Source organism: Pelophylax lessonae (genome assembly GCF_965119305.1).
Source record: "Pelophylax lessonae genome assembly, chromosome: 3".
NCBI lineage: Eukaryota > Metazoa > Chordata > Amphibia > Anura > Ranidae > Pelophylax > Pelophylax lessonae.
In genome coordinates this window covers 605,701,207-605,845,248 of record NC_138770.1, presented here as the reverse complement: position 1 = coordinate 605,845,248, position 144,042 = coordinate 605,701,207, and the positions used below count along the sequence as shown (strand labels likewise).

The window sequence follows — 144,042 nt, the reverse complement described above, 5'->3', positions numbered from 1 at the left end:
AATTTTGAAGGCTATGGAGAAATTGTCTATAAGATACATTGAAAGTCATCTGCCTTACAGTGTTTCACCTCATTTTATTTGACAAAACTATTAAAGGATATTTAATCTGTTTTGATTTTCTTGTGCTCCTAATTTCTTTAACTTGGTATTGTATCATGTATGCAAACCGTCATTTAAAGTGAAATTTTACTCATAGTAACTTTGATAAAAAAGAATGTTCTTTAGCAGGGAACATACATTCCACATTATTAATTACGCTATCTAAATAAGTGTGTATGTAAATTGCCTCCAGCATTGCTCCGGTTTATTCTTGCTCGGAGGCTGCCATTTGCTGAATCCCAGAGCCCCTGAACAGCAGTAAATCTTAAAGTGGAACTAAACCCATTGATTTAACAGTTTAAAAAAAACAAGTTACATTCCTGGAATGCCTGGATTGCTAACTGTCACATTTTGCTTATTTCCTCAACCAAACTGTCAAACGTGTGCAGCATCATGGCAGATGAAACAGAAGCAGCTTCTTTGGCTGTAAAGGATTGGAGGGTTTAACTCCACTGTAACCACTTCTGGGCTGGGCCTTTTTCTGACACTTGTTTACAAAAAAAAAGGGCTGCCTGTGTCTGCTGCGACTATTTCCAGATGGATCAGACAGACAGTGGTGCAGGCTTATTCAATTAAGGGTAACATTCCTCCTTTCTCTGTTAAGTTGCACTCTACTCGGGTGTTTAGTTCTTCCTGGGCTTTTCACTATCCGGCATCTGTGCTTCAGGTTTGCATGGCGGCTACCTGGTCGTCTGTTCACACCTCCACAAAATTTTATAAGGTGGATGTGCGGGAATCTGCTGATGCCTCTTTTGGCTGCAAAATTTAGCAGACTGCTGTTTAAGGGTTTTTTTTAGTCTTCCATGAGGGTGTTTAATGTTTGTTTCAGGTGGGTCTCCTCTTGTTCTGATGAGTCCTATGTTGCCTGGTTGGCTATGTTTAGCCTTGGGGACCTATTTTTCTACTGTTCCCACCCCTCATTTTATGGCACTGCTTTGGGATGTCCCTACTGATATGAAGATCAGAGACTGCATCCGTCAATGAACAATAGAGAAAATTGGATTTTTGTCTTACCGTAAAATCCTTTTCTCTGAAGTTCATTGACAGACGCAGTACCCGCCCCTCTATTTTAAGTTGGGTTGGTATTTTCTCTGACCCTGCTTTAATAAAAAACTGACAATCCTATAGCATGAAAAGAGAGGGTATACCCCCTGGGACTGCCCATAGGCGTACCCAGAACTTTTTTCTGCCTAGTGTCCTACTCCTGTTGGGGGCAGCATAACCCTACTGATAAGAAGATCAGAGACTGCGTCCGTAAATTAACTTCAGAGAAAAGGATTTTACGGTAAGACAAAAATGCAACTATTTTTGCCACTTAACCACTTGATTACTGCCTTGTTCTACTGCGGACAGGTGGCTGCTGTAGGCAAAGATGTACCGGCACATCGCTACCTACTTCTAGGTTTAGGTTTTAGCTCGCATGCATGCCCCCCTGAATGATTCCTGCTGTGATTGTACTCAGCGGGAGCCTGTTGGCAAGGCCTGGACAATGATTCACGGCCGGCACCTGCTGATCGGCTGCGTACAGTCACAGCCGAAAGCTCTGTGTTGACCTTCAACACAGAGCTGTGTACACAGGAAGCAATCTGCCAGTGCAAAGCAGGGATGAGCAACCGAGAGATCAAAACTAAAATGCAGCACACTTTACACACATTAGATAGGCACATATTTATCCCCTTGATCACCCCAGACATTAACCCCTTCACAGCCATTGTCAATAGTACAGTGACAGTGTATTTTTAGCACAGATCACTGTATTATTGACAATAGTGGTGTCAGTGGCAGTCAGTCCCCCCCGTGTCAGATTGTCCACCACAATATTGCATTCCCATTGTAAGTCGTTGATTACCGCCATTAGTAGTATAAAAAAAATATATTTTTTTCCCAAGTCATCCTCCAGGATGGTCACATGAGATAGGCTCCTCCTCCTACAGGAAACACAAGCACAGATATGTTTAAAATGGCCGCCCACCGGCTGCCCCTCAGTTCTTGTGTTTCCTGTCCTACAGGTATGAGTTGAAGATGATATTCATCCCCTGTTTGTTATTTTTCTTCCCTGTCCAAGGCAGGCGTCCCTGGGCACCCCCTTCCTAGACCTGGATACTGCTGGTGAGGCCACCAGCTCCAGGTTTTTTGGGGTAAGGAAGGTGGGATTTCCTGGGGTGAGACCTGTACTTCAGGATTCCCCCTCAGCTAGACTTGATCCCCGGTTACCCTATCTTGCACCAGGGGGTGTTTTTGATGGCGGCAGGGGGAGGGCTTGTACCTCATCAAGCAATGATTATTCCACTTACCTCTGCTGAGGCCAGACTAGGTAAGTGAAGAGCCTAAGAGGAGCGTTTTCTATTTTTCAGCCAGCCGGAGGTCCTGGTGAGGCTGCCCGCCACCCCTCCTGTTAAGGCTAGCACACCGGGCCCCAGAGGACTGGGGACTTCCGTGTGCAGCACGCCAACCATCTGCGCCATTGGCGCGGCGGAAATGGCGCCGTGGCCGGAAGTAGGGTGGCGGCTATCTTGAGCTTGGGAATGTGCGGGAGATAGCAGTTAGCGTTGCTCCCTGTCTATCCCTGCCAATACAGGGAACCAGTTGGACCATGGCGCCTCCCGCCCACCCTCAGTGGGCTTCCGATATTGGCGGCCCAGGCCCGGAACAGACACAGCAGCCCCGGTTCGCCAACCCCTGCGACCGCCACCGGGAACTGTCCCCTGGGCTGACTTCTCATCATGGGACAGAAAAGCGCTGGTTCCCTTGCTCAGCAATGGCGTGCTACCTCCCCTCCAGACGGTCCCTGTGGCTGAGGACCTAGCCACCTACCAGAGGCTGTTGGAGCAGGCCAGCTTGGTACAGTAAGTCGGAGATGAGGGGGGGTTTCCCCTTTTTCAGGCAGCCCTTGCTTTCCTGACATTTTCACTTTGTTTTGGATTTTGGGTTTTTCTACTTGCCCAAGCCTGTATTGTGCAGACGGACAGCGGACACATCAATAATGGCGTTATTCTTAGTTGGGCATGGCTAGCGGTGTGAGTAAAGCCAGGTTCCTTGGGCTCATGGGACAGCTACACTATTGAGCCACTCAGCTGGAAGTGTAGAGCAGCATCCTAATGTAGGGAGATTGCATAGATCTGTTGTCTTTCCCCCTATCCTCATGTATTCACACCCCTACCTGAGTGATCAAGCACCAGCTAGGTCACAAGGTAGGTAGGCAAGTAGATCTTTCTTTCGCTGGGAATACCAGGTGCTGTAGGCTTAAGCACCATATCCGCTAGCGGCTATATTTCCCTTTTCTCCTGACCACAGGAGACACTGGGAGGGCATGTACAAGTGGGAGCTGGAGCATCGTTTAAGGGCACCTGTCCTCGGGACACAGGCTCACCCTTAGGATCTTTTCCACCCAGAGCGGTTTCTTCAGTGGAAAGCCCCACGTTGGGCGTATGGCACTGTGAAATTTAGAAACACTATTCACCTACGACCACATCTGCTCACGGGCTGAGCAGGATCGGGCCTGGTTAGTACCTGGATGGGAATCCACCTGGGAACACCAGTTGCTGTAGGTAGAGGTGTGGGCACGTGTATGTAATATATAGGTGTGCGTATGTATACATGTACATACTGCCGACTTCCACCCCCCCCCTCTTCCGGGTCCCACGAGGTGGACCTGAGGGGCGTAGTGGGTGTAGTGGTTTGCTATGCACCGCGCAACCATGAGTTCAAACCCAGACAAAGATGAGATAATTAAATAGCTGTACATGAGGTGACTTTGCAAGAGCTTCACAGGGTCATCATGTACTTGATGTAAGAAGTCTCCCTGGGCCTTCGGGCTCCAGACTCGACACGGGCTAGCGGTGCAACATCTCTTTTGAGAGAAACCCGTTTTGGTCCAGTACTCCACCACAGTGCTGTCAAGGCCAGGGGCTTCCCGTCCAAAAAAGGAGAAGCCGAAAGGGCTTTGGAGGCACCAGGGGAGAAACTCACTTGAAATGGAGATAAGATTAACAAACTACCATGAGGTTTTCTCTATTTATCAGGGGATATCGTAGTTTACGCCACATCACCCTGAACGCTCCTTATCTCATCGGATCTCGGGGTAGACCTCCTCTTCTCCAATCCTGGAACTTTCAGGAACATAACCCAGCGGAGGCCAGTTCTCCAGAAGGGCAGGGCAGACTGACATTTTCTCCAGCTATGGACAGAATTGAACTTATGGCAAATTCGCCATCCAACCTCTCACCCCTTCTCGAATCTCTTTGTCTAAGGAAAGCCATGCAGGTAGCAGTCATGACTTTACTGGTTGGTAGGGGATCAAAGAGCGCCTTCTTTCTCAGCGTATTGGGGGTTTTTACTCCCTGGTTCCTCTAAGAGCAAAAACCCTCGGGCAAACTCTGCCTAATCCAGAACCTAAAAAGCCTCAATTACTGGATTCAGTACAGAAAATGTAGATGTAGTGCATCTTGCCAGTGAGACGCCTGTTTCCTGAGACAGCTTTACTGCTAACCCTAGGCCTGAAGTAGGCCTATTTTCCTGCTCTGGTTCATCCCAGCCATTTGGCAGACCCCAGATTTACTACATGCGCAGAAAGGCAGAGCTGCCGATTCCTACATCAGCCTCTCCCCTTTTGGGATTTATGCAGCCCCACGCAGTTTTCACCAAAATCGTGGTAGAAATGAGCCAGGAGCTTAGAAGGAAAAGGGGGATTTCCTTAATGGAATGATGTCCTCATCTGTGGTTGGACGGACCCCCTAACAAATATTTCTTACCTTCTTAGATGGGAAAAGCAACAAATGAAAGGTCAACAGAACCCCATAACAGTAGGTGGGGTTTGAGGCTACACCATCGACACAGCGGCCCTAAGGATACTTTTGCCAGGGTCGGGGCAACAAGATGGCACATTTTGATCCCACCTGATCGCATGTCGGTCTCAGTTTCAACAGTCCAAGGGGCCCAACTCCACAGGCAAACCCGTGAGATGGGGAAAAATATCTGCTCCAGAGGTAGCCCGTAATCCACCTGATCAGCAGAAGTTACCACTGATACAAGGCCTACGGCCACATCACTTCAGTAAGAGTACTCGCAGCGACAGGGGAAACCCAACTTGCTCTGCATATCCAAGTAATATCAGAGGTAACAGACATAGCTGGCAGGCTAAGCGCTCTGACAGCTAGTTTAGCCAAGGGAGACTTTCCGGAAAAGCATAGGTTCGAACCCCTGCGCTGGCTCTTACCAGTGAAAGGGCCACAGCTCGCAGATTAAGCTTCTAAAGGCTAGTGAAGCCATAGGAGACTTACCGAAAAAAGTGATGCTTAAACCTCACAGGGGCACCCTGGGACCTCAGTCAAGTCACTTCATGACAAAGTCACGATGAGGGTGTACACCAACCATCAAGGGGGGGGCTATGATCATAATATCTCATGAGTAGCCCACGACTTATTGTCAGGGGCAGAGATGCACCAGGTCCCTGTCAGCCGTCCACAAAAAGGAAGGCCATTGGACTGGCGGACCTTCTAAATCGCTGACCCGGCGGAATGGAATCTGAACCTCGGAGTCTTCAAGGCACTCCCTCGGAGTGGGGGTCTTCTCGAAGTCGACTAATTGGGCACGGCCGACTCAATAAGGTGGCAGATTTCTTCTACAGATAAGAGGATTCTCTAGGGATAGACCCCCTCGGGCTCCGGGGGCAATTCAGCTTCGCCCACACATTTCCACCAACCCAGGCATGGCTACGCACCTGGGGAAAAAATAGCAGAAGACGACCCCTGGTTCCTTCCGGAACAGCCTTCTAGTTCATTCTGAACCGGGACAACCTTCCAAATTATATCAGGATCCCATCACTCCCACATCTGCACTTTGAAACTAGCAGCATGGATCCGAAACAGCGGGTACTATCAAGCTAGAGTCTCTCTGCCGGATAGCTGTTATCCTACTGTAAAGTAGGATGCTCACCAGGAAAATTTACAACAAATTATGCAAAAGTAAATACTTAATAATGCAGCCCAAAAATAGAAATCCGGGAAGCCTAGGCATTTTAGATTTCCTCCTGGATGGCGCAGAAGCGGGGCTCGTTGGGAGTACCCTCAAGTTCCAGGTAGCCGCATTATCAGTATTTACTGACAGGCCGGCATATGATAATCAGTAGTTAAACAGTTTCTTCAAACCTATCAAAGTCTTGTCCCGATATATCGGTACTCAAAACAGACCATCTGCTGGCTACAAAGGTCGCATTGACTCTCGCCGCTCTGTTAGTAGTGCTCCCTTCCCTTCCGAAAAAATCCCTCAAACCAGGAGGTAGGATTTTTTGCCATACTAGAAGTCTGGAAGGATGCCCTGCATTATCTGGAGGCTACTAAACCATTCGGTAGTGCATCCAACATTTTTTGGTTTTTACCACTTACATAGGCAAAGCAGCCTTGTAGAACTCTGTAGCCATATGGATCAAATTGGCCATAGGAGCGGCCTTATCGGCCCAATGTCACACCTTTCATTCATATGTCAAGGCACTTCTTACTGCATGGGCAGTAAAGACTGGGGCTTCCATCTGTCAAATCGGCAGAACAGCCTCCTGGTCCAGGGACTCTACGGTTGTAGGTCACCACAGGGTTGTTCTGGTCTCCAACCAAGGTCTAAGATTTGGTTGAAAGGTCCTGCAAACGGTAGTCCCACCCTAGGTATACATCGTTGGGGTCTCATGTGACCGTCCTGGAGGATGACTTGGGAAAGTCTGAGTTATTACCTGATAACTATATTAAAAAAAATTTATTACCTGATAACTCCCTTTCCAGGAATCCTCCAGGACAGTGGACCCCCACCCTATTGGATTACTGCGATATAGATTATTGGAGGCTAAAAGCCTTCGCTGTCCAGTTCATCTTTATACAACTGAGGGGCAGCCGGTGGGCAGCCATTTTAAACATATCTGTGCTTGTGTTTCCTGTAGGAGGAGGAGCCTATCTCATGTGACCGTCCTGGAGGATTCCTGGAAAGGGAGTTATCAGGTAATAACTTTTTTTTTATCAAAAACTTAGCAGAATACATTATAGCCAAAAATTTATGAAGAAATTTGATCTTTTTTAGAGCAGAAAGTAAAAAAATATTTTTCTCTTTCGGTCATTGACTGACACAGCTCCTTATCTTTATAACCATTGAGTTATACTGCCCCCTACAGGAGTAGGACACTAGGCCAAAAAAGAATCTGACTACGTCTATGGGCAGTCCCAGGGGGTATACTCTCTGGTCCTGGCAAACTTTTCCATTTTAGTTTTTTCCCTGTGAAATCTCCAATCAACTGCCGGACTGGGTGATAAGCTGGATAATCTAGATCCAGTGGTCACCCCAGTCTGGCCAGGGAGCGCGCGCAGACCTCAGCTCCATGCTAGGTCTGCCACGACATAGCCCCACCAGATGGGGGCTGGCCTGCGAGTTAAAAACCTTGCGAGGTCGCATACAACCGGGTCTCGGCCCCAGTCACAGCATTCCTCCTGGCCGACAGCCCCCCCCCCCTATTTAGATGGCGAGGGGTTGTGTCTGGAGCTGTGCCCAACTGGTTTCTGGTATGGTGAGTAGTGGTTCCCCTTCTCCCCCTGGAGGGTTTTGGGGTGGACTTGGGGCCCCTCCTTGGGACGGTCGAACCGCCGGCACCCCCCTCCCCCCTCTCATCTGTCTTCCGTCCTAACCCCCCTTCACTTATGCTGGGGCTGTGTGGGTGGTCTGGTCCACCTCCTGGGATGGGGGTAGGGTGCTATGCTGGCGATAGTGCCCGGGGGGGGGGGGGTGCGCCGCCAGCGACCAGACGATTGGCTATGCAGCGGATGGCACCTGATGGGGGGGCTCCTGCCAGGGCCCCCTGTCTTGTATGGGCCTGTCCTTGAGGCCCAAAGATCCCTCTTGGGTCCCTGGGAGCCTCGTGGTGCTGCCATTTTGCTGTAGCCTGTGTTTTTTGCTGCATTGCGGCCATTTTTGTGTAGTCCAGCGGCCATTTTGCAGTTTGCTATTGACAAATAGTGACGGCAATGAGAGTAAAGGCCTGTGGGTGGCTATTTCGGTGGTGGGACCCCCCCTCCTCATCCCCTGGTGCAGATTCCTGGGTCTTTTCACTTCCTGATCGCCATGGGTGGAGTACAGGTTATCCTGGTGGCTGCAGGTTCCGGTTTCTGCTGGGTGTTGAGTCTGGTGGGGTTCTCTCCCTCTCTGCTGAGGATCACCTAGTGCCTTGTGCCTGACGACTGGGTGGTGCTGCAAGCACGGTGGGGGTTGTCCCTTTGCAGTGTTTTACACTTTTTATGGGGTCCCCCTGGTAATTCATGGAGTCTTTGGAGCACATCTCCCCTCCTGACCCCCTCTCAGAGGCTGCGGGCCCTCCAGCTCCCAACCGTCCATCGAGGCACTGACGGCGGTCCTGGAGTCCTTTGTGTCTTGGGTGGAGGTGGTTATCAGTGACGAGCTAGCAAAATGCGCCCCCCACCTTCCCCTGTCGCATCAGATCCTGAATCAGATTTTGCCTCTGCGGACGTGGGTCACCCCGCTGGGTCTGCGTCCAGGCGCCCGGACTCCTCAGATAGTGAGGATGATTCCTCCACATCTGCAAACGCGTAGGAAAAGGCACTGGTGGTACGTGAGTATCTGTGAGTGAGACCTTGAAGGTGGAGGATGCAGCTGCGACGGAGGCGCAGGTTCCCTTTGGCACTCACAAGCCATCCAGAGCAGCAAAGGTGTTACCTTTCCCTGCTTATTTTGACAAAATTGTCCCTAAAGAGTGGGGATGACCAAAGCGTCCCCTTGGGGTCCCTAAGCGATTTACTAGGTGTTACCCCTATCGGGAGTCCCTTATTAAGAAGTGGACAGTTCCACTGGTGGCGGACCCTCCAGTTTCCAGATTGAACAAGGCAACCATGATTCTGGTTAAAGAGTCCCCGGCCTTTAAGGATCTGGCTGACAGGAAGGCGGAGGCTGTGGACTGCAATATGTGCACTCTGGGTGGTTCGGCACTGAGGCCGCTATTCACCATTGTGCTGGTGTCGTAAAATCTGACTGAGTGGGCTAAGCTTTTAGGCCATGACCTGGAGGGAGAACAGCTCCTCCCTGCCTTGCTGAGCTGGTGGACCAGCTGGTCCAGGGGCTGCAGTTTATTTGTGATGCTTCTTTGGAAGCGGCTCGGCTCTCTGTTTCGGCAGTGGCCCTTTGGCATGTCTTTTGGCTTAAATGCTGGTCTGCCGACCAGACTTCTTAAAAGGCCTTGACTGATCTCCCCTTTCAAGGGGATTGCCTGTTTGGGTTTACCCTGGATTACATCATTAAAGGTCTTACAGGGGGAAAGAGTACTTTTCTTCTGCAGGCTGCGAAGGGCAAGGAACCTCATCGTAGATGTGGGCCCTCCTTTTCGGCTCATAAGAAGTTTTTTCATCTGGCTTCCTCCAGAGGATCCAAAGGAACCTGGTCTGGCAAGCCGAGAGCAGCTTCTCCAGACCCGCAGACAAGGTTCCTTCAGCATGAAGGTGTGCCCTCACCCGTATCGGGGGTGGGGGGACGTCTTTGCTGGTTTCTGTACCCGTGGACTTCCCTCATACAAGACAAGTAACTGAGCACAATACTCCAAGTGAGGTCTCACCAGTGTTCTGTACAGTGGCATAAGCACTTCTCTCTTTCTACTGCTTATACCTCTCCCTATACATCCAAGCATTCTACTGGCATTTCGTGCTGCTCTATTACATTGTCTTCCCACCTTTAAGTCTTCTGAAATAATTACTCCTAAATCCCTTTCCTCAGATCCTGACCTCAGTATCTGAGGAATGGGATTTAGGAGTAATTATTTCAGAAGACTTAAAGGTGGGAAGACAATGTAATAGAGCAGCACGAAATGCCAGTAGAATGCTTGGATGTATAGGGAGAGGTATAAGCAGTAGAAAGAGAGAAGTGCTTATGCCACTGTACAGAACACTGGTGAGACCTCACTTGGAGTATTGTGCTCAGTACAGGAGGCCATATCTCCAGAAGGATATAGATACTCTAGAGAGAGTTCAGAGAAGAGCTACTAAACTAGTACATGGATTGCAGGAAAAAACTTACCAGGAAAGGTTAAAGGACCTTAACATGTATAGCTTGGAAGAAAGAAGAGACAGAGGGGATATGATAGAAACTTTTAAATACATAAAGGGAATTAACTCGGTAAAGGAGGAGAGCATATTTAAAAGAAGAAAAACTACCACAAGAGGACACAGTTTTAAATTAGAGGGGCAAAGGTTTAAAAGTAATATGAGGAAGTATTACTTTACTGAGAGAGTAGTGGATGCATGGAATAACCTTCCTGCAGAAGTGGTAGCTGCAAACACAGTGAAGGAGTTTAAGCATGCATGGGATAGGCATAAGGCTATCCTTCATATAAGATAGGGCCAGGGACTATTCATAGGATTCAGATATGTTGGGCAGACTAGATGGGCCAAATGGTTCTTATCTGCCGACACATTCTATGTTTCTAAGTGGGTCCACAAAGTCATTCGGTCAGGCTACAAGATCGAGTTTTGCTCTTGTCCCCCCAGCAAGGTTCTTTCTTTCTAACTTGCTCCTGCCCCCAGGCCGCTTACAGGGTCTGTTTGGGGCGGTACAAGACCTGTTACTTCAAGGGGGGGATTGTCCCGGTTTCAACTTTGTTGCCCCTGTCTGTCATTCCTCCCAAAGGTTGTCTCTGATTTTCATTTGAATGAAGACATTGTGTTGCCTTCCCTGTGTCCCAGGCCAAAACATCTGAAGGAAATTGCCTTGCTTGCCTTGGATCTGGTCCAGGCAATAAGGGTTTACCTGGCAGCTACAGGGTCTTTTAGGAAGTCAGACTCACTATTTGTGCTCATGGCTGGGTCTCGGAAAGGGTTGTCTGCTTCTTCTGCGATCATTTCCAGATGGATCAGGCAGACGGTGATTCAGGCCTATTCCATCAAGGGTCAGGTTCCTCCTTTCCCTGTCAAGGCACACTCTACTCGGGCGCTCAGTGCCTCCTGGGCCTTCTGTCATCAGATGCCCGCGATCCGGAAATCATTGCAAATCGCGGGACGCCTGTGCGTTGCCGTTGATTTGCAATGGCACCCCAAACACTGTGCGATGTTGCCGCGATTTCCGCCTGCCGAATCTCTGTAACATCGCGCAAACAAAATCGCGGGTCGCATGACGTCCCAAAGAAGCTCTTGTACCTTTTTTGGGCGTCATGCGACCCACGATTATGTTTGCGCGATGTTACCGCGATTCGGCAGGCGGAAATCGCGGCAACATCGCACAGCATTTGAGGTGCCATTGCAAATCAATGGCAACGCACAGGCGTCCCGCGATTTGCAATGATTTCCGGATCGTGGGCAGAACCGTGGCGATTCTGCCCGCGATCCGCTACGCTAACATGTGAACGTAGCCTTAAGCAATGCATCTGTGTTGCAAAACTCTGCAATGCACAGTAGATTGTGTTGTGTTTATAAAACAAGGGTTATGTCCAGCTTTTTGGTGTGTTGGCAGCCCTTTGATCTGAATGGACTATCCTAACAAAGATATGGGAAAACACCTAAAAAAAAAAAAAAAAAAATTCTCTGCTCTATTTAGAAGAAAAAGACATTGCAAAAGTTTCCTATTTAGACCAGGCCATTCTATTGTTATACGAAACTGCGTTACTTTAACAGGCAATTGCACAGTTGTGCGACGCTGTACCCAAATTAAATTCGTCATTTTTTTCCCCACAAATAATATTTTCTTTTGGTTGTATTAAATCTCCACTGCATTTTTTTTTTTTTGTGTTTAAAAGCAAATAAAAAACAACATTTTTGAAAAAAAAAGAATATTTTTTACTTTTTGCTATAAAACATATGCAATAAAAAAAAAAAAAAACCCTTAATCAAATTTCTTCAAAAAATGTAGGCCACTGTATATTCTGCTACATGTTTTTGGTAAAAAAAAAAAAAAAAATCATAATAAGCATATAATGATTGGTTTATGCAAACCTTATACTTATAGTGTCTACAAACTATGGTACTGTGTATATTTATTTTTTTATACTAGTAATGAGCGTGATCAGCAAGTTATAGTGGGACTGCGATATTGTTGTGGACAAAAGGACACTAATTGACACTTTGTGGGAACCGGTAACACTAATACAATAATCAGCGCTAAAAATACGCGCTGTCACTGTACTAATGACGCTGGCTGGGAAGGTGTTAAACATCTAGGGGTTAACTGCGTGCCTAGCCAGTGTTTTTGTGTACTGTATGTGCTGCTTTTACTAAGGGAAGAGATGGATTTTATTCCCTGCTTTGCAGGAACACAAAATCCATCCCTTCCCATATCAGAACTTGTTTACATAGGCAGAGCTCTGGTCTGAGCCTCTGCCTGATGATTAGCAGGTGCTAAGAAAAAATAGTGAGAAGAAGCGATCAGCGCAATAATTCAATGTAAAAAGTGAATAATATAAATAATTAATTGTGACACACTGTATAGAGCAAACTGACAAAATACAGCTGCAAACACTTAATTGTGCTCCCACTACACAAAACAATAGTACGGGCGGCACAGTGGTGTAGTGGTTAGCACTTTTACCTAGCAGCAAGAGGGTCTCTGGTTCGAATCCCAACCACGACACTACCTGCCTGGAGTTTGCATGTTCTCCCTGTGCCTGCGTGGGTTTCCTCCGGGTACTCCGGTCTCCTCCCACACTCCAAAAGACATGCTGGTAGGTTAATTGGATCCTGTATAAAAAATAAAAAAAATTATCCCTACTGTGCATGTATGTGAGTTAGGGACCTTAGATTGTGATGTCGGCAGCTAGGCTCCGCCCCCCTCCACACGTTACGTCGGCGCGCAGGACGATGACTTCTTCAGCTGCTGAAGAAGCCATTGCCCTGTGCGCCGACGTAATGCGTACAGGGGAGCGGAGCCTAGCTGCCGACGTCACATCCTCTCCCTATCTATGGAAACCGCTATTGTATGTGCACTATTGAGTGCTTTTTCTTGTAAGTGGATTTGTTTAATAAATTGCTTAGGAATTACCTAGCGGAGAGCATTAGATCTTTCTTCCTTCTCTACCTGGAAATTTATGTGTGGGTGTTTGTGCCATTGGATCCCGGATGTCCTCTTGTGAGACCCTGCCGACCATCCATTAAACCCCTGTGGAGGACTGCTACATCTGACCCTGGGTGATTCCTGGGTCAGAAATTAAGGAGAAAGGCTTTAATTTAGTGGTGGTGGATTGAAGCACATTCACGGAGGGGATTGGCATGTTGGGTTTTCAGCATCACTTTTCCCATGGAATTTTTTCCCCAGCACTTCCATGTTTATGGGATTATTTGAGTTTTGTACTCTCAGATTTGATTTGTGAATTATTTGGCACATATTTATGATCTAGCGCAGCACGTTCTTGATTAGCAGGTGCAGGCCGACATCAAGCACTCGCAGACCGACTACTGTTGTGAATAAGCACAGCAGAAGCGGTGCCCCCCCCCCCCCCACTGCTGGTGGAAGTTCAGGATCATGTGTATATATACACGTGATCCGGTGCAGAGCTCCTGCCCTGTAGAAGTAAAACTACTGAAGGTTGGTCAGTAAGTGGTTAAATATGTTGTTCTGGGTGCACATTTGTACGCAGACCACCCTAGGAAAAACACCCACATACGATGCTGAGCCTCCATAATTGAAAGAACTAAAATTCATTGAATGAAAGGAGTGGCTAGGGACTGAGGCTGGTAAGGAAAGGGCTAGATAGATCTGCTTGTCCCTCAGCCAAGAAAAGAGGTGGGCTCTGTCTGACGACTTACAGTTTGCATTGAAATCATAGTAAGGCCCTTTTCACACACTCCGTCCGTGGGACAAACTCAGTTTTTCTCAGCGGGGGATCGATCCCCCACTGAGCAGGAGGATCAGTTCCCCGTTCATCTCTATCGGGGAAATCGGATGGGAACGGACCGTCGGTCCGTTCTCATCTGATCGGCTGGACGGATGGAAAATAGGGTTTCCATCCGTCCAGATTTGACAGATCGGATGTCAGCGGACATGTCTCCGCTGACATCCAATGCCCCATAGGGATGCATCCGCCAAACAAAACGGACAGGCGGATCTGAACGGTCTGCCTGTGTGAAAGAGCCCTAAGGCCCCTTTTACAGGGGCAATCCGATCCACCTGTCAGTTTTTCAGGCGGACCTGATCAGATGCTCCATGCATCCCTATAGGGCAGCGCATGTCAGCGGAGACATCTCCGCTGACACCCGCTGCTATCCGATCGGATCCTGTCCTGTCCGTGAAATCCGGACACATGGAAACCCTATTTTCCATCCGTTTGGAGGATCGGATGAGAACGGACAGGCGGTCTGTTCTCATCCGATCTCCCCATAGAGGAGAGCGGGGATCTGACAGCTTTGTCTCAGCACACAGAGCAGAGACGGAGCTGCCATCCGTCTGCTCAGCGGGGATTGGCGGATCAATCCCCCGCTGAGCAGAAAGGACTCCGTCGGGCGGTGCGCCCATGTGAAAGGGGCCTAAGCCATTTCAGTACAACTGTGCAAGACTGAAGGAAGATTGGAATTCAGCTTTAAACTTTTTAGCTGCCATGCACTTACAAGAGCCTTGCAGAGAGGACAGAACAGAGTGATGAGGTCCTCAGGGGGCTGCTTCTCCTTTTCACAGTCCCATCACAAGCTGGAGGAGGGACAAGACCTATATAAAAATATAAAACGTGTCTGCAATGTTAATCCTCCTTTACTCAAATTAAAACTGAAAAAAAAAGAGGTGGAATTCGTCTTTAATCTTAGCCTGTTCTCTTTAAATAACTCCTACTGGACCAGGCATCTCTTCCCATAGTAGTCAGTGATTGATTTCACTTGCACTTTTCACTGTCTGCCTGGCAACACTCCCCCTACAATCTGCAGGTCTCCGCTTACATTCCGACTCTTCCATAGAACAATAGAGATCCAACAGTGAAAGTGGCTTTGCAGTAAGCGGAGGAGCTGCCACATCCCTTGAGACTGGTTTTAGTTTCTGCTGACTGTTCTAATCTGCTCTGGTGTGCAGAAAAATCTGGCTGAACAATGATGGCCTTGGCCAGAAAAACCGGCCCTTCAGCCGGCTCTCAGCACTCCAAAGAACAGGTGTAAGAGAATATGGATTGCAGGTTTAGTCTCCGGGACATCTGCCAGTATGTCATAGGAGGCAATCGGTATCTGCGAAGCCGTTCCCACAGAGCGTCCTCACCCAGGACAAAAGCTGCGAGAACTAGCTGTGCACGGATCCCACAATAATTACCTGCCTGACATTTATTTTGCAATGCATATGTGCAATTTTAGCTGAGTGTAAGCCATTGCCCTTTGGTATTGGCCTCTTCTCTATTGTTCTGCCATATTATTTACGGCCGATTAAGGATTTCTTACAACGATCAGGGTGCGTACGCTAATATATACATTTTTATGCCACCTGATTTATACTGTTATTACAAGTGTCCGTTCACCTTTACCAAAAAAACCTGCTTATGCAGGTAAGGGTCGTCTGTAGATAAAAAAATCTTGCAGCCCTGATCCAAAGTTAAATAATGCCCATGCCATAGGTGTAGGACCTTTACATACCTCTGAAGCCTAACTAAAAAACTCCCAGAGATTGTAACATCCCCTCCTGCCGTGTTTATTTATTTCAGGTACTTATATAGCGCTGTCAATTTATGCAGCTCTTTACATATACATTGTACATTGATATCAGTCCCCACCCTCAAGGAGCTTACAACCTAAGGTCCCTAACTGACATTCATACATACACATAGTAGGGCCAATTCAGACAGGATCCAATTAACCTACCAGCATGTCTTTAGAGTGTGGGAGGAAACCGGAGTACCTGGAGGAAACCCACGCAGGCACAGGGAGAACATGCAAATGTTGCTAGGACACTCCCAGCAGATTTAATCCCCCTTGCATGCACTCTCCCTTCTCTGTGGCAGTGAGGCTGGGTTCACATTTGCTGTGGGCCTGGGTCCCAGCAGGGGTCCGATGCGTTCCTGTACACCAATGCAGGTGCAAATCAGGTCTGAATTTCTGCCTGAATTTTCACCTGATTCTGAGCCAAAGACGCAAAGGACCTTTTTTAAGTGTGGACTGCGGCCACCCCGGAGGTGTGTGAACCGGCTCCATTGAGAGTCAGGCACACTCTCCTGTCATGCGAATTTGATGCGGAGAAATCCAAATCCAATTTGCATCAGTGTGAACCGAGCCTAAATCTGAGCCCAGTTATTCTACAACGCCGGAGTTCCTGAACCACGCATACTAAGTGGTTTGATCACTTGGTGAGGCTGCTGTTGATTTTTGTGGTGGTGGACTGCTCCTCTTTGGCTACACTGGAACCTGGGTATGTCTTTTCCTTTTTTGGTTCCAGTATGGTCCAATTTTTGCTTTTTGGATCTTTGGTGTTGATGTTGCATATTTGGAGTTGTTTCTGCATGTTAGTCCTCACGGTTGTCTCACTTCACTGCTTTTTGGATGAACTCTTTTGTAACTCTTATCTGCGTGATGGTGCTTATTCACCGGCCCACCATTGTTTTGTTTTAAGATGCATTTCCATGTTTGTGAATATATACCTCCCAGTTTTGATCATGGTCTTGCAAGGCACAGTGAATAGGTCACATTCTTGGTAATCTGCACCCGAGCTTATCAAAATCAAAAACGTGGATCCTGAAGAAGCCCATGATTCGGGCGAAACAAGTTGATCCAGATCTATATGTATTAATCTACGCATTTTTTGCACGGTATGGTCATGATACATGTCTGATACATTGTTCAATATGTTTTGATAATATACATGTTTTTTACATTTCTTGTATTAATAAACTGTATGATGTTTTTGGAATTTAGTGCATCCATGTAGTACTTTGGTTTTTGTTGGGCGCTTAAAAATCCCCTTTTTCCCCCACTATCTCTTCCTTGTGACGAGATGTGGGGACCCTTTGTCTAAAGTATTATGGAGCACTTGATCCTGTGATGGTGGGGGTGAGCAGTAACAGCTGGCAGTGTCTTAGTGTAACGCTCCTGCGTTTTTATAGTAAGCTGGATTTGCAGCTGCAGAATCTCCACTCAGTAGTCATGTAGAGATGTGTTGAATTACCAGATCCAACTCTCCAGACTCATCACTGTGGACCCGCCTGCTTCAGCATACAGATATACACACACTCAATAAGATGTTCCTGGAGTGATAGGATGTATATGACAGTATAGAGGTGATGTGCTGAAGGGACAGGTGTGAGCAGTGATAGCAATGATAAGCACTTGATAGTAATGTTCAGGAGAGTAGTAGACGGTAATAGGTAGGATACAGATAGGTTAGTAATCATGTATGGTAATAGGTGGTAAGGACAGCAGATGATATACAGGAGAGACTAACCCAGTGCAAGGATAGATGGTAGTAGACTCAAGAGCTAGCAATCTATGTAACAGTGCAGATGATAGAATTAGTAATGCATAGATAGTAACAGTCCTTAATGTGCAGAAGTAGATAGTGTAAGTTAGTTATGGAGGAATCCCCTGTGGGGTACTTATCACTAGTAAGGATAGAAAGTAGAGGGGTCCGGTAGTGAGGGAGTGATCCGGTAGCGAGATACGGGATCAGTATCGAGGTACCGGTCTGTTCCAGGTAAAGAGAATAGCTGGAGGCTCCGGCAGCATAAGACAAGGCTTGTAAGCATGCGGTTTGAACGAACAACCTGAGAGAGAAAGCCGGCGATTGAAATAGCCGCTCAGAGCGGCGCTCAGTGATGATGTCATACGGCTTAAAGGTATATGCGTTCCACCTAACTAAAAAGGTGGGACGCAATATGAAAAGGAAAATGGGCAATAAGGGTACCAAAGGTACCAGAATCTTACAGTACCCCCCCCCCCCTTAAGGCCGGCTCCGGAAGGCCTATAGCACTGGTTTCTCCGGGTATTTAGAGTGAAACCTTCGTATAAGCCTAGGTGCGTGAACATCAGAAGTATCCAACCAGGTGTCGTCTTGGGGTCCATAGTTCTTCCATCTTATGAGATATTGGAGTCTTCCTCTGTGGATACGAGAATCCAAAATCTCCCTAATCTCAAATTCTTCTCCGCCTTCAACTTGTATTGGAGGTGGAGGTAAGATGGTAGGCCTTATTCCTTGGTTAGGAACATGTGGTTTCAGCAGCGACACATGAAAGATGGGATGTATTCTGAGATCTGCCGGTAAAGTGAGTTGTACTGCAGCTTTTCCAATGAGTTTCTTAATTGGGAAGGGTCCCAGAAATAAAGGTCCAAGCTTTTTGCTAGGGATCTTTAACCTTAAATTTTTCGTCGATAGCCAAACGAGGTCCCCAATAGCATATTGAGGAGAAGATCTTCTACGAAGGTCGTAGTACCTTTTTTGTTGACTGTGAGCGTGTGAGATGGTGGTATTAAGTAAACCCAGAGAGTCTTTTATTTGGGTAAGATAATCCGAGGCTACTGGGTTACTTGATGGTAGGATGCGTGGTGGAAGAAGTGTGGGATGAAACCCATAGTTTAAGTAGAACGGACTTTGCTTAGTAGTACTGTGGGTTGCGTTGTTATAAGCAAATTCCGCCAGAGGAAGGAGGTCCACCCAATCATCCTGTAGGTATGAGGTGTAGCAACGTAGATATTGTTCAATGCACTGGTTGACTCTTTCAGTCTGTCCGTTGGTCTGAGGGTGGTAAGGAGAAGTGAGCTTTCGCTCAATCCGTAGTATGTGACATAGAGCTTGCCAAAACTTGGAGATGAACTGTGAACCACGGTCAGATAAAAGAGTCTTTGGAATTCCATGTAACTTGAACACATGTTTCATTAGTAATTCCGCTGTTTGCTTAGATGAAGGTAGTCTGTGAATAGAAATGAAATGTGCCATCTTTGTCAGATGGTCCACTGACACTAGAATGGTATTAAATCCTTTGGAAGGTGGTAGTTCTACTATAAAGTCTAGGGACACAACTTCCCATGGAACCTGGGGTATTGGTAGACTGCAGAGTAGACCAGATGGTTTTGTAGTGTCAATTTTGGACCTTGCACAGATGTCACATGAAGAAACAAATTTTTGTACAGACGTCTTCATATCAGGCCACCAAAACTGCCTGGTAAGCAAATTAAGGGTCTTAGTCATACCCATATGTCCTGCCATAGGCACATCATGTGACAATTCCAAGATCTTGGTGCGCATAGTAGGGGGTATGTAGAGTTTGTCGTTGTAGTAGAGGAAGCCTTCTGCATCAGTAGTTAGTTGTGGTGGAGGTGAATCCAATCCTATACTGTGCAAAATCTCCTCCTTCAGGGAACGAACAACACCAATAATACGTTCATAGGATATTATAGGAATAGAAGGAACTTCAGCGCAGTTATCTTCGGTTAATCGTGATAGCGCATCCGCTTTTTTGTTTTTGTCTGCAGGTGTGTAGGTCACTAGGAAGTTGAATCTTAGGAAGAATAATGACCATCGTACCTGCCGGTGGGAAAGAGTTTTGTTAGTCTGAAGGTATTGAAGATTTTTATGATCTGTATATATGAGTATTGGTAATCGGGTACCTTCAAGTAAATGTCGCCAATTCTCTAGTGCCAGTTTTATGGCAAGCAACTCTTTTTCACCCACTGGGTAATTCACCTCTGGGCTGCTTAGTGATTTAGAGAAAAAAGCAACTGGGTGGAGTGGTGAAGTATTTGTTGGTCGTTGGGAGAGAACTGCTCCTACTGCCATGTTTGACGCATCTACCTCCAGAATATATTGGAGGGATGGGTCTGGATGGCGTAGTATGGGAGCAGAAGTAAAGCTTGATTTTAACAAGCGAAAAGCTCCATTTGCTTCTTCTGACCATTTGAATGGTTTCTTTATACTTGTAAGTTGTGTGAGAGGTCTCACAATAGCAGAGAAGTTCTTGATGAACTTCCTATAGAAGTTTGGAAATCCGAGGAATCGCTGTAATGCCTTACGAGTTGTTGGTATAGGCCAATCCAGAATACACGATATCTTGCTCATATCCATCTTGATTCCGGTTTTAGATATGATGTATCCTAGGAATAGTATTTCTTCTTTATGAAATAGGCATTTTTTTAATTTCACGTATAGGTTGTGTGCGAGTAATCTGGATAACACAAGTCTTACATGTTTTATATGTTCAGACAAAGATCGAGAATAGATAAGTATATTGTCCAGATATACCACAACACAGACATCAAGTAAGTCTCTGAAGATGTCATTTATGAATCTTTGAAAAGCTGCGGGAGCATTACACAACCCGAAAGGCATCACAAGATATTAGAATAATCCGTATCTGGTTCTGAATGCTGTCTTCCACTCATCTCCGTCACGGATTCGGATTAGGTTGTATGCCCCTTTTAGGTCCAATTTAGAAAAGTAAGTAGCTCCACGCACTTGTTCAATGAGTTCAGGAATGAGCGGTAAAGGATAACGATCCTTTATCGTAATGGTATTTAGTTGCCTATAGTCAATAATAGGCCTAAGACTTGAATCCTTATTGCGGACAAAGAAAAGTCCTGCAGCTGTGGAAGAAGTAGAGGGTCTGATGAACCCTTTCGCCAAATTCTCATCCAAGTATTCCTTGAGATGAGAAAGTTCATCCTGTGAAAGAGGATAAACATGGCCAAAAGGCAATTTGCTATTAGGGAGTAGATCGATAGAACAATCATAGTCCCTATGGGGAGGCAACACTTGAGCATTTTTCTCAAGGAAGACTTCGGACAGATCCTGATAGCATAGTGGTGTAATCTCATCTGACACCACAGACAGGATCTTTCCATAAGATGGGAGGTTACACGTGATCTCGCAATAGTGAGAAGGGAAGGTTAGAGTCCGTGTTTTCCAATCTATGGTTGGTTGATGTATGTGTAACCAGGGAAGTCCCAAAATAATGGGAAAATGTGGTGAAGGTAGTACATCAAAAGTGGTGGTCTCCATATGAGACTCGTTAGCAGTGACAAGGAGTGCTTGTGTCTGATTGGTGATTGGACCAGAAGATAACGGAATACCGTTAATGAAACTAACAGAGACAGGTTTAGGTTTTGAAATAATAGGTATTTTATTTAAAGTAACAAAACGTGTATCGATATAGTTCCCACAACATCCTTTGTCGATCATAGCCTTGGTGGTGATCCTAGTCTGGTCCCACTGCAATGTCAAATGAACAAAGAGGTAGGGACTAGAAAAGGAAGTGGTTAATCCCCCTAGTAAGACATGTGAACACTCTCCCTCTTTTTTGCGCACAAGGGGACAGACGCTTATCAAATGATCCGGGGATGCGCAGTACATGCAGAGATTTCTGGATCTTCTCCTGGCTCGTTCAGTGGTCGATAAAGGTGGGCGTATGGTTCCTACCTCCATAGGAGTAGGGTCAACGGCCGAAATCCGAGAAGGACTGGACAATGGCATTCCCATTTTCTCAGCCTTTCTTTCTCGCAGTCGCCTGTCAATGTTGATACTAAGTTGTATTAAGGCATCTAAAGTGCCAGGTAAATCCGCTCGGGCAAGCTCGTCTTTAACGGCTTCTGACAACCCGAGCCTGAACTGAGTTCGCAGAGATGTATCATTCCACCCTGAATCAAGGGTCCATCTTTTGAACTCTGCTACAAAGTCTTCAACAGGTCTCCTTCCTTGTTTTAAAGCCCTCAATTGGATATCAGCAGTACTCTGCCTATTGGGGTCTTCATATAAGCTAGCGAGTTCCGCTAGAAATAAGGTATAGGAGTTGAGAAGAGGATCATCTTTCTCAAAGAGAGAGTCTGCCCAGGCCCGTGGATCACCCGTTAAATATGAGATAGTGGTACAGACTTTAATTTGATCAGTAGGGTAAGTACGAGGTTTTAGCAAAAAAAGCATTTGACATGCGTTTTTGAATTCACAAAATTTTTTCCGATCACCTGTAAACACTAGAGGAGGGTTTATTTGAGGTTCAGGTGGCTGAGCAGCAGTAAGCTGTGAAAGACGGGTTATCTGCTGTCTCAGAGTCTGATTTTCATCTTTTACTTCAGTAAGAGCAAGTATTAATGCATTTATTTGTTGTGTTAATTGTATCACTTGAGTGGGTAATTCTGCTGAATCCATTTTTTGGGTTTGTTCAATCTGTAACGCTCCTGCGTTTTTATAGTAAGCTGGATTTGCCTGCTTCAGCATACAGATATACACACACTCAATAAGATGTTCCTGGAGTGATAGGATGTATATGACAGTATAGAGGTGATGTGCTGAAGGGACAGGGGTGAGCAGTGATAGCAATGATAAGCACTTGATAGTAATGTTCAGGAGAGTAGTAGACGGTAATAGGTAGGATACAGATAGGTTAGTAATCATGTATGGTAATAGGTGGTAAGGACAGCAGATGATATACAGGAGAGACTAATCCAGTGCAAGGATAGATGGTAGTAGACTCAAGAGCTAGCAATCTATGTAACAGTGCAGATGATAGAATTAGTAATGCATAGATAGTAACAGTCCTTAATGTGCAGAAGTAGATAGTGTAAGTTAGTTATGGAGGAATCCCCTGTGGGGTACTTATCACTTGTAAGGATAGTAAGTAGAGGGGTCCGGTAGTGAGGGAGTGATCCGGTAGCGAGATACGGGATCAGTATCGATGTTCCGGTCTATTCCAGGTAAAGAGAATAGCTGGAGGCTCCGGCAGCATAAGACAAGGCTTGTAAGCATGCGGTTTGAACGAACAACCTGAGAGAGAAAGCCGGCGATTGAAATAGCCGCTCAGAGCGGCGCTCAGTGATGATGTCATACGGCTTAAAGGTATATGCGTTCCACCTAACTAAAAAGGTGGGACGCAATATGAAAAGGAAAATGGGCAATAAGGGTACCAAAGGTACCAGAATCTTACACTTAGCAATGTTCTAATAACAAGGCAGGACAGGATGATGCCATTTCTGGGAGTTTATCATTCAGGTTTCCTGAGGTACATAGATCACCTTAATCCTATAGTAGGGGCATTATTTAACCTTGGTCAAAGCTACACGGTTTGTTTTTTTTACTTACAGAAGCCCCTTTGCTGGCACTACCTGCATGGAGTTTGCATGTTCTACCTGTGCCTGTATGGATTTTCTCCGGATACTCTGGTTTCCTCCCACATCGCAAAGACATGCTGGTAGGTTAGTTAGATCCTGTCTAAATTGACCCTAGTATGCTCATGTATGCATGTGAGCTAGGGGCCTTAGATTGTAAGCCTTTTGAGGGCAGGGATTGATATGATTGTACAATACACAGTATATGTAAAGCGCTGTGTAAATTGGCGGCGCTATATATACGTATCTGTATTAATAATAATACCTGCATGGGCAGTTTTTTGCTAAAGGTCAACTAACCCTTTAACCACTTGCTGACCGTGTTAGAGCCGAATGACGGCTACATCGCAGTTGTCCAGTTCTGGGAGGGCGTCTATTGATGTCCTCCCAGAACCACACCCATTGCGGTGCACATCTGGCTCACTCTGTGATTACTGTCTCCTTTGGACACAGTTGATCACAGACTGGGGTAAAGGGCCAATCACAGCGGCCCTTTACCATGTGATCAGCTGTGTCCGATCACAGCTGAACACAATGTAAACACACTTGCCGGTTATTGGCGTTCCTTTCCTCACACTGTGAGGAGTGCCGGTAACCAGCAATCCAGACAGGGGACATCTACACTGATTTTCAGGGCACTGATTATCAGTGCAGCCCCAACAGTGCCCATCAGTGAAAAAGAAAAATGTCTGTCTTTTTTCGTTTGTTTAGCAAAAAAAAAAACAGTGCTGATTAAATACCACCAAAAGAAAGCTCTACTTGTGTGAATAAATGCTAACAATTTCATACGGGTACAGTGTTGCATGACCGCATAATTGTCATTCAAAGTGTGGCAGCACGGAAAGCGGAAAATTGGCCTGGGCAGGAAGGGGGTAAAAGTGCACTGTAGGCAAGTGGTTAAAGCTGATCTCCAGGCAGATGGCTAAATACACTTGAAATAAATTTAAGGGAGCTTTTTTCTTGTCAAAGGATTTGTATTTCTGTTTATCCAGCCCTTCCACAAAGCACGGCCCTGTCTGTCAGGACAGGTAAGCAGATTTTCCTCTGCTGCACTTTAGTAACACCTGCAGGTCTTGCCCCTTCCTTATAGAAGAATTATACTAAATCTGAGCACCACAAACCAAAAACGCTGCCTAATTCATTTTTAATATTCAAAGCAAACTCCACCTTCCATCCATGTCTCCATGCTTTATTTGTCTGAGTAATCACTCTAACAAACACCCCCTTAGCATGTCGGGCTGTCGCCATCTTGATTAAGGGAAGATGATTTATGTGCATTTACTGTACTTCCTGAAATCAATCTACCCTTAGCTTAAGCATGCAGACAGGAGGGTGTGCTTAGCTGACAAAGCCCCTCCTGAAGACTCCTGGGATCTATGACATCATTTGCCTAGGCCTGAAATACAGAAAGTAACTGAATAGGAAAATTAAAAAAAAAAAAGTATGAAACAAGTAAATATAATATTCTTTCCTATATATTTACTAATGCTAGCAGCATAAGGATTAAAAAAAATGGAATGTTGATTGAGAGAGTGAAGTTCTACTTTATGCTGGCCATCTCTCCATGCCATGCACTGAGAGAATTTCAGCCAATTCCTGATGAGCCAGCTGAAATTCTCTCAGTGGATGTCCTCGCACCATGGAATGATCATCTTTTGTTAAAGGAGCCTGTTGGAAGAATTACAGCCAGACAGCGGTTGTATCCAATCGGATGCAGTTGCTGTTCGGTTATTCAGACACCTGCCACTGGCAAGGGCATTTTTCCATCTGTGTGGCTTAGCATGGTTGGAGAAGTCTAACGCTAGGTATAACCTAGTAGCGTTTTGTTTGACATTTTTTATTGCAAGAACATTTCTTTGTCTAAGCCTTCCTGGGGTCAAATCGATGTTCCATTTCAAACGCAGTGGCAAAAAAAATTTGAAAGAGCATGTTGGAAAATGTTTCTTGAACAAATGGATTTCCTTTCATTCGGTAAAGTCCATTCATTTCAAAATTTAATGTTAAGTGGTTCCAAAGGCTAAACGTTTTTTTTTTACCTTCATGCATTCTATACATGAAGGTAAAAAAACTTCTATGTGCAGCAGCCCCCCCTCCCCCCAATACATACCTGAGCCCGCTATCAATCCAGCGATATGCACGAGAGCATCAGCTCTCTGGGGACTCTCCCTCCTCATTGGCTCCCGCTGATGTCAATCACAGGCAGTGAGCCAATGAGGAGAGAGAGGGGGCAGGGCCAAGCAGCGGTTTAGGAGCTCACCTCTATGGGTGCCCCATTGCAAGCTGCTTGCTGTGGGGGAACACGACAGGAGGGAGAGGCCAGGAGCACCAGCGGTGGACCCGAGAGGAGGAGGATCGGGGCTGCTCAGTGCAAAACCACTACACCAGGGCAGGTATAACATGTTTGTTGTTTTTTTGGTTTTTTTACCTTTAATATTACTTTACAAAGTCTTGAACTGCTTTTGAACGTTCTGAAAATTTTTGTACGAATTTTCGCTTGAAATTCTACTAGTGTATACTTCAGCTTAACAGTGTATTGCCAGCCTGTGACTATATAGTGAAAGGAAGACACATGAGCACAACTGATTGGCACCTTGTGCTGTTTCTCTCTCTTGCAGACTGAGCTTGGGATAAGGATATCCTGCTATAGTGTGAAAGTATGCAAAGCATATTTGCTCATTATAGCATATCTACTTCGCATTTGTGACCTCTTTCAGTGATGTCAGGTCCAGGATTCAGTTGTTGCCCCATATGCCATCATCTCTGCCACTTCTTCCAGGTCCAGCAATATTCCTCTTTATCCATTGAACAGCCACTAATGCATGTGCACAGGAGTTACATTGTAACTGGCAACCGGCTCTTTTCTTGGCATGCAGTGAAAGGAGGGGAACAAAAATTGCTAGGAGCATGGATAAAAGGTATTTTTGGCAAAAGAGGCCTTGCAGTTCTTGATTATGGCACTTAATTCACTTCCCTCTTTCAATCAATTTTACCTATTTGTAATTCTTATGCTGCTAGCCCTAGTAAATAGATAGGAAAGTATATAATTTTTCACTTATTTTTTACATTTCTTAAGCTACTTCCTGGTTTCCAGGCCTAGGTAAATGATTTCATACATCCCAGACGCCTTCAGGAGGGGAGGAGGGGTTTTCTCAGCTAAGCCCACCCTCTTGTATGCATGCCTGAGCTAAGGGCAGATGAATTCCAGGAAGTAAATGTTACATGAATCATCCGCCCTTAATCAAGATGGCCGCAACTAGAAATGCTAGGGGGGGGTGTTTTTTAAAGGGATTTCTCAGCAAAATTAAGAATGAAGATATGAAGAGATGGGTGAGTTTACTTTCAATAAAAATTAATTAAAATGCGTTTTAGATCTGCTTTAATTTGTCTCTTGTATCTGCTTGGAGTTCAGTGTTAAGCTGGCCATACACTAGTAGATTTTCGAACAAACATTCAAACAAAATGTTATTTGAAAGTACCTTCCTGAAAGAAAACCAAATTCACTGTTAGAAATTAGTTCAAGAAAAATGTTCCACCCTGCTTCTTCAAATTTTCTCACTCCTTCACTGCAGTTGAAAACAAATGTCAATTTGACCCTACTAATCATTCTGGCTAAATGGAACAAGACTCCACAGTCTCTGGACAATCAGATCCAGCTGAACCTAGGGAACGAGGAAGTCCCTGATATGGTGGCTTCTTTCTCCGGTGCTTCGGCTGGGCAAATCCTTCCTTCCCTTGTATTGGATAGTGAATAGTCACCACGGATGCCAGTCTGTCCAGCTGGAGAGGTGTCCAAGGCAAAAATTCTGCTCAGGGGCTCTGGACACTAGAGTCCAGACTATTGATCAATGTCTTGGAACTCCGAACGATCAGACTGTGCCTGAACCATTAGGTGGATCGTCTTCAGGGATGTCCAGTGCGCATAAATTTGGAAAATGGCTTATGTCAATCACCAGGAGGGAACAAGAAGTGTCCTGGTGGCTCTGGAGGTAGTTGGCATTCTAAGGTGGACAGAACGGTTTGTTCCAGCCCTCTCGTACACATTACCGGGGTGGAAAACTGGCAGGGGGATTACCTCAGTCGGGCGGATTATCTCAGGCGTTGGACCAAGGAGAGTGGTCCCTTCATCCAGAGGTGTTTCATCAGTTGTGTCTCCAAGGGGGCATCCCTGAGGTGGATCCTCTAGCCAATGCCACAGACACATTAGTGGCTCCTTGGAGTCGGTATTGTCTTAGTGGCTCCGGACTGGCCTCGCTGGGCTTGGTACGCTGATCTGGTATGGCTGATCGCCGACGTTCCTTGGAAGCTTCCTCTCAGGGAGGATCTGCTGTCCCAAGGGCCAATCTTCCATCCTGCTTTACAGTCACTGGCTTTGATGGCTTGGCTGTTGAATACCAGGTGCTGATGGATAGAGGTTTGTTTGAGTTGGTGATCCCAATGCTGTTAAAAGCTAGGAAATCTACTTCTAGGAAGATCTACCATCGTAGGTGGAAGTGGTACATTGCGTTGTATGAGTCTCTTGGTGTTCATCCTCGCTTTTTCTTGGTGACTCGGATCTTGACCTTCCTTAAACATGGGGTTGAGCAGAAACTGGCCTTGGGTACTATCAAGGATCAGGTGTCGGCTTTAGCGGTCTTCTTTCAACGGGCTTTGGCCAAATGCTCCCTGGTGCATACCTTTCTTCAGGGAGTTAGGCACTCGGCCCCTCCAGTACGATCTCTGTTGCCACCCTGGGACCTCAATATAGTGCTCTGACCTCCTTTTGAGAATCTTTGGGAGATTCCCCTGCTTACGCTGTCCCAGAAGGTGGCCTTCTTGGTGGCTATCACCTCTGCGTGCAGGGTGTCGGAATTGGTGGTGTTATCCTTTCATTCACTTTACTGTTGGTTCATAGGGTTCTTTGTCCCTGTCCATTGTTCCTTCCAAAGGTTGTCTCTGATTTTCATTTGAATGAATACATTCTGTTGCCTTCCCTGTGTCCCAGGCCAAAACATCCTAAGGAAATTGCTTTGCATGCCTTGGATGTGGTCCGGGCGATTACTGTGTACCTGGCAGCTATGGAATCTTTTAGGAAATCAGACTCACTATATGTGCATACGGATGGGCCTCGGAAAAGGTTGCCCGCTTCCTCTGCGACCATTTCCAGATGGATCAGACAGACGGTGATTCAGGCCTGGGGACGGGTTCTTCTTTTCCCTGTCAAGGCACATGCTACTTGGGCGCTCAGTGCCTCCTGGGCCTTCCGTCATCAGGCGTCAGTGACGCAGGTTTGCAAGGCAGCCACCTGGTCGTCGGTACGCACTTTCACAAAGTTCTATAAAGTGAATGTGTTGGCATCTGCAGATGCTTTCTTTGGCTGCAAGGTTTTGCAGGCTGCTGTTTAGAGGACCTGGTCCTCTTTAAGGATGTATTGTTTTTTTTCAGGTGAGCTCCAGTTATTTCGGCTGAGCTCCTATTTACCTGGTTGGCTATAGTTAGCCTTGGGAATTTATTTTTCACTGTTCCCACCCCTTATGTTTAACACTGCTTAACACTGCATTGGTTAAGAAGATCAGGAGCTGTGTTTGTCAATGATTGAAAGAGAAAATGTGATTTTTGACATACCGTAAAATCCATTTCTCTGATGCTCATTGACCGACACAGCACCCACCCCTCTGTGGAGTTGTAATTCTTCTGACACTGCTTTTAACAAAACTGAATACCTATAGCAGAGAGTGGGTGTATACCCCGTGGGACTGCCCATAGGCATAGCCAGACTTTTTTCTGCCTAGTGTCCTACTCCTGTAGGGGGGCAGTATAACCCAATGGTTAAGAAGATCAGGAGCTATGTCCGTCAATGAACATCAGAGAAATGGATTTTACGGTAAGTCAAAAATCCCATTTTTAAAATGATGCTGTGTGCCCGCACAGAGGCGATCTGAAATAAGTTATTTAGTGGCATCATTTTGAAAAAAAATTTACGCTGTGTAGTAAACCCTTATTTAGTACAGAGGGGCTGGCACTAATCCTACTCTCTGACTTTACTGCCAGCTATTAATAGTAACCCAGTGGTTAAGAAGATCAGGAGCTGTGTCCGTCAATGAACATCAGAGAAATGGATTTTACAGTAAGTCAAAAATCCATTGTTTTTTTAAACAAAATGTTGCTAGTTTATGGCCAGTTTTAAGTTTTCCATGCACTTTAACTGTGAAAAAAGTACAATCGATAACATTGGATGCATCTATAGACAAGTAAACAAAAACAATAATTACATAAAAATACACTATTGCACAGGAATATATTGCAAGTGACCTGCAAATGCACTAAATAGAACAATAAAACTTTCCTGAGATCCCCTGGAGGATGTGGGGGACGCCTAGGCACAAAAAGATCTGGCAAAGGCAACATGATGAAAGTTTTTATTTCACTGCCAAACAATATGAATACACAGTGCCAGGAAATGTCCGTCTGTTTTCTTCCATAGAACAGGAAAATGTACCAGGCTACGAGCCCTGGGATCTTATCGCAAAAAGGAGACCTAGCATTGAATATTACTACCATTGGTAACCACTGCTAATAACACTAACTGAAAAAAAATACATCATATCAAATTAAAGTCATACCCAAAACAGTAAAAAACAACACTGAAATATACACTACGTATATGAATGGTTTAACCTACTAAAGGGTATGTAATTCTGTTGAACCAATCTTGCAATTCAGGCTCCCCTGCCAGTCAGCCCAGACAGGTCCTTAAAAGTCCCTTCAGCCTACACCGTGACCTGGAGGGGAAGTAGATCCCCCCGTCTTTGCTGAGCTGGCGGACCAGCTGGTCCAGGGGCTTCAGTTTATCTGTGATGCCTCTTTGGATGCTGCTCCCCTAGTGGCTCGGCTCTCTGTTTCGGCAGTGGTCCTTTTTGGCTCAAATGCTGGTCTGCGGAACTGCTTTCTAAAAAGGCCTTGACTTATCTTCCCTTTCAAAAAGATCACCTGTTTGGGACTACCCTGGATGACATCATTAAAGGTCTCACAGGGGGGGAGAGTACCTTCCTGCCGCAGGCTACTAAGGGCAAGGACCCTCGTTGTAGATGTGGGCCCTCCTTCATACGTTTTTTTTGTCCCTAAGGATCGACTGACAAGAAATCAAAGCCCTTCAAAGCAAGTCAGGAGCGGGATTCTCCAGACCTGCAGCCAAGGCCCCTGCACCATGAAGGTGTGCCCTCACCCATATCTGGGATAGGGGGACATGTTTGCTGGTTCCCGGACCCATGGACTTCCCTGGTACAAGAGAAAAGGGTCCACAAGGTCATACGGTCCGGCTACAAGATCGAGTTTCATTCTTACCCTCTGGTAAGGTTCTTCCTTCCAACGTGCGGCTGTCCCCTGTTCGCTTACAGGCTCTTTTTGGGGCGGTGCAAGACCTTTTACTTCAAAGGGTGATTGTCCCGGTCCTGACTTCGGAACATTTTCAGGGGTTTTTACTCAAACCTGTTTATAGTCCCCAGGAAAGAAGGCAATGTGCATCCAATTCTGGACCTCAAGGTGCTGAACTGCTTTGTGCGGATGCAGAAGTTCAGAATGGAGTCCATTCACATGGTGGTGGCTTCCCTGCATCAGGGGGATTTTCTTGCCACCATCGACATCAGGGACGCTTACCAGCGCTTCCTCCGCTTTGCCGTGGGAGAGGAGTATTATCAGTTTGTGGCATTACCGTTTGGTCTCGCCTCCGCTCCTTGGGTCTTTACGAAAGTGTTGGCCTCGGTGCTAGCATTGTTACGTCAGCGGGCCTCGCGGTTCTGGGCTACTTGGACGACCTGGTGGAAAACCTGGAAATCACTATCCGGACTCTGAAGGAGCTTGGCTGGATTCTGAATCTTCAGAAGTTTGTCTTGGCTCCTTCTACGAAGCTAGACTATCTGGCTCTGACTCTGGACTCAGCCTTAGCCAGAGTACTCCTTTCTTTGAACCAACTCTAGAAACTGCAGGCTGCAATTCTCCTCCTTCTGTCCAGCAGATGGTCATCACTGCGGACTTGCATGCGGGTGCTGGGTCTGATGGTGTCGACCTTTGAGGCGGTCCCATTTGAACAGTTCCATACGAGGTCCCTGCAAAGGAAGATTCTGAGCAAATGGGACAAGAATCCGCAGTCTCTGGACAACCGAATCCAGCTGAACCGGGGTACAAAAGGGTCACTGATCTGGTGGCTTCGTGCTTCGGGGGCTCCGGCAGGGCAAATCCTTCTTCCCCTTGTATTGGACGGTGGTCAGCACAAATCGTCTCCAAGGATGTCTAGTGCGCATTCAGTCAGACAATGCCACAGCTGTGGCTTATGTCAATACCCAAGGGGGCACAAGAAGTGTCCTGGCGGCTCAGGAGGTAGCCAGCATTCTCAGGTGGGCAGAACGTTTCGTTCCAGCCCTTTCTGCCGTACACATTCTTGGAGTGGAAAACTGGCAGGCGGATTACTTCAGTCGGCAGGTGTTGGACCAGGGGGGGAAAAGTCTCTTCATCCGGAGGTTTTTCATCGGTTGTGTCTCCGATGGAGCACCCCTGAGGTAGATCTGTTGGCCTCTCGGCTCAACAGAAAGGTGCAGAGGTTCGTGGCACGGTCATGGGATCCTCTGGCGGACGCCACAGATGTGCTGGTGGCCCCCGTGGGGTCAGTATCATCTGACTTACGCCTTCCCTCCTCTCAAGCTTCTGCCAAGACTTCTACGCAGGATTGAGGCAGAAGGGATTCCAGTCATCCTAGTGGCCCAAGACTGACCTCGCCGGGCCTGGTACGCTGATCTGGTGCGGCTTGTCGCGACATTCCTTGGAAGCTGCCTCTCAGGGAGGATCTGCTGTCCCAAGGGCCAATCTTCTATTCTGCTTTACAGTTGCTGGCTTTGACGGCTTGGCTGTTGAAAGCCAGGTGCTGAAGGATAGGAGTTTGTCTGAATTGGTGATTAAGACGCTGTTAAGAGCTAGGAAATCAACTTCTAGGAAGATCTAAAATTGTGCGTGGAAGACATACATCGTGTGGTGTGAGTCTCTTGGGGTTCATCCGTGCTCCCTCTCGGTGGCTCGGATCTTGACCTTCCTTCAATGTGGGGGTTGAACAGAAATTTGCCTTGAGTACCATCAAGGGCCAGGTGTCAGCTATGGCGATCTTCTTCCAATGACCCTTGGCCACACACTCCCTGGTGAGTACCTTTCTTCAGGGTGTTCGACATTTGGTTCCTCCAGTGCGGTCTCTGATGCCGCCTTGGGACCTCAATTTGGTGCTTTCAGTCCTCCAGAATCCTCCCTTTGAGAATCTTTGGGAGATTACTTTGCTTACGCTGTCTCAGAAGGTGACTTTTATGGTGGCTATCACCTCTGCGCGCAGGGTGTCAGAACTGGTGGCGTTATCCTGTCGTTCACCTTACTTGGTGATTCCCAGAAATAAGGTGGTTCTTCGCCCCTGTCCTTTGTTTCTTCCAAAGGTTGTCTCTGATTTCTTTTTGAATGAAGACATTGTGTTGCCTTTCCTGTGTCCCAAGCCAAAACATCCAAAGGAAATTGCCTTTCATGCCTTAGATGTGGTTCAGGCAATTAAGGTGTACCTGGCAGCTACAAAGTCTTTTAGGAAGTCAGACTCACTATTTGTGCTTATGGATGGGCCTCGGAAAGGGTTGTCCGCTTCCTCTACGACCATTTCCAGATGGATCACACAGTGGGTGATTCAGGCCTATTCCATCAAGGGCCAGGTTCCTCCTTTCCCTGTCAAAAGTACTGCACTGTACTCGGGTGCTCAGTGCCTCCTGGGCCTTCCGTCATTTGGCGTTGTGTGATGCAGTTTTGCAAGGAGGCCACCTGGTCATCAATACACACTTTCACAAATTTCTGTAAAATGGATGTGTTGGTATCTGCAGATGCTTATTTTGGCCGCAAGGTTTTGCAGTCTGCTGTTTAGAGGACCTGGTCCTCTTTGAGGGTGTATTATTTTTTTTAGGTGGCTCCAGTTGTTTTAGTTGAGCTCCTGTTGCCTGCTTGGCGACTGTTTAGCCTTGGAACAGGCAACATCAGCCAGGATCAACCAGGTTTTTTGCAGCATAGAAAGGGACAAATTAGACAGCACAAGCACTATGCTGTTTATTCTGCTTTAAAAGGAACAGGATCTTTTATTTATTTATTTATTTATTTTTTAGGATTACAACTTCTTTAAGGCACTGGGGCCAAAACCATTAGTTTACCCAAGGGCCATTCACAGGCAATTGTTTTTTTGATTCTGAATAAAGATGCTCAATATGATTAGATGTAACGTTCTATTGGGTGTCATATCATTTTGGAGACCAAAATCAAAGTTCGGAGGAATTAGTAGGGGGAAAGTTGAGTGCAAATCTTCTATTTGTAGGTTGTGCTCTGACATTTTTTTTTAACTCAATGACAGAGTCACTTTAACCACTTTAAGACCGAAATAATTTGCCCCCTTAATGACCAGGCCCTATTTTGCGATTCGGCACTGAGTTATTTTAACGGACAATTGCGCAGTCGTGTGATGCTGTACCTAAATAAAATTGACATCCTTTTTTCCCACAAACAGAGCTTTTTTTTGGTGGCATTTGATCACCTCTGCGATTTTTATTTTTTGTGCTATAAACAAAAAAAGAGTGACAATTTAAAAAAAAAACAATATTTTTCACATTCTACTATAGGACATTCTCAAAAAAAAAATGTAAATCAAAATTTTTTAACATTTTAGGCCAATTTGTTTTCTGCTACATATTTTTGGTATAAAAATCGCAAGAAGCGTATTTTGATTGGTTTGCGCAAAAGTTATCGTGTCTACTAACTACGGGAAAGATTTATGTCATTTTTATTGTTTTTTTTTTTACTAGTAATGGCGGCGATCTGCGTTTTTTTTTGCGGGACTGCGACATTGCGGCGGACAGATCGGACCCCTAACTGACATTTTTGGGGGTTCCAGTGACATTACTACAGTAATTAGGGCTAAAAATATGCACTGTTACTGTAATAATGACACTGGCAGGGAAGGGGTCAACCCTGTGGGTGATCAAGGGGTTAAATGTGAGCCTAGGGGAGTGATTCTAACCATGTGGGGGCGTGGCTTCTGAAATGACCATAGAGACATGTGATCCTATATAGAAGGATCACAGGGGCTCTATGATCATTCCAGGGAGAACGGTCAGCTGTGTTTACAACAGCTGACTGTCCTTCTCTGTCAGTGGGGAGCAATCACGGGTGTCAGGCAGCAATCGGAGCCGATTGACCCGTGCATCGGCTTCCCCGCTGACGTTCGGGGGCGGGAGCGCGCCACCGGCGGCGCGCGCTCACCCCCTAGCTACCACCAAGCGACCAATGTATTTGCATGGGAGAGCCACCCTGCTGCAGTATATATGCGGTAAGCGGTAGGCAAGTGGTTAATAAACAGTATGTCATTGAAGATTACAGTGAACAGCATCCAGCTCCGTGCAGTACCCAGCACACCACACAAGGGATGGACGTTATCCCTGGGTTTTATCTCCTGGAATGTTAGATAATAGAAAATGAGTACAGAATGTTGCCATCTCTGGCAGATTCTTAGGTATGTTCACATTTTATCTTGTGCCATATGTACCAGCTTTCCAGGATGACTCTTCTGCCCCAGAACACCGCGTTCCAGCACTGCAACATTTTGGGTAGATGTAAAGACTTTGTACACTCTTAACTCCCATTAATTAAAGAGGACCTTCATTATAGGATCCCTAAGGCTTGCTTTAAAAATAAAAGGTTTATGTATTATTTTTTATTGTCCTGATGTGTTGACAGCCCATTCAAAATCAACGGACTGCCTTACCGTCACCCATATTACCATGAGCAAGATGCAAACAATGCAGTGGACAAATCTGGTTTCTACAGTGTATGTGATCCCTAACAATGAACTTCTCTTATTTGCTCGATTTTGATCTGGTAAATAAACCATTGAAAGAGTTTTGTTTTATCTGTGCATAGGACAAGGCAAGAAAATACCGCTTGATCCTACCAGAAATCCAGCGATGTCTTGTGTCCTATGCACTGAACATTGTTTTCTCAAACAGTTGTATCAGCTTTGCTGCTAAAGATCAGATTCAGACTCAGACTAAAGCCCCGTACACAAGATCAGATTATTGAACGATCTGTCCTCCGTTTTTTGTGGCATGCTAGTCTGATGTGGAAAGTGAAGAGGTTATTTTCATACGAATTTTCCCGTATGACGGAATTCTACTTCAGAAGTGATGTCATGTGTTGGATTGCTTTGTATGTGTTCTTTCGTCTCTGAGCATGCCTAGTCTTGCTCTTAAGATTTTTTTCCATCGAAATCTGTACTAATGAGACGAAAATCGGACGTTGTTTTGACGGACGACAAAAATTTTATAGCCTGCACATCAGGATTTTTTTCGGCCGAAAAGTCGGAGTCGGCTGTCGAAAGCACCAAACTAACTATCCGAAAATCGGCAGATCGGTCGTCGGATGAATTTTCCATACAGATTTTCTTATCGTGTGTACGGGCCTTTAGACTCAGATCTTACTACTTTTTGGGTGGTCCCACACAGACACATGCTCCGTAACTCAAATAAGGGTGATGTTGTGATCTTGGTACATAGCAACATCAGGACGGAGCACCTAGATGTTGGACCATCCCAGATACGCTGGGAGAGTTGGTGTCTACTGTATGGGTTAATGTCATTTCAAAAGCTACTTTCAATATTTTTAAATCTACAGCTTTCATTAACCACTTCATCTCTGAAAGTTTTTACCCCCCTTCAGGACTAGGCCATTTTTTGCTATTTAGCACTGGGCTACTTTAACTGGTAATTGCGCGGACATGCAACACTGTACCCACATTACATTTATATCATTGTTTTCATTCAAACAGAGCTTTCTTTTGGTGATATTTGATCAACATTGTTTTTTTTTTTTTTTTCACTATAAACTAAAAAGACCAAAAATTTTGAAAAAAAACTTTTTCATAAATTGTATCCAAAAAAAAATATCAAATTTCTTAAATTTAGGCCAAAATCTATTCTGCTACATGTCTATGGTAAAAACAAAAAATCCAAATAAGTGTAGTAAATGAAACTAATACAGTGTCTATATGAATGACACTGGCTGAGAAGAGATTAACATTTAGGCTGCATTCACATGTCAGCGTATGGATCGCGGGCGGAATCGCGGCGATTCCGGAGATTATTGCAAATCGCGGGACGCCTGTGCGTTGCCCGTGATTTGAAATATCCCCGCAAACGCTGAGCGATGTTGCAGCGATTTCCGCCTGCCGAATCGCGGTAACATCGCGCAAAAAAAAAATTGCGGGACGCAATACGCTCCAAAGAAGCTCTTGTACTTTTTTGGGCGTAATGCGTCCCGGGATTTTTTTTGCGCGATGTTACCGCGATTCGGCAGGCGGAAATCGCAGCAACATCGCTCAGCGTTTGGGGGGCTATTGCAAATCACGGGCAACGCACAGGCGTCCCGCGATTTGCAATAATCTCCGGATCGTGGGCGGAATCGCGGCGATTCTGCCCGCGATCCATACGCTGACATCTGAATGCAGCCTTAGGGGCAATCAAGGGGTTACCTGTATGCCTCAGGCTCCATTCACACCTGGGCGTTTTTGTTTCAGGCATTTTTTCAGGTGTTTTTATGGGCGTTTTTTCGGGCGTTTTTTCAGGCGTTTTTTGTGCAGGCGTTTTTAGATTGAATAGAGAACAATGGAAAACGCCTGTAATCTGCCCAAAAAGAAGCTCATGTACTTTTTTGAGCGTTGGGCGTTTTGCTTCAGGCGTTAAAACGCTCAGATGTGAACAGAGGCCATTTAAATGAATGGGATTTTACTTGTTGGGCGTTTTGGAAACGTTTTTTTTTTTGCGTTTTTGGAGCTGAAAACGCCCAGGTGTGAATGGAGCCTTAGGGTCCTTTCACACAGTACGCTTCCATAGGCGGATCCGTGCTGCTCAGCGGGGGATCGATACACTGATGCCCGCTGAGCAGGCAGGTGACAGCTCCCTCTCCGATCTGTGTGCAGAGAGGGAGGTGTCCCAGCCCCATGCATCTCTATGGGGGAATCGGATGAGAGCGGACCACCTGTCAGCTCTCATCCGATCCCATCCGATTCGATCCCCTGGACGGATGGAAAATAGGGTTTCCATCCGTCTGGATTTCAGGGACAGGATCGGATGCGGATGGCAGCGGGTGTCAGCGGACATGTCTCCTCTGACATCCGCTGCCCCATAGGGATGCATGGAGGATCCGATCAGATCCGCCTGAAAAACTGACACGCGGATCTGATCGGATCGCTCGTGTGAAAGGACCCTAACAATGTTTACTATGTTTTCTGTGTACTGTTTTTACTGCCAGTTCACACATATGCAATGTCAGACATCGCATGTGATTTGCACCGCACTGCTATGCAAGCACATGCGATGTCTGTGCGTTGCGAGTTGATAGATAGATAGAATAGAGCACTTTTGGGATGTGGTGGAACGGGAGATTCACATCATGGATGTGCAGCCTACAAATCTGCAGCAACATGTCAATATAGACCGAAATCTCCAAGGAATGTTTCCAACACCTTGCTGAATCTATGCCACGAAGAATAAAGGCAGTTCAACTGGGGTCCAACCTGGACCCGGTACTAGCAAGGTGTACCTAATAAAGTGACCGGTGAGTGTAGAAGTCATAAAAAAAAATCCTTTGCGTTCTAGTGGATGTTCACGTCACACACCAGCGCATACAGGTCCATCTAGATCCATTTATTTGGACATAAATGTGACAGATTGGAGGCAATCAGATGTAAACGGATGCATGTTTATTCACATCTGGCTGCCCATTGACCTAACGTGAACCTTTTAGGCTTCAGGGATGTAAAACTGAACAGGACATGAATGTGACAAAAGTGACATCTGTACTGCTCTGCTCCAATCAGGATGAAGACAGCCTATGTGAAAGGTCAGAGGTCAGCCAGGGCCAGTTGTGACCTTTAGATGGACAGTATGAGTGGTATGGAGGCAGAGCTGGAAGATTTGTATCCCATACAGAACACATGGCTGGAAGGAGGCGTGCTCCCAGCATTGTACATGAACACAGAAGAGGGAGGACGCTCATCCACAGACCCAACCCTACTCTGTCTGCAAACTTTGTACACAGCCACAGGCCCAGGCTTCAATGAAAGTCCCATCATGCTCTTCTTTCCTGCTGTTTATTAGTGTAGGGGGAGGGGAGCATAGAGCGCAGGGACAGTGAAGCTGCAGGACAGGTGAGACTTTTCTAGGAGCTGCTGAGGACCATCCAGCCTGGGAGAGAAAGAAGAGCATCCAGCGGAGCCCAGGAGCACAGGGGACAGACAGGTGACAACCTCCTACATTTCTACACTAATTCATCCTCAAGTCTTTTGCACTTTGTCACTCTCCTGGCTTCAAGTTCTTGGCTGGAATTTGGCAAAAGCAGCAAAAAACAAACAAACAAAAAATCACTAGCCCACACTGTCCTGTATTTAGAATGGACATTTAGGGCTCATTCACAGCACACAGTGCATGTTATTGTATGTGCGGTGAACACGTGCGCTGCAATGTGTCATTTAAATGCATGGCTGTGCCTGCTTTTTTTTTTAGTTCTCTGTTTATTTAAAATTTTATGCAAATCTTTAGGCTGCAACGCTATACTGCATTTTGGATTGCATTGTGCAAAAATGCAACAGGTCATGTTTTCTTCATTGCAGCTGATCTAAAGCCACAGGACATGAGACAATTTGGACAACATTGCCCGATGTTGTTGGTGTGAATGAACCCTTAGTGCCGGTTCACACTAGGTCACTTTTATAGCCTGTGAAGTCGCGTGCACCGCGACTTCGGCGCGACTTGCACGGACTTCATATAATGAATGTCTATGCAAGTCGCTCCGAGGTCGCCCCTAAGTAGTACAGGACCCTTTTTCTAAGTCGGAGCGACTTGTGTCGCTCCTATTAGAACGGGTCCTGTTGCACTGCATGGACCGCGACGGACCGCGACTTGTCAGGCTGACAAGTCGCGGTAGTGTGAATGGACACTTATGGGCCATACACACTATACAATTGTCTTTAGATTTTGTCCTTTAAGCCCCGTACACACGATCAGATTATCGAACGATCTGTCGTCGGTTTTTTGTGGCATGCTAGTCTGATGTGGAAAGTGAAGAGGTTATTTTCATACGAATTTTCCCGTACGACAGAATTCTACTTCAGAAGTGATGTCATGTGTTGGATTGCTTTGTATGTGTTCTTTCGTCTCTGAGCATGCCTAGTCTTGCTCTTAAGATTTTTTCCCGTCGAAATCTGTACTAATGAGACGAAAATCGGACGTTGTTTTGACGGACGACAAAAATTTTATAGCCTGCACATCAGGATTTTGTCGGCCGAAAAGTCGGAGTCGGCTGTCAAAAGAAAGCACCATACTAACAATCCGAAAATCGGCAGATCGGTCGTCGGACGAAATTTCCCTACAGATTTTCTTATCGTGTTTACGGGCCTTAAGATTTACCAAAACCATATAATATGAGGTCAAATCTAAACACTTTCAATTTGTATGCAATCAGGCAGGACCTTGCTCTACATAGTTGAAGGTAAATCTAAAGGAAATCTGACAACAAACGTTGTATAGTGTGTATCCAGCTTTAGGCTAGGTTCACACTGAAGGCGGGTTTGAAATCATCAGTTTGAAATCAACTTGCACAATTTCAAACATGCATTTTAGTGCGATTTGAGAGACATCTGTGCAGGATCATGCACAGATGTTTATTGAACATGCCCCCAAGTCGCCAAAAGTAGCTCAGGAACTATTTTTGGGAATCGGTGTAGCGCCGCAAAGTCAGCGTTGCATCGATTCGGATGGTGCTGTTGCCAGATCGCATGTCCACTCGCCCCGATGTGAGCGGGAGCTAAAGGTTTATTCACACTATAATACATGCACAGACATGCGTGATAATGACGGGGTGTCATTTCTCTGCGAAAATAGCAATTAGTGGTATTTCATTGAAGGAAAATTCTCAGGCTGCATTCAAACATGTGCAATGCGACACACCGCTTTTTTTAACGCTTTTTTTTTTTTTAAACGTTTGTCATGCAACAGCATAGGGCATCAAATTCCCTTGAATGGGCTGCCCTACGCATGACAGATGCGCCAAAGCATTTTATGTACCTTTGTTTTTGACAGTGAGTCAAGTGCGTTTTTTGCGTGTTTTGGCTTGCAACAAAATAGGCGACTTCCACCCACATTTGGGGCGTCATCGAGGCAACGCAAACACGATGCGCATTTAGGCATGTTTTTTACGCACTTCTGGGATCGCGTGTAGAAACACGTGTTTCTGTGCCTGTTTCCGGAACGCCAAAGTGTGAATGGGGCCTCTTTTTTGCCCATTGAGCTGGTTAGGTGAAATTAAAATGAAATTGTTTAATAATACGAATAAAAGCTCTTTTTTTGGGTGTGTTGTTTAGGTAGTTTTTTGTCATGGTATTATTGGTATTAGTGTTTTTCTTTTTTTCGTGTAGTTGATTGTTATTTGTGTACTGCCACTTTTTAAGGCTAGGCTCCCACTAACCTGCACTATAAAACATGTCAGCTCTGGCAAGGAGCAACGTCATTTGTGTTTCAACTTTCAACTTTATTTGAAGTGTCACCCAGTGACAATTAATTAATGTCTCTACACATTAACACGTTGGGTTGCGTTCTGTACAATGGCATGCAGTGGCATCCAGCATTGGTGCGGAAAAATGCAGACTTGCTGAATTTTTCTGCACCGCACCGCACATCACACCAGCATTGTAGTGTGAACGGGGCACATAGAAAACAATTATTTTCAATATGTCCTAGTGGCGACCTGGGTTTATCCAGTGATGAAAAGCGCAGATCACTGCACATATTGTAAATAAGCCCTAAAGTTTTTTTTTACTGTTATATTTTTTTTTTCTTTCTGTGAAAGATGTAATGATGCTAATGAGGGGCAAGTTTTTGGTCTCAGAACAGTTCCAGGACACTTGGAAGGAGCTGCTGTACTCTTAAGGAGCCATTAAAGTGGTTGTAAAGGCTGAAGGTTTTTTATCTTTATACATTCTATGCATGAAGGTAAAAAACCTTCAGTTTGCAGCCCCCCTCCCCAGTACATACTAAGCCCAATCTCCATCCGGCATTGTGCACGAGAACTGAGGCTCCCCATTGGCTCCCGCTGCTGTCAATCACAGCCAGTGAGACAGGGGGTGGGGCTAAGACACAGCCAACTCAGGAGCGAGCATGCACGAGTGCCCCCATAGCAAGTGAGTTGCTATGGGGGCACTTGGCAAGGGGGAGCGGCCCAGAGCGCTGGCGGGGATCTGAGAAGAGGTGGATCTGGGCTGCTCTGTAAAAAAAACAACTGCACAGAGCAGGTAAGTATAACATATATATATATTTTTCAGCTTTTAGTGCTGTTGCATTTTGAATGACAATTGCGCGGTCCTGCAACGCTGTACCTAAACCAAATTTATGTCCCCCACAAATAGAGCTTTCTTTTGATGGTATTTGATCACCGCAAGGATTTTTCTTTTTTGCTAAACAATTTTTCATTTCCTTTACAAACGCTTTAAGGCGTCGTTCACACCGGAAACCAGTGCAAGAAACCTGCGTTCTGTGCGCATTTCCAGGTCCAGGTAAGAAACGCACTGGGTGTGTGATCTGAGGCAGGTGTCAAAATAATCCTAATGACACCCCAAATGCAGATTGCAAACGCAGTACTTAGAGTGTGTTTTTTGAATAGTAGTACATGCACTACTTTTGGTGCGATCCAGTACAATTTCAGCCCCCCTGTACAAGTGGCACAGATGATGAGTAGGTGATGGCCACTGATTTGGCAGCACTAATAGGATGCACTGGTGGGCACTGATTAGCAGTACTGATGGGCACTGATAGATGGCACTGGTGGGTACTGATTAGCATCACAGGTGAGCACTGGGGGGACCGATGTCTCTCTAACAGAACCCGGTTAATGTCTTTCTTCTTTTCTTCACGCTCACAGGCGATAGCCGGCTTCTGTTTACTTCCGTGATCAGCTGTCATTGGCTGACCGCTGATCACGTGGTAAAGGGCCCCCTGTGATTGGTCCTTTACCTCGATCCCGCTGTGATTGGCCCCTTACCTCGATCAGTAATCAGCCAACTCAAGGACTCGGCGATCACAGAGTGGGCAGCGCGTGAACGGGAGGACATCCATGTATGCCCTCCTGGCATTTTAAGGCCATGCTGTATCCATCTTTCGGCTATAGTGCAGGCGCCAAGTGGTTAAGATTTGTTCAGGCATTATAACCGAGCTCCACCCAGAAGGGGAAGTTCAACTTTATGGCCTCCTCACCCCCTCCTCTTTAGCAAATGGCACCCCAGATATTGGGGAACTACATGTCCCATGATGCTCATGCACTCTGCTGTGTAGTTCAGCATCATGAGAAATGTAGTTCTGGGGTGCCAATGTTTGCCATCACTGACCTTGGCGATCCGAATGGAAGTTTTCCTCTTTCCCTCCCTCTCCAAAGTCCTCTAGGACACGTCACAGGTCCCAGAAGACTGCAGGACCATTCACAATGCACAGCGGGACTCGCTAGCAGCGGGACTCCCAAACTGTTACAGCCGCATGCCCACAGTTGATATGCCAGCGCCGGGGACAGAAGGCGTAGGGAGGGAATGCCCTGATGAGCACTCCTGGGATCCTGGGACAGGTGAGTGTCTGGTTATTAAAAGTCAATAGCTACAGTATTTGTAGCTGATGACTTTTAATGAACACAAAAATGACTGGAGGTCAGCTTTAAGGAGTTGAAGTACCTTTCTTTTTAACATTGCTGTATTGTTGTGCTTAGTACATGTGTCAGGCCCATGTCAATTTAGTGATCCTGTTTGTGGCAACAATATATTTGGTTAAAAGTGTATGTCAGAGCAAAAGGAGGAGTTTTTATTCTCCTCTCCTGTTTGTAGGAGGAGTTTTCATTCTCCTCTGACTGTCCTATGAAGATGCAGGACCCCTGACCCCATGTCTGGACAGTGCTGATTGGCCCTGTGCTGATCACATGCACTCTCCCAAGAAAAAAATCCTCTCTAGCAATACACACCAAACTGAGCATGTGCAGCTTGCCCCCTAGCTCTGTACTATCAGGAGATATATTTGGGACAGTGGAAAAAGGGGAGGACCAGAGGAGACAGGATCAAACAGCCTTTTTACTCAAAGGATTAACCCCTTAGGTTTCACTGTGAGTATAACAAGCATGCTTTACTGCATATACAGACTGATTTTACTGTTGTGGGTTCAGCTTATCCTCCTCCTCGCCTCTTCCCTACTATTAGTGTTTTGTTTTTTTGGTAGCGGGTACCTTTTTCTCACAGGTACCCACATCCACTTCCAGATATCTTCCCTAGGCGAGCACATGTTCCAGGAGGCTGCAGGACCATTGTGAGAGCGTAGCGTGTCTTACCCATGAAATACTTTAGCTGCTCTTTTAATAAACAGACAGTCACCAGCCCAGGGATCCAGCTCTGTCTTCACCTAGGCTGGTTCATTCCCGGTCTTCAGACCCCGGTGCCACCAACTTGACTGTTAGAAGCCAGCTGTGACTTTCTGATATTTCACAGCTGGATGGTGGACCACCACAGTCAAGATGGTGGTGCTGGGTGCTCCAGGAGCAGCAAAGAACCAGACCGGGGAAGACATCGCTGGATCCCTAGGCTTGTGATTGATTGTCAAATTGAATGTGCTGAAATCTCATTGCACAGAACAGCATGTGAATCGCACAGGAATGTACAGCGCGTTCCTGTGCAATTCCCAGCATGAATCAGCCCTAACAGTGACTGCAGTTCCTCTTTAAATATTCCTTTTGTTCTAAAGTCCTGTTGTGGGCTGATAACGCACAGCTTTTTCATAGACTAAGCGCTGTCCGCCCTGCCCAGTGTTTTTGCCAAACTACTCAACCACTCCAACTCTCAGATCTCCTAAACATAACAACTCATTTATTCTGCTCTGGAATTTTGCATTTCAGGCATAAAGCCCTAAACACGGGTACAAGCTGCTGCATATTTCAGCCTCTTATAGATTTTGTCAGGTTGCTGGCCGCAGGGATGTACGCTGCTCCTATGCTTCCCAGGATGCATGCCTAAGCACTAGTGTGCATGTGGCCTTAAAGCCCAATGGAACTTTTATTTTGATTTACTTCTGGACCGGAAGGATTTGCCCCCCTTAATGACCAGGCCATTTTTTGTGATTCAGCACTGCGTCGTGCGACGCTGTACCCAAATAAAATTGATGGCTTTTTTTCCCACAAACGGAGCTTCCTTTTGGTGGTTTTTGATCACCTGTGCGATTTTTATTTTTTGCGCTATAAACAAAAAACATTTCTGAAAAAAAAAAAAAAAAATATATATATATATATATATATATATATATATATATATATATATTTCACTTTCTGCTATATAATAGTCCCCAAAAATTAAAAATTTTCATCCTTTTAGGCCAATTTGTATTCTGCTACATATTTTCGGTAAAAAAAATTAGCAATAAGCGTATTTTGATTGGTTTGCGCAAAAGTTATCGCGTCTACAAACTAGGGGAAAGATTTATGTAATTTTTATTTATTTATTTTTTTCTATTAATGGCGGCGATCTGCAATTTTTAGCGGGACTGCGACATTGCGGCGGACAGATTGGACACCTAACTCACATTTTTGACACTGTGGGGGGCCAGTGACATTACTACAGTAATCAGTGCTACAAATATGCACTGTTACTATAATAATGACACTGACAGGGAAGGGGCTAACACCAGGGGTGATCAAAGGGTTAAGTGTGAGCCTAGGGGACAGTTTTCGAACTGTGGGGGGATGGGCTTGTGAAATGATCACAGAGATCTGTGATCCTATATAGAAGCATCACAGGCGCTCTGTGATCATTTGAGAGAGAACAACGGTGGGATGTGTTTACAACAGCTGACCGTCCTTCTCTCTCAGCAGGGAGCGATCGCGGGTGCCTGGCGGCAATCGCAGCCGCTGGTCCCTTGGATCGGCATCCCCGCTGCCTATTGGGGGCAGGAGTGCACTGCCGCCGCCCCCCAGCACCATTACTGTGAACCGACGTACCCATACATCAATTTGCGCAGCCGAGCCAGCCTGCTGCAGTATATATGCGGTGGGCGGTTGGCAAGTGTTTAATCACATAAAACCATTCCATGTACGGCTAAAAGTGTTTATGTTTATTTTTTTTAGAAAGCAGATACAGCATGAGCAGAAAAGCCTGTCCTTTGCCAGCTTGCAGCAGAGAAGTACCCTTGCCATCTGTGTGCAAGCAGTGGTCTCTCTGTGAAGGTTAAGCTCGACAATCAGCAGGAAGAATGTTACTTGCGATTGCAGAGCTATAGGTTTGACTCAGTAGTAGAAGCAATTTTGGACTTTTCCAGAAAGATCACTGCTTTAATACAGAAAGTGAGGGACCTTCTTTACAGCATGCTGGCAAGGAAGAGGTTTTTCTACTCAGGCTGTGGCTGATTCTAAAAACATAAGTTAACTCAAAGATTTTTTACATGCGAGGAAGGAGGGTTTACACACACTCCCAGCTGCTATAGTGAATGGGAATACGTGTAAATTTGGTAAGTCAACTGTTGTTTTTAAGATGGAGTGATCTGGCGGCTGTACAGTTGTCAGATCACTTCCACAGAAACCCAGAAGTGCTTTTCCCTCCCAAGCAACCCCGACCATGTTACCATCTCACCTGCAAGCCCAGGACCCCGCATGACAGGTGTTGCCCGGTATAGGGGAAGGAGACCAACAATTGACTATTCGCTGATCTCACCTAGCCAATAAGATCTAGGAAGGGATGAGGATTTCCTCACATGTCAGGGGGTGCCTACATACAAAAACGTCACTTATGCTACACACGGTATATATCGTCACACCCACTGGAGCGAGAATAATATTTCACATTATTTAAAGGCTTTATATGTTGGATTTCTATTTACGTGTCACAACCTCATCTTTTCTATTTTACCATAAAGTTAGGTTATAGTGAGCTTGTCTGCACTAAAATTTACTTTATTGTATTTTTTATTTTATATTTACTGAAAATGTACTAAATATTTGTGCTTGATAAACCATTGCGCTAACATAAAACATTTTGTTTACTACCATTTTATTCTCTAGGTTCTCTGCTTTGAAAAAAATACTGCTTTGGTGTTTTAATGAATCTGCAGGCCTAAAATGATTTTTTATTGTGTGCAAAAAAACCCCCCACAAAATTGGGGTCTGACAGCAAAAAGGTTAAATTTTAATTTTATGTTAAAAATGGCAGGTTATACACTGTCCAAGTAGAGCAACAATTGTGATGGTTGGAAAGGAACTGGGCTGTTAAAGGTTTCTCTCCGTAGCAATAACCAATATTTTTGACTTTTGGAAGGCATAATATCTCACACACAGCAATTTCTGAAAAAAATAACCGTACAAGTGGATTTTAATCCTTCCTTTTTTTTCGCCCTGCAGCTGGCTAGACCTGAACGTTCAAAGTCTTTTTGCTGCTTATCTCTACAAATAGTCTCATAACCTTTGCCTTTCAAATTTGATTTCAAATATCTACTACTCACATGATCATGATTCTTTTACTTTTTTTTTTTTTTCAAAAATGTAGAAAATTAATTACTTTTATTTTTTTTGTTTTATGTGGAACTATATTGATTTTGGCTCAATTATTATAATTGATACATTTTATCTATTATGTTTATTTTTTTTTATACAATCTTGGTTTTAATAAAAATAAACATTTTACATGACTCAGGATTTCCACTCTGTCTCCAATTGAAGCCTTTAACAGAGTTGTATAGAAGGACAGGGGGGGAAAGGGGGAGAAATCTGCAGCTTGAGCTATTCAGCAACATCAACATGTTTTTTTTTTTTTTTCAGCAAAGCAGATAAGGATAGTTTAGACAACATTCCAAAAGGAGCCTGAAACTCTAGTTGATTTTGCTGCCTGCTTAATTTCACTTTAGTGCAAACTCTCAATTTCACTCAATTACTTAAAAATATACATATTTAATTATTTTTGTACTGACCCTTTACATTTTTTTATTTTACTGTGAAAAATAAAAATTTGAAGCAGATAATAGACTTTTTTTTTTTGTAAAAGGACAGGTACAGGAATATTGTTAAGAGCTTCTCTTACCCTCAGAAGTCATTTAGAACCAATCCACACATTAAAAACCACCAGAAAACCTCAATTTTAATTGAAATCTCTCAATTTTTAATAAATGTCCAAACTTTTTTATCCCCAATATTAAACTTGCTAAAAAAAAGAAAAAAGAAAAGACTTTCAGGGCTGCTTCACAGTATGGGGTCCATTTATTTAAAAAAAAATAGCTGTGTGAATTTCTCAAACACTCTCAAACATTCACACAGCCATTATGAACAATCCTCGTATTTTGCCTAATATGTTTATTTCCTATTATCGTGTGTGAGATGGAACGGTGCCCAGATATAATGGAATGGGAGTATGTTACACTGCTTCTGTGTTGTTAAAATAAAACTCAACCTTTGCAGACACATATTTCCTATTATCCTCAGCTCTATCTAATTGCCATAATGCAGTATTTTCCTGATTGAGGTGTTTCAAGAAAATACAGCATTTTGGACACTAGATGGAGGCGATACATGACAGCTGTGTAAATACTTGAGACATTCATTCAACAATATTTTAAATAATCTCCCATGTGATGCATTGACGGACATGTTAATGAAGTGAATTATTGTTAATTAGGGCAGCCTATTCATTTTAAATCTGGTGAGAGCACACTTTAATGCACAAAAAACTGACCTGCACCATTGTTTTGCAAAGCAACGCACCACAATGTACAGCAGTAGCTTTGTGGTGGACTGTAGTGTGGATGTGTTGTCTTCTACTGTAATAGTGCATTGGAAAAATTAGAAAGTCATTTGAAATGAATGCCAGTGGCGGCCGGTGTATTGAGGGCGCAGGGGCACCGCCCCCCCATCCATGCGTCCGCCCCCCCTAATCTGCATGCAGGGCACGGACGCATGGAGCTTAATGTTTTTTTTTTTTAATCACCTGATTAGTCTTTAAGTAAAGCATAGCCTAGACCAGGGTTCCTCTAGAGGTTGCTGGGGGTTCCTTGAGCAATGGGCAATTTCTGCCTTCTCAGATAAGTTCCCCCTGACACCATTGATCTTTTTAGCTATCTGGAAGAAGGTAATTCTTCCCAATGTCCACAAGTGTAAGGAGCATTCATCCCACTGACCATCACACTAATGTATCATGAGTCGTAGGTATAGTCATTTTTAGCAGGGGTTCCCTGAGACCTGAAAATTATTTCAAGGGTTCCTCTGTGTTGAAAAGGTTGAGGAAGGCTGGTGTATTGGTGACAGAGGAGTGAAAATTCAAAAACGTCCTCCTACGGTCAACATTACATTTACAGACATTACATCTCCCACACAGAAAGAAACCTATATGTAATGTCTGTAAATGTAATGTTAACCGTAGGAATGACGCGGCGGGGGATTCGTTACAGCTGTATGCAATGTTAGCTTATTACTACGTGTATATATATATATTTAATGATTTGCTGGGCACTTGGCAACCTCCTATGAATATGTTATGTATAACGAAACGCGTTAGAAACGTCACAGGTGCCATCCTGCACACTGACTGCCTTATTTCTGGGGAAGTTTGTAAGTGTATTTCTATAGCCTTAATAAATTGTCCATAACAGTTTTACACTATGTCAGTGTTGTTTGGTTTATCCCTCTATATACATCTCTGAGTGGGATTTCCCGACAACACTATTGGAGAACTCTGTGGATTCCATACCTCGGCTCATCCGGTGATCCAGCCACGTTGGGGGACATTCATGTTATTCAGCGTGTATGACCCATTTACTATACAGTAATTTGGGTCCATACCTTCTGGTGAGCGCATTCATTTTCTGTTGGTGTGGGGATCTTTTTGAGTCACTATCACCTTAAAATTTCCTTCTGGATAATTTTTTGGATTTTTTCACTTACACCTGGGACTTAAGTTTCATTTGCACTAAAGAAGTTAATCACTGGACTCACATCTCCCCTTTTTTCTGTTTTTGATATATTTGTGTTCAATGGTATGTCTATTCATATTTGTGGCATTATTGTGGTGTCACGTTTAGCGCTGCACTGTTATTTGTTTTACACCTATCTACTGCTTGGAGAAGTCTGGCCAAAGTGGTCTTCATGGAAGAATTGCAGCCAAAAAGCCATTCCTCTGACGTGGAAACAAGGTTAAGGGACTCAACTTTGCAAGAAAACATAGGAACTGGGGTGCAGAAAAATCACAGCAGGTGTTCTGGACTGATAAGTCAAAATGTAAAATATTTGGCTGTAGCAGGAGGCTGTTTGCCGAAGGGCTGGAGAGCGGTACAATAATGAGTGTCTGCAGGCAACAGTGAAGCATTTCTGCAAGTGGAGTTGGAGATTTGGTCAGGATCAATGATGTCCTCCATGCTGATAAATACAAGCAGATACTTATCCATCATGCCATATCATCAGGGAGGCATGTGATTGGCCCCACATTTATTCTGCAGCAGGACAGATTACGAGGAGAGAAAGAAGGATCTGAGGCAGCCTACATCCACAGAAGATCTATGTTTGCACCTAATTCATTAAAGCTGTGTGCCAGTTTCAGCACCAGATTCCGGTAGTTCTTGCTAGTGCTACTTTTAGATACTGTCACTATGGCTGTGAAAGATTCTAAAAAAATTACCACTGGTTCACAGAGAGTTAACAGAGAGGTAAATAAGACCAACTCCGAGTTATCATACAGAGAGACGCTGGTTCACAGAGTTGGGTATACAATATGTGTGGATAATGTGATAACCTCCTATGTAGGGTTTGTGGTTGCTCGCATGCTGGCAGTCGCTGGCTTCCTAGCAACCAATGACTCATCCCTAGGCCCATTTAGCTGCCGACCGGGGGATTCCTTAGCCGACAGCAGGAAGTTAACAAAGGGGCATGGATGTGGGACATTTACAGTGCCTTGCGAAAGTATTCGGTCCCCTAGAACTTTGCGACCTTTTGCCACATTTCAGGCTTCAAACATAAAGATATAAAACTGTAATTTTTTGTGAAGAATCAACAACAGGTGGGACACAATCATGAAGTGGAACGAAATTTATTGGATATTTCAAACTTACTTTGTTAACAAATAAAAAACTGAAAAATTGGGCATGCAAAATTATTCAGCCCCTTTACTTTCAGTGCAGCAAACTCTCTCCAGAAGTTCAGTGAGGATCTCTGAATGATTCAGTGTTGACCTAAATGACTAATGATGATAAATAGAATCCACCTGTGTGTAATCAAGTCTCCGTATAAATGCACCTGCACTGTGATAGTCTCAGAGGTCCGTTTAAAGCACAGAAAGCATCATGAAGAACAAGGAACACACCAGGCAGGTCCGAGATACTGTTGTGGAGAAGTTCAAAGCCGGATTTCCCAAGCTTTAAACACCCTAAGGAGCACTGTGCAAGCGATAATATTGAAATGGAAGGTGTATCAGACCACTGCAAATCTACGAAGACCTGGCCGTCCCTCTAAACTTTCAGCTCATACAAGGAGAAGACTGATCAGAGATGCAGCCAAGAGGCCCATGATCACTCTGGATGAACTGCAGAGATCTACAGCTGAGGTGGGAGACTCTGTCCATAGGACAACAATCAGTCGTATGCTGCACAAATCTGGCCTTTATGGAAGAGTGGCAAGAAGAAAGCCATTTCTTAAAGATATCCATAAAAAGTGTCGTTTAAAGTTTGCCACAAGCCACCTGGGAGACACCAAACATGTGGAAGAAGGTGCTCTGGTCAGATGAAACCAAAATTTAACTTTTTGGCAACAATGCAAAACGTTATGTTTGGCGTAAAAGCAACACAGCTCATCACCCTGAGCACACCATCCCCACTGTCAAACATGGTGGTGGCAGCATCATGGTTTGGGACTGCTTTTTTCAGCAGGGACAGGGAAGATGGTTAAAATTGATGGGAAGATGGATGGAGCCAAGTACAGGACCATTCTGGAAGAAAACCTGATGGAGTCTGCAAAAGACCTGAGACTGGGACAGAGATTTGTCTTCCAACAAGACAATGATCCAAAACATAAAGCAAAATCTACAATGGAATGGTTCACAAATAAACATATCCAGGTGTTAGAATGGCCAAGTCAAAGCCCAGACCTGAATCCAATCGAGAATCTGTAGAAAGAACTGAAAACTGCTATTCACAAACGCTCTCCATCCAACCTCACTGAGCTCGAGCTGTTTTGCAAGGAGGAATGGGCAAAAATTTCAGTCTCTCAATGTGCAAAACTGATAGAGACATACCCCAAGCGACTTACACTGTAATCGCAGCAAAAGGTGTCACTACAAAGTATTAACTTAAGGGGGCTGAATAATTTTGCACGCCCAATTTTTCAGTTTTTTATTTGTTAAAAAGTTTGAAATATCCAATAAATTTCGTTCCACTTCATGATTGTGTCCCACTTGTTGATTCTTCACAAAAAAATTACAGTTTTATATCTTTATGTTTGAAGCCTGAAATGTGGCAAAAGGTCACAAAGTTCAAGGGGGCCAAATACTTTCGCAAGGCACTGTATATATATATCATATGAAAAACCCTGCATGAACTTGTTAACTCAGTGTACAAGCATTGTCTTCCATTCAATTTTTTTATTTATTTTTATTTAAACATTTTTATTAAATTTTTGTACAAACATAAATCAATAAGGATTTGTTACGCATGTTTTTTTTAAACTCTAAATCCCCGTTCACACTAAGGCGACCTGTGAGGCGACCTGGTCGCCTCACAGGTCGCCGCAGGTCGCCTTCCATAGGGAAGCTGCGGACCCGTTCTAATAGGAGCGACACAAGTCGCTCCGACTTAGAAAAAGGGTCCGGAGCTTCTTTGGGGCGACCCGGAGGCGACCGCCATAGACTTCAATGTTATGAAGTCCGTGGCGGCCGCTCCGAGGTCGCGGCGCGCTGCTCGCACCGCGACCTCGGAGGTCGCCCCTGGAAATAGCGTCGCCTGCATGTGAATGGGGACTTAAAGTTAAAAATAAGTTGGTCAACTTTGGTCATATGAAAAAAGAAAATGCCTGGTGCAGTAGAGTAGAGCTCAGTTCACACCAAAACACATGGCGGAAAAGCTGCGTTCCATGCACATCCCCTGTAGGTGAACGTGCTGCCCTTGATAGAGTTTGCTAGTGTCAATGAATTGTTAATAAAACCCCAAAACGCATTGTTGTGCTGCATTTGTGGGCACCAAATCACATGGTACCGCAGTACCATGTAATTGGGTGCAGTGCATTCTGAAACAGTATTGTTTGCACTACTTTCTCTGCATCCCAGTGCATTTTGCAGCCCATTCAAATAAATGAGTTGCAAAACCAGAGCACATGGAAACGTGTGTATTCCGGTGTGAACTGGCTGTAAAAATACGTTAGTGTCATGAGAAGTGACTGAAATCTTTTTAATCTACTGCCCGGTTAGTGACCTGAAAAAAAAAAACTGAGGGCATAATGAGCTCTTGTAATAAGGGCACATAATAGAGTATTTCATTTATTTTGGGCAGGTGGAGATGATACCTCATAGGATAGCTTTTGTATTGGAATACGTGATGTATACCTTGATGCTTTACTGGGGCCCCATGCTTTTTATATATATATATATATATATATATATATATATATATATATATATATATATATATATATATATATATATATATATATATATATATGTTTATATATATATATACTGTATATATATATATATATATATCATTTGTATTTATTTATTTATTTAATGTTTTGCTGAGTTGTTTTTACCAGAAAACTGTTTTTTTTTTTATGTTTGTGTGCCTTTTCTGTAAGAACTAATAATTTTATTATTGATTGATTAACAGTGATGTTTTATTTTTTCACTGTGCCCACCTTTTCCTAGTACCTTGATATACTGTATAATAAATCTTTGTAACTGATCTCCAGATCTCAAGCGGGTGGTAATTCCTTTGTGTAATCTCCAAACAGAAACACGGTTCATTTATGTGGGACTAAAGGTACACACTCCTATCGTCCAATGGTCAGCAATTTCCCAATCCTTATTGCAGGGCATAGTTCATTAAAGTATTACTAAGCCTAGATCCTGCATTCACTATATCTGGTCTCACACAGTACACAGAACATGGGGATGCAATTATCTTAGTAAATATAAACTGCTAAATATCTTTTCTCATCAGCAGTGAATAGCAGTCATGTGACTTCTATCAGTGTCTGGATAATGATTGTAGGAGGAATTTTCATTCTACTCTGACTGTCCTATGAGGCTGCAGGACCCCTGACCCTCTGTCTGGACAGTGCCGATTGGCCCTGTGCTGATCACATGCACCCTTCCTAGAAAAGAAAAAAATCTCTAGTACAGCTGAACGATTAATCGTTACAAAATTGTGATCTCGATTCAACCCCCCTCATGATCTTAATCTGGCATTTCCACGATTCATGTAACAGGTGCAGAGCATTTCTCTGCTCACAGCTGTCAAAAAAAAAAGGCAGCCTGCAAAGTTTATCACAACATTGCTCAGTGCTGAGATAAAAAGAAACATTGTATCATTTGGTTCTTTGAGATTAAGGCCCCTTTCACACTTGTAGTCCGTCAGGCGGACTCCGTTTTTCTCAGCGGGGGATAGATCCGCCAATTCCCCGCTGAGCAGGCGGATGACAGCTGTGTCTCCGTGCTGTGTGTGGAGACACAGCTGTCAGGTCCCCATGCATCTCTATGGGGGAATTGGATGGGAACGGACCGTCTGTCCGTTCTCATCCGATCCGCCAGACGGATGGAAAATAGGGTTTCCATCCGTCTGGTTTTGACGGATCGGATCGGATAAGATGTCAGCAGACATGTCTCCGTTGACATCCGATGCCCCATAGAGATGCATGGGGCGTCCGTTCAGATCCGCCTGAAAAAACTGACAGGCGGTTCTGAACGGACTCCCTGTGTGAAAGGGGCCAAAAGGGATGAACTTCACTACATATATTTTTTAGCAGGGACCCTAGAGAATAAAATGGCGATCGTTGCAATATTTTCTGTCACGCTGTATTTGCGCAGCAGTATTTCAAAAGCAATTTTTTGGGTAAAAATACACTTCAATGAATTTAAAAAAATTGAAACAGTAAAGTTAGCCTAATTTTGTGAATAATGTGAAAGATGATGTTATGCTGAGAATCGTGATCTTAATTCTAAGCAAAAAAATCGTGATTCTCATTTTATCCAGAATTGTGCAGCTCTTATCTCAAGCAATACACATCAAACTGAGTGTGTGCAGTGTGCCCGCAATGCTCTGTACTATCAGCAGATGGATTGGGGTGCTAAGAGTGCTAACTATGCCCACGCTTTCCACCCCCTGCTTTATTCATGGAGTTGTACTATAGCTTCTGTTAAGAAAAGCGATCTATGAATGGAGGAGGGGGACCTTTCATCAATCCTTTATTGATAGATCACTTTTCATTGCTGGAAGCTATAGAGCATCTTCTATGAATGGAGGAGGGGCAGAAAGGGGTGGCATAGTCAGCACCCTTGACAGGTGCCCATGAAAGATCCAGTGGCTATATTAACCCCCGCAGCACCAGAAAAAGGGGGTATTCAGAGGATGGACGGTTTCAACTAAGACAGCAGCACAAAGGACACTCATTAAATGTAAGTAACATCCCTTATGCTGATTTAAAGTAACTAAACATAGACTTTAACCTATGATGAAACTTGGCACCCCAGATGTTTTGGAACTACATTTCCCATGATGCTCATGCACTTTGCAGTGTAGTTGAACATCATGGGAAATGTAGTTCCAAAACATCTGGGGTGCCAAGGTTCAGCATCACTGCTAGACCATCCAATTTCAGTGTCAGCTCTTTTGACTCTCACATCTGCTCCATCAAAAACAGTCTTGTATAATTTGTTGCACATTTCAGGCAGTTTTTGGATAAAGAAGACAACTGTTTTGCAAGAGGCATGTAGTAGGCCATCTACGTCATCCTGGAACAGGGATCGTAAATCAGGTCTCAGATGTCATGGCACCTTAATAATTGGATTATGTAAATAAGAACAGGGTGTCTTCACTTATTTTTCACACCCCTGTCATGCTATGGATTATCCATGATTAAGTTGGATTATCCATAACATGAGTAGAGTAAGTTTCTGACACTCATTAGAACTGAGAAAAACAAATGGATGAATGGTGAAACCTCTTTAAAGGGGCTGTTAAGTCTGAAGGTTTTTTTATCCTAATGCACAGGTGTCAAACACAAGGCCCACAGGCCGAATCCAGCCCTCCAGGCCATTTCATGTGGCCCTTGCCCCTTTCCTGCAGCTGCTGCATCTCCCTCATCTCTGCCCCATCTTGTCTCAGCAGATGGCAGCAGAGAAGACAGATCTCCTCTGCCAGATCCTGTGCTTCCCCCTGCAGCTGCAGAGAGGACACAACTCCTCATACAGATCCTGCACCTCTTTGGGCAGCTGCAGTACCCCCTCCTCTCCACCTCCACTGGTCTTAGCATTCAGCAGACTCCAGCAGTGGGCGCCAGCCCTCCTCCAGACACTGCTGTTGCTGCTTCCCAGCTCTGCCTCCAGCTTCTTCCCAGCAGCAGCACATGGTAAAGAGGATACACTGTGATGTAAGGGATGAGAGGGTGGGGGCTCTTGACTTCTGATAGTGCTGGGCTACAGATAGAACTGGCCCTCTGAGGGCAACCATAATGGGGATGCGGCCCGCGATGCAATTGAGTTTGACACCCCTGTCCTAATGCATTCTATGCATTAAGATAAAAAGCCTTCTGTGTGCAGCAGTCCCCCTCGGCCCTCCCAACACTTACCTGAGATCCCTCTCTATCCAGCAAAGTCCACGAGTGTCTCAGCCGTCTGAGATTCTCCCTCCTGATTGGCTTAGACACAGCTGCGGCGCCATTGGCTGCAGCTGCTGTCAATCAAAGTCAGCTAGCCAATCAGAAGAGATTGGGGTGGAGCCAGGTCGGGGTTCTGTATCTGAATGGACACAGTTTGCTGTAACTCGGCTCGGGTGCCCCCATAGCAAGCTACTTGCTGTGGGGGAGCTAAACAGGAGGGAGGGGCCAGGATCACAGAAGAGGGACCGTCTAGGTCAGGGAGGTGATCAGGCTATATTGTGTAACTGCAGGAAAAAAAGTCAGGTCAGCAGCCTGGCTGCGCTGTTTGGTAGGTTTGTGTATGTCCCAGGACTGGACGGATGGAAATGCAAAACTTTTTATACATAAAAACAATTCCCATTTTGGTATTTTAATAGCTGCTTGTATCAGCTTCAGCTTTAACTCTATGTACTTTCCCATAATTGTAAATGGCATCTGAAATTAAGGAGAATACTGTTATACTCAGAACATTCCTAGACCAAAATAATTATATATTAGGAAAAATACAATCCAGAACATGCCTGAAACACAGTCTGCACAAGTAAAGTATATTGTTTTAGCAGGAATGTTTTATAAAGGTTCACCTTAGATAAACTGTGCCTATAGGCATTAATAGGACTTGTTGGCGTAAAGTACTCTGGTGCCCACCAAGGGCCCTCCTGCCTCTATTATTCACCTTTCCAGCAGAAACCTCTGCTCTTCTTCTGTATCCAATAGTGGTCAGTCATGTTGGCTTTCTGCTACCCTAGCAGACCAAGAGGTTATTATAGGGCCTGGTGACGGGGGTGGTGGCATGGTCAGTTGCCTAGTCAAGGATGATCAGTCAGGTTTAATTCCTTCTGTCACTCACTTTATCCTAAGCATCCATCACCACCTGTTTACGTTACCTCTGGTCTGTGGGCAGGACTTTTAAAGGAACTTGCCACTGACCCCTAATGCAAAAGGCGGTCTTGCAACTGCTCACTAAAGTAAAGGGGGGTCTTGCCACTGCCCACAATGTAAAAAGGGCCTTTCCGCTGACCACCAATGCAATGGGGGCCTTGCCATTGACTACCAGTTTGTGGTTGCCTTGCTGCTAACCACAAATGGTTGGGCATTTCCACTAACAACCAATGTGATGGAGCTTTCTTGCTTACCACCAATGCAAAGGGGGCCTTGCTGCTAACCTCTAATGAAAGGTGGCCTTGCCACTAACCATCAATGTAAAGGAGATTCTGCCAGTAGCCAACAATGTAAAGGGACCTTGCCACTGACTACCATGTAAAAGGGGACTTGCCACTGACCATGATTGTTTTGGAGGCCATGTCATCATCCAATGAAAGACTTATCTTATGAAGGCTAATCAATAACCAGGCAGCTTTTTTCTCATGTACGTAGTTAATTGTAGTGCAACTATATTCCTATGTGTATATTTCATCAGAATGAACCTTCTAAATTACATTCTACCCATTGTGACAGTGTGAGGCCTTTAAAAATAGTTAGGACTGACGTAAACTCATTTCAAAACACATCTACCACGAGAGCTAATCACCCCCATATCACACCATATATGCCCAAACTTGCCCACTTTCTGGAAAAGTCCCACCTCTACATGCCAAGCAACTGACTCACTTCAGTAAAATATACAATTCTTTTCATTTTTGAGTCTGCAGAAAAACCACAGTGTGACTGATCCTCTGCTTAAACAACATTGTTCCCACTAGCAGAGTGCCAAAATGCTTAAAAAAGCAAAAATAGCTTCAAACAAAAACACAAGACTTTCAGTAAAAAATGACTGTCAGTATAGTTTTTCTATATGCTGTTAAAGCTAAACTCCAAGCAATCAGCTACATAGGCAAATTAAATACATACATTGATCAGCCATAACTTTATGACCACTGATAGGTTAAAGCGGAGCTCCAGTCTCCTAAGCATTTTTTTTTTTTTTAAAGCACCTCCATGATTCTGTAATGATACTGCACGACGCACTTTTTTGATTACAGGTTTCCACTGCAATGGCGGCTGTGGTTGTTATGGCAACCTGTCAATCAACAGAGAGCTCAGAAGGGTAGGCAAGTGCGGTCGGGGAAAGGAGCGATGGAGGAAATGGTGCCGATTGCGTCACTTCCAGTCATGAAATCTTGCAATTGCACCTGCTTTAGATGCCTGAAGACTCCTGGGATCGATGACATAGCTATCCCAGGAGTCAACGGACTGGACTGATGACATAGATATCCCAGGAGTCAATGCCAGGACTGATGAGATAGTCGCCTAAGCAGGCGCAACCGGAAGTCATGGGGAAGACTACTTAATAAAAAGGTACTTTATTTTGAAATTTCACCATATGAATTTCCAAAAATAAAATCATTATGGGTGCACATCACAATGTGGAGATTATTAAAAAATGAGTGGAACATGTTCCTGAAGTTGAATGTTGAAAGCAGAAAAAAATGTTTGTTGTGTATGGAGCTGCATAGCCACAGACCAGTCAGGGTGCCCATGCTCATCCGTGTCCACAGCCAAAGGTGCCTACAATGGGCACGTGAGCTTCAGAACTGGACCACAGAGCAATGGAAGAAGGTGGCCTGGTCTGATGAATCACATTTTATTTTACATCATGTGGATGGCTGGCAGTGTGTGCTTCGCTCACCTGGGGAAGAGATGGCACGAGGATGCAGCATGGGAAGAAGGCAAGCTGGCGGAGGCAGTGTGATTTGGGGAATGTTCTGCTGGGAAACCTTCCATCCTGCCATTCATGTGGATGTTAGGTAAGTAGTCTAAAAGGCTGTACCTGCGGCATGTTCTATATAGGTAAAACTATAAGAGAGCTCCGCCAAAGGATAAATGACCATGTGTACGTATCAGCAGGGGGAAGGATGATCACGCCCGTGAGCAGACACCTTGACCTATACCACAGGTTCAATCCCAAAAAGGCAAGATTTTATGTGCTTGAGGTTATTCCTCAAGATCCTCGGGGTGGCAACTGGGACAAAAAAATTCTCCAGAGAGAGACTCTCTGGATAGAGCGTCTCAATGCTACTTATAGACCTGGGTTGAACGAAACACAGTCATACAAACCCTTTCTGTGAAGGTTTCCTTGCTTACTTAATGCCAATAGACCCAATTGACCTCGAGTAGCATACTCTGGTTACGATAAAGGCCCTATGTGGGATATATGGGTCAGGGTGTCTGCTTGGTTTTGGCGCGGTCATCCTCCCCCCGTATATATATATATATAATTATTCTGATACCTCTTCACATTAAATAGGTTCTATGGCACATATACCCCTCTTCCTTCCTTATGTATAACAAACATTTCTTTGTGCTATAATCCCTATCTCATCAATACTATGATCTTGAGGATTTATAATAAGTCAAAATATGCAACTTTCCCTTGGGGTTTGAAGTATGGAAGTGTTTCTGGTAGGGGGCAGTTTAGCCCCTGTTCTTTCATTAGGGCTGTTACTATTGAACGCCCTCACTAGTGGTTAATGTCAAAAAATAAACATGGTTATATAATAATTTTTGATAAACAAATATATTACCGATATATATCTCCTGGTCTACCAGGAACATCTCTATACCTTAGTGAAATATGTTTTTACATCTATTTTTTATATATAATTTCTATCTTGTTGTGTTGTTTTTTCATTTCAGGCAATTAGAATCCTCATGTAATTGCGGACCGATCCTGTGGGGGCAGTGTGGGTAAGCATGGAGGTTTGGCCTCATCAGTGAGATATGTGCGGCCAGATAGGCCGCAGGTTAGCTTCCGCCCCTTCCGGGCGGAACTTCCTGTGGCACCTGAGCGGACTACGAAGGCACTTCCTGCCTCTGTATGATCTGCATACACCCGTGACTAAGCCGAGAGCCTCGCTGGGGTGTCCCCGCGCTGGCTCTCGAGCGATGTCCGGTGGGAGTGGCCGGGGCGGTGACGTCCGTTTGACGAACCGCCCGGGATCCATGCTACTTAAGGGCGCCATTTACAAGCCCTGGTATGGTGGAGGTTCCCCATCCGGTGAGGACTGTGCGGAAGCTGGGAACAGCGTGGCAAGGGGTAAGCTTTATATGGCCAGTACTAATACTGTAACATTACACTTTTGTGATATCCGGGAATTCACCCTAATCTTACTGTGCTTAACAGCCGAGATACAAGCAGAGGAGATATGCTCCCTACATTTAAGCTCTGGTCCTTCCCAAGTTTGGTGAGCCTTGCTAAAGTGTCTGTTTATGTTTGGAACTTTCGTACTGCATAGGGAACTATCATATTGGGTGGCACTTTATATATTCACCACTATGTCTATTACCTATGTTTATTCTAAGTACACTTTGCATGTACTCATCTTGGACCCTATGTAGCAACTGCTTATCTATATATAACTCTGGTCACTCACCCCCCCCCCCCTACCATTATGGAGGAGGGTGGGCCGGATACAAAATTGATTACACACACATACTCACATATGTATATGGAAGCAAACCAATATACATAATATGTATTTTACTATAGGGGTAACCCATATATGAATGGGTAAATCCTGTATGTTGGTGCATAACCGTTTAGAAACGCATGGCACCTGTCCATTCCTACGGTCCAGAATGACTATATGTCTTTTCTTTTGCCCCTTTCAAGGCAGATAATCTAGGGGCTCTATAGGTACTTACACACCCTTATAACAAGCATGAGGCACACTGACTTTACCACTTTGAAACACTTGAGCTTATGGTTTAGCATTTCTATGGGCTTTCCCTTAAAGTGATATCATAGAATAAAAACGCCTATTATTCTGAGAAACACTGTTCTTCTGCTCTCATCCACCCAGATATGAGACATGGAGTGACTACCCTCACTACTATGTCACTATACATTGCCTTTTTTGAGCTTCCCAAAACGCACAGTCCTCCTCGTTAAAGAATTCTCTATGGAAATTGAGATATGTGCCTGATTACTATATGTACAGGTATGTATACATTTTTCTGTCCATTTACCAGATATATAAACAGGATATATATGCTTATACTATAACTACAGCATGGATCCCCACATATACTCACTATTGGCAGCCTCCGTTCTTTCCCCTAAACCCCTATAGTGTCTGAATGCAACGTAAGACCCAATGTTATATTGTGTTGATATCAAAAATAGAAGGACTTATCTGAGATGTGCAAGACGATTGTATGTAATTAAAAGGAGAGATAAATGATATGTAATTGTAATTATAAACACACTGAAAATGAGGTAAAACATATATATGTAATTTATCTAAATACTGTTATTTTTCACACAGACAAAAGAAATGATATGCTCCAGATGAAGCTTTTTTGTCTAAGAAAGCGAAACATGTCGAGCAAAGGTCATATATTACATGGTGAATGTTAACTTATATTTTCAGTCGACCCCGCTGACCGGCACCATACTGTTTGGGTGTCCGTCGGCGGTTCTTCTGATATCAAGCAATACGTTTCCAAGGATTATATGACTACGAATGATCTTGTACTTTGAACTGTATGTAAATCGACTTTTATAAGTTCTATGCACTGAGATATTGTACAACATAGACCACTGTTGTGTGGTCTCACTTTGTCCTTAATACACAATTATCTGCCTGTATTTTTCTATGATTTTAAAATATTTAGTTTTGTGTTGAATAAAAGAAATCTTTTTAAAAAAACTTTTGTGCCCGAAATCCCTGTTTCCCAATCCTTCCAAATGTAATTAGTTAATTGAGGATAGGGGCACACCCTAAATTGGATACGTCATGGCCAAGATGGCTGCTATCTGTGGACACATGACTTGTAAAACAATTCTAAAAGGCTACCTATAGCGCTTGCTTTAAAATATTGAATTTAAAGTGAATATATAGAACTTCATAAAATAAATATAATATATAAAATATTAAATTGATAACTCATATTCCATAAAACATTATTACATAAAAAGTCCAAAATTTAAAATGTCCGATATAAATATAAGGTGAGTCCTTAGTGCAAAAAAAATCCAAATAAAAAATTCCAATAAGTGTGCAATATAGTGAGTCCTTTGTGCAAACTTTTTTACAAAAGTGCAAGTGCTCAGCGCGGTGGTAAATCCTGTGACAAAGGTAAGATTCAATCACTTACCAGACGTTGTGGGTCATGTGTGCCTTATAGCACCATGACCTATCAAGCTTGTATAGCCTTCCAGGCTAAACGATCTCTTTAGCTTGCTTCAGAACGGGTAAGGTGATAAGGTCCCCCTCTGTCTCCTCTCCCCTCTCGCCAGACAAAGATATGTAAAAAAATGGAGCTCCAAATAGTGTATTATCCTTTAGGACTTTTATTCCCAATTGGGCAAAAAAGATTTTTACATGCAGGTAAAGTCAAACATAAAAAATATAAAAAGTAAAAAGCAGATAAACAAAGTCGGGGTAAAATCCTCCCGAATGCAGCCCTGTTTTGGCCGCCTGTGAGCGTGTGTTACGGCGCAAGCCGATCAGCGTGGACGCTAGCGGGAGAACTTCCGGCTTGCGTTCCACCCTTAGCACACGTCACCACGCTGTGTGTTCCAAACTGACGCGTTTCGTCACTTCCGGTAACGTCTTCGGAGATGTGGATGTTACTTGACACGTATCACCTACCTAAACATTGTTGCTGACCAAGTACACCCCTTCATGGAAATTATATTCCCTGATGGCATTGGCCTCTTTCTGCAGGATAATCCACCCTATCACACCGCAAAAATGGTTCAGGAATGGTTTGAGGAACACTGCAAGATTGTGGTGAAGGTTCCACTTCGCAACTTACAGGACTTTACCACTTTAAGACCGGAAGATTTTACCCCCTTCCTGACCAGGCCCTATTTTGCGATTCAGCACTGCGTTATTTTAACGGACAATTGCGCGGCCGCGCGATGCTGTACCCAAATAAAATTGATGTCCTTTTTTTTTTCACAAATAGAGCTTTCTTTTGGTGGTATTTGATCACCTGTGCGATTTTGCGCTATAAACAAAAAAAGAGCGACAATTTTGAAAAAATATATATATATTTTTCACATATTGCTATATAACATTCCCAAAAAAAAAAAAAAATTTAAAAATCAAAATTTTTTAACATTTTAGGCCAAATTGTTTTCTGCTACATATTTTTGTTAAAAAAAATTGCAATAAGCGTATTTTGATTGGTTTGCGCAAAAGTTATCGCATTTACTAACATCAGGAAAGATTTATGTCATTTTATTTATTACAGTAACAGTGCATAAAGTCTGCACTGTTTAAAAATCCAAGTGTCTGTTGCCGACATCCCAGGTTAAAACTAAAAAACAAAAACCCTCACCAATAAACAGGACTTTACAGGCAACCAGCGCACCAGTTAATTTGTTTAAAATACATACATACATTTATACTGTATATACAAGTTAAAAGATTCCATTATTAAGAGCATATATATACAGAATAAAATCCACAAATCAGATCACATGCTACTTGTGAAATTGTACATATAAAATCATGTTGTCTCCACTCTACCGACGCGTTTCAGGTCAAACCTTTCTTCAGGGGTATGGCAGGGGAGATACATGTATTCAAAATTGCTATCAATAAAGAACATAACATTATAATAATGGTACAAACATAACAAACAAAAGGCCCACATCTCACTTTAATTACTTGCTGACTGGCCAACAATAATTTTAATGCTAGCTGGTGGCTTGAGCAGGCACTGCAATATACCAGTACATCACCCTACTCATGCGCACTGGCACAATCTATAGTGCTTTTTATCAAGATGCTGTGAATGGCCCAGATACTACACGATTGTAGTGTGATCACATGACACCTAGCAAACAACAGTCATGAATAGAATGCATTAATGACATCATTGTTTACTACTGTGTGTGATCTGTGATTGGTCACCAGTAATCACATGGTACCTGGGCCAGTAACAGCACCCAGTACCTTGTGATAGTTGTGGCCAATCACAGCATCACAGTAGTAAACCATGAGTCATGAATGAAAGCTATTCATGACAGTTCAGATGATTGCTGTTACAGTGATCATCACTGTAACAAGCAATCACACTGTAAAAGAAAAAACATTTCCTGATCAACACCCCAACAGGGTAGTATAATGTCACTATGGTAGAGTATGTAAAAATATAGTTGTAAAAAAAGAGAGAAAATTGTAAAAAAGAGAAAAATTTTTTCAGTATCTCTGATCGCCGCCACACGGCATCTAAATGCACCAAAAATGCACTGGAACACACATGTCTTTATTTAAGATTAGGAAAAAAGAGGGGGAAAATGCCTCTGGACTGCATTAAAAACGCCCTGGAACGCATCAAAAACGCAACACAAATGTGCATGCAAAAGAGCATCGGGAACGCATCCAGACTGCATTTCTATGGTGTTTACTTGCCCTGACCATTTGTACTGCAGCTCAATTTATTGGCTCTTCGTTGTGCTTATCTCTCTCTAAGCCCCGGTTCACACTTGTGCGTGTGCGGGGTTCGCATGTAATGTCGGAGCGCACTGCTCCGACATTACATGCGATCAGCTGTGCGGTGCGAGTTTAGCCATACAAACTGTAAGGCTAAATTCGCATCGCTCCCGATGCAAACACGCACAGGAGGCATTTTTGCAGCCGCATCAGAATCGGATCGCACAGCGGTTCACACTTGTGCGATCCGATCCTGTGCGAACTGCACAATCGCACTGCGATATGCGATCAAACTGGGGGTGTCGTTAAGATTACATTGACACCCCCAGCGTATCGCATATGGCAGTGTGAACTGCCGGGGGTGCGTGTGCGATGCGGGAACAGGCTGCGAGTTCGCAGCCTTCCCGCATCGCATCAGTGTGAACCGGACCTAAGTCTGATCTCTGCTGTACAGGGGTTAGCAATGGGCTGATACCACGTCAAATTCAGTAGCTTACGCTGCTTGCATTTAAAATAATAATAATATTAATAATAATAGAAAAAAAAAATAGAGCTGTATTAATTTGCATCTGTTATATCAGTTTGGCATTCAGCTTTGAAGTGGTTCTAAGGACAGGTTTGTTACCCTAATGCATTCTATGAATTAAGATAATAAACCTGTGTGCGGCAGGGTCCCCAGCCCTCCTTTTTACTTACCTGAGCCTCATCTCGACCCAGCGATGTGGACAAGAGCCTTGGCTCTCCGGGGACTCTCCCTCCTTATTGGCTGAGACAGCAAGAGGTTCCATTGGCTCCCGCTGCTGTCAATCACTGCCAGTGAGATGATGAGGAGAGAGGGGGGTGGAAGGCCAAGCCATGGCTCTGTGTGTGAATGAACACAGAGAGCAGTGGCTTGGGAGCGAGTCTGATCAGGTGCCCCCAGAGCAAGCTGCTTGCTCTGGGGGCACTTGGCAGGAGGGAGTAACCAGGAGCATTGACAGAGAAGAGAATAATTGGGGCTACTACTGCACGGAGCAGGTAAGTATGACATTTTTGTAATTTTTTTTTTACAAAAAAGCCTTTAATATCACTTTTAGTTCTGTATGGTCACTGGGACAGAAAGTGATCGGATCTCTTAAAGTTATAGATACATCAATAAGGCCATAGCGGAATCCAGTCCTTCCCCACTCTATCCAGAATAAAGAGATGTGTATGGAGAGCCAGGGGCTGGCTGCACAGAAAGGAAAATACTATATTACACCGATGAGAACCCATTATAATGTAAAAACAGATTTTTCTGTCTTTGTTTGAGTTTATCACAGAGACCGACACAATCTCTTCTTCTGTTGTAATTCCGCTGTAGAGAATAAGACAAAAGTCTCTAGCTGTCTTCTAATTTCCAGCATAGCGCTGAGAGCCCTCTGTCCTGGACACTTCCCCTATTATCTGAAGCGTAAACAAAATCAGCGGGGACCTCCATTTTCCCTCGCTATGCCTTTGTTGTTCGGAGTTTTATTTGCACTGCAGTTTTATTGTGTGGGATTTATTCTGGGCTCTCAGCAGCTCATAATAAGGTAACAATCTGCTCTGTGGGCTGAGGACTGTGCAGGTGAGGGGACATCATCCTTATATACAGTGCCATCTTAAGCGCATTAAAGGGCCCGGGCAATGCAGTGCACTGGGGCCCTGCCTACACAATCACCCACGAGATTAAAAATGCAAATTATCGATAAGGCGATATTTATTGGTACAGCAGTGCCAGGCTAATGACAGCTTCCAAGTTGGGTGGCTGGGTCCGGTGACCACACACACGGACGGACGGGAGTCAGATTCGACTGTCCTGTGTGTGCCTGTTCTAGTAGAGGCGAACAGGCATTCCTGCAGTTGTGGGCTTCCCCTCCTCGGCCCAAGTAGCCTGACAGCAGCGCAAGGCCAACAGGGACTAATGCTTGGCTGGGACTGGGTCGCCTGGCAGGTGGAGCCCCCCCCGGCAAGTGGGGCTTCTGGGAAACTGCCCATTTGGTAAGTTGGCCCTGGTTATACATCTATGTGGTTGTCAGTTGCTCCTGATTTCCAGGATCATTGCCAAGTCTCAGAGATTTATTCTGGAAAGGTCTTGACTCTTAGGCCCCTTTCACACAGGCGGACCGTTCAGATTCGCCTGTCCGTTTTTTTGGCGGATCTGAACGGTCCTCCCATGCATCCCTGTGGGGCATCGTATGTCAGTGGAGACATGTCCGCTGACATCCGATCTGTCAAATCTGGACGGATGGAAACCCTATTTTCCATCCGTCCAGCGGATCGGATCGGATGGGATCGGATGAGAACAGACCGACGGTCCGTTCCCATCTGATTACCCCATAGGGATGTATGGGGAACTGACAGCTGTGTCTCCGCACACAGCGCGGAGACACAGCTGTCATCCGCCTGCTCAGCGGGGGATCGGCGGCTCGATACCCCGCTGAGATAAACGCAGTCCGTCCGACGGACGGACTGTGTGAAAGGGGCCTTAAAGTGTTTTATATTGACCATTGATCAGCACTGCAATAACATCGACACTTTTATATGCACATTGTTGTTAACAATTTATAGTACCTTGGTTTACCTTAAAGGGAATCTATAATAGTTTGGGGTCAGTTGTAGTTTCATTTTTTTAAATTTATGTTTTTCAAAAAATGTTTTTTTTCATACTGCAGTATGAATTTAAAATCTTGCTGTACAAAAAAACATTGAATAAAAGGTACACACATGACACTGGTAAGAATTGGGGGTTTTCTAAAGAGACAGCAAAGCAGAAGCTGTTTGCTTTTAGGCTGTCTCTCTCTTATTGAATCTGTTTATGAATAAAAAGGACACATAGAAGGAGAGATTTATTCAGCTGGGTGTGTAAATATCATAATGTGTTAATAACAATCAACCATTTTATGCCCGTGCTAAGTCCTTGGTACTCAGCTGATAACAGATCGGAATAAAGGGCCAATCCCAGCCAATGACAGCTGATCACATGATGTAAACAGAAGCAAGTAATCAGCTTTTCTTTTTCCTCACTTTGACAGCGTGAGGAGAAAAAATAAGCTTATTACTGGCTTCTGTAAAAGGAACATCGGTTCCACACAGTGATGCCAGTACTGCTAACCAGTGCCCACCAGTGATCCTAGCTAGTCCCAACTGCCAGTGCCCATCAGTACTGCTAACCAGTGCCCACCAGTGCTTCTAGCTAGTGCAACCTGCCAGTGTCCATCAGTACTGCTAACCAGTGCCACCTGCCAGTGCCCATCAGTACTACCAACCAGTGCCCACCAGTGCCTTATCATCAGTGCCAGCTATCAGTGCTTCCTATCAGTGCCACCTACCAGTGCCTTTCGGTGCCACCTCTCAGTGCCCTTCAGTACTGCCTATCAGTGCCCTTTAGTGCCACCTATCATTGCCTATCCGTGCCATCTATGAGTGCAGCCTCATCAGTGCCTCCTAATCAGTGCCGTCTCATCAGTGTCACGTATCAGTGCCCATCAGTGCAACTTATCAGTGCCCACCCATGCCGCCTTATCAGTGCCCATCAGTGCAGCCTTATCAGCGCACATCAATGAAGGAGAAAAATTACCTGTTTGCAAAATGGTATAACAAACTATGAAAACTGTTGTTTTTTAATAAATTGTGAAATTTGTTAAAAAAATTATAAAAATTTCATATGGGTACAGTGTTGCATGACTGGCCAATTGTCATTCAAAGTGTGACAGTGCTGAAAGCTGAAAATTGACCTGGACAGGGAGGGGGTATACTGTATGTGCCCAGTAAGCAAGTGGTTCATAGAGCCCAGCATTGTCAGAATACTTTTTTGGATGCATCTGTATACTGACTAATTAAGGCGTTTCTCTGCTAGGAGAGCAGCTTGGGGTTTGTCCCTCCTTATTCAGCTATATACTGTATATATACACTATATTGTCAAAAGTATTGGGACACCTGCCTTTACACACAAATGAACTTTAATGGCTGTTATAGCTGCAAAGGATGGGCCAACTCAATATTGAACCTTACGGACTAAGACTGGGATGCCATTAAAGTTAATGTGTATGGAAAGGCAGGCGTCCCAATACTTTTGGTAATATAGTGTAGTTGAAGCATCAATGTCCCTGGAACAATTTGACCTGCTGGTCTGAGGTCCACTGACTGTGCAATTATTTCTTGTAGGTAAAATGCTTCTAGAAATTGTTGGAGCGCTGGTGGTCGGGGCTCTCCTCTACCACTTTGTCTTCAGGAAAACGGATAACACTTTGCCAATGGGAGATGGATGGTGGGGTCCTGGGCAGAGACAAGATGATGATAACGAAGATATCCGCCCTTTCAAAATTGAGACTTCCGAAGAGGAGATAAATGTAAGCTGATTTCAAAGGTTGTATCTAATGACAAGTACATAGTAGAGCATTTATCTGTGGATGTCCCTGCATTTCATCTGCTACAGTACCAGTTGGAAGGATGCTTCTGCAGAGGCACAGTCATAGACAATGCAGAAAGTTCCTTTGTAAAAAATGGTCTGGTCCCTTGTCTATGCCAATCTTGACTGTCCATTTGTCTATTTATGTTGGTCTGGAACCAGACTTGTATAAAGTACTCGAAATTTCTACTTGAGTAAAAGTACAAGTGCTCGATCAAAAAGTGACTTGAGTAGAAGTGGAAGTGCTCACAGAAAAAGTTACTTAAGTAGAAGTACTAAAGTATTCAACATTTTTTTTACTTAAGTATTGCAAGTAGTTTTTTCAAAAAATTTGCTACTTAAGTACTAAAAGTAAAAAGTACCAGTAGTTTTGAAAAAAAAATTCTACTCAAGTACTGAAAGTAGAAGTACAAGTACTGTGTTATGTAGTTATTAACCCCTTCCCATCCGCGCTACAGCCTATATACGGCTGCAGCGCGGACTCGAATTTTCGGGAGGCCGTTTTTAAACGGCCTCCAGTGACACGCCCCCCCGCGCGCTCCTGCGAGCGCGCATCGGGGGGAATCTGTGTCGGCCGTGTCCCTTGGACACGGCCGATCACAGATCGTGGTGAATGGCCAATCACAGCGGCCATTCACCACGTGATCAAGCCGTCCAATGAGAGATGATCTCATATGTAAACATATGAGATCATCTCTCATCGCCGGCGCTCCTTCCTCACACAGACACTGCAGTGTGAGGAAGGAGGGGGAGCCGACAGCCGCTGGGGACACAGACAAATGTAATCAGGGCACTGATCACCAGTGCCCTGATTACTGAAGGTAAAAAAACACACACACTGCCCCCACCATCAGTGCCCACAGTGCCCGCCATCAGTGCCCCCATCAATGCCCACAATCAGTGCCCATAGTGCTGCCAGTCAGTGCCCATCAGTGCCTGCTCATCTAGGCACTGATGAGCACTGACTGGCAGCACTATGGGCACTGAGTGTGGGCACTGATGGTGCTGCCCATCAGTGCTCATCAGTGCCGCCCGTCAGTGCTCATCACTGTCACCCGTCAGTGTCCATCAGTGCCATCCGCCAGTGCCCATCAGTGCCGCCTATCAGTGCCGCCCGTCAGTGCCGCCTCTCAGTGCCCAGCAGTGCCACCTCTCAGTGCCCAGCAGTGCCACCTCTCAGTGCCCAGCAGTGCCATCTCTCAGTGCCCAGCAGTGCCACCTCTCAGTGCCCAGCAGTGCCACCTCTCAGTGCCCAGCAGTGCCGCCTATCAGTGCCGCCTATCAGTGCCGCCTATCAGTGCTCATCAGTGCGGCATATTAGTACCTCCTCATCAGTGCCCATAAGTACCACCTCATCAGTGCCCATCAGTGCAGCCTATCAGTGCCCATCAGTGCCGCCTCATCAGCGCACATCAGTGAGGGAGAAAAATTTATTTTCAAAATTTACTCGCAGAAAATAAGAAAAACTTTTTTTTTTTTTTCAAAATTTTCTGTCTTTTTTCTTTTTTTTTGTAAAAAATAAAAAACCCAGAGATGATTAAATACCACCAAAAGAAAGCTCTGTTTGTGTGAAAAAAATGATAAAAATTTCATATGGGTACAGTGTAGCATGACCGCGCTATTGTCATTCAAAGTGTGAGAGCGCTGAAAGCTGAAAATTGGCCTGGATGGGAAGGGTGTTTAAGTGCACAGTAGGCAAGTGGTTAAAGAAAGAAGTCAAAAGTTTGAACATCATATTGTTTTTTATTATTTCAAATGATTTATTCAAATGATTAACCTGTGTTTGTTAGTAGTTTCTTGATGCACTTTAAGCGCTGTAGCACCATTTATTTGTTTGTTTCATATTTTCTTTTTATTGGAAAGATTTGGTATAGCAGCTTTTATTATACAAAGCCTTTATTTTCGTATGCGCTGATTTACAAATGACATTATACACATTTTTTTGAGCTTTATGCAACCTGCCATCTACTGTTCTGGCAGTGGTAATTTTTTTAAAAGTAACGAGTAACTATGCAGCACAAAAAAAAAATACTTGAGTAGAAGTATCGAAATCATCGAAAAAATGTAGTGAAGTAAAAGTAGAAGTAGGAGAAAAAAATTCTACTCTGGGAAAGTACAGATACCGCATTTCGGTACTTAAGTACAGTACTTAAGTAGTTCTACTTCGTTACTATACATCTCTGTCTGGAACAGGGTAACATAAGAGAGACTACAGCTGATTCTAGGAGTCCCATAGGGCTTACCTAGCCATTTCCAGAAGTTCTCTCCATTACTGTCACCATAGGTTGGGTTATAATGATTGGGTGTTTTAGGTCCAGAAGGTAATGGGATAGGCATGCTAACATGGTGGTATGCGTGTGCCAAAGTGTAACTTTTACTAAAACTTTATTTTTGTTTTGTATAGAGTGGAGGAAAGATGTTTATTGCTCTTTGGCTCCAGTTGCAGGATTTTTCTTTCACTTCCAACACTGGAGGCCATGTTGTCACTATGACAGGAAGTGGCGTGAAATCTTCAAGCCTTCCCTTTCCAATCGAAAAAAAATTGTTTTCATTGCAGTGCTGTCCTTCTTAGGCTGTCCATGCATTTACAATTTTTTTGTACAATTTTTCTTTAGATTTACCAAAATAATATAATACAAGGTCAAACCTAAACACTTTTGATTTGTATGCAGCCAGGCAGGCCCTTGCACTACATAGGTGATCGTGAATCTAAAGGAAATTGAATAAGAAAATTGGATAACATTTGGTCAGCCTTAAGCTGGATACACACTATACAACTTTTGTTGTTAGATTTCCTTTAGATTTACCTTCAACTATGTAGTGCAAGGGCCTGCCTGATTGCATACAAATTGAAAGTGTTTAGGTCTGACCTCATATTATATGGTTTTCTAAAGGAAAAAATCTAAAGAAAATTGTATAGTGTGTATCCAGCTTTACTTGGATTTCTACCCGATTCCTTTGGCGTAATATAAATTTGAAATGTTCTGTATTGCTCTATAGATCTACAGCATATTTGTTGAGGGATTCTGTGTGTCCTCAGAAAATGAAAACAAAGAAACCTTTTTTTAAAACTGGAGTGAGGCCGTAGGCACTTAGAGGGTGATTAGATCCACGGGTATGATCGTATCTTCTGGTTTCTGAACTGGCTATCGCAACCCCAAACATAAACTGTAAAAAGACTACTAGTTCTGTATTAAAGAATAGGGAAAGTTTCCCACAAACTTTCAATGTGGTCACTGGGAGCCAACTGCCAACTTGACAACCCTTAAAGGGTAAGGAAACTTTTTTCAAAGTTTCCCTACCCTTTGCCCCTCCCACTAAGTAGGTCTAGCCCATCCTACTCCCCTCCCACCACTACCTTAAAGCAGTATTAGGCTCACAACTAAAAATGTAATATATTGCAGCTTTCCAATTGTTAGATGTGGTGGCAGCATTCGTTTTTCTCTTCTGTTTTCACCTGGCGATCTGGCCAGTAACACACCTCCTGTCAAAGAGTGTCCCCACTCTGGATGAATGAGCACAGGGGCACAACAGACAGCAGCATTGTCAGTCTGGGGGAGGGGGCGTGTTAGATGTACTAGAAGATTTAAATACACTTTGAAGCTAAATGCCAGCTCACAATTTATAATCAGTTAAAGCAGTTTTCTCTTACGTCCTCCGACAGTCGCCGCCTCCTCTAAGTCATCACTGTTGGGTATTGTCTTCCCATCCGCAGGAATAGCTAGGCATATAGACTTAGTCCAAAGACAAAAGGCATTAGCATATACACACCCATGGGGGCTGTCCCATCTGGTCAATACCCCCCCCTGCATCACCACTCCCAACTCAGTTTTAATCTGCCTAGCGTCAGGAATAGTCAGGCTTCCCTTGTGCTGGGGCTTCAGTCTCAGCCTTCCTAATCTTTTATTTGATTTTCTTTGAAAATGTCAGTTTTTTTCTCTTACTTTACTAGCTGTTTATTTTGTCAGCTTCTAGTGTTAGTCTTCTCTTCGGATGAAGATGGATCATGCGGTGCTGGGATTCGGACTGGCCGCCCTGGTTCTCCAGAGCAAAAGGGTCAGATGGACCCCCAGCCCGCCATCGAGCGTTCAGCTATGGTTCGCCCTGGCATTACGAACGACCCATCCCTGTTTGCTACAAGGATGCAGCCGTGAGGTGGCTACCTCACAGGACTTGTCTGCGGTGCTGCAGCGTCATGTCCCTGGCTCATGGCACTCCCTGTCAGATGAGGACAGAGGTTTTCCGTGCATAGAGGCTCCCCACGCCATCTGGTACAGGTAAGTACTTTTATGTGTGGGGCCTCTGTCTGGGGTGTCAGTCTGTGTTGCTGTGTGTTCCCCGTGTCTGTGCGACTCCCTGTGCGATCCCTGCGGGGATCGCTTGTGCAGATCTGTATGTTGCCTGGGGGTCCCTGTCCCTGTGTCACCTAGGTGCATTGTTGGGGGTGCAGACGTTTATGATTGTGCGGCAACCGCAGCGGTGCATTTTCGCGCGGTCCGCCATCTTTGCTATGGGCACACATGTGTAGCTCCTCTGGGGCGATCCTGCATGTCATTTTGGCGCCATCCTCCGCCATTTTGTGGGCGGTGGAACGATCGGTCCGGCCGCATGTTGGCGGCCATTTTGGCGTAGCCTCCAATGCATCCCTATGGGGCAGCCATTTTCCCAGGGTCTGGCATATAGTCCAGCCCTCTCCAGCAGCACTTCCTTTCCATCAGCAGCAAGGACACTGGTAGCAACGCTCTGCGGGCTCTGCAGGTTATCACTATCAATTTCCCTCTGTATATCGCTTTTGGCTCAGTTTCTTTTCTCCTTTGGGGGGTCTTTCATCACTGTAGCAGTAGCGGTGGGCTTCGCACACCGCAGCGTTCTTAAAGGGAACAGTACACCGTTTTTGCACTGTAGTTTGTTCTGATAACTTGAGCCATGGATTCTCAGGAATCCTCCAGTTTCCTCCAGCCTTAGTGGGGGGCCCCAGTTCTCCTGTGGCTCCACTCCGACCGGATCTGGCTGCTGTAGTAGCGACTTTGGTGGCAAATATGGAAATGCTGATGTCTGAACGGGCTGCGAGAAAGAGGCCCAGGTTGTCTCTCTCTTCTGATTCAGATGGGGATATGGCTGCTGCTGCTGCGAGCGTGCCCTTTTCAGGGTCCCGCTCATCCTTAGACCCCCCGGGGTCTGAGAGGGAGGCTGAAATGGAGGGTGTTGATACATCCTCCCCAGGGACACCTGAAGAACGGGCGACCATGGATAAGTTAATTGTTTCTGTTAAAGAAACCTTGCATTTAGAGGATGAGCCCTGTCCTCCGGGCGTTGTGTCCTCATTTGGGACGCACAGGACCCGCATGTCTGCGCAGGTTTTTCCCTGCCCAGCGGAATTCCATTACACTGTTAATGAAATGTGGCGCACGTTGAAACGTCCGTTCCTGGTACCTAGTCGGTTCAAATTGCTTTATCCTTTTGCGCCGGCTACGGAATCACGATGGTGTGTGCCTCCACAAGTGGATCACACTGTGGCCGTGTAGAACAAGGCTACCTTGGTTCCTACTGAGGATACCCCGGTTTTCCGGGATCCCATGGACCAGCGGTTGGAGTCTCTTGCTCGCCATTCCTATACGGTGGCGGGTTCGTTGCTCAGACCCGTTTTCGCGTCCGTTCTGGTGGCTCAGGCGGTGGCTGATTGGACTAAGATGCTTAGGAGCAATCTCGTGTCTGATGACGTGCCGCCTGCCCGACTGGAAATGGTGGATCAGATCCACCAAGGAGTCATGTACTTGTGTGATGCAGCCTTAAATGAGGCTCCCTTGGTGGCTCGCCTCTCTAGTGTCGCGGTACTTAACCGGCGACTGATATGGCGGAAGAGCTGGTCGGCCGACCAGTCCTCGAGGAAAACTGTTGCTGATTTCCCTATGCTGGCTCTCGCCTTTTTGGCGAGGCGTTGGACACCTTGGTGAAAGGCGTCACGGGGGGCAAGAGCACTATGCTGCCCCAGAACCCGAAGAACAAGTCTTTCCGAGGCAAGCGGGGTTCTGCGCCTACATCCAATCAGGAGTCCTTTCGTGCCTTTCGGAACCAATCCAGGGGCAAGCCCTTCAAGGCTCAGGGCAACCAGAAGAAGCCCTGGGCGGGTAAGCAGAAGGCCGGCAATGCCGGCTCGGCGGGACAATCCGCCTCTGCCTGAAGGGGCGCCCTCACCCGTTTCAGGGGTGGGGGGACGTTTGTGCGGTTTCCTCCAACCTTGGCTGCTCTGGATATCGGACAGGTGGGTTCAGGAAATCGTTCGATCAGGTTACAAGATCGAATTCCTTTCCCGGCCGGCGGGCAGATTCTTTCCCTCCAATCTCCATCTGCTTCCGGGGCGTCTGCAGGACTTGCATCAAGCGGTGCAGGACCTGCTTGCTCTGGGAGTGATTGTCCCGGTGCCTCATCGGGACAGGTTTCGGGGGTTTTATTCTAATCTGTTCACTGTGCCCAGGAAGGAGGGCAAAGTGCGTCCTATTCTGGACCTGAAAGCACTGAACCGCTTTGTGCGTGTTCGGAAGTTTCGAATGGAGTCTCTCCGTTCGGTAGTGGCCTCCTTGAGTCCAGGAGAATTCCTGGCTTCGATAGATCTGAAGGATGCGTACCTGCACATCCCCATTTTCGAGGGTCATCAGCGGTACCTTCGGTTTCCTATCGCAGAGGACCACTACCAGTTTGTGGCGTTACCTTTCGGTCTCGCTTCGGCACCAAGGGTGTTTACCAAGGTGTTGGCGCCGGTTCTGGGCCTGCTGCGGGCCCAGGGCATTGCGGTCCTGGGGTACCTGGACGATCTGCTTCTGAGATCACGTGCCAGCCAGAACCTTGTGCGCAATCTGTCCATCACAGTACAGCAGTGTTAATTTTGGCAGCAAATTTCAATTTAGTTTTAGTCTTAGTCTTAGGACTAAAATGGTATTTTAGTTTTAGTCCCATTTTAGTCTTCTGCAAGTGTTTTAGTTTTAGTCGTATTTAGTCGACTAAAACTCCAGTAAATTTTAGTCGACTAAAACATCTTACATTTTAGTCGACTAAAACTCATTTTAGTCATCTATAATCGACTGGGTGTAGTTCAATTGTAATTTGTAATGCATTATTTAAGCATTTCTCTACAATTTCCAAACTCATTATATACTACTGCTGGTCCTGGAGTGAATGAAAAATCGAATATGTTATTATTTATGGTATTAAGCTTTGAGCATGCACTAGCACAGCACTACACTACTACACAGACACAGAGTTAGTCATTATTGTCTTTATTAAGGCAAAATTGTATTGCCAATGCCAATAATATTGCTTTTTTGACCAAACCAAAGGGGGTAACATAAAAATGTAAAAATGTAATAAAAATACAAAAAAAATAAAAACTTTGCAGACATCAGCTCACTTCACATCAGTCCTGCTCTGTCACACTCATGGCAACAGTACAGCATCCTGTCCTGAGACCTGAGACCACTGTGGGGGCTGGGGGGGTTGCTAAGTTCTCAGCCAACAAGGGAGTGTGCTCGCCTCACTCACTGCTCACTCACAATTTTGCCTAAGAACACACAGCCATGAATAAAGAATGGTAAAAAAACATCCTCAGAAGAGAACAACTTCCTTCCTCCAGTCCAGTCCCAGCTCCCCCCTCAACCATCCAAGAACAGCTACAGAGACTCCAGGGAAGAAAAAATATGCATCAGCTCACTTTATCAGTCCTGTGTCATGCTCATGGCAACAGTACAGCATCCTGAGACCTGAGACCACTGTGGGGGGGGGTTGCTAAGTTCTCAGCCAACAAGGGAGTGTGCTCACTCACTGCTCACTCACAATTTTGTCTAAGAACACAGCCATGAATAAAGAATGGTACAAAAACATCCTCAGAGAGAACAACTTCCTGCCTCAACCATCCAAGAACAGCTGCAGTGCACACACTTGCACAGGCACTGTCACTGCCAGTCTGGCACTGGCACTGCATAATAAACCAATACTGTAAAACTTGAGGAGGGTAATGCTTATTTCTAAATAAGAAGAACCCAATCCATTTACAGTGTCAGCTTATTATTGTAACAGTTCTAATTCTCAGATGTATTCAATAAAAATGTGCACAGTGCACACAGTCTAATAATGCCATTAGCGTAAGAATTATAACAGACTTACCACTTTTTATCAACTCCTCCTCTCTCCTCTTTCTGAGTCTCAGCATTCGCAATGACAATAGAGGTAAATATTACACTAAAAAGAACTGCAGCAGGACCCCGATGTAAGGCTGCCCTTTTTGACCGTTACTGATCTATTTTTCTTTTTCATTAGTGTGATATTTGTCTCTATTCATTTGTCAATGTCAATGCTAAGAGAGAGAGAAGTTAATAAGTGGTGGTGGTTGTGTTATTGTTCCACATACAAATGCATTTTGTAGCCTGTGTGCACTGTGCAGCAATTTTCCAATGAATTGAATTGACAATTACAACTGTTTTTGAAGCACAAGTATTAGTTATGCTTTTTATAGAAATAACAATAATAAAACACTTCTATTTGTTTCGATTCATTTTAAGGAAAGCACTTTGTGCCAAAATGACCCTTGCTCTATTCCGCCGGCCTCTAGAGAGGTCACCTGTGACACTGAATACCCTCTCTGCAAAGGCTTGAGAAGCTGGCATAGCCAGCAGGTCTAAAGCAAAAGGTTTTAGCTGGTGATAAATAGTGTCACTCTTTGACAGCCAAAAATCTGTTGCAGTGTTGTCCTCAACTTGATGCAAAAGCTCTTCCTTATATTTTCTGATCTGCTGTTTTATGCTGTTTGGGGAGATCCTCTGCCTGGGTCTTCTGCGGCATTTAGCAAGAAACCGAAAGATTGGCTGCTTAGATGTGGATGCCGGTGCTTCTTCAACTTCCTCAGATTTTTCAATATTCTCCTGTTCTACTAGTTCTTCCACATCATCTTCAGACAATTCATGATGTTGCATGTGGGGCGAAGTGGATTTTCTTATCACATACTCCTCTGCCTTTTTAAGCAATTCCTGAATATTCTCATGATCTGCCACATCAACAAGGGTTTCACAGACAGTAGGGTTGACAAAACAAGCAGCTGCTGCAAGTGGCGAGAACATTTCATCTGTTGGATCTAACAATGAAGCAAAACGCTGGTTCACATTCCCTTTCATTTTCTGTGCAATTGTGGCAAGGTCTTGGTAGCTAGTGTTCTGTTTAAAGTCCTCAAGGTGGCTGAGTAGATCAAAAAGAGCAGGGACAGCTAGGGACATTGACATGGTGTCACTCTGGAGGGTTTTAGTATGTTCTGCAAAAGGCAGCAATAGGTCATGCAATGATGTGAGCTTTTGCCATTCACTAGGGAGCAAGCTGTTCCATCCCATGTTGTTCGCGATTTGGCAGACTGACTCTTTCAGTTTGAGGAGTCTTGCGATCATGTTGAATGTGCTTGACCAGCGAGTGGGGCAGTCATTGAAAATGGTCAGGCCACAATGCTCCAATATCTTCTGTGTTGCGATGGAAGACTTGCGGAAGAGGTGCACTATTGATCTTGCTTTATCCAGTATTCTCTTCACACTTGCCTCCTTCTGCAACATGTGGACCACTAGTTGTAAGGTATGCACTACACATGGTGTCCGGTCCATGTCGATCTGTTGGTACCTAACAGTGGAACACAGCCAAATAAGCATAAAGTATAGAAAAGCTTTCTGTTCCATTCTATTATTTTAACATTTAACATCTTATGGGAATACTTTTAGAAAAGACTACTGGAAAAATAACAAAGATGCACCCATAGAGTAGACTAGAGCACGGATACTAGTGCCCCCAGCCCCCCACATCAATCATCTCATATGCATGTGATAATTAACTGTCAACCGAACCGTGTCATGTAAAATAAAATCAAAATTGGCTCACCCACCGTAGGTCATCAATTTCAGACTCTGCCTGAGAGTCACTTTCCGTCATGGGGGAGTCTTCCTCACTAGAGCTGGGTGGTTCTTCTGCTGCTGCGGTTTGTTTAAATGCTGCCACCATATTGCTCCCATTGTCTGTTATCACTGTAAGGATCTTCCTCTTTGGTATGTCCCACTCTTGCAAGCATTTGTCCACACATGTTTTAATTGACTGTGCAGTGTGTGGGTGGGCTACTTATTCAAGGGCCAACAATATGTGTTCAGGTTTATGTTGTTCAACACAAAAGTAGCATGCACTTATAGCAAGGAATGAAGCTGAGAGTCCTTTCTTGGTCCACAAATCAGTGCAAATAGATACTCTCCGAGCAGCAGTGAGTCTCTTTTTGAATTTTTGTTTTTCATCTTCATATTGTTTGTCAATTAGATTGCTTATTTTAGTTTTCTTTGGAACAGTCAGCTTTCTATCTACTGTCTCCATCATGCTAACAAAGTCCTCATCTTCGATCGTTCTGACTGGTAATCCGGAGCGCCCAATCCATCTTGCTATGGCTTCCTCCCTGGCCTGTTGTTCCTTAGAGTCAATTTTGTATTTTGAAGCACTGAAAAGAGCAGCATAAATTGTTTGCTGTGGTGGTGCACTGGCTTGACTTGGTCCATCATTTGAGGTTTTCTGTATCTGTGGGGTTAAATTAGGGGGAAAAATTCTACTTATTCTGATTTTACATTCTCTCGCACTCAGCGCTAAGTTATCTCTTTATACAAAAGTGGAGTTAAGTGCTATCATGCACTGCTTACCTTTGTATGAATTTCGGGATGAGTTGTCCGCAAATGACGCTTCAAGTTTGTTGTATTTTTGCCAGTTAGTGTCACTCCACATGGTTTGCAAAGGGTCTTGTTGTCCTTAGCATCAAATGTAAAATACACCCATAGATCTTCTCTTCTCTTTCTACCAGTCACAGACGAGACAGACGCGGCGGTCGCGGACATTTCTCTGGATGACAGTGAGTGCTGTGTGGAACTGTGGATGACAGTGGTCATCAGAGCGAGGAGGAATGCTGCTGGACAGTGCTGGACTCTGGAGCCTGGTGGTCTCAGGTCTGTAAGGGATGTCCTGTAATGCCCTGGATGCCTGTGGGGGTCAATGGTCAGGAGACTCAGGACAGTCAGACAGAGGGGGCCTGTAATGCTGCTGGACAGTGCTGGAGCCTGGTGGTCTCAGGTCTAAGGGATGGCCTGTAATGCCCTGGATGCCTGTGGTGGTCACTGGTCAGGACAGTCAGACAGAGGAGGCCTGTATGCTGGACAGTGCTGGAGCCTGGTGGTCTCAGGTCTAAGGGATGGCCTGTAATGCCCTGGATGCCTGTGGTGGTCACTGGTAAGGACAGTCAGACAGAGGAGGCCTGTATGCTGGACAGTGCTGGAGCCTGGTGGTCTCAGGTCTAAGGGATGGCCTGTAATGCCCTGGATGCCTGTGGTGGTCACTGGTCAGGACAGTCAGACAGAGGAGGCCTGTAATGCTGCTGGACAGTGCTGGAGCCTGGTGGTCTCAGGTCTAAGGGATGGCCTGTAATGCCCTGGATGCCTGTGGTGGTCACTGGTCAGGTCAGTCAGACAGAGGCGGAGGCCTGTAATGCTGCTGGACAGTGCTGGAGCCTGGTGGTCTCAGGTCTAATGGATGGCCTGTAATGCCCTGGATGCCTGTGGTGGTCACTGGTCAGGACAGTCAGACAGAGGAGGCCTGTAATGCTCCTGGACAGTGCTGGAGCCTGGTGGTCTCAGGTCTAAGGGATGGCCTGTAATGCCCTGGATGCCTGTGGTGGTCACTGGTCACTGGTCAGTCAGACAGAGGAGGCATGTAATGCTGCTGGACAGTGCTGGAGCCTGGTGGTCTGGTCTCAGGTCTAAGGGATGGCCTGTAATGCCCTGGATGCCTGTGGTGGTCACTGGTCAGGACAGTCAGACAGAGGAGGCCTGTATGCTGGACAGTGCTAGAGCCTGGTGGTCTCAGGCTAAGGGGTGGCCTGTAATGCCCTGGATGCCTGTGGTGGTCACTGGTCAGTACAGTCAGACAGAGGAGGCCTGTAATGCTGCTGGACACAGTGCTGGAGCCTGGTGGTCTCAGGTCTAAGCCAGGGATGGCCTGTAATGCATTGCAGTATTGCACACAGTGCTGAAGGTGGTCTCAGTCTGGTCAGAGGAGGCCTGAAATGCTGCTGCAGTGAGTGCTGGTCTGCTGGATGGTGGTCTAATCAGTGCTGGATCTGGATGGGGGTCCGGGTCTCAGGGTGGTGGTCTCTAACTAGTAACTAACTAGAAGTTATGGGCCGGGCGGGCCTCAGCGGCCTATGCCTCACGCGGTGGCACACACAGTCCTGGGCTGGATCATAGCGGTGGTCTGAGCTCTGAGGGGACTCAGGGGCAATAATAGCTGGCTGTTGCAACTCACTCTGCTCTGGAGGATGTGGTGGTGTGCCGCGCCGCCACTGCCTGGTCGTCTGCCGTGTGACTGTGTGATGAGTCGGGCCTGGCTCTGGCTGTAGTGCTGTCTGGTGATGAGGTCTCAGGTCAGGTGACTGGTCTCGAGTCGACTCTCTTATAGACGTCGGACGTCACGGGGCACGCCACGCCAGACGCCACACAGGCGGAACTCAGTGAAAACCGGAAGTTGGGTAAACGTCCCTGCCTCACATTCTTGTTTAGTTTTCGTTCGTTGACGAAAACGGATTTGATTTTTGTCATCGTTGTCGTCATTTGACGAAAATGTGCTATACTTTGCGTCTCGTTTTCGTCATTTGAAAAATGCCGGTGACGAAAGCGGTGACGAAAACGCTTTCGTTGACGAAATTAACACTGCAGTACAGACGCTCTAGGAGTTCGGATGGACCATCAATGTTCAAAAATCGGCGTTGTCTCCATCGCTTCGCCTTCCCTATCTGGGAATGGTTTTGGATTCTGCTCAGGCAAAGGTGTTCTTGCCGGAGGACAAGCTCCGGACTTTGCGGGACGAGATCAGGTCCCTCAGGGACAATCCGTCCTCATCACTCAGGACCTGTATGCGGGGCCTGGGGTTGATGGTGTCGGCCTTCGAGGCGATTCCCTTTGCCCAGTTCCACACGCGGGCTCTCCAGACGGAGATCCTGGCCAGGTGGGAGGGACTTCCTCAGTCCTTGGATCTGGATGTCTCTTTGAGTCGCCAGACCAGATTGGCTCTTCTGTGGTGGATCCAGTCCCCGTCGGTGGCGGAAGGCAAGTCCTTCCGTCCGTTGGTGTGGACGGTGGTTACCACGGACGCCAGCCTGTCGGGCTGGGGTGGAGTCCTGGGCAACCTGTCTGCCCAGGGCACTTGGTTGGAGGAGGAGTCCTCCCTCCCGATAAATGTACTGGAATTACGAGCGATCAAACTCTGTCTCTTCCAGTGGTCGGACCGTCTCCGGGGCCTGCCTGTTCGCGTACAGACGGACAATGCTACCGCGGTGGCTTACATCAACCACCAGGGGGGCACCAGGAGTGCTCGTGCGGCCCGGAAGGTGACCGACATTCTGTCTTGGGCCGAGACTCATGTCCCCGCGATCTCAGCAGTTCACATTCCGGGTGTGGAAAATTGGCAGGCCGACTATCTGAGCCGCCAGACCCTGGACCAGGGGGAATGGTCCCTACACCCAGAGGTCTTTCAGATGCTGTGTGCGAGGTGGGGATCCCCAGACGTGGATCTGTTCACATCCTGGCTAAATCAAAAGGTGGAAAGGTTCGTGGCAAGAACGCGCGATCCATTGGCGGACGCCTCGGATGCGTTGGTGGCCCCTTGGCATCAGTATCGTCTGATGTACGCCTTTCCTCCGATTCAGTTACTATCCCGGTTCCTTCGCAGATTGGTCTCGGAACCGCACATGGTGATTCTAGTTGCGCCGGACTGGCCTCGCTGGTCGCGGTACGCCGACGTTGTTCACCTGGTAGTGGCGCCTCCGTGGCGTCTGCCTCTGCGGGAAGATCTCCTGTCTCAAGGCCCGATCTTCCATCCTGCTTTACAGTCGCTGGCTTTAACGGCCTGGCTGTTGAGACCCATGTCTTGAAGGACAAGGGTCTCTCCCCTGAGGTTATCCCTACCCTGGTCAAGGCTAGGAAATCCTCCTCTGGTAAGATCTATTACCGTACCTGGAAAGCCTATTTCGCCTGGTGTGAGTCCAGGGGGTTCTCCCCTCGTTCTTACTCGGTGTCGAGAATCTTGGCTTTCCTCCAGTCTGGAGTGGATCAGCGCCTGGTGCTGGCCACGATAAAGGGCCAGGTGTCTGCACTGGCTGTCCTTTTCCAACGCCCTGTGGCGTCTCATTCCCTGGTGCGCATCTTCATTCAAGGTGTGCGACATTTGGCTCCTCCCAGGAAGGAGCCTTTACCTCCATGGGACTTGAACTTGGTTCTGTCCGTGTTACAGCGTGCTCCCTTTGAAAACATCAGGGAGATAGCGTTGCCTCTGCTATCGAAAAAGGTTGCTTTTCTAGTGGCGATCACTTCGGCTCGCAGAGTGTCGGAGCTGGCGGCGTTGTCTTGCCGCTCCCCTTACTTGATAATTCACAAGGATAAGGTAGTTTTGCGACCACCCCCATTCTTCCTTCCCAAGGTGATATCTGAATTCCACCTTAATAAGGACATTGTCCTGCCTTCGCTTTGTACAAAGCCTAAACATCCGAAGGAGATTGCCTTACATTCCTTGGATGTTGTCTGGGCGATCAGGGTTTACCTGTCGTCTACGGAATCCTTTCGGAAGACGGATTCCCTGTATGTCCTTCCTGAGGGATCTCGGAAGGGCATGGCTGCGTCCGCAGCGACTATTGCCAAAAGGATCAGACAGACCATTGAGCAGGCTTATGCCTTGAAGGAACGGGTTCCGCCCTTCCCTGTTAAGGCGCACTCTACCAGGTCTTTGAGTGCATCCTGGGCCTATTGGCATCGGGCCTCGGTGGCCCAGGTGTGCATGGCGGCGACTTGGTCGTCGGTGCACACCTTTTCCAAATTCTACAAAGTAGATGTTCTGGCATCAGCTGATGCTTCTTTTGGCCGCAAAGTTCTCTGTGCGGCAGTGCCATGATGGACCCTTGAATTTTTTTCTGGGCCCCTGGCTGTTGGCATTTGCTTTCCTGGGCTGTTGCTCCTGTTGAGCATTGTTTTTTTCTGTTGCCCAGTGTAACGTTCATGCGTTTTTGTTAATGGATGGATTTTCAGCTGCAGAATTACCACACTCAGTAGCCTTGTAGAGATACTGTTGAATAAACCTATCCAACTCTCAGGACTTCATCACGGTATACAGCCTGTTATGCAATATACATATACTCAATCAGATGTTTTAGTGGAGGGATAGAACATATAAGAATGTATAGATGAGAGACAGTTTGTATGGTGATTACTAGGAGTAATATTAGGAGAGTTGCAGGTGATGGTAAAGCAGATAGGTTCTGATGTCTAGTATAGTGCAGATGGTAAGAGGACACAGATGGAGTATACTTAGACAGAGTAACCTAGTGCTAGGATAGTTGAAGGTAGTCCCAAGAGCTAACAGTCTATGCAGATGGTATGGAATAGATAGATAGATAGTCCTGGTAATTGCAGTAGATGACAGTAGGAGATTGGTTAGTAAGGAATCCCCTGTGGGGTACTTATCACTTAGATAGGTTAGTAGTAACAATGTCCATAGATAGAGAGGTGATCCCGTAACGAGATACGGATCAGCGGCGAGGTTCCGGCGTCAGTTCAGCAAAGGAAATGTACGCAGCTCCGACTTCACAGGAGAAGGTGCGGTGAACATGTGGTGAAGGTGAAAACAGCATGCCAGGGGTGATCGGGTGGCGAGACACAGGATCCGAAAACAGGTTCAGGTAGCGAGATACAGGAACGTGTAGATCTGGTATGCTGACTTCAGAGAGCGGGACGCTCCAACCATGGCGGTTGAACGAGCGATGAGTGAGAGAAAGCCGGCGATTGAAATAGCCGCTCATAGTGGCGCTCGGAAATGATGTCATCCGGTCTTAAAGGTATATGCGTCTCTTGTTACACAAGATGGGACGCAATTAGCAAAGGAGAAATATGGAACAAGGGTACCAGAGGTACCAGAACATTACAGTACCCCCCCTTAAGGCCGGCTCCGGAAGGCCTCTAGAACTGTTTTTTCTGGATATTTCGAGTGGAAATTGCGAATCAGTCTAGGGGCATGTATATCGGAGGTATCCAGCCAGGTGTCATCTTGGGGCCCATAGTTCTTCCATCGTACAAGATACTGGAGTCTTCTTCTATTGAAACGGGAATCCAAAATTTCTTTTATCTCAAATTCTTCTCCACCTTCCACTTGTACAGGAGGTGGAGGTGAGATAGTAGGCCTTATTCCTTGGTTAGGAACATGGGGCTTCAGTAGAGACACATGGAAGACAGGATGTATCTTGAGGTCTGCTGGTAATGTGAGATGTACTGCAGCTTTTCCAATAAGCTTCTCTATTGGGAAAGGTCCCAGAAATAGAGGTCCAAGTTTTTTACTAGGGATTTTTAATCTCAGATTTTTTGTAGAAAGCCAAACAAGATCCCCAATGGCATATTGGGGAGAGGGTTTCCTACGGAGGTCGTAGTACCTCTTTTGTTGGCTATGAGCATGTGATATGGTATTGTTGAGTAATCCCAGAGAATCCTTTATCTGGGCAAGATAATCAGATGCCACTGGATTACTTGATGGCAAGATACGTGGTGGAAGGAGTGTGGGATGAAACCCATAATTTAGGTAAAATGGACTTTGTTTAGTAGTGCTATGAGTCGCGTTGTTATAGGCGAATTCCGCCAGCGGGAGGAGATCTGCCCAATCGTCCTGTAGATACGAAGTATAGCAACGCAGATACTGTTCAATGCACTGGTTAACTCTCTCTGTCTGTCCGTTGGTCTGAGGGTGGTATGGAGAAGTAAGTTTACGCTCTATTCGTAGTATCTGACATAGAGCTAGACAAAACTTTGAGATGAATTGTGAACCACGGTCAGACAGCAATGTTTTTGGAATACCATGTAACTTAAAGACATGTTTCACAAGTAATTCCGCTGTTTGTTTGGACGAAGGTAGTCTTCGGATAGGAGTAAAATGTGCCATCTTGGTCAGATGGTCCACTGATACCAAGATGGTGTTGAATCCTTTGGAAGGTGGTAGTTCCACTATGAAGTCTAAGGATACCACTTCCCACGGAAACTGGGGTATCGGTAAACTACAAAGTAACCCCGATGGTTTCGTGTTGTCGATTTTAGACCTTGCACAGATATCACAAGATGAAACGAACTTTTTTACGGTTGTCCTCATGTCTGGCCACCAAAACTGCCTAGTAAGTAGATTTAAAGTTTTAGTCATACCCATATGTCCTGCCATAGGTACGTCATGCGACAATTCCAAGATTTTGGTTCGCATAGTAGGGGGTATGTATAATTTATCGTTGTAATAGAGGAAGCCTTCTACGTCAGTAGTTAGTTGTGGTGGAGGTGAGTCCAGTCCTATGCTGTGCAAAATCTCTTCCTTCAGGGAGCGAATGACACCGATAATACGTTCAAGTGGTATTATAGGAACTGAGGGAACCTCGGTAGAATCTTTCTCGGCTAGTCGTGAAAGTGCATCCGCTTTTTTATTTTTGTCTGTGGGCGTATAAGTCACTAAAAAATTAAACCTCAGAAAGAATAACGACCACCGAACCTGTCGGTGGGAACGAGTTCTATTAGTCTGAAGGTATTGAAGGTTTTTGTGATCAGTATATATCAGGATTGGCAATTGAGTGCCCTCAAGTAGATGTCGCCAATTCTCTAATGCCAGTTTTATGGCTAATAACTCCTTCTCTCCTACTGGGTAGTTCACCTCGGGGCTGCTTAATGACTTTGAGAAGAAAGCAACTGGGTGAAGAGGTGAGGTGTTTGTTGGTCGTTGTGAGAGAACTGCTCCTACTGCCATATTTGACGCATCTACCTCCAAGATGTATTGAAGGGATGGGTCTGGATGGCATAGTATGGGGGCAGTAGTGAAGCTTGATTTCAGCAGACAGAATGCTCCATCTGCTTCTTTTGACCAATTAAATGGTTTCTTCGTGCTTGTGAGTTGTGTGAGAGGTTTCACAATCGCAGAGAAGTTCTTAATGAATTTCCTATAGTAGTTAGAGAATCCTAGGAACCTTTGCAATGCTTTGCGAGTGGTTGGCACAGGCCAATCTAGAATGCAGGATATTTTGCTCATGTCCATCTTGGTTCAATTTTTTGATATGATATATCCTAGGAATAGTACTTCTTCTTTATGAAACAAACATTTTTTTGATTTAACATATAAGTTATGTGCAAGTAGTCTTGACAACACAAGTCTCACATGTTTTATGTGCTCAGGTAAGGAATGAGAATAGATGAGTATATCGTCCAAATATACTACAACACAAACGTCAAGCAAGTCTCTGAATATCTCATTTATAAACCGTTGGAAGGCTGCGGGAGCATTACATAGCCCAAATGGCATTACAAGGTACTCAAACAGTCCGTATCTGGTTCTGAATGCCGTCTTCCATTCATCCCCTTTACGGATTCGAATTAAATTGTATGCCCCTTTTAGGTCCAATTTTGAAAAGAGAGAAGCTCCACGCACCTGTTCGATAAGTTCAGGAATAAGAGGTAAAGGATAACGATCCTTTATTGTAATGGCATTTAATTGTCTGAAATCAATGATAGGCCTAAGGCTAGAATCCTTATTGCGGACAAAGAAGAGTCCAGCAGCAGTGGAGGAAGTAGAAGGTCGGATGAATCCTTTTGCGAAGTTCTCATCCAGATACTCCTTAAGATGAGAGAGTTCATCCTGTGAGAGAGGATAAACATGTCCGAAGGGCAACTTGCTATTAGGGAGTAGATCGATACAACAATCATAGTCCCTATGGGGAGGTAGCATTTGAGCGTTTTTTTCAAGGGAAACCTCCGATAAGTCCTGATAACACTTGGGTATAATGTCATCCGGCACTACAGACAGGATCCTATCATATGTGGGGAGATTACACGTCGTTTCACAATAGTGAGAAGAGAACGCTAGCGTTCTTGTTTTCCAATCGATGATTGGTTGATGTATGTGTAACCAGGGAAGTCCCAAAATGATTGGGAAATGTGGTGATGTTAACACATCAAAGGTGGTGGTCTCCACATGAGACTCATCAGCAGTTACAAGGAGTGCCTGTGTCTGACTGGTGATAGGACCAGAGGATAGGGGGGTACCGTTAATAAAACTAACGGAGACAGGTTTGGGTTTTGAAACAATAGGTATTTTATTAAGGGAGAAAAAACAAATGTCAATGTAGTTTCCACAAGATCCTGTGTCGATCATAGCCTGGGTGGTGATCCTAGTTTGGTCCCACTGCAATGTTAAATGAACAAAAAGATAAGGATTAGAAAAGGAAGTTGTGAGTCCGCCTAGCAAGACATTTGAACACTCACCCTCTTTTCTGCGGACGAGGGGACAGCCGCTTATCAAATGATTCGGGGATGCGCAGTACATGCAGAGATGTTCGGTCTTCCTTCTGGCACGTTCAGAAAGGGTCAGAGGTGGGCGTATCATTCCTACCTCCATAGGAGTAGGGTCAGCAGGCAACATCCGAGAAGGACTGGAAAATGGTGAGCCCATCTTCTCAGCCTTTCTTTCTCGTAGTCGTCTGTCAATATTGATACTGGTCTGTATCAGCCCCTCCAGAGTGCCAGGTAAATCCGCTCGGGCGAGCTCGTCTTTAACGGCCTCAGATAGGCCGAGTCTAAACTGCGTTCTCAAAGATGTGTCGTTCCACCCTGAATCAGGGGACCATCTTTTAAAATTTGCCACGAAATCTTCAACGGGTCTCCTTCCTTGTTTCAAGGCCCGTAACTGGGTATCAGCGGTACTCTGCTTATTGGGGTCTTCATATAAACTAGCGAGTTGTGCTAGGAATAGAGGGTAAGAATTAAGGAGTGGATCATCCTTTTCAAAGAGAGCGTCTGCCCAGGCCCGGGGTTCACCCGTTAAATAGGAGATGATGGTACAAACTTTAATTTGGTCAGTGGTGTAGGTTAGAGGTTTTAACAAAAAAAGTAAACGACATGCGTTTTTAAATTCACGAAATTTGCTCCGATCACCAGAAAACACTAGAGGAGGGTTTATTTTGGGCTCACGGGGCTGAGTAGCAGAAAGCTGTGTGAGACGGCCAACCTGCTGTCTCAAGGTCTGATTTTCGTTTTGTACCTCTGTAAGCGCAAGGATCAATGCATCTACTTGCTGTTTTAATTGTAGTACATGAGTGGGTAATTCTGCTGAATCCATATTTTTTTTTTAAGGCTCGTTCAATCTGTAACGTTCATGCGTTTTTGTTAATGGATGGATTTTCAGCTGCAGAATTACCACACTCAGTAGCCTTGTAGAGATACTGTTGAATAAACCTATCCAACTCTCAGGACTTCATCACGGTGTACAGCCTGTTATGCAATATACATATACTCAATCAGATGTTTTAGTGGAGGGATAGAACATATGAGAATGTATAGATGAGAGACAGGTTGTATGGTGATTACTAGGAGTAATATTAGGAGAGTTGCAGGTGATGGTAAAGCAGATAGGTTCTGATGTCTAGTATAGTGCAGATGGAGGACACAGATGGAGTATACTTAGACAGAGTAACCTAGTGCTAGGATAGTTGAAGGTAGTCCCAAGAGCTAACAGTCTATGCAGATGGTATGGAATAGATAGATAGATAGTCCTGGTAATTGCAGTAGATGACAGTAGGAGATTGGTTAGTAAGGAATCCCCTGTGGGGTACTTATCACTTAGATAGGTTAGTAGTAACAATGTCCATAGATAGAGAGGTGATCCCGTAACGAGATACGGATCAGCGGCGAGGTTCCGGCGTCAGTTCAGCAAAGGAAATGTCAGCAGCTCCGACTTCACAGGAGAAGGTGCGGTGAACATGTGGTGAAGGTGAAAACAGCATGTCAGGGGTGATCGGGTGGCGAGACACAGGATCCGAAAACAGGTTCAGGTAGCGAGATACAGGAACGTGTAGATCTGGTATGCTGACTTCAGAGAGCGGGACGCTCCAACCATGGCGGTTGAACGAGCGATGAGTGAGAGAAAGCCGGCGATTGAAATAGCCGCTCATAGCGACGCTCGGCAATGATGTCATCCGGTCTTAAAGGTATATGCGTCTCTTGTTACACAAGATGGGACGCAATTAGCAAAGGAGAAATATGGAACAAGGGTACCAGAGGTACCAGAACATTACACCCAGTTGGTTCTCTTACGGTGTATGTAGGATTCCTTTCTCTGATGTGGGTACTGCGTTGCCTTTTCTACGGTTGCGTCTCCCACCCCTCATGTCTATACTGCTTTGGGACATCCCAACAGTGATGACTTAGAGGAGGCGGCGACTGTCGGAGGACGTAAGAGAAAACGGAATTTTTGTAAAATCTTACCTGTAAAATTCCTTTCTCTGAGTCCTCCGACAGTCGCCGCCCCCGCCCCTCTTTTGGGGTTTTTATTACCTACTGCTATGCTACCAAACTGAGTTGGGAGTGGTGATGCTGGGGGGGTATTGACCAGATGGGACAGCCCCCATGGGTGTGTATATGCTAATGCCTTTTGTCTTTGGACTAAGTCTATATGCCTAGCTATTCCTGCGGATGGGAAGACAATACCCAACAGTGATGACTTAGAGGAGGCGGCGACTGTCGGAGGACTCAGAGAAAGGAATTTTACAAAAATTCTGTTTTTTTTATCTTTTTGGGGCAAAGGATTTAGGTAAATAAATATAAGCTGATCCTTTATAAGCACACCTGTCAGTGTTAGAGGGTTTGTTTCATCCCTGTAAATTAATACATCTGGAAGAGAGCTTGTTCTTTTGAAAAAACAACATACTAACTGGCCAGATCACCAGGGGGAAATACAAGAAAGAAAGACTAAAAAAGAAAACTAAAGACGCCACTACATTTAAGAATTGGTAAGCTACAGTATAATAAATGATTGTCTTTGGGTTTAATATTACTTTAAATCGCTATGCTTACCAAGATCCCACCCCTACTCCTGTGACATTGTTTACATCCCTCTGTTGGCTTCCCAAACTGACGTCGCCTGCATGTTTTTTGGGCTGGTAGACAGCTTAGCTCCTCTTCGTCCACCAGGTGTGAACAAGAGAGGTGTGAACGACGCTTTTGGCCCTCAAAGTAAGATCTAGGTAGGTATAATGATTTGTTTGGAAGTTTGTAGGAAAGTTTCATTTACCTTTTTAAGGCTTTGAGGACATTGACTTCTGGTGACCACAGTGGAAGTTGTTCTCCAGAATGCTCTGTCCCCCCATATTTTCACTATGTTCTTTACCTTTCTTTATAAAGCCCTTTTAGGTCTTCTCAGTTTTCAGCTATAAGTGTAGTGTCATCTTCATATTAAATATTGTTGATGTTTCTTCCACTAGTCAAGAAACCTCCTTCATCTTTCTCCAACCCTACATCTCACATTATAGATTCATTATACAGGATGAATTTAATTCAGTCCCCAAATTATTGTCCTTGAATTAAAGGGGACAATAGGTCCCCTTTAATTCAGCATTTTTCACTCCTCATAGCTTCTATGTGTCTTTTGCAGGATTTGTTCCAGCGGATAGATCAGACCCGTTACACAGAGCCACTGGAAGGCAGCCGCTTCAACTATGGCTTCAACTCCATCCACCTGCGAAAAGTGGTGTCTTACTGGAGAAATAAATTTGACTGGAAGAAACAACTGGAAATTCTCAACCAATACCCACACTTCAAGACCAAAATTGAAGGTATGCCAAGTCTGGTAAAGAGCAGATACAGGCAGTCCCCCAGTTACAAACCTACGACCTACGTATGACTCATACTTACAAACGGAGGGAGACAACAGGAAGTGAGAGGAAATCTCCCCCTAGGAAGGTAAATTCACTCCTGTAAGAATTATAATGGGAAAAAAGGTGTCTCCACTGAAGCTTTATCACCAATCCTTGTTTCTACAACAACCCAAATTTTTCAAAATCCAGTTGTCACAGGGACTGTAAGTAAGATGGAATTTTCTGAACAGGGGCACAGACAGTAAAACAAATGTTATTTTTTTTGGCTGGAGTTACAGCCAAATGTAGCTGTTCCAACTTACATACAAATTCAACTCAAGAACAAACCTACGGGACCATGGATGAACGAAATAAACCTGACAGCTCAGGTCGGAGCTGCTGTACAAACGATCTGACGCTAGTATAGCGATCTCCCTAGCAGAGCTGTTGTGTTCTGACAGGAGGACGGGCCTCTGCCAGAACTTTCCCATCAGGACTTTAAGCCATTGGCTGAGAATGCTAATCAGTTGCTGGTTGGATGCTGGTTTTCCTGCATGCTGCAAGGCCGGCTTTTGTCGGACCGGCTCACATGCACATGGGCCAAATGTACGCCGGTTTTTATTGAACCAGCCGATGTCTACCAACATTCGGCCTATGTGTACTAGGCAGTCGTTTGCCAAGAGAGAGGAAGAGGGTTGTGTTCAACACTAAAGAAGACGCCCACTCCTAGTAGATAAATGTTGGCAGAGGAGGTCACGGCTGTCATGCAGAAGTAAGTAGGCAGCTAGGTAGGGGTTTCAAGGTTAGTTTTATTTTGGGGGCTAGGGAAGGTGTGCAGGCAGGGTTGGCCGTACCATGGGTCCCACTGGGTCCTTTGGACCCAGGCAGAACTTTGAGAGGGCCGGCAAATTGACACCTGAGATTTTTTTTTCCAGCAGTTTTGTGTGGCATCAATTTGCGGCGCATTACAGGCTGCATTTCATACTGTTGCCCGTAGTGCAAACTGATGAGTATGAGGAGGCAGAGGGTCTCCTCCAGAGAACGTCCCTCGCATGATCCTGGTGTGCGCAATGACGTCAGACATCAGCGCACTCCATCTCAAGCAGGGCAGGCTGGATCTTCTAGGGCGGTGGCCGCAGCAAACACAGGAATGACAAGAGGACAGACAGGGGGTGTTTGGTGGACCGGTCCAGTGGTAAGTTATGGAAAAAGATAACAGTATATATAATATTTTCTAAATGTTTTATTTATATAAAATAATGGACGTGGAACCTTTGGGTGTGTGGGCATGATTTTTTTTTTTTTTTTTTAAGGGGGTGGGGGGCAGCATTTCATTCTTGGACCCAGGCAACACAATGTCTTGGGCCAGGTGCACTTCTCACTATATGTACAAGTGCCATTTAATTACTGACCTGACTTTATAGCATCATATGTTGCTGGGATAGAGGAAGTCAAGCAAGACACAGTGATTAGGTCTGAATCCAATGCTGCAGATAACAGCAAAAGAGATTTGTAATTTGTTATCATTACCTCACCTTAAGGCCCCTTACACACGGGGCCGACTCCATTTGAGTGCTCCTGCTCAGTGTGGAATCTACTTGCTGATCTCCGGTGAGCAGGCGGATGGCTGGTCCGTGTCCACTCCGCTTGTGCAGAGCAGACATGGATACAGCCCGCTATTCTCTATAGACTGTCGGATGGAAACGGACCACCTGTCAATTTACAGCTGACTGCCATCTGATCCGCCACATGGATAGGGAACAGATCTCTATTCATGTTTTTTAGTAGATAGGATTTGATAGGAAGTTGATCAGATGTTGGTAGGCTGCTCCATAAGGAGACTAGAGGGTCCGATCGGGTCCACCTGAAAAACTGACAGGTGGATCCAATCAGTCCACCCGTGTGAAAAGGCCCTAAAGGTTTGCTTTATTATCATTATTTTGGCATGACAATTTTAAGGTTTTAAGTATCCTGGCCTACTTTGGAGATTTTGGGTTTCTTTCTCCTGTTACTGTATTTTTCATGATATAAAAAAACACCCAACAGGGAGAGTGGGAGCTAATTTTGGATATAGGAGATATTCAGATATTTAAAGACATGTCTAGGAAAAAATATATCATCCAGACCAGCTTTATTCATTTTAGTACCAGTCTGTAATACCCCTTCATTACCAGGCCATTTTCAGTGCTGTGATGGTTTGATCTTGGTCTTCTCTTTGCTCAGTCTTCTCAGAGCGGAGAGCAGTGACTGTCAGTCACCACTCCCTTTCAGGACTCACTGGAGAGCACGGCCATGAAGGGGGCGGCAGCAACTGGCTCAGGCTCTCAATGGTACGCTGAGAGGCTGAGCTAGCTGACAGTCAGACTTCTGGGTGGATCTAGACATTATTGTCAATATCCTTCCAGAGCCTGAAGCAGCTTTGTGACGTTTGGTTCACAAGAGAGCATAAGTAAGTGCACTCCTATGACCCACAAGAGAAGTATGGCCAAAAAAGCTTTGGTCATACTTTTCTTTTTAGAGCTAAAGGTTCATTATTATAAGTCCAATATGTAGATGCCCTTGGTCATAGTGTGAGTGCCCCTTAAAGGGTTGGTGGTCCTTGGTGAATTGTAATCGGCGGTGATTGCCCCATAACTTTTGGTAGTCAGTGGTGTTATTCTGCCCATAACATTGATAAGTATGCCCCCTTTAGGGTTAATATGCCCCCTTGGTCAGTGAACCCAATGCTCAGTGTGCCCCCCTTTCAAAGGCTTTTCAGTGAGAGCAGTGTTGTTAGTTACAGAAGAGATTCAAATCGGTGGCTGTGATTGGTTAATAGCTATTATGAGGCAAAAGCCAGAGTGATTGGCTTACTGCATTATACGAGCTGTCATGTTTTCTGCATCATTGTTTAAAAATTTACTACTACTTTTTTTTCTTTTTTTTACAATAGTGCAGTAGTTAAATGGTTAAAAAATGCAAAGTTTTAAACACGTTTATAGCTGATTTTTCCTTTTTTTCCCCTCTGGAAGTACTGGTGTAGACATTGCCAGCTCTTTAAGGCCTCTTGCACACTGCAGCTTAAAAAAGCTCAGTACAGCTTTTTTTTTCTGAGCCAAAATACAGGCCATTCATTGTAATGTGCCTATGTACACAGACGCGTAAATGAGCGCCGTGCATTCTTCAGTAAGTAAAAATCTGCATTTTTGGACAGTAATTTACGCCTATTGCGCGCAAATACACGTGATTGAGAACAAATGAACGCACACAAACATACTGTTGATCTAAAAAATGCTAATTTGCATATTTTACAAAAATGCGAGAATATATTTGCGTGAAAAGACGCAAATTTGAGTGAATTTGCATGAACGCATATGCACGAAAATGCTCGCATTTCAATAAGACAAATACGCCTGAAATTTATGGCTGAAAAAGGAGATGCTCAAACAGGAGTATCGTGTGTAAGAGGCCTAAAACTGAAGTGGGAAGGTCGACTATAATCACATGATCTATCCAAGTAATGTAATAAGGAAAGCTGCGAGCTCCTGTGCAAGGCAGTCTCCGAGTCCTAGCAAAAATAAAACTTGTTGCAGAAGATGCTCATAATTTGGCCTTGAGCTCTGTGTAGGCTTCTAGGAGTGGAAAACCAATTGCAGGAGGATGGAAATTCTGGAATATCCTACGCGCAGAGTACTGTTGCCATGGTTGCAAGAAAGAAAACGTTAATTTCTTTGGAATTTTTGGAAAACCACAGGCTGCCGGTGTGAAAGCGTTAATTTCTAATGAATTAAATTGCACAGTGGCTTGTGCAGGATTTAGCTTTCTATACTGAATTTTTAAATTTTACCTCAATAATATCTAACAAAATATGAAAATATAATTTTTTTTGTCCACAAATTGATGCTGTAAGCTGTCCATAGGCTGCGACACAGGACATTTAAGTTAATGAGTGATAATCTGATCATCTCGCTTGTCTCGCCGTTATCATTTGTTACTTTTGCTCTAGTTTTTCGTTTTACATCCAGGGGGGATAATACATGTGGGATATAGGCAGGAATTTAATTAAACATGATTCAGCCAGAATTAGAGATGGCCTGGACTCATAAAAATAGATCACGCTTAATTACATTTAATATGTGCTGCTTCTCCTGTCATCTCCGTTTGATGTGTATATTTGTCACACGGCAGCTGTCTGCACACTTAAAGTGGACCTAACATCTGATATATTTTATATTTATATGTTAGGTGCAGCATTCTAAAGCAGTGTTTCCCAACCTTTTTTCAGTCGGGGAAGCCTTGAAAAGTATTTTCAGTCTTGAGGCACCCCTGTCCAATGCTTGGTTTACATTACTGCGTGTCGGGGAACACGTGCAAGATCGCGTTTGTTCCTGACACACAGACAAATGCTCTGCTCTTTAGAGGTGCCCCTAATTATTAATGGTACCTCACACATTGGAAAAACATGGGGTGCTTTTGGTGCGGCCCAATTTTAAAAAAAGGGTCAGGGACTTCTTTCTCTGCATTTCTGCGGGTAGGGAAGTCCATTGAAATGAATGGGCTGTCCTACACGCAGCAAGCAGCCACACAGATGTGAACCAAGGTTAGAGGGGTGGTAAAACCACATGGCTGAGCTGTTTTTACCAGCTTCTCTCCCTTTAGCTGCAAAGGCAGTAGCTGGGGGTGTACACATGCTATGGCTGCAGCTGGAGGTATACCCAGGGTGAATGGAGCTGCACTGCAACCACCCCGCAATTGTGTGCATTGCATGGTTGCGGTGTGGTAATGCTGCATTTATGGGCTTAAAACAGGTGGTGGGGAGGCAACATATTGCCTCTTTACCAGCTGTTAAATGCTTCTGAAAAGCGATCTGAGCATGGATTGCTTTTCAGTGTAGTAGTAGTCCTTGTTGCTATCATAAACAAGCCCTACTGTTAGGAATGCTTCCTGAGCACACTGATGTGCTGTCATGATTCTGCAATGCAAAGGGTTAACCTAGAGCAGACTAATTGCAGTAATTGGCAAACAGGCTGCCTTATTTAAACAGCTCAGAAGCACTGTGTCTTCGCTGTCTTGTCTGCAGCTCTTCCTGTGTTCCTGAAGCCTGCTTCCTGTTACCTGTTTGATATCCGTCTGACCTTTGGCTTGTTCCTGACTTTGTTGACCTGCTGCCCGTCCTGACCCCCGGCTTGTTTGACCATTCTCTCGGATCTCCCTTGTCTGCTTATCTGCCTTCGGATCTTGACCGGTTTCTCCCTTGGTGGGGCGACCCTGAGGACTGCGACCTGGTATCCACACGCAGCAAAGTCCATCCTCACCACTAGAGGCCCTGGCGAAAACCGGTGGATACTTAGATTCCGCACCTCAGGTTAGCCTGTGTCACTTACCTTGGGGGGTCCCGTCTAAGCTCCGCCCTCCAGCACACGTGGGGCCTTCCTCTGCCATCAGGCTACCACTTGTATCCCTAACACCTACAAAACAGTTCTGATTGAGCAGGAATAGGGGGGTCTGGATTAAAACACACACACACAGCCTTTTGAAACATTCTAGCACAGTACCTTTTTCATTTAGCCAGGTACTGCACTGTAGAGGGAAGCAGAGAGCACAGCACACTCCCCCCTTCTTTTACTTTCACTTTTGAGGCTGACCGAGCTCGCTATCAGTGCCGATGTACAGTTCGGCAGGGGATCGGAAGATCGGGCTCATCTGACAGCCCTTTTCTCCCATGATCCCGGGCACACCTGAGGACCTCTGGCGGCACATCAGTGTGCCGCGGCACCCTGGTTGAGAAAGGCTGTTCTAAATAATATCTAAGGGTAAAACGTCTAGGTATGTATTACCTCTCACAGTACTTCCCCCAGACAATACCTTCATCTGCTTTTCTGTCCAGAAGGAAGGCACTATCTTTGTTCAGGCATTAGCCAGAGTAAGCATCCACTTCCTGGACTGAGATGCTGGTGCAGAGATGATACACTCGTGTAAATGATGGTACCTCTGCAGTTTTTTTTCTGTGTTCACAAATGTCTGACACAGGTCAGTCCCCTGCTGCAGCCTCTTACTTTGTGACTTGCTACAAAGTTGTAATCTTATTACCGTTGAGAGGAGACTGAAGAAATGCTTCCTCCTGCCTGCAGCAGAGTGATGATATCATCTCAAAAATAGGAAAGAGCTATAGGTGGCACTGCCTAAGAAATGTTTGTGATCCTCATAAAAATATATAGTGAATAAATAAAATAAAAATGGCAATAAAATAATAAAGGTGCTATCTCATTAAACAATTTACACATAAAAACATAAGTGATATATTACATACATAATCCAATGGTGATCAAATATAACAAGCTCCAACACACTATGTCATAATAATCTAATAATGCAAAAAGTGCTCTCGGTGCAAAAATGTGCAAAAAAAAATGCAATACACAAATTATCACATAAATGTATAAATAAATATCATAATCCAAAAATTCATGAGTCCTTATAGGATATTAAAGTGATAAGTGTAAAAAAGTGCAATAACAGTCTCTGGTGGTAAAATACAAAGGTGAATCCGCTCGTGCTCCCCCCTCTCAGGTCCGCACTCACCAGAGGATTAAACCCCTACAGGGGTCACAGACACCAACAGGTAACTGGAAAATTGTCTATCTCCTTCTCCACCTCAGTATGTCAGGTCACTGGGAACTCCCATCACAGGATAAAAAGGGGCATCTCATAGTGTAACTCCGTATATTATAATGTCATCCCAGTCTTAGTCCGTAGGGTTCAATATTGAGTTGGCCCACCCTTTGCAGCTATAACAGCTTCAACTCTTCTGGGAAGGCTGTCCACAAGGTTTAGGAGTGTGTCTATGGAATGTTTGACCATTCTTCCAGAAGCGCATTTGTGAGGTCAGACACTGATGTAGACGAGAAGGTCTGGCTCGCAGTCTCCACTCTAATTCATCCCAAAGGTGTTCTATCGGTTGAGTTCAAAACTCTGTGCAGGCCAGTCAAGTTCCTCCACCCCAAACTCGCTTATCCATGTTTTTATGGACCTTTTTAATAGATTATTTTATTATGACAAATAGAAACTTTATCTGGATTAATTATCAGTGCGTTGCCTTCTAATCTGTTAAAAGCGACCTAAGACCCTGTCAAAGCTCTTCTGGGACCACTCTAGATAACTGGATGTCAGGATTCGGGTCTGACTCTGTAACCTCTGCTGTGTCTGGCAATGCCACTTCTTGCTGGACAGCTCCCTGGACAATTCTTTGAATGATCCTGCCTTGAACCTTGTTTTTCTTGAACTCTGAATCCTTTGCTCCTCCCATGGACTTACTATTTTAGCCATGCCTTTGCCCTGCCTGTTTGCCAGATTATTGTGCTCTCTCCAGCCAATATCTCACTCTTGTCACTCATGCTGCCTTCCATATCTCCACTACTGCTCATTACCAACCTTTGGCTTGTTTCTCCACTATGCTTCTGCTTGATCCCATTCTGCAATGACTTTTTACTGAACTTTGGCTTGTTTACTGACTACGCTTCTGCTTGATTCCTACCTTCTATATCTGTTACTTGACCCAGGATTGCGCACCTCCTGGTGGGGCGATCCTGAGGACTGCAACCTGGTACTAACACGCAGCAAAATCCATCTCCAATATCAGGAGCTCTGGTTAATACAGGTTGATTCTTAGACCCAGCACCTCAGGTGAGCCTGTGCCATCTGACAGGCTTATATACCTATCCTGCTGGCCAGTGAGAGCCTATCTACTGCTATAGCTATTGGTCTCCGAGCCTGACACCTGACCGTGACACTGGAAGTTCAAATTTGGAATCCAGCTCTCCACCACCCAAAAACACTTTTGATTTCCCATCACATTTCATTTGAGCGACAATAACCACAGAACAAATAGACAGTATAAGGCCTCTTTCACACGGTCCACATTCCGCCGATCCCAGCTGAGCCGGCGAATGACAGCTCCGTCTCCGCACACAGGAGAGAGTGGACTTAGGTCTAGAGAAGAAGGGAAGGGAAAAAAAGGAAAAAAGCTAATTAGAAGCAAGGATGGGGTGCCTTGGCGGAGTTGACAGTCCAGGACATCTAGTCCCCCACAAGGGAAAAAGCTCAATCAGGAGTAGGTCAAATACTCATCTGAAAAGTGAAACAGATCCCAGTGTAGCCAACAAGCATTGTGTTCCTCCGCTTTGTCCCTAAGGGCAGACGTCATATATTCCATTCGTTGAATATCGTTCACCCTGGCGAACCATTGGAGTACAGCCAGGTCCTGGCAGCATTAAGAAGGTGCTTCAACAGAGATTGATGGTATCTCCTGCTAGACATTGGAGTTAGGTTAAGGAGTACTGCTGCTGGATCTCCTAGAAGAGAAATATCAGTAAGTTTGTGAACAATCTGTAGTACCTGGCGCCAAAAGAGACGCACTTTTGGGCACTTTCATGGAGTGGAGTTTAGAAGCTTTGGAAAAAAAAATGCCAAAAGCTCTTAAACTCAAGTTTAGGAGCTGCTAGTATATATGAAGCCTAACAACACACAGATATGAAAATCCAAAGAATACTTGACACGCTATTAACCACCCATATCTGTCCATCTTGTTTTAGGTGAACTGACCTTTTAAATTAATTATAAAGTATGCCTTTCGATACTTGGAAAATTCTTGCTTTGCTGTTTTCACCCCAACAGTTTTCCAGGGGCCCCCAGACGTCTTGGTGAAATGTCATGTTGTGGTGCTAAAAAATTTTATATGAGTGATTTCACAGTTCAGCCTCACTGTTGGTTTTGGATGTCACATATGTTTGTATAACAGTATTTGTGTGTTCCATGAATTGCAGCTGATAAATACTGGCGCCTTGTGAACGGTTTTAGACCAGACACACATTCCTTACAGTCCAGCTGACGTGGGGTTAATCGCTGTCCAGTTGTAAGTGCCAGGGTGCATTAAGGACCAATGACAGCAAATCATTTGCGATTGGTGCTGAGATATCAGTGCTGTGAAATCTAGTGCAGGGACTGTGAGGACTGTTTGTAGGACACTTTTGAAATTGTTCAGATAAGTACCTACTTTTCAAGCCGTGGGCTCAGGGCACAAAAATATTCCTGAAAATATAATCCTCAGCCACAAAAGAAGAAAATCCACATTATGTGCACCATGTCTTTACTAATCCAGAAATACATTTATAAAAGTAGCAGTGACATCATCACTGTGCTGTACATAGCATGTACATAGAGCAGAGCTGTGGGAGGGACCCAGCAGACCCCACCCACTATAGGCTGACTGCAGAAAACGACAGGAGGGGCGGAGACAAGACCAGTCACTATCACGTACCTGGAGATGAGCCTGACACTGTGAGGAAGGCCTCCCTTACGCCTCCGACTCGGACCCCTGATAGTGCAGACAGGGGACACCGGAGTGTAGAGTAGCACGAGCGCCTGGAGGTTTGCTTGAAGCGAACGAGGGCTACTGGTGAAGGTTGCCAGAGAAGTCCGATGAGCAGGGTGTTGAGCAGGCAGCAGGTGCTGGAAGCAGGGGTTCCTGGGTAACAGGAGGAGCCTCCTGGGCAGAATGGATGGATCTGGGAATGACAAAAGCGTGGTAAGACAAGCTGGGTCAGGAGCCAATCGGTAACGTAGAAGCTAGTAGGAGCAGACAGGAAGAGAGGTCATGGCACAAGCCAAGGTGGAGAGCAGAGAATCGTCAGGACAAGCTGGGTCTGGAACTAGGAACAAGATGCAGGTAAACAGGTAACAGGTATCCAAGGCTGAAGACAAAGCAGCACTAGAGCAGTGCAATGGCTGGGTTTAAATAGTTCCTTTGGCGCCAATGTCTAACGCACGTTCACGTACTCGCGAACGTGCGTGCACGGTTGCGCGAATTCGCGCATGTACTTTGCCCATTGTCAGGTTTCTGACAGGAACACGTCTTTGCACAGCAAACGTTCTCTTACAGTCACCCTGCACAAGGAAAGGGAGCAGCAGCAACTGGTCTATTTTACAGGAAAGTCCTGCACAGAGTCATAGTACAGATGTTGTTTCCAGCTGGAATGCTGTACAGAGTAGGAAGCAATATGCGAGAGACACCAAGATTAACCACTTAAGCCCCGGAGGATTTGGCTGCTAAAAGACCAGGGGGTATTTTGCGATTCGGCACTGCGTGACTTTAACGGACAATTGCGCGGTCGTGCGACGCTGTACCTAAACGAATTTGACGTCCTTTTTTTCCCACAAACAGAGCTTTCTTTTGGTGGTATTTGATCACCTGTGCGATTTTTTGATCACGCGCTATAAACAAAAAAAAGCGTCAATTTTGCAAAAATAACAATATTTTTCACATTTTTTTATATGAAATTCCCCAAAAAAAAAAGTAAAAATCTAAATTTTTTAACATTTTCGGCCAATTTATTTTATGCTACATATGTTTGGTAAAAAAAATTGCAAAAAGCGTATTTTGATTGGTTTGCGCAAAAGTAATCGCGTTTACTAACAAAGGGAAAGATTTTTGTCATTTTTGTTGTTTTTTTTTTTAACGCGTAATGGCGGCGATCTGCGATTTTCTTTGCGGTACTGCGACATTGCGGCGGACAGATCGGACCCTTGACTGACATTTTTGACACTTTTGGGGTTACCAGTGACATTACTACAGTAATCAGTGCTATATATATGCACTGTTACTGTAAAAATACACTGGCAGTGAAGGGGTTAACTTTATTTGAGAGGGAGGGGCTGTGTGTGTCCCTAGGGGCATGATTCTAACTGTGATTGGCTGTCTGTTGATCTGTAGTTACACTGATCAACGGTTCTACATAGTGGAACCGTATGATCGGTGTTTCTACACAGGGGAGAATGACAGGCAGCTTGTTTACACCTTTCTCCCTCTCCCCTGACGATCGCAGAGTGAGCGGCGGACATCGGGTCCGCCGGTCACACGCGCGGGGGGGGGGGGGGGTTCGTGACCGCGCGGGAGCGCGCCGCCGGCGGCGCGCGCTCGCTCCCCAGAGCCTCACAGGCTAGTGACGTATATTTACGTCACTTTGCCTGTGAGGGCCTGACCGCCGCAGTAAATCTACTTGCGGCGGTCGGCAAGTGGTTAAAGGAGATTTATGGTCACAGCACACACTTTCATTTTATAACATCAGTATTGTAATAACATTACAAACAATAGTTATTATAGACAAACAAATATAATCTCACTAAAAAAAAAAAAACAACCCTTTTCATGTCATGAGTGCTGCCTGTCTGCCAGCCACCTCTTTCCACAACTTCCTGGACTCCATGCATGCTTTACAGGCTCTCCTCTGTTGTTTACTTTTAATTTCCAAGGACTACATATCCCATGGTACCTTGCTGCCCGCAAGCAGTGATTCCTATCTTGACTAAGTCTCCTGAAACTCCTCCTCTCAGCACTTCTGTAGTTCAGAAGGCAGGCTCTGTGAAATGTGTGACTGACAATGCTGCTGTACAAAGGGTCTACCTTGTGGTCCCTCATCCAGAGTGGGGCACTCTGATACAGCAGGTGTGTTACTGGTTAAATCATCAGGTGATAACAGAGGGAACAAAGCCTAAAAAAAGAAAGCTGATGCAGCCGCCACATCTAATGACTGGTTGCAGGGCCAGGATAAAGGGTGGGCAGGTGGGACGGCTGCCCTGGGCGCTGCATTTTACTGTATGGATGAGGGCGCCAGTGAGCTCATTCTGATACAAGGCATTTTGACAAGTGGATGGCTACTGGGGGTAGCATCCCCTAAGCTCACACATAATGAAGGGGGAGAGGGGTGGAGTTTGGCTTCTTTGCACTGGGCACTGGGTGACCTTGTCCCGGCATTGATTGGTTGGCTGCAATACATTACATTTTGTTGTTTTTTTGGTTTTGGGTTTAATACTGCTTTAATAGACATAATTGATACACAATATGGAAATGAACATACAATTTTACATTTTGACTATAGCTATGCTTTAAAGTAAGAATACACGTTTCTTGTATATAGACAATATTTGTTTAGCCCTGAGTGTTATGAATTAAAGTAGAACAAATTATTTAAGTTTATGTTTTGGACAGAATGGGAAGAGATTTTTTTCACTTTTTATTTTGTTTCCTGGCAGTCCTTTAGGTGGGCTTTATTGCTCGTGGCTTTTTCATCATGTGACTGTTGGGATTTGCTCTCACAGTGGTCCCATGAGACAGCACACACTAGGGATCGACCGATTATCGGCAAGCCCGATATATCGATGGCCGATATTGACTTTTGCCGATATATCTGTATCGGCCCCGGAAATAGCCGATATTGCCAATATTCCAAATATTGCTTGTATAGGGGAAGATTATGTCACATAGAATAATTCCGTTTACAAATGTTATTGAATATGCCACTCACATATGTACAAATTAAAGATATAAGCAATTCCACATTAGTAGATCTGCTGGCAGATCGGTATCTCTCACCCACTTGCCGTAAGTGATATCCGGGTAATACCGCTCCGTCTGGTCACGATATCGAAGGTCACATGGTCAAGCCGGGCTTAACCACGCACGTGACCTCCGAGATCGTATGCCGAATGGAGCGGTATCACCCGGGTGTCACTTACGGCAAGTGGGTGAGAGACGGATCGGTATCGGGTGGGTGGGAGAAGGAGCTGTTGAGAGACGGAGCGGTATTGAGTGGATGCCGAACGGAGCGGTATCACCCGGGTATCACTTTCGGCAAGTGGGTGAGAGATATCAATCTGCCAGGGGATCTGCTAATGTGGAATTGCTTATATCTTTAATTTGTACATATGTGAGTGGCATATTCAATAACATTTGTATTTGGTATCGGTATCGGCAAGGAAAAACCGATATCGGTCGATCCCTAGCACACACCCTCATGTCTTTGTGGAGTTAGTTGTGTTGACTGCTGTGCATTAAAGCCTGCATTACTTTGTTACGTGATCAGGAAAAGGTTAAAGGAAAAGTAGGGCCAAAGCTCCATTGACCCTACTTCTACTGTAGGTCACAGGAGTGAACTTTGTTCTTCATTCCTGTGATCCGTTTTTCAGCCAACAGTGGGCTAAAGTCCTCTGCCGGCTGACATCACTTGATCCCGACTTTAACCTCTTGCCAATCAGCCGCCGTAGTTTTACTGCAACTGGTCGGCTCTGTCCCACAAAACGAAGTACCTGTATGTCGTTTTGCGGGACCGCTAGCGGGGCACGCCCATTCACCAAAGGGGAATCTAATCAGCAGGTCCGGCGGGCGCGATTGCCGCCAGGCACCCACAATCACTCCCCGTGGAGACAGAACGGCAGTCGGCTGTTGTAAACACATCAGACCGCTGTTCTGTCAGTTATGAACACTGGGATCCTGTGTTCCACTTATTTAGGAACATAGGTCTCTGTGTTCATGCAGCAAGCCCCCCCCCCCCCCCACAGTTAGAAAGCAACCCTTTGATCGCCCCTGGTGTTAACCCCTTCCCTGCCAGTCTCATTAGTACAGTAACAGTACATATTTTTAGCACTGATTACTGTAGTACTGTCACTGGTCCCCCCAAAAGTGTCATAAATGTCAGTTAGGGGTCCGATCTGTCTGCCGCAATGTCGCAGTCCCGATAAAAATCACGGATCGCCACCATTACTAGTAAAAAAATAAATAAAATTGACATAAATCTTTCCCCGTTTGTAGACGTGATAACTTTTGTGCAAACCAATCAATATACATTTATTGGGATTTTTTTTGCCAAAAATACGTGGCAGAATACATATTTTGCAAGTAAAACATTTTTTTTTTCTTCAGAATTGTCGCTATTTTTTTGTTTATAGCGCAAAAAATAAAAATTGCACAGGTGATCAAATACCACTAAAAGAAAGCTCTATTTGTGGGAAAAAAAGGACATAAATCTTTTTTCAGTACAGCATCACACGACCGCGCAATTGTTAGTTAAAATAACGCAGCGCCGTATCACAAAAAGTTATGGCCTGGTCATTAGGGGGTAAATCCTTCCGGTCCAGAAGTGGTTAAAGTGGCGTTTCACTCAAAAGTTAATCTTCCTCTAATCTGCTTCCCCCCCCCCCCCTCCGGTGCCACATTTGGCACCTTTCAGGGGGGAGAGGGGAACGGGTACCTGTTTTTGACAGGTACTCGCCCCCCCCCCTCCTTCTTCCCCTGACGCCGGCCCAATTAGAAAGTGCAGCACGCTTCGCGCTGTAGGGAACCGGCTTCACTGCCGGTTTCCCTTACAATGAATGGCGGCAGGAGCACCCAGCAGCCTATAGCCTATCCAAAAATTGGCTGGGGTGCCGACGTCGCAGGGCTCCCTGGACAGGTAAGTATCTATATATTAAAAGTCAGCAGCTACAGTATTTGTGTTTTCATTTTTTTTTTCCCAGCTGGAACACCTCTTTAATGTTGGGATCCACACAGATAGTATACCTTGTTGGCTGCTGGGATTGGTATTTTAGATGCCAGCACCCCCTTTGTTTGTGGACCATATGAGCAGCAATTCTTGGCACTTAGAGTGACACAAAAAAGTGCTTACATTATAAGTCAATGTCAATTTTAATGTCATGTTACTAAAAATGCCTTTTTGCTTTTGGCAACGGCTATGATTTTTATAACTGCCCAATTTAAAATCAAACTAGATGTATTTCTTTAGCAGTAAAATTGTTTTCTGTTGTTTCAGGGCTTGACATTCATTTTCTTCACGCAAAGCCAACAAACCTCCCAGCTGGTAGAAGAGCCAAGCCTCTTATTATAGTCCATGGATGGCCTGGATCCTTCTACGAGTTCTATAAGATGATCCCCCTTCTGACTGATCCTGCAAGCCATGGTCTCAGTGATGAGCATATTTTTGAGGTCATCTGCCCATCCATGCCTGGCTATGGGTTTTCTGAGGCATCTCATAAGCAAGGTACAGTGTGACTTCCCTATTGTTTCTCTTCAACTTTCAGAGAGCAGCATGGGGGTGGGTGCAGCATGCTGCGTTGATAATAACTCACACAGTCAAGGTGCAATCAGTACAACTTGCATTGTAGTAAAGGAAAAACAGTTTACATTACCCCGTGGGGAAGGACCCAACTTGGAATTCCAAAAGCATGTAGCGGAGCAGGTATCAACCAAATTGACAGCATGTGTGTCCGGAGGGACAGAATGCGCCCTGATTGTCTCGTACCCAATCGAGAAGATGCCCAAAAGATTGCGAGCTTTAAGCTTTTCCTCCTAGTCTGGAACCTTTCCCTGCCTCTAATACTGTCCCTGACAGACAGGTAACCTGTCCCTTCACTACCCAGACGTGAATGCGCGCCAAACCCAGGGGCCAGGGTCTTAAAAATACTCTGCCACACCCAAGATGGGTGCCAGAGTCACAGCAGTCGAATCGGATCCCTGCCCCAGTTCTTCAGGAAACCATAGACTTCCTCTGACTTTGCATTGCTGCTGCAGTTGAGCGCCACCTGCAGTGGAGACAGCAGACTTACTTCACCTGCCTACAAGTGCCCAAGAGATCAAGTAGAGATTTTCAGAAATCTCTGCACTAAAGTCAGAAATTCCTTCTACTTTGTCTTTTATTTAAGTGTTATTGAAGAAACCCCTTCACAATGCTGAACTTTCCCATGAATAAGAAGTGTATACACTCATCACTTCTTAATGAGTAGTCTGGGAGTATTGTTCTCCTTGGTCCCCGGCAGCACTCACAAGTTCACCTTGCTGATACAGCAATAACATGGCGGTCAGTGGGAGGAACCAGTGACTGCTGCGGTGTCCACTTCTAAATTGCGTTATCGAGAGGGCCTTTCACTCCTATTTTACAGCACAGGAATAAATATATATATCTTTACATGTTTAATTGTGTGTGTGCATTAAATGTTGTTCTTCTATTTCTGGGTAGGATGTAACTCAGTAGCTGTGGCTCGAATCTTCTATAAGTTGATGCAGCGTTTGGGATTCCGGGAATTCTATGCTCAGGGTGGAGACTGGGGATCTTTGGTCTGTACAAACCTTGCCCAGATCGCTCCCAGGTAAGGATCTATTTGGATTTTATGGATGGACAAATGGTAGAAAAATTACAGACCTTTGCCCACTTACAAACTAATCATACACATTCCTGTAATATTCTTTCCAGTTTGAACAGTTAAAGCTTTATTTTCTCCACTGGAATAGAAACAATATCCTATTGTGCGGAGCTGGAATTAGTTGTGTTACTTGCTTTTATGAGGCTGTACCTGGACATCCTTTCTTTGAATTTTCTGGTAGAGGCATGCAGTATATGATCTACCATTGCTGGCTTGTTTTGAAGGCACATATTATAAGGCATGGATGCCATAAGCCTTATGCTTGCTTAACTGCTTAGTGACCAAATAGAGTAAGGAAGAACTTTGAAGTAGTTGTAAAGAGATGTGAACTTCAAACAATCTCCTTTACTGCAAGTCCAGTACAAAAAAACGGAAAATTCCTATCATACTTACCGTAATTTTCCTTTCCTGGTGGTCTCCATGGCAGCCTACGTGTGGGTTAACCCCGCCTCCTCTCCAATGGTATAGGACCCCCCTCTATAAATTTCAGCTTGCAGGCACAGCCAGTGTTCCATATCTTAGCCGAATCCAAGACCAGAGGGTGGGACCTCCGGCTGCCATGGAGACCACCAGGAAAGGAAAATTACGGTAAGTATGATAGGAATTTTCCGTTTTACTGGCAGTCTCCATGGCAGCCTACGTGTGGGAAATAACTAGCCCAAACCACACGGGTGGGAATGTTTCAAATCAAATTTTACTTCAAATTATTAGCAGACAAAACAGTCAAGCCAAAATTAACTGAAGATAAGGAGGCTGGCTCCACACAATAATGTGTCATAAACGTATTTACAGAAGACCGAGAAACCGCTCTGCAGACTACTTCTGGTGCAACATGATGTGAAGCCGCCCAGGGCGTTGAGATGCTTCTCGTAGAATGGGCTGTCACCGCCTCCGGAGGAGCCAAACCCTCTACACAGTAAGCTCGCTGAATAGCAGACACAATCCAGGCTGCAATGGACCTTGACGAGGCCCGCTTTCCTCTATTTTTGCCTGAGAAAAGGACGAAGAGGTTATCCGATTGTCTGAAAGAAGATGTTGACTGAAGATATTCCATTAGAGTCTTCCCTACATCCAAGGGATGAGGTTCATTATCCTCGGAAGATCTAAACGTAGGAAGCACAATCTCCTGGTTTTCATGAAAAACCGATGATACCTCGGATTGGAATTGAGCATCAGAATTAGGACTACTCGATCCGGAAAGAACGTGAGGAAAGGTTCTTTATGACCAAGGGAACTGATCTCAGAAACTCTTTTGGCTGAAGTGATTGCCACTAAAAAGGCTGTTTTAATGATAAGTTCTCTGATGGAGTCCGTCAAACTAGTTCTTGAAAGGACGTTAAGGACAAGAGGAAGGTCCCATTTCGGGAACCTTGGCTTCCTCTGAGGTCTGAGTCTGCCCGCTCCTTTGAAGAATTGTTGAATGAGTACATGCTTGGCCCAGGAGAACCCTGAGAACACCGATAAGGCTGATATTTGCACCCTGAGAGTCCCAACTGATAGAGATTTATCCAGTCCTGCTTGAAGGAACTTCAGAACTTCTTGAACTCCAAAATTCAAGGAAGGATTTCCCTCCGGGTACGTGAATTCCAAGAATCTAGACCAGACTCTGCAGTAAACTCTGTTCGTGCTGGGTCTTCTGGAGTTCATTAAGGTAGGGATTGCCCCAGGAGGGCATCCGAGTGACTCCAACCTCTCCCTCTCAAGAACCAGACCGTTAACCTGAGCAAAGCGGGGCAGGGGTGTAATGTTGTTCCCTGCGAGAGAAGGTCTGGTTTGAGGGGCAGGGGAATCGGGCTCCGATAACTGAGTTGCAGGAGAAGTGGGAACCAGGGCCTGTTTGGCCAATGAGGGGCTACCATGATAATCTCCACATCTTCTGCTTGGAGTCTCTGAAGAAATCTGAGGATGATGGGGAAAGGCATATGCCCTGCTGAATTCCCATCTGTCGGTCAGAGCATTTGTTCCCCAGGATTGGTGACACCTGCTGCGTGTGAAGTACCGGTCCAGCTTGTGGTTGCATAGAGATGCAAACAGGTCTACTTCGGGTGAGACCCCTACAGACAGAATCCACTTGAATGAGTCGATGTGGAGAGACCACTCATTGTGATTCAACTGGACTCTGGAAAGGAAATCTGCCTGGACATTCTGTGGCCCCGGAATGTAGTCCGCCGAGATGTTGGACAGATGGGCTTGGGCCCATGTCATGATTGGAAAAGATAAATTCGAATTCTGTGTTTTAAACCTGGGATCTTGCCAACATCCCTAATGAATATGGAACAAAAATAACCCCTGAGGATTGGGACTTTCAACGGCAAGAATCAGGACTTGAGTATGAAAATATATAGATTTTATTACACATATAATAAAGATAAATTATACAAAATCACATATGAAGTATATGATAAAAACAAGGTCATAGATACGTCTTGGAACCAGGAGGGTCTGAGGTGTCTGGATCGGACTAGACGCGTTTCGGTCCAAATGCCTTTCTCAATGGTCCACAAAACACCAGAGCTCAGACAGATATGTAAGACCTCTGTGGAATCCAGGACGTGAGACCAAAGGGATGGGCCTTGGTGGATGAGAAAAAGGCCTTCAATTGACTATGGCCGCAAAGAGTATATGCTAATCAGGTTGGGTCTATACAAGATAGACTTAGAGCAATATGTTAATATTTGTATGGGTTTCCAGGGGAGATTTCAATACTTATAAGCCAAATACACAGTGGTATGGCAAATGACAGTGAGAAAGGAGCTCCACGGACAGAAAATCCCACGAGGATCTCCAGAGTGAGGTCAGAAACGCACAGGTCATCTGTAAAATAGTAGTAGAATAAGCATGTCCCCCGATGGATTTATAATGCTGGGACGTATCCAGCCATGCATCCCTGTGTAGGTCTGTGTGTATGAGTAATGGCGGCGCGCCGCCATTACTCATACACACAGACCTACACAGGGATGCATGGCTGGATACGTCCCAGCATTATAAATCCATCGGGGGACATGCTTATTCTACTACTATTTTACAGATGACCTGTGCGTTTCTGACCTCACTCTGGAGATCCTCGTGGGATTTTCTGTCCGTGGAGCTCCTTTCTCACTGTCATTTGCCATACCACTGTGTATTTGGCTTATAAGTATTGAAATCTCCCCTGGAAACCCATACAAATATTAACATATTGCTCTAAGTCTATCTTGTATAGACCCAACCTGATTAGCATATACTCTTTGCGGCCATAGTCAATTGAAGGCCTTTTTCTCATCCACCAAGGCCCATCCCTTTGGTCTCACGTCCTGGATTCCACAGAGGTCTTACATATCTGTCTGAGCTCTGGTGTTTTGTGGACCATTGAGAAAGGCATTTGGACCGAAACGCGTCTAGTCCGATCCAGACACCTCAGACCCTCCTGGTTCCAAGACGTATCTATGACCTTGTTTTTATCATATACTTCATATGTGATTTTGTATAATTTATCTTTATTATATGTGTAATAAAATCTATATATTTTCATACTCAAGTCCTGATTCTTGCCGTTGAAAGTCCCAATCCTCAGGGGTTATTTTTGTTCCATGTCATGATTGGGTCTACCTCCTGAAGAAGGGAGAGACTCCTGGTTCCGCCCTGTCTTTTCACATAAGTCACTGCCGTGGTGTTGTCCATTCGAAGAAGCACAGATTTGCCTTCTGTTAGGTGGTGGAAAGCTTGAAGAGCTAGAAAAGCCGCACGAAGCTCCAGGACGTTGGAAACCAGGGAGTGGGTTGTGGAGGCCATCTCCCTTAGGCCACTTCTGCCATGCAATGGGCTCCCCAACCAGAGTTGCTGGCGTCGGTTGTAATGATGACCCAAGTGATGGGAACTAGAGAATGGCAATTGAGCAGGTTCTTGCATTGGAGCCACCATAATAAGCTGCTCCTCATGCTGTGGGAAATAAAGATACGCTGCTCGCGTTCTCCCGGATTCCACTGCCGAAGGAAGCCCCTTTGAAAGGGCCGCATTCGCCACAGTGCCCATTTGACCATAGGGGCCGTTGAGACCATAGTGCCGATCATCTTGAGACACTGGGATGCCATCAGAAAAGAGGAGGAGAGGGCTGAAAAGATCCTCTCCCAAACCACCGGAATTTTCTCTAGAGGCAGAGAAAGTTTATTCTGAACGGTGTTGAATTAAGCCCCTAGATAGACCAGATGTTGAGAGGGCTCCAGATGACTTTTTTGTAGATTCAACAACCATCCGAACTCCATGAGAGTTGTGGTGACCAGGTCCCTGTGAGACAAAAGTTGATCCCTGTCTTGTGATAACAGTAGAAGATCGTCTAAGTAGTGATGTAGACGTACACCCTTTGTTCCGATTAGAGCCACCACAGCCAGAAGGACCTTGGAAAACACCCTTGGGGATGTGGACAGGCCAAAATGAAGGCAGATGAACTGGAAGTGTTGATGTTCTATCGCGAAACGAAGGTACTTGTGGAAGTTCACAGCTATAGGCATGTGGAAATATGCGTCTTTGAGATCTATTGATACTAGCCAGTCTTCTGGAAGTACTGCTTTCTGGATGGTAGATAAGGTCTCCATTTTGAACTTTTCTTTCTTTATGAACCTGTTGAGATAGGTGAGATCTATCACAGGGCGCCAAGATCCATTCCTTTTCTGTACTAGAAAGAGGGGCGAATATACGCCTTGGAATCTTTCCTGCACGGGCACCGGAACTATTGCGCCTTGAGCCACCAAAGTGCTTACATAGTCGAGCAAAACACTTCTTTTCTCGTCCTGAGAAGGCAAGTGAGTGGGAATGAACCTGGAAACGGGATCTGATGAGAAGGTCCATGTGTATCCTATGGACACTGTCTTGATGGTCCAGAAGTCTGAGATTGAGGCCGCCCAGACACGCTGAAAGCGGAGCAGGCGCGCCCCCACCTGGCATGTCTGAACGGGCCCAATCTCAAAAGGACTTTGAGGTTTCTTGTCCGGAAGGTGCTGAGCCTCTGACCGGCTTACGAGAGGATGCTTGGCTTCCTTTCCAATTTCTCCTGTAATCTCGCCCAGGCCTGTATGAGCGGGCATCTCTTGAACGCTGTGCAAACTGCTTTCTTGGTTGCTGCTTCTTAGGGCCAAAGAGGCGCCTATCTTGGGGAAGGAAACCTGACTTTCCACCCGTCACTTTAGTAATTGCATTATCCAATTTGTTTCCAAATAAAGAGGATCCTTCAAAAGGGGTTTTGCACCAAGCCTGTTTAGAGGCTGGGTCTGCCAGCCAGGGACGCAACCACATGGCCCGTTTGGCTGTGACAGAAGCCAACATGGATCTGGATAAGAGACGTAACACATCAATGGATGCTTCTCCAAGAAACACAGAAGCTAACTTCAATTCCTGAACAGGAGAGTTTTCCACTGCATCTTCAGACACACTCCTTAATTTTAGTTCAACATCAGAAACCCAGGTTTCCATGGCCTTAGACATAGCTGTTAATGCTAGCACAGGTTTACAAGCCGCACCGGCTGTGATATAAATTCTCTTTAAATCCAGATCCATTTTCCTATCCAGAGGGTCTTTAAAGGAAACTGCATCGTCCAGCGGTAGGGTAACGTGTTTTGCTAGTCTGGAGACTGCGGCATCAACTAGAGGAGCCGATTCCAGGTGACTGACCTCTTCTGGTTTAAAGGGATACAACTTAGCCAATTTGGAGGATAAGGAGGTCTTTCTATCCCCTTTACTCCATTCTTCCAGAATGACATTTAGCCGTTTAGCCGCTCTTTCCCCAGGTGTTTGAAAAACCTTCTCTGTTTTGCTTGTGGGGTAATGGGATCTTCCCATTTCAGAGCCTCTTTGACTGCTCTTATGAGAGGTGAAACAAGGGCGAAATCAAAGCCCCCAACTGCACCTTCCTCTTCTTCCGAATCACTTTCTGAGGACTTCCCGGAAGTGAAGCTTGGCTGAGAGGGACCTTGCTCTTCAGGAGCATCAGCAGGAGAGCTGGGAGTAGCTGGCCCAGGTGTGGGACTAGCACCCCACTCTTTCATAGATTGCTGGACAATCCGTTTCACCAGGGATTCCAATCTCTGATCTTCAGACTCTCTCTCACCAGATGCACGAGCGAAACAGGGCTCGCAAAGGGACTTGTCCTCCGGGACATGCGCCCCACAACCCCAACAGGCTCTCTGGGCCGCATGGCTACTGTGGCGGTGTGTGCGGTGTCTGGAGGAGGAATTTGAGCGTCTCCTTTCATGCCTGCTCCCTGATGGAGACTCATGGCGTCTTGACCTTGAAGATGATACTCTTCGTGGCCTGACAGGGTCTCTTTCTTGACCAGACCTGGAAGAGCTGGGAGAAAGAGAAATCCAGGGAGACACAGGATTTAGCCATGAATCATGAGCCAGCATCCCTCCCTTCATATCCCCCTAGAATGTACCAGCACTCACCTGTTGTGAGAGGGCTGGCCACAAGGGGGCGGTGAAGCAGGATCCATGTTTCAGGCAAAACCAAAACTGACAAGGAAGTAGAGCATACAGCGGATCACTACAAAGCAATAAGGAACATTCAGGTGTTGTCTTAATATGCATCCAACCGCTCCCCCACCCCCCTGCACACCGCCAGAAGGTATACAGCATCCGGCCCCCACATACCTGGATTCACACGGACAAGGTACCGGGAAGACGTCGCTATGCCCACAGTGCATTCCCAATCGCCCTGGAGCTGACAGGCGTTTACATTTTCGCGCCAGGATGACGTCAGCGATGGCCGGCCGCGATCGCAAGTGCGCATGCGTGGACCGGGCCTCGCTTCCGATCATGGCCAAGTGCGCATGCGCAGGCAGCGAGCGGAGCTCCATTACCACACAGCGCATGCGTCCGCCGGACTGAGCGGAGAGGGAGCAGGAAGGAGATGGCTGGAACGCACGGAGCGTTCCAGCCGCCTTTGGGCCACCAGGGATAGCAAAGAAAGTAGTTTGAGACATACAAACATAACAAAAACACTGCCATGGAGGAGACAAATCTTCAGACCCTGTCAGGATATCCGTCGGCCATCCGAAGCACCGCACAGTTATCAGCCAAAGGGGATTTTTAAATGTCACTCACCCGCCCATGGCTGGGCCCTGGACATAGACACCGACTTTCATTCTGAGGTAAGCCGACCAAATTCCAACAGGAAATAATCCAAATAGGGTCCTTGGAGGAGGACAAAAAAGGAACACTGGCTGTGCCTGCAAGCTGAAATTTATAGAGGGGGGTCCTATACCATTGGAGAGGAGGCAGGGTTAACCCACACGTAGGCTGCCATGGAGACTGCCAGGAAACAAAGCATTTTGGGCTTTAAAAAAAAAAAAATGCCCCTTCATTGGGGCTGCAAGAACCACAGTGGTAGAGCTTCCAAGGGCTTCTATATTTTTACAATCAATGCAGAGTAAATATACGGTGTTTGGCAGTTTTATAGAGATCATTGCGACAGCTGTTTTGGCAGCCTTTTTTCGCTTGAGAAAACCTTGATGAAGGGGTCAACTTTTGATCTGGGAAACTGCAGCCTGCTTTTAATGTATGCAATAAAGGAGGTTGTTTTAAGTCCATGTCTCTGCCACTTCTTTTGCACTTTACGCTCTGCTCATTTACAAACATGAAGTCCGATCTTCACGGTCCTTTAGGACAAAGAGCAGCCTATTAATCATCACCATTATTCTACATTGGGACTTTCTAGTTACTCCCAGAAGCCAAAATTACGCATTGGATACAGCACCACCATACTGAAGAGTGAATCCATGATCTTCAACAAGCAAGCTGTCAAGCACATGTTTGTGTAGGGCAGGGGTCTTCAAACTAGGGCCCTCCAGTTGTTCAGGAACTACAATTCCCATCATGCCTAGTCATGTCTGTGAATGTCAGAGTTTTACAAAGCCTCATGGGATGTGTAGTTCCGCAACAGCTGGAGGGCCGTAGTTTGAGGATCCCTGGTGTAGGGTATGCTCCAAATAGTTACATATAGTTACATAGTTAGTGAGGTTAAAAAAAGACATCAGTCCATCCAGGTCAACCTATGATGTGTGTGTGTGTTTGCTGTTAACCGCACATTGTATTCCCCTGTAAGTTGTGGTCTTTAAGGTGCCCATCCAATAGTTTTCTGAAACTATCAATGCTCCCTGCTGATACGACTGTTTGCGGAAGAGAATTCCACATCCTTACTGCTCTGACAGTGAAGGAAAGAGGATGAAAGCTTGGAACCTTCACCTGTATAAACAAGTCAGCCATGGCCACCTCCATATTTTGTCCTCACAGGTTCCTTTTAAACTTATAGTATAGTATTAAAGAGGACCTGTACTGGGGAAGCTGTGCCTAAAAAAAAAATGGTAAAAATTTCAAGTCGATGCAAAAGACTAGTCACCAGTATTGCTAGTGGTCTTCCTGCACTGCCTTGTTCTGCACTGTGTCTCTTTGTGGTGTTGGCCTTCTTGGTAGACGCAGGCTTTGTTTCCTTTTGTCAGAACTACCCCTCTGATGACTGATAGGGTAATGATGATTAAGAGATCTGACAACTGCTGGGGTATGACGTAAGCTGGCCATACACTAGTTTTTTCCTTTCAGCCATTCCTCAGTCCAAGCTATATAGAGTATATGAACAAATCCTCCACTGCAACTATTGGATTTTGGATGATAGGGTGCAGTCGCCGTTCACCTGAAAAGTTTCCTGTAGGGTGCTTTGAAAAAAATTGATCGAACTTTCAACTTTTTCCGAAAGGAGCTGGACCAGCAGGGCCAACCACTGAGCAAAATTGGAACACCGAATGGCCAGTTTAAGAAGCAACAGTAGAGGTGGATGAAGCACCGATCCACAGAATAAATGAGGCAGAACCAGGGAGATCTTGCTCTGAACGTTCCTAGGTACAGATTCCTCTCCAGCAAAGTGAGCACAACCCATGTCTAATGAGACTGCAGGAAGACCACAAATATTTTCCAGGAGGAATTCGAGGCAAAGGGTTATTTTCCAGGGCATTGCTTAGGCACAATTTACATTTTTAGATGTTTCCTATAAAATAGCAAATCTTTACTTTTCTATGTCAGGTTATCAGTTTGCTGCATATCCTTTCTATATTGCCCTTCCACTGTCTCTCTTTTGTGCCTGAACACATTATTGCTGATTTATTTAAATGCTGATTCATTTAAACCTTGATAATTTCATTTCAATGCTGATTCATTTAAATCAATTAAAAAAGTGGTCTTTTTTATATTGTTACTGCAAACATTTTATATTTTCATTTTTTATCTAAATGTGTTACTTGGCTGATTCAATTATATATATGTATGTATGTGTATATACAGTCATAGCCAAAAATATTAGCACCCCTGAATTTCTGTCAGATAATGCACCACTTCGCCAAGAAAGTTGTTGCAATTACAAATGTTTAGGCATTCTCATGTTTATTTCTTTTGTTTGTATTGGCATGACACAAAAAAGTGGAGAAACAAAAAAGCAAATCTGAAACAGTCCACGCAAAACTCCAAAAATGTACTGGACACCTTCTCAAATTTGTAAAAAAAAGTTGCATTCTAAGTTTGTGATGCTCCTGTAATTTGTAATGAAACTCACTTGCATCAATAAACTGGCAACTAGTTAAAATGGGGAAAATTTGACTAAACCTTTCTGTTGTGTATTATTATTATTATACAGAATTTATATAGCGCCAACAGTTTGCGCAGCGCTTTACAGTGTGGGGAAGACAATACAGTTACAATACAATTCAATACAGGAGGAATCAGAGGGCCCTGCTCGTTAGAGTTTACAATCTAGAAGGGAGGGTCAAGTGAAACAAAAGGCAGTAACCGAGGGGGATGGGCAGATGGATAAAGTGGAGGTAGAGTTGTTAGGTGTGGGTAGGATAGGCTTCACTGAAGAGGAGGATTTTCAGAGATCGCCTAAAAGCTAATAGAGTAAGAGATAATCGGACAGATAAGGGTAAGGAGTTCCATAGGATTGGAGAGGCTCTGGCAAAGTCCTGGAGGCGAGCATGGGAGGAGGTGACAAGGGAGCTAGAGAGCAGGAGGTTTTGAGAGGATCGAAGAGAGCGATTAGGTTGGTATTTTGAGACTAGGCTAGTGATGTAGTTGGGGGCTAAGTTGTGGATGGATTTGTAAGATGTTGTTAGTATTTTGAATTTGATTCATTGGATAAACGTAAGCCAGTGGAGGGCTTGACAGAGAGGAGCGGCGGACACTGAGCGATTGATGGATGAGTCTGGCGGCAGCATTCATGATGGATTGAAGGGGGGATAGCCTGTATAGGGGTAAGCCAATGAGAAGGGAATTGCAGTAGTCGAGGCGCGAGATGACCAGGGAGTGAACTAGGAGCTTTGTTGTGTCTTTGGTTAGAAAGGGGCGTATTTTGGAGATGTTGCGGAGGTTAAGGCGGCAAGATTTGGACAGCGATTGGATGTGGGGCTTGAAGGAGATTTCAGAGTCCAGGACAACACCTAGGACCTTGGCATGCGGGGATGGGCTGATAGTAATTCCATTGATATTGACAGAGAGATCAGGGGAAGGGGCACGTGGTGGAGGAAAGATTATTAGCTCGGTTTTGGAGGGATTGAGTTTGAGGAAGTGGTGTGACATCCAGACCAATAGATCATATAGTAAATTAGTGATACGTGCAGAGACTGAGGGAGAGAGCTGAGTGGTGGATAAATAGATTTGGGTATTGTCAGCGTAGAGATGGTATTGGAAGCCGTGGGAGGATATCAGCTGACCCAGAGAGGAGGTGTAGATTGAAAATAGGAGGGGTCCAAGAACAGAGCCTTGGGGGACCCCAACAGAGAAGGGAAGAGGAGAGGAGGAAGTGGAATTGTAAGTAACGCTAAAGGTGCGGTTGGATGGGTAGGAAGATAACCAGTGAAGAGTACAGTCACGGAGACCAAAGGCATGGAGTTTATTGAGGAGGAGGGGATGGTCAACCTTATCAAAGGCAGCACAGAGGTCCAGGAGGAGGAGTACAGAATAGTGTCCATTGGTTTTTGCCGTTAGTAGATAGTTTGTCAGTTTTAGGAGAGCAGTTTCAGTGGAGTGTTGAGGCCGAAATCCAGACTGAAGGGGATCAAGGAGGCTATTCTCGGCAAGGTGGTCGCACAGTCGGTTGTAGACCAGACGTTCAAGGAGTTTGGATAAAAAGGGGAGCAAGGAAATAGGGCATAGGTTGTTAAGATCGTTTGGGTCCAGTGAGGGCTTTTTAAGTATGGGGCTGACTAGTGCATGTTTTAGAGAGTTGGGGAAGATGCCAGAAGAGAGGGAGAGATTGAAGATGTGGGTTAGAGAGCATAGAATAGGGCCAGAGGGTGAACGTAGCATTTGCGAGGGAACAGGATCCAGAGGGCAGGTGGTTAAGTGGACATTAGCAAGTAGTTTAGCAACCTCGTCTATAGTGGTGGGGTTGAATGAGGGAAGTAGTGATCGCACCTGTGGGCATGAGGCGTAGAGGATGGCAGGTATCTGAGTGGCAATGATCTCCTTACGGATTGTATCAATCTTTTGTTTGAAGTGGTTGGCAATCTCCTGGGCAGTGAGTAAATCAGTGGGTGGAGGCAGTGGAGGATGGAGTAGAGAATTAAAGGTAGCGAAGAGTTGCCGGGGGCGAGATGACAAGTTGTTAATGAGAGTGATAAAATAGGTCTACTTGGCAGTGTGGAGACTGGAATTGTATTTTTGGAGGGCAGATTTATATTGGTTGAAATCTTCCTGAAACGTAGTCTTACGCCATAGGCGCTCAAGAGCACGGCTATGCTTTTTCAGACTTCTAGTGTTATCCGTTTGCCAAGGTTGAAGGGGTCGGGGTCTGATTCGGTGTGTGTAGTGAGGGGAGCCAGAGTGTCCAGGGAGGCTAATAGTGAAGTGTTGTAGACAGAAGTGGCTAGGTTGGCGCAGGACAAGGATGCGATTTTGTCATAGAGGTGGTCGGTAGCAGAGTAGAGAAGAGAAGGGTTGAGATGGCGTAGGTTTCTGCGGGTAACTGTAAGGTAGCTTGCGGGAGAGGAGGTGGAGGAGAGGGAGAGAGTGAAACTAATAAGGTAGTGATCAGAGAGAGGGAAAGGATTGTTTGAAAGGTTGTGCGGAGTGCATAGGTGGGAGAAAACAAGGTCAAGGATATTGCCTTCAGAGTGAGTAGAAGCATGTATCCATTGCTTCAGGTCAAAGGAGGAGGTTAGACTGAGAAGTTTGGAAGTGGCAGGAGTGTTAGTATTAACAGGGATGTTGAAGTCACTGAGAATGATTGTGGGGATTTCAGAAGAGAGAAAGTAGGGGAGCCAGGCGGAGAAGTCGTCTAGAAAGGTCGATACTGGTCCAGGTGGGCGGTAGATCACAGCTATCCTTAGAGAAACAGGAGAGAAAAGACGAATGCAATGTACCTCAAATGAGGAGAGTGACAGAGAGGGAGGTGGGTGAAGTACTTGAAAGGGGGGCTAGAAGGATCCCAACACCCCCTCCCTTGCGTCCATTGGGTCTGGGGAGTGAGTCCATAGAAGACCACCTTGGGATAGGGCAGCAGGAGACGTAGTGTCAGATTCATGAAGCCAGGTTTCGGTGATGGCAAGTAGATTTAAAGAGTTAGTGATAAAAAGGTCATGGAGAGAGGTGAGTTTATTACAGACAGAGCGGGCATTCCAAAGGGCGCAAGAGAAAGGGAGTCTGGTTTTAGGAAGAAGAGAGATGGAAAGTAGATTGTGCTGATTGCGGCTGCAGCCAGAGGGTGCAGGGTAGTGGGTGTGTTGAGTACAGGTAAATGATGGAGGCCCTGCGTTTGGGGATATGTCTCCAGAGGTTAGGAGAAGGAGAAAGGTGAGGGTAGTAATATGAGTGTGTGATTTATATGAAGGGACATGCCCGAGTGTCCTGGAGGTTTTATGTGTGTGTGGATTTAGAAATTGCAGGAGATGGTATGTGCAATAATAAGGAGAGGACAGTAGTGAAGGTGATATATGTAAGCTGTGAGGTGGAGAAGAGGGGTGAAGGAGAGAGAGTTTAAGGATAGAGGACATGGCTGTAACAAGAAGTGGTAGAGAGTGCATGTTACAAGAAGCAAGAGCTGATGGGGTAAATTAGGTCACCTGCAGTCTGTGTGGTGTATATCTCAGCCTTTCCTTTGTTCTTTCACTTTGTGCATTCACTGAAGTGCAGAATCAGAAGTGCGTCCCACTTATAGAAATCGCCCCACTTTGAGAATGAGCCCCCAAAAAGCAAACGTGCCCCCCCTTGCAAATGTGCCTTTCCCAAGAGATGCTATACTTATATACTCTTAGACCTAGGGTGGGGGCTATCCAATTAAGCAATCAGGAATGGATAAATTAGGGCTGGATAGACAGAGCAGGATTTCCACTTCAGAAAGATTTACAGACAACTAAGAGATACCTCTAAAGGTTAAAGGCTATAATGGTTATAAATTAAAGGTAAGAAAACATCGCAAGGACCAGTCTACAGATGGGTAAACAAATAAACATACCACAGTAAAAGACATAATATAGAAAAACGCAGGATTCAGAAGTTCAGCATTGGCTGGAAAGCTGTATAATGGACATATCACAGTAAAAGACAGAATATAGAAAAACGCAGGATTCAGAAATTCAGCATTGGCTGGAAAGCTGGATAATGGACATACCACAGTAAAAGACAGAATATAGAAAAACTGCATCTGTGCCACACGGAGAATGGAGAAGAGAAAGAGCAGCAAAGAATTGTCTGAGGATTTGAGAACAAAAATTGTGGAAAAGCATAGTCAATCTCAAGGTTACCAGTCCATCTCCAGAGATCTTCATGTTCCTGTGTCCACTGTTTGCAACATTGTCAAGAGGTTTACAGCCAATAGCACTGTAGCTAATCTCCCTGAATGTGGATAAAAAATAAAAATTGATCAAAGATTGCAACAAAAGATTGTTCGAATGGTAGATAAAGAACCTCAATCATCTTCCAGACAAATTCAAGCTGACCTTCAGGCACAGGGTACAACTGTGTCAGCTCGCACTATATGTCGCCATCTGAATGAAAAGGGGCGCTATGGTAGGAGACCAAGGAGAACCCCACCTCTGAAACAGAAACATAAAAAAGCCAAATTGGAGTTTGCCAAAACTTATCTGAGTAAGCCAAAATCCTTTTGCGAGAATTTGCTGCAGATAGACGAAACAAGATTACAGCTTTTTGGTAAAGCCCATCATTCTCCTTTTTTCAGCCTTGATCGTGTGCATGGCATTATGAAATCTGAAGAATACCAAAGAATTCTGGGGTGCAATGTAGGGCCCAGTGTCAGAAAGTTGGGTCTCTGTCAGAGGTCATAAGTCTTACAGCAGGACAATGACCCAAAGCACACGTCAAAAAGCAGCCAGAAATGGTTTAAGACAAAATGCTGGAGAGTACTAAACTGGCCAGCAATGAGTCCAGATCTAAATCCCATAGAGCACCTGTGTAGAGATCTCAAAACAGCAATTGGGAAAAGGAAGCTATCCAATCTGAGAGACCTAGAGCAGTTGGTAAAAGAAGAGTGGTCCAAAGTTCCAGTAGAGAGGTGTAAGAAGCGCATTGATGGTTACATGAAGCAATTGATTTCAGTTTTTTTTTCCAAGGGGTGTGCTACCAAATAATAAATTGAGGGTGCCAATAATTTTGTCCAGTCCACTTTTGGAGTTTGTGTCAGATTTGGCTTTTTGTTTTTCCACTTTTTTTTGTGTCAAAACAATACAAACAAAAGAAATAAACATGAGAATGCCTAAACATTTGTAATTGCAACAATTTTCTGGGTGAATTGGTGCATTATCTGACAGAAATGTAGGGGTGCCAATGTTTTCGGCCACGACTGTATATTATAGATCTTTTCAATCTCTTTCAGCAATGTTAAGGGTCTGCACCTCAACATGGTGTTTGTGTCCAACTTTAAGCCAGTGATGTTCCTCTCCATTTTGCTGGGCCAGTATTTCCCAGGGCTATTCGGCTTCAATGACCTGGAAGTGAGAAAACTGTTCCCCTTTATGAAGAAGGTGGTTGGCCACGTCATTAAGGAGAGCGGGTACATGCATCTCCAAGCCACCAAGCCAGATACCGCAGGTAAGACGAGACCTTTGCCCCTTCAGCTTTGATGAGTGCAGGCAACTTTCATGCCATCCTCTAATCCATTTTTATCCATCATTCTCAAAATCAGTAAAGCCACACTATCACGTGACACAGGTGTTCAGTAAATGTTATCCCAATAGGGCACGTCACCAGACACCTCGAGCTGTTTAGTTTCATCCTGTACTAGTCTAGGGGTTAATTGTAGAGACTCTATAACTAGGTCCTAGTACAGTGTGAAACGTAACAGAGCTTGAGGAGTTTGGCTGCATATCCATAAATTGAGATGAATAAAGTTTACTGAACACCTTATGATCATGTTGTAGCATGGATTCAGCGAGTTTAACTAATACAGGGCAAGTTCTTCTGTTTGGCCTAGAGCCCTAAATCCACTGCAGTGAGAGCAGCAGTAAGGAGCCTTTTAGCAGTATCTTTGGGTTGGATTCTAAACCATTTTTGTTACTTATGTAACGGGTACAAATTTGCAGCAGTTATTGACCTGATAGAATATAGCACATTTTAATTTAATGTTCTTTCCATTTTTTTATCATCATTATCATTTTTTAGATATTTTTTAAAGTACAACTAAACTTTCAGTTCAGATCAGCGAATTTCTTTCCAAGTGCAGCAGAGAAATGGTGTATGTACTTTTTCTAAAGTAGTCAATGAATAGAAAAGCCTTTCCCCTGCCAACATCTCTGTGTGGTCTGTCTGCAGAGGTTTATCACATTCCCTGCTGTGCTAGAGCTCTCCAATGAGCAAAGCTGATGCTCCCTGCTAATTGCAGAGCTCTAGCTCTGATTCAGCAGTTGGTGTGTCCGGCCCTTTGCTGAGAGACAACTGCTTTCACACAGAGAGCAAGGGTCTTTCTCTGCAGCATGCTTTCAGGGTTTGGCTTTTTAACTCAGGATGTGCTTGCTTTCTAAAAAGAACGAATTGTAAGATTTTGAACAACTTTTTGTTTAGACGCACCTGGATGGTATTTAGCTGATTTGAATAGAAAGTTAAATTGAGCTTTAACTGCAGGATGTTGTAGTTTGAGGCTGGGTTTACACTAATGCGATGCAGGAGCAACCATGATTTCTGTGTGGGTTCCCACATTGCATCTCACTCTCAGGCAGTTCACAATGCTTAAGTTAATGACACCCCCAAATCGGTTTGCAGATCGCAGGGCAAACTGTGAAATCGGACAGGGATTGGATCGCATGGCTCTGAACACCCATGCGATCCGATTCCAGTGCTGACCAAAAAAGGGTCCTGCAACATTTTGGTCCGAATGCGATGCAAAGTCAGCCATACAAACTGTATGCCTGAATTCACATTGTACAGACATTGCATGTGATGTGCACAGCAATCCGATGCAAATCAAATGCAATGTCTGGCATTGCACAAGCGTGAACCCAGCCTTAGTCTGGTTTACAAGCTCACAAAAAATTAGTATTATTTTTTTCAATTGACTGATGTTGTTCAAGAAAATCAGATCCCGTCTCTATGAAAAAAAGATAGTTTTTGGGAAGAAATGTAAAAGTTAGGACCTGTATGTATAGATCTATAGCAACTAGAGAAACATTTTTTATTGAGACGAGATTTCTTGTTTAATAAAGTTGTATGAACATCACTAACAATATTCAGACGTTAACAAGCACCAGCAGGCTAACAGATTCCACCAATCACCAACTCTGGACAGTCAGTACAATGGAGGATGATTGGATGTTCTGGGCTATTGCACATTACATATTGCCTTGACCTTGACTCTGCATATTCTTCCCATAATCTGCTCATGACTAGGTCACCATTTCTTATTCATGGCTCTAAGATTTTTGGTATGCTGTTCCATGTCTCTGGAGTCTTTTCTGCATGCCATCAGTATTCCCCTACAACGAGTCATTGGATGCACCCCCAAATGCCATGTTTTTAGAACATCACGATTTCCTTCAGATATGGAAAATTCTAATGATATGAATGACCAAATAGAGCTGCATCCAACTAATTCCAAAAGAAGGTTACACTTTGACAAGCCTGACTTGTGTTTCCCATCACTAAGGCTGCATTCACACTTGAGCGTAGCGTATTCGCGTGTTTTTTACCGCGATTTTCAGGCGTTTTTTCAGGCGTTTTTGGAGGCAGGCAATGACATCTATCAAAAACGCTGGTAATCAGCCCAAAAAGAAGCTCATGTACTTTTTTCAGCTACAGGCGTTTTGCTTCAGGTGTTAAAACGCTCAGATGTGAACAGGGGCCATTTAAATGAATGGGGTTTTACTTCTTGGGCGTTTTGGAACGTTTTTTTTTAGCGTTTTTGGAGCTGAAAAACTTTCAAAAACGCCAGGTGTGAATGGAGCCTAACGTTATGTAAATACAACACAACTCCTACTTCCGATCCTTCTTTACTTCTTGTGTTTTCAACATTTTCCTTTTACATTGTAAACTCTTTTAGACTAGGTCCTCATACCTAGTGTATTCTTATATGTTGTCAGTATTATAGCTATATAGCTTCCTTATGGTGCTATAAAAATCCTTAGTAATAACACTAAGTATAATCTAAAACGTTGTACAGCTTCATTTCCTGGTATTTAACAGAGCCGAGCAAAAAATATTTCTCTTTACTTCATTGACGGACACAGCTTCTGATTCTTCTTAACCATTGGGTTATACTGCCCCTACAGGAATACGGCACTAGGCAGGAAAAAGCTAAACTACGCCTATGGGCAGTCCCAGGGGTTATACAACCACTCTCAGCTACAGGAAGTAGACAGTTTTTTTTCTGCCTAGTCAGGAGTAAGGACCTAGTTCCTTGCTGGGATCTCTGGTCCTGGAAATTTTTTAATTTCAAATGGAATTTTTTTCCTCTTTTATTATTTTGTTCTTGTGAGAACTACAATCAAGTGCCGGACTGGGCGACTAACTGGATAATATAGATCCTTAGGGTCCCCCCAGGCTGGCCAGTGAGAACCACAACTCTGTGCTAGGTCGGCCACGACATAGCCTCACTGGACAGGGGCTGGCCTGCGAATTAAATGCCTCGCGAGGACGCATGCAAACTCACCTAAATTACGATGGTGCAATGTCCTGTCCGGAGCTGTGCCCACTCTGTTTCTGGTGTGGTAAGTAGCTGTCCCCCCACTACCCCTGGAGGGTTTGGGGTTGGACGTGGACCCCTCCCTGTGATTGTCGGACCCCCGGGTTCCCCTCCCTTCCCCCCAGCCCCTCTAAAATGTCGGTCACTGTGGGTCCAGACATTGCTGGAGGCAATTCAGCTTCTGTTCTTTCAGCAGATGGTCATCTCTCCGGGCTTGCATGCGCGTGCTGGGCCTGATGGTGTCCACCCTTGAGACGGTCTGTTTGCACAGTTCCACACAAGATCTCTGCTAAAGAGATTCTGGTGAAATGGGTCAAGGATCCACGGTCTCTAGAGGTGGCTTTGCTCTCTGGCACTTTGACATGGAAAATCCTTCTCCTCCTGTACTGGACGGTTGTCTCCACGATTGCCAGCCTGTCCAGGTGGGGTGGCGTCCTCAGCACAGACGTGCTTAGGGGGTCTGGACTCTGGCAGAACCCAGACTGCCGATTAGTGTACTGGAACTCCAAGCGATCAGACTTAGTCTGGCTCATTGGACAATCGTCTTCAGGGGTGTCCGTTACGAATTCATTTGGACAATGCCATGGCCGTGGTCTATGTCAATCACCAAGGAGGCACAAAAAGTTTCCTTGTGACTAGGTAAGTAGCCGGCATTCCAAGGTGGGCTGACTGATTGGTTCCAGCCCTCTGAAACTTCTGTCACGACTGTGCAGGATTCAAGCAGAAGGGATTCTGGTCATTCTAGTGACTCCAGGCTGGTCTCACTGGTCTTGGTATACCGTTCTGGTATGGCTGGTCGCCGATGCTCCTTGGGAACTTCCTCTCAGGGAGGATCTGCTTTCCCAAGGACCAACCTTCCATCCTGCTTTGCAGTCGCTGGCTTTAATGGCTTGGCTGTTGAAAGCCAGGTGCTGAAGGGTGGAGGTTTGTTTGAATCTGTTATTCCTATGCTGTTAAAAGCTTGGAAATGTGCTTCTAGGAAGATCTGCCATCATACGTAGAAGACGCACATTGTGTGGTGCGAGTCTCTAGGGGTTCATCCTCGCCCCTTCTCAGTGGATCGGATCTTAACCTTCCTTCAATGGGGGGGTTGAACAAAAATTGCCCTTGAGTGCCATTAAGGGCCAGGTATTGGGTTTTGGTGGTCTTTTTCCAACGACCTTTGGCCACACACTCCCTGGTGTGTACCTTTTCTTCAGGGTGTCCAACATTTGGTTCCTTCAGTGCGGGCTTCATTACCGCCCTGTAATCTCATGTGGTGCTTCTAGCTCTACTGAAGCTTCTCTTTGAAAATATTCAGGAGGTTTCCCTGCTTACGTTTCCCCAGAAGGTGGCCTTCTTTGATAGCTAGCACCTCTACATGCAGGGTGCCGGAACTGACGGCGTTATCCTGTCATTCGCCTTATGGTGCTTTACAAGGATAAGGGGGTGCTTTGCCTCCTTCCGTCATTCCTTCCTAAGGTGGTCTCTGACTGTTATTTGAATTAGGACATTGTGTTGCCTTCTCTGTGTCCCAGGCCTAAACATCTGAAGGAAATTACCTTGCATGTCTTGGATGTGGTCTGGGCAATTAGGGTATGCTGGCAGCTACGGAGTTTTTTAGGAAGTCAGACTCTCTATTTGCGCTCACGGACAGACGTCACAAAGGATTGTCCGCCTCTTCTGCGACCATTTCCAGATGGATCAGACAGATGGTGGTTCAGGCCAATTGCATCAGGGGCCAGGTTCCTCTTTTACCTGTTTAGGCGCACTCTAGTATAGGGTGCTTAGTGTCTTCTGGACTTTCCGTCTACAAGCATCAGTGACGCAGGTTTTACAAGGCAGCCACTTGATCGTCGGTGCACACTTTTACAACGTTTTTTGTAAAGTGGTTGTGTTGGAATCTGCGGATACTTATTTTTGGCCGCAAGGTTTTGCTGACTGCTGTTTAGAGGACCTGGTCCTCTTTGAGGGTGTATTGTTTTTCAGGTGAGCTCCAGTATTTTATGGTTGAGCTCTGTTACCTGGTTGGCTATGGTTATCCTTAGTAATTTTTTTCTGATGTTTTCCCCCCCCTTGTGTTTAACACTGCTTTGGGACGTCCCAATGGTTAATAAGAATCAGGAGCTGTGACTGTCAATGAACGAAAGAGAAAATGAGATTTTTGACTTACTGTAAAATCCATTTCTCTGATATTCATTGACGGACACAGCACCCACCCCTCTATAGAGTTGGCTTCCTTCTGACTCTGCTTGCAACAAAACTGAGTGCCGATAGCTGAGAGTGGGTGTATACCCCCTGGGACTGCCCATAGGCGTAGCCAAGCTTTTTTCTGCCTAGTGTCCTACTCCTGTAGGGGCAGTATAACCCAATGGTTAAGGAGAATCAGGAGCTGTGTCCGTCAATGAACAACAGAGAAATGGATTTTACGGTAAGTCAAAAATCCAATCATTTGTGCATAATATCACTAAGCTATTAAAAATAGCTCTACAGGAATGGTTTTAAACAATGTTATTAATAAGTAAATTAAGTGTCCTGGATTACATTAGAGTGAATAAGCAGAGGTAAGATCAAAGGACAACATCAAAGATGCAAGGTAATGTTCTTTTTCTGGTTCACAGGTGAATTGTAGGCCAGGTTAGAGCACTTTGCATACCAGCCTTAAGATAGTATCTTAAAGTGAACCTGAACTCAAAAGATGAATAGTGCTATCTTAGGCAGTATCTAGAAATGTAAATTTTGCCTAAGTAGTAACCTGAAAATCTACTATTTGCCTGTAATTTTTCCTGTCTTTCTGTTTCTTCCACTGCACTTCCTGTGCCTAGCTGCTAAGTCTTTAGCCTCATAACTGTATATTTGCAGTGTTAGATCATCTAGGGTAAGGGTCTACAAACTTTACAAACAAAGAGCCAGTTTACTGTCTTTTAGACTTTAGGGTGACCGGATTGTGGCCAGTGGGAGAAGAAAATGTTCTGGTGTGAGTGGGAGAAAATTATGCACCATCTTTGGTATTAGGGCGAGGAATAGTCTTCCATCACTGGTGTCAGAGAGATAAATAGTGTCCCATCATTGGTGTCAGTGGGGGAAATAGTTCCCCATTATTGGTGTCAGTGGGAAGAATATTGCCCAATTAATTGGTATTGAGGTGGGGGGGGGATAGTGTCCCATCATTGGTGTCAGTGGGAAGAATAGTGCCCACTTAATTGGTATTGGGGGGGATAGTGCCCCATCATTGTTCAGTGGGGGAACTAGTACCCCATCATTGGTGTCCGTGGGAGGAAAAGTGTCCCATCATAGGTATCAATGGGAGGAATAGAGCCCCATAGTTGGTGTCAGTGGGAGGAATAGTGCCCTATCATTGGTGTCAGTGGGAGAAAATATAAAACCCATCATTGGTATCAGTGGGAAGAATATTGCCCCATCATTGGTGTGAGTGGGAGGAATAGTGCCCCATCATTGGTATCAGAGGGAGGAATAGTGCCCCATCATTGGTATCAGAGGGAGGAATAGTGTCCCCTCGATGGTCAGTGGGGGAAATAGTACCCCATCGATGGTGTCAGTGGGAGGAATATGGAAAAATTAAATTTGGGCTGGTGCTGGCCTTGAATACAATTTACCCTTAGCTAAGCCTTGTAGCCATCGATTTTCCTGATAAAGGATTCCGGACGTTAAAATGTAATCTTACGTGTTTGGAGAAGACAAGACATCTAAGCAGAAGGAGAAATTTTCTGTATATTTCAGCGAATAAACTGTATCCTAATGGATTGGGCTAAAGCGGGAAAAATACCATCCAGCTGTCCTTTTCTCAGTAATCGGAGAAACAATGGATCTTACATCAATATTACGATGCACTGAGCAGTGACTCATATCTGGCATAAATTATTACCGTCAGTTCACACAAATGCCTTTAAATGCATTTTATACCAGGAAGCCCATTATAGGGGATCACGCTGATTAGCATGCGTGCCTGTGAATCATATCCCAGTAATAATTCAATTAAAACTTCTAAAGGGATTAAGAATGGATTTTGAAGTCTAGCTTTTCTTCTCCATATTTTAAAGAGACACTGGGGAAAACGTGTATTTTAAAGTGTATATAAACCTTAAAGATGAACTTTCCTTGTTTGCTCTCCTTTGGTCTGTATAATACACCATCGAAAGGGTTTTGTTACATCTGTTCAATAAGTGCAAAAAATAACTGTTGATCCTGCCAAAAATCCAGTGCTGTCCTGTGTACCCCTGCTGTATGGTTGGGTTTTCTTAACTGATTTTTTTTTTTTTTTTATTGATTGAGCCAGATGGACTTGTGTCTTTTTTCAACCTGACTAACTATGTATGTAACTCTGCAGTGTTATGTTAAAGCTAAACTCCTGTCTTCACTTCAGTCTTGCAAAGTTCTACAGGCTCCTCTCTTGTACTGAAACTTCTTACTCTGCACCATGTAATCTACTCACAGTGTGCATTAGAAGCTCAGCAAGTCATATAAAGCCTCAATTTCATCTTGGCCCGCATCAGCATTATGGTTGCCCTCAAAGGGCCGGTTATATCTGTAAGATTAGATGTCCAGAGCACCCCATGCCCCCTTACACCCTTACATGAGATGTCAAGAGCCCCCCCCACTATCAGAAGTCAAGAGTCACCCACCCTGCCTTACATCACAGTGCACCCCCTTACCTTGTGCTGCTGCCAGGAAGAAGATGCGCGTGGATCTGGGAAGAAGTGCAGGGTCTGGAGGAGAACCAGAGGAGGGCTGGAGTGAGCTTCCAGAGTCTGCTGAATGCTGAGACCAGGGGAGGCAACGACAAGGTGGTGTTGTGGCTGCACAGGGAGGTGCAGGATCTGTAGGAGGAGTTCTGCCCCCCTCTCTGCTGTGGACTGCTGAGAAGGGGGGTGGGCAAAGACGAGCCTTTCTGCAGCTGCACAGAGGACTGTAGGATCTGGCTTCAGAGAAAAGTGGGGGGCAGAGTCAAGGGGTGTGCCACAGATGCAGGAGAGGTGCGAGGGCCACTTGAAATGGCTTGGGGGGCCGCATTCGGCCCGCAGGCCTTGTGTTTGATACCTGTGTTCTAGGGCATTCCTTCCCACCTTACTGTCTCTGCCCCCCCCCCCTTCATTTATTGGATTTTAGTTCAGTCATGGAGAATAATACATGGGCTTAAGACATGGGCATTGCCTAGGGAGGTCTGTGTGCAAATGCAGTCTAACTGGGAATGTTCAGTCTGCCAGGCAAAATATATCTCTAGATTCCTATTGGGTGTTGTGCCCCAGTAAGCAGTAGAAATGTTTGTTGGAAGGAGGGAATAGGCAAACTGGGCAAGCTCCATCACTACCTGGAGGAATCAGAGCTTTGCCCATTCAGAACAGCCCAGCAATCAGGCATAAAAGAAGCAATGAAAGGTGCTGCAGTTATGTTCTAGCACCTCTAGGTTTTGGGCATTTGAAGTCAGGGAGTTATCATAATGGCCAGGCAACTAGCATGTTCAGAAGGAGGTATAAAAACTTGTGCAAAAAATCATTGGTATTTTGATGGTGTGAAGATCACTAGTGATGTGCACCTGCTTGCACAGAGTGATCTTCACACCATCAAAATACGAACGATTTTTGCACAAGTTTTTGCACCTTGCACAATATTGAGACTGATGGATGATATTAATTTTTTAATATTTTAATTTTATTCACTTGTATTTTTATACTCTATAGTTTTATACATATACCAGGTTTTGGAGGATGATACCAATCTATGATCTGTAATACTTTTTAGTAGGGATGCACCGAAATGAAATTCTTGGCCGAAGCCGAAGCCGAATAATAATGAAATGCTTGGCCGAAGGCCGAATACCGAACGCGGTGTTTCGCATTTTTTCCATTTATTTTGCCAATTTTTAGGGGGCACGCTGATGGGCACATTTTATGTTAGGGGGCACGCTGATGGGCACATTTTATGTTAGGGGGCACTCTGATGGGCAAAACAAAACATTTAAATCAGCATTGCTCTTAACATAAAATATGCCCATTAGCGTGCCCCTTAAAATAAAATATGCCCATCAGAGTGCCCCTTAACATAAAATATGCTCATCAGCATGTCCCTTAGCATAAAATAAGGGGCACGCTGATGGCCACATTTTATGTCAAGGGAGCACTCTGTTGGGCACATTTTTATTCTTTTTTTTTTTTTTTAAGGGGCACTTTATAGGGCACTCTAATGTAATGAGCATGGCAAGTGGCAACAACATATGGCAGTCTGCACACTAATGCTTGTGCAGCTGCCAGCTACCGTATTCTCCCCCAAATGTGCTCAGCTCCACATCACATACCTGAACTGCAGCCAGAGCCAAAAGCCGCAAACAGGGGGACGGGGCGTGGACCTAGTGTGAAGGAGCCGCAGTCAGGAGCAGGGGGCGGGACGCGCGCGTGACGTCACACCCCCTACTCGCGGCCGGACAGGACACCCGCGGCGTGTGAGAAGGGAACCGCGAGCCGCAATGAGGAAGGTGAGCGGTCAGGGCGGAAGCTGACATTGTTCGGCTCAAAATTATTCGGCCTTTTGACTTATTCGGCCGAACGCCGAAAGTGCTATTTTCTCTATTTTCGGCCGAATAATGTTCGGCTGCCGAATATTCGGTGCATCCCTACTTTTTAGCATTTTTTTTGTATTTATTAGATAGTATTATTAGTTATTTTGTATTAATTTGCACCTGCACTTTATATTTATATATCATATATTTTTGTATGGACACACCTGAGCACATTTGACACTTTATTCACATGTCATGTTATCTGATATCTTTTACACATAAGACCTTTGCTCTGCATATGTGATATTTACCATCAGGCAGTGCCACTATACCTTTCCTTTTTTACATGTAAACACAGATTAGTGTTGTGCTCATACCATTGCACCAACACCATCCTACAGTGTTTGCACAAGATGGGATAGATCCATACTGTATACAATATATCCAATAATAACCCTGCCCTCTATAAGCTGTAGGGAACAGCTACATTTATTTGACCAGGCAACATTTTTGCAGACTTTGGTTGTTCAGTTTTGATCTGGTGTGCCTTGTACCCTGGTTTCCCTGATCTTAGCTTAGATCCTGGCCTTCTGCTGCAGTAACCCGGCTTCTTCAAAGTCTGACTTGTGAATTGAGATATAGCCTTCTAGACCCTAGAGACCACAGTGCATGTAAATCCCAGGAGGTCGGCAATCTCTAACATGCTGCAATCACCACATCTGGTACTAACAGTTATTTAACATTTAAAGTCACCTAGGTCAGGCCTCCTCCCCTTTTTTTAATGTTTGGTTTATTAGCAACTGAACCATATCTGCCTGCTTTATGGATTGCATTGTAGCCACATAAATCAATGTGTGGCTATCTGTGTTACAAAGCAGGCAATTCTGTTATACACAAAATGTCTTTATTTTTATTATGGTCCAGATTACAAAGCTAAAGCTAATTTTTTTAAGTTAGGTAATTATAAAAGTTTGTATATTCATATGCTGCATTCTTCTGTTGAGCCAGCTGGTGGAGCTCTAGGTACCTTTTTACATTTTACAAGTTGACTGCTTCTTTCATGAAAAGCCTGACAGAACTCAATAGCTAAAGCTGCAATTTTCACACTAAATGGTTTATCTGCAGAGGGTCCCTCCTTATTGGGTTGCTTAGTGATTGACAGCAACTTTAGTCTACATGATCAATAAGAGACATCTCTGCAGTGCCGCGAGACTTTATTCGTGCACGGTTGTACAGACTCCTCTCCTGTAATGAAATTGCTTCCTCTGATTTCGCTGCAAACTATGAGCTTCTTACAGTAGAAGTAGCAGCAAGTCAAATAGAGCCCACCTCATTTCCTGACTGGAGCATGGTGTTCTATCAGATCTCCCTACCCCATCAGAAATCCATACCCTCGTCATTCCCGGTTCAGATCAGCTGTGGATTCGTCATGCATCAGCTGTATGCATCAGCTGTAGCCGCGTCACTCGTCCTAGTGCGCATGCGCGCAATAGGTAGGGAAATTTGATAACATCGTAACGGTCGGGCACACGTCCTAGTGTGCATACGCGGCAACGGGTCGGGCAGTGGGCAGGGAGATCTCTTATTACAAATATCCATCCGATCTCCATGCCCCAGACTGCACCGACCCGACAATGGGACAATCCGATCTCCATGCCCCACACTGCACCGACCCGACAAGGGGACAATCCGATCTCCATGCCCCACACTGCACCGACCCGACAATGGGACAATCCGATCTCCATGCCCCACACTGCACCGACCCGACAAGGGGACAATCCGATCTCCATGCCCCACACTGCACCGACCCGACAATGGGACAATCCGATCTCCATGCCCCACACTGCACCGACCCGACAATGGGACAATCCGATCTCAATGCCCCACACTGCAGCAATCCAACAATGGGACAATCTGATCTCCATGCCCCACACTGCACAGACCCGACAATGGGACATAGCCATCAAATGGACAGTGGGCATATTGTCCCATTGTCGGGTCGGTGCAGTGTGGGGCATGGAGATCGGATTGTCCCATTGTTGGATTGCTGCAGTGTCGGGCATTGAGATCGGATTGTCCCATTGTCGGGTCGGTGCAGTGTGGGTCATGGAGATCGGATGGATATTTGTTATAAGAGATCTCCCTGCCCACTGCCCGACCCGCATGCGCACTAGGACGTGTGACGCGGCTACAGCTGATGCATACAGCTGATACATGACGAATCCACAGCTGATCTGAACCGGAAATGACGAGGGTATGGATTTCTGATGGGGTAGGGAGAACGATGGCCAACATCATCCAGCTCTTTCCTCTAGCCAGACTGTTCCTGACCCACCCCATTAGTCACTGGATTTCAGATATTTCAGGGGCTCAACATTACATTTGGGCCTAGGGCAGTCTGCATGCAAATACAGCCTGCCAAGCAATGCCCACTTTTGTAGACTCACATCCACCTGTGAAATCATTAGGATATTTGTGAAACTCCTCCCAAGAGCCAACCTGCTGCTTGCATCAAGGCTGTGAGGAGTACTGAGGCGGTGTGCTGTATTGTTTTCAGGAAGCTAAGTACAGCCCAGCTGGCCCTTACCACCAACTATGATCTGCTTGCATTGCATAGAGAAGCACAGGGATCCAGTGATCATGTCACAGGGTATCAAATAAGGTTTGTAATGACATTTCAGTAGCAGTAAATGAGGGGAGAAATGGACCAGGGAAAAAAAGCAGAATAAACTTCATCTTTAATATAGCCTCTTTCACAAAACTGAAAATCTGTTGGTTATTGGGACTTTGATCTCTTCATTGAATGACATCTGCTCACATTTTAAGCCAATTATTAATGAAGTAACAGGGCATGGAGCCAGGTCCCTGGTTGGCTACATGTGTACATATAGTATCTTTATGTACTTGTCTGCACCTACTCATAATCTGCTCTAGAAACCACCACAAAGCTATTTTAAAAGTATGTGCCTAACTTGCTTGTACCTATTTAATTCCAAAATTACAAAAGGATGAAGATGAGCTAGGAAAAGGCACGAAATGAAGAAAATGATTGTGTGCCTTCTAAAAGAGACCCTGTCACTAGACCAGTCATTTCAACAACAGTCGTTCCATAAAATATGTGCATTTAATGTATTCATGCCTGTTATTTACCTGTAAAAGCCACCCTTGTGTAGACATCTAAAAGCCTTGAGACTGCTGCTGGGCACCGCCATCTTGGAGGTGATGTCATCAGCCCCAGCAGATTCAGAGCTGTCACTCAGGGGACCCTACATACAGTATCTCACAAAAGTGAGTACACCCCTCACATTTTTGTAAATATTTTATTATTTCTTTTCATGTGACAACACTGAAGAAATGACACTTTGCTATGATGTAAAGTAGTGAGTGTACAGCTTGTATAACAGTGTAATTTTGCTGTCCCCTCAAAATAACTCAACACACAGCCATTAATGTCTAAACCGCTGGCAACAAACGTGAGAACACCCCTAAGTGAAAATGTCCAAATTGGGCCCAAAGAGTCAATATTCTATGTGGCCACCATTATTTTCCAGCACTGCCTTAACCCTCTTGGGCATGGAGTTCACCAGAGCTTCACAGGTTGCCACTGGAGCCTTCTTCCACTCTGTACACTCACTACTTTACATTGTAGCAAAGTGTCATTTCTTCAGTGTTGTCACATGAAAAGATATAATAAAATATTTACAAAAATGTGTGAGATACTGTAGTATTCCCAATCATTCCCCACCTGGAAGCTAGATAAAAGGTTATGTAGGGAGGTGATGGGAGGGTGGAGGAGCTGGGCCAGTTTAGACAAGAGGGCTATGCTATGAAAGGAGAGGCTGTGCTAGGGAAGTACTCTACTGGAGTAATCACATTTTCTAGCAAGCTTAAAGATCCATTGCAATTGGATCTTGGAACCCCCATTGTGAGTCGTCCCCTGACACCCCTTCTACAACCCCCCCTCCCCCCCTTTCTCTTTTTCTCTTGACTCCCCTTTCTGTTCCTCAAACCCCTCTGTTTTTTAGGTAAAATTGAGGCAATTTCTAATGCACATTGGGCTCGCTCCGGCATACTCCCTTGCCGGTGACCCCTCGGTGGGATCCCTGCCCGGGACCTGCTTCCAATGGGTCAGACTGACGTATGACTACCTATATTTCCATTGCCCTTTTAGGGGCTAGGGAAGTAGAATAGATACTATAGGCCATTTATATGTTTGTTTTGAACCTCTTGTGTTCTTTGGTAGGACAGCCTGGCCTTTACATCTTGTCTTTCTGACATAAGCTACTGTAGTGGAATTTGGACTTTATCCGTTCCGCCATTATTGTTTTGTTCGTGGATATTTGTATAACTTGGAAATTGCCTTTTTCCTTTACAATAAAAATTTGAAAAAAAAAGATTTTGAAAAGAAAAATGCTACAAGTATGCATTCAAAACACTTGATTTTTCTGTGCTTTTATCCACAAATTATTTTTTTTGATGACAGGTTCTCTTTAACAGTACCATGTCCCTTGCTGAAATGCAAATCAACTAGAGACACACAGGGCGTTCTAATTAAATAACAATGAAGATTGGCTCACGGAACAAATGTTTTCCATAACGTCCTAAAATCTTTTCAAAATGAACAGTTTAAGATAATTGGCTCTCCTTCACAATTTGGGTCAGTTATGACCCATTCTCAGGCCAGGGCCCCATTATGTACAGGGAAGATGCCTATTAACATTTCAGTCCCTGTCCCCAGGAACAGTTAACCTCACCAACTTCCTGCCACGGGCCCACCCTGGTGGTCCCACCCCAGACCCTACCCACTGCAGGGGCGGCCCCCTCATAGCCCCTGATCACTATAATAAATGCCTTTATGAGTTATGTGCAGTAACTCAAATATGGGGGGCACTGTGATCCTGGGACAGTTGCCCTGGATAGAGAGAAAAACTCTGATAAATGGGCTAATCTGCCATTAACACAAACCGTATAGACAGTATCCCCCTTGACAGTGTAAATTGTACACAGACAAATAAACATAAACAGGTATTTTGAATTGTAATCAGTTATTTCCTTTCCCAGTAGTGGAGTTATGTCCTAAAATCTAACGTTTCCTGTTTTGCAGGCTGTGGGCTAAATGATTCCCCCGTTGGGTTGGCATCATACATTTTAGAGAAATTCTCCACCTGGACAGACCCTGATTTCCGTGACCATGAGGATGGAGCTCTGGAAAGGTACGTATGGCAATGCCAACGTGTGTTTGGGGGGGGGGGGGGGGGCTAGGAGAAAACAGGGAGGGGGGAATTCACCCCTAATGGCACAACTCGCTGATCTTTAGACTGGCCCCTTTTTTAGGATTCTAAAGTTATAATAAAGTCTTATTTTTTTGGTTTAAAAATAACAAACATGTCACACCTACCTGCTCCCTTTTATGGCCAATAACTTGCATATAAGCCTTTAAAATGGGCACTTTGATTTTTCCTGTTCGGCTCCCGTAGACGTTAACCACTTACGGACCACCCGCCGCAGTTTTTCATCTGTATTTTGACATTAAATACGGGGGGTTACGGCAGCAGATAGCTGCCATAACCCCGGTACTTTTTTAAACAGCGGGCGGTCCTCTTTCACATAAGGGTCGTCCCAGCGGCGGATTCGCCCTGGGATCACCCTTATGGGTGGCGGGAGAGGTCCCCTCTCCCGCCGCCTCCCAGTCGTTTTTCCCGCATACTGGACCCGTGGGTAGCGGGTAAAACGATCCGGTACGCTGTCCCCTCAGGCAGGAAGTCGAGTGAAGGCAAGATGGCCCTCACTCGACTCTATGCCCTTGGAGGACCGGAGCAACGTCATCATGAAAAAAAAAATGACTTTTTTTTTTTTTTTAGTGTAGATGTGAGATCTGAGGTCTTTTTGACCCCAGATCTCACATTAAAGAGATCCTGTCATGCTTATTTCTATTATAAGGGATGTTTACATTCCTTGTAATAGGAATAAAAGTGATGAAAATTTTTTTTTGAAAAAAACAGTGTAAAAATAAAAAATAGGACAAAAAAAATTAAAGCGTCCCGTCCCTGTTAGCTCGCGCACAGAAGCGAACGCATACGCAAGTCGCCCCCACATATGTAAACGGTGTTCAAACCACACATGTGAGGTATCACCGTGGTCGTTTTCTGTCCTAGACCTCCTCTGTAACTCTAAACTGGTAACCTGTAGAAAATTTTTAAAGTTTTGCCTATTGGGGATTTTTAAGTACCAATGTTTGTCGCCATTCCACGAGCGTGTGCAATTTTGAAGCATGACATGTTGGGTATCTATTTACTCGGCGTAACATTATTTTTCACATCATAGAAAAAAAATTGGGCTAACTTCACTATTTTCTTATTTTTTAATTCAAAGTGTAAGTTCAAAAGTGTAATTTTTCCAAACAAATTGCGTTTGTAAGATCGCTGCGCAAATAGGTGTGATAAAAAATATTGCAACGATCTCCATTTTATTCTCTCGGGTCTCTGCTAAGAAAGAAAAAAAAAGGTTTGGGGGCTCTAGCAAAAAAAAAGTGATTTTAAATTGTAAACAAGTGTCAGAAAAAGGCCTGGTCCAGAAGGGGTTAATGGGGTTCGCCGTTCAGGTTAGAACATTTCCCGCTTCGGGAGTTTTGCTGTGAACCCAACAGGGGGGGTGTTTGGCCCATCCCTACTCGTCAGTAGTGGGTGCTGCAGCGACTACCAGTTGGTATCACGGATCAATGCAAATATTCACCAGCACACCATGGATCATCAAATGTTATCCAAAACTTTTATTGCAGAAAGATCACTTTACAAAGGTACAAATGCAACGTTCAGAGCTGTGCAGGACCCCTTACTCAGGCACATACCTGACAAAGGGGTCCTGCGCGGCTCTGGAACGTTGCACTTGTACCTTTGTAAAGTGATCTTTCTGCAATAAAAGTTTTGGATAACATTTGATGATCCATGGTGTGTTGGCGAATATGTGCATTGATTTAGCTGTGGCAGCCGATGCCCCGTCTTGGCACTGTATGGGCTCGGCGGTTAGTCGCACACAGCTGGCAGTCCCAGCTGCAGGATTTGGTAGATTCTTGTCGCTGGGATTGGTTGCCGTGGCTAAACGATCGTGTGATTGCAGCCTAACCATATGTTCCATTTCCTGTCATTCAAACATGATAGCAATTGCCTGATTGTTGCTACTTGTATGACCTGCTTTATAATGTTGATCTACATAAACTCTGTGCAAGTCCATCCAATCACTTTATATCCGTATACGTCGGTTCTGCTCAGTCTGACAATCTGATCTCATTCTTACCCATTGTTCTCCTGCATTCCAGAAAATTCACTTTGGACGAACTTCTGACCAATGTCATGATTTATTGGCTCTCTGGCTCCATTGCCTCCTCCATGAGGTTCTACAAGGAAAACCTGGGAAAAGGAATGGGCCATGCCAAACATGAAAAGTATGTGATGGGTATATTTAGTAGGAGAAAATGTATATAATTTTTTTATGTTAAAGCGTTACTAAACCCAAAACAGCAAAATTTGTCGGTATATGTAGTAAAGCATGCTTGTTATACTCACTGTGGAACCTAAGGGGTTAATCCTCTACATTTTTAAAAAAGGTCCTGAACCTGTCTTTTCTGATCCTCCCCTTCTTCCACTGTCCCAAATCCATCTCCTGATATGATAGAAAAAGAGGCTGGGAGACTGTAAGATCCTGGCACTCTCAGTGCCTTTCTATCATCTCACTTCCGGTTTGCCTTCCACCACTCAAATTTCTGAAATGGGAAAGGACAACGCATTGTAGTAAAAGGATTGCCACACCCTTGCCACGTTCCCATTACACAGGTTATGGAGAATTATGCCAAATTTTTTTTTTGATTATGCTGACAAGTACTCTTTTCTACCACAACTTTATACTGGCATTTCAAAATAAAAAAAGCAGTATTTTAGGGCTGAACTGTAGGTAGATATAACAGACACAAATTATTGAAGCTGTAATCAATAATGCTTCATTAAATGTGTTTTAAATACTAGCTGTGAGGATGCCTGAATTTGACCTGACATCAGCCTCTTACAGTCCCTGTACAGAGTGTCAGAGCAGAAGCAGTACAAGGAGTCAATAGATTCATGAGCTGATAAGGAGCATGCAGATAGGAGAAGAAAGCAGAGTGACAAAGAGATGAGCTCATCATTGTGCTGCTTCTCCTTTCACTGTTCAGTCATAGGCTGGCAGAGGGTACAGGATGCCCTGGGCTCACAGGAAATTTGCTGAATGATAATGGCCTGCAGACTGAGGACATCTATGAAGGAAATTTCAGGACTATAGGTCAATATTGCAAAAAAAGCATTTTTTTTTTTACTTACCCCTTAATGGGTTAATTATTTTTATCTTCTTGCTTTTTTTTATTGAAGTTCTGCTTTGGGGCCGGTTCCCACTGCAAATTGCACAGGAAAGTGCTCTGTGTTCCTGTGCAATTCACATGCAGTTCTGTGCGGTGCATGCACAACTTTTGGAAATTCACTGCAAATTCGGTACCATGCGATCCAGTGTGGGCAAACGCATGTCATTAACTTAACCACTTATCCCCGGAGGATTTGGCTGCTAAAAGACCAGGGGGTATTTTGCGATTCGGCACTGCGTGACTTTAACGGACAATTGCACGGTCGTGCGACGCTGTACCTAAACGAATTTGACGTCTTTTTTTCCCATAAACAGAGCTTTCTTTTGGTGGTATTTGATCACCTGTGCGATTTTTTGATCACGCGCTATAAACAAAAAAAGAGCGTCAATTTTGCAAAAATAACAATATTTTTCACATTTTTTTTATATGAAATTCCCCAAAAAAAAAAAGTAAAAATCAAAATTTTTTAACATTTTCGGCCAATTTGTTATGCTACATATGTTTGGTAAAAAAAATCGCAAAAAGCGTATTTTGATTGGTTTGCGCAAAAGTTATTGCGTTTACTAACTAAGGGAAAGATTTTTGTAATTTTTGTTGTTTTTTTTTTAACGCGTAATGGCGGCGATCTGCGATTTTTTTGCGGTACTGCGACATTACGGCGGACAGATCGGACCCTTGACTGACATTTTTGGGGTTACCAGTGACATTACTGCAGTAATCAGTGCTATATATATGCACTGTTACTGTAAAAATACACTGGCAGTGAAGGGGTTAACTTTATTTGAGAGGGAGGGGCTGTGTGTGTCCCTAGGGGCGTGATTCTAACTGTGATTGGCTGTGGCTTGAGCTGTAGTTACACTGATCAACGGTCCTACATAGTAGAACCGTGTGATCAGTGATTCTACACAGGGGAGAATGACAAGCGGCTTGTTTACGCAAGCTGCCTGCCTTTCTCCCTCTCCCCCGACGATCGCAGAGTGAGCGGCGGACATCGGTCCGCCGGTCACACGCGCGGGGGGGCCGTGACCGCGCGGGAGCGTGCCGCCGGCGGCGCGCGGGAGCGTGCCGCCGGCGGCGCGCGCTCGCTCCCCAGAGCCTCACAGGCTAGTGACGTAAATATACGTCACTTTGCCTGTGAGGGGCTGACTGCCGCAGTATATCTACTGACGGCAGTCGGCAAGTGGTTAATATTGACACCCGCTGCAGAGCGCTACTGCATTCCTCCCAACTGTCCCTGATTTCGAGGGACTGTCCTTGATTTAGAGCAAAGTCCCTCTGTCCTCCTCATTTGTCCCTTATTTTGGTCTGATCTATTTAGTTGTATATAAAATGCACATTTTATCTATCAAAAAGTGTTTCCCAGTGCTAAACCTCTCATCCAACTTCTAAATTGTTGCATTTGTAAATTTCAAAAGCTAATATTTAAGGGGAGAGTAATAGTAAAAAAAAAAAAAGTACTTGTGGGTTTAACCAATCATTTCTTTGTACAATTCTCCTTGAAGGGGGCGTGGCAGAGGGTGTGTCCTATGCCTACATGCTTTTGCTAATAGGTGTCCCTCATTCCTTTTTCATAATGTTGAGAGGTATGCGCAACTGCAGTGTGATTTGAACGTGGTGCTGGAAATGCAAACGGAACGCAGGTTTCCCACACCATGTTCTGGTGTAAACGGGCCCTTAAAGACGGTTGAAAGGAGCAAGAGGCTTGAAGTATATGCTGTGAATTTAACCCCTGTCTACCAAGGTGTTTTTAAAAATGTCCTGGAATTCAAGGGGTGAAAGCCAGCAATGGTCAAAGGTAAAAGTTATCCGGGTGGCTCTAGATCACTATTAAGAGGCTCTAAAGGGGTGGCCATCGACCACCTGAAACAAATTATTTCCTACACTAACAGGTTTTCTCGAAGGGCATGCAGTATAAACTCTATGTAGCTTCAAATACATACAGTACACCGCCTTGTGTCTTCCGGCTGTTGGATGCGAACATCTGTTCCCCACCCAGAACATAATTGAGTTGAGCAGCTCTCAGCCACTCATAGGCAGCTTTGTATTCTCTGATTGGCCGAGATCATGACATCATCCACTGGCCTCTCTGCCTCTGCCAATCAGAGGAAGCTTTGTATTTGATTATAGAATACAAAGCTGCCTATGAATGGCTGAGAGCCACTCAGCCCAACTGGGTGTGTTCTGGGTGTGGGTGTGTTCTGGGTAGCTAAATATGCATACAGTTTATACAGCACGTCCAGCGGGCACACCTATTAGTGTAGGAAATAGTTCCCTTGGCCAGCTTGACCCAAATTAACTATTTAACATGACAGTAAAGCTGGAGATCAGTTATAACTCTAAACTGTCAACCTGTAAAGGCTTTAAAAGCCTCACCTATGGAAAATTTGGGGAATTATAGTTTTTTTGCGATTTCATGGGCAATTTTAAGGCTTGACATGTTTGGTATCTACTTAAATAATGTAATGCCCTCTATTTTACAAAATAATTGGGTATTATATTTTGTTTGTATGCACCAAAATTCGTTTAAGTGTAATTTTTCGTTTGATAAACATCTGCGCAAATATCAAGCAACATAATAAATTGCAACTACCACCATTGTATTCTCCAGGGTCTCTGCTTTCAGAAAATATATAATTGTTTGAGGTTTAAAGTAATTTCTAGCAAAAAATGCAGATTTTAACATGTGTGCAAAAGAAAAAAAATGTCCTGGTAGAAAAGTGGTTAAGTTATTACAGTGATTTATTGCTGGGACTTGTAGTTCTTTGGTGAGTGAGGTGCACAAGGCTATCCATTGTAAAAGTGTCTCCATAACTCTTAAGTGCTTTTCATAAGACATATTATGGCTTTTCACAGTTCACTGAATGTCCCCCCCCCTTCTTTCTCTCTCTTCTAATATCTTGCAGAGTCCCTGTCATGGTCCCCACAGGCATCGCCATTTTCCCCAACGATCTGTTGCTTTGTCCTCTCCTGTGGGCCAAGCAGAAGTACGTCAACATCGTCTCTTTTAATCACATGCCCCGAGGGGGCCACTTTGCTGCCTTTGAAGAGCCAGAAATTCTGGCAAAAGATATCCAACAATTTGTAGCAAAAACGGAACGAAAATAACGGTGTCCTAAATAATGCAATAGAGGAGACAGAGTGCAAAGAGGACCTGTTTTATATGAAGAACCTGCAACTGTTTCTTTCATACTATTAAGTTCTATTTTTTTTTTAAAGAAATTATAGTGAAAATGTTATAGTCATGCTGCAAAAGATTGTATTTTATACCAATATATCAACATTTTTAGAATTTGCTTGGTATTTCTAGGTAATATATGTATGAAAATCATAAGCTTATTTCTTGTTTTTTTTCTGTTTTTAAAATTGAAAGACTTTTGAATAAATGGTAAAGTACTTTAAATGTAATCACTAGAATCGTATACGT

General features: G+C 44.9%; 2 protein-coding genes across 2 annotated transcripts; one reads left to right on the top strand and one right to left on the bottom strand.

Annotated features, from left to right (window-relative positions):
- The first annotated feature begins 38,218 nt into the window (after window positions 1–38,218).
- Window positions 38,219–143,828, top strand: EPHX1 (epoxide hydrolase 1). Its single transcript, XM_082251230.1, has 9 exons — window positions 38,219–38,428; window positions 68,624–68,808; window positions 91,395–91,575; window positions 106,215–106,442; window positions 107,418–107,547; window positions 122,443–122,657; window positions 137,337–137,445; window positions 139,548–139,673; window positions 143,522–143,828. The coding sequence occupies exons 2-9, from the start codon at window positions 68,629–68,631 to the stop codon at window positions 143,721–143,723; spliced, it is 1,371 nt and encodes a 456-aa protein (XP_082107356.1). The 5' UTR covers window positions 38,219–38,428; window positions 68,624–68,628; the 3' UTR covers window positions 143,724–143,828.
- Window positions 77,376–79,133, bottom strand: LOC309550866 (uncharacterized protein). Its single transcript, XM_082251231.1, has 2 exons — window positions 78,775–79,133; window positions 77,376–78,515 (listed from the first exon to the last, which is right to left on the bottom strand). The coding sequence occupies exons 1-2, from the start codon at window positions 78,888–78,890 to the stop codon at window positions 77,396–77,398; spliced, it is 1,236 nt and encodes a 411-aa protein (XP_082107357.1). The 5' UTR covers window positions 78,891–79,133; the 3' UTR covers window positions 77,376–77,395.
- Window positions 143,829–144,042: the final 214 nt, after the last annotated feature.

What these genes read in the sequence shown, in the direction of transcription:
- EPHX1 (XM_082251230.1), top strand. Translation starts at nt 68,629, where the DNA reads ATGCTTCTAGAAATTGTTGGAGCGCTGGTGGTCGGGGCTCTCCTCTAC. An exon ending in CTTGCCCAGATCGCTCCCAG is followed by an intron (nt 107,548 to 122,442) that starts GTAAGGATCTAT and finishes AATCTCTTTCAG; the next exon opens with CAATGTTAAGGGTCTGCACC. An exon ending in CACCAAGCCAGATACCGCAG is followed by an intron (nt 122,658 to 137,336) that starts GTAAGACGAGAC and finishes CCTGTTTTGCAG; the next exon opens with GCTGTGGGCTAAATGATTCC.
- LOC309550866 (XM_082251231.1), bottom strand. Translation starts at nt 78,890, where the DNA reads ATGGTGGCAGCATTTAAACAAACCGCAGCAGCAGAAGAACCACCCAGC. An exon ending in TCTGAAATTGATGACCTACG is followed by an intron (nt 78,516 to 78,774) that starts GTGGGTGAGCCA and finishes TTCCACTGTTAG; the next exon opens with GTACCAACAGATCGACATGG.